Source organism: Prionailurus viverrinus, chromosome B1 (genome assembly GCF_022837055.1).
Source record: "Prionailurus viverrinus isolate Anna chromosome B1, UM_Priviv_1.0, whole genome shotgun sequence".
NCBI classification, from domain to species: domain Eukaryota; kingdom Metazoa; phylum Chordata; class Mammalia; order Carnivora; family Felidae; genus Prionailurus; species Prionailurus viverrinus.
Genome location: NC_062564.1, coordinates 196,279,252 through 196,423,430, shown reverse-complemented (window position 1 = coordinate 196,423,430; position 144,179 = coordinate 196,279,252).

Genomic DNA, 144,179 nt, shown 5'->3' with positions numbered 1-144,179 from the left:
CTAAATTCAATACATGACAGCTACTGTTGTGATTGTCGTTATTAATTATTCTGTGTATCTTCAGCCCTAACACATACTGAATATTCAACAAGTCAACTTTGAATGAATGAGTAGATGTCATGCAAGAGGGAACAAGGACATGATGGGAAGGACACACCGAACCGCTGTAAGAGTTGGAGAGATTTCATTCTGGATGCTGGCTCTGAATCAAGACCTGGGGACCGCGTGTAGCCTGGGTCAGGTTGGCAAGGACTCATGTTGGGAAGTGTGGTGCTTTTGTGCAGAGGTCTGTGGATTAAATAATGCCTAGAGGGTTTTGCTGAGAAGCTGGTGTGCGGGAGAGACAGGAAGAAGGGAGGCTCAGAGCCTGCCTTGGAAAGTACAGCCTTACCCCATGAGCACGAGGATTAAGGCAGGAGCTGGGAGCTTTGTTAGGCCTCAGAGTTAAGGAAAAGATTTTCATTTTGCCTGAGGGAGAGTGACTGACTGTTCTCCCAAAGATCTGGTTTGAAATTAAGGTCTTGGAACACTGGATTCAATTAACTACCAGTTTAAGAACCTTGGGGAATCTAGCTTGCCGTGTGTTTCATTTTCTTTTGCAAGTCTCCTCCTGTTTCTTTGCCTTCATATTCCTCCCACCCACAGAGAATTCTGTGCTTGGGACTAGGTCAAGACCAACTTCTTTTTTCCTGGGTTAAAAGTGAGGAGTACTGGGTAGGCTTTTCCTTCCATTGGCTGTTGACTTGGCCTGGAATCAAGACTGTATGTGTGTGTACTCGTATATATATGCCTATGTATGTGTATTTATTTGTGAAGGTAGGCACGCATGCATCTATGTAAAAAAGCAGTTGGAAGAAACTTGATTGTCCAATTTAAAAGAGCAACGTTTTTTGAAAAACAGGATCTATTGTACTCTCTAATCTGGGACTACGCAGAATTGGAAGGTGATTAAGCAAAGTCTTCATGCCCGGGACCTCACAGTCTAGTGGGGGTGAGACAGATAATTGATAAATGCTAAATATTGGTAGATCCTGTATAATAACTGGAGTCCTAAAGTCTAAGAAATTTGAAGAACATTGAAAGAAGGTGAGTGGAGTGAGGACAGACTTTACAGAGAGGCAGTGCTGCCTTCAGCTAAATCTTGCAAGATGAGCAGGAACTCACCAGGCACAGCCCAGCGCAAAGATACAGGGCAGGTGGGCAGCAAACTGGGGCCCTACTCTGTGAGGGACACAAAATCGCTTTAGAAAAACATGGAATAAGGTGACTGTTGATTAGATTTCTACATGTGGTTCCTCTGGGATTTAAGGGAACGTAACTTGGTCTCTTCTGTATTTGATGCATATAAGAAAACCCTTATTTTGGATTTTATACATAACAAAAATTAAAATTCCTCTTTGCCAGTCAAATACACAATTTTCATCCTTAATATAGTAGCTTTGACTCTTGAGAAGAGTATTAAGAAATAGGGGGTGAGGGCATTTGGAGGGTAGCAGGTGGACAGTGTTCATTGCTTTGCATTGGTAAGAGAGAGAGAGAGCCTGCTGTTGACACAGGAATGGGGACTAAGAGGAAAAGTTGGGATAAGACCCAGAATTGCTATGGCAGAGGAAGATGCCTGAAAGGAAAGACTTGTGAGATAGTGTTCTTTCCCATGACATGCTGGGTTCTATGTCATATAAATGCCCTTTTCATCTTCTTTAGGAAATGTTGAGGAGATTCTCCTTAGTCATTAATGTGCTTATACAAGTGGCATCTTATTTTAAAGGAACTTAAAGAAGAAGATGAAGTGGTTAAGTAATACATTATTTACCGACCTAAGGAAGAATGGACTTGATATTTTAATTAATAGAAACGTATTTTCTCCCCGTTGATGCCAAGTGAATATTGAAAAAATGGTTAAGAATATTAAATTGTAGGATGGCCAACTGCCTAGTTTCATCCCAGTGGAGTGAATAAGACGTGTGAAGTCCAAGAGGTGTGGCCCTCCATTTGGAGACTAACAGGTGGTCCAGTAGTTGGGAGAAAGATGTGAGCTTAGGATGAGTGGAAGGTGAGGGAGGAGAGACGGGAAGGGGCTGGGTCAGGAAGGTGACTTAATGCCTTGTGAAGTTTCTCTTGATCCCAATAGAGTCCTATAGATATGAGCACTACTAGGGAGGTAGATGTCTGTGTGTTCAATAGCATCTCAGATTATGGATAGCTACTACAAGAAAAAATGAACCCATTGGTACCACTTTATTTTTTAGGAGGGAAATCTGAGGTCTAGAGAGTGGACATATTCTGGCCCAAAGTGATTCTGTTGACTGTGACAGAGGTACTTACAATGACCTGAAATTTGCTCCCTGTAGTTCCTGCCTGTTTGTCCTCTGTGGTAATTAACAGAAAAGATCCGTAAAGCATATTATCGTCAGGACACAACCTGGCGAGCTAGAAGACAGAATTAGGCTGATATGGGTTTGAGCTCCAACACTACCACTTGTTATTTGTGGGACCTCAAATGAGTTTCCCAATCTTTCTGAGACTCCTAAATAATGTGAACTTTTAGCTGAAAAATGAGAATGTCAATACCCATAAAGTGTAGAGGTTTTGTGAGAGCTAGATAGCATTGTGTACATAAGTATTTACCACAATGCCAATACCTAATACATATGATTTTCAGCCCACCTATTAGTTTCAGCTCTGTCCTTCTTTATACATAATCATGTTTTTTCTTAATGCTTATTGATTTTTGAGACAGAATGTGAGTAGGTTGGGGCAGAGAGAGAGGGAGGCACAGAATCTGCAGCAGGCTCCAGGCTCCGAGCTGTCAGCACAGAGCCTGATGCGGGGCTCGAACTCACGAGCTGTGAGATCATGACCTGAGCTGAAGTCAGATGCTCAACCGACTGAGCCACCCAGGTACCCCCATAATCATGTTTTTAAACATGTGAAGATACCTCTTGGCCCTCTCTAGTCTTCTCTCATACTCATATAACTGGATGTGCATTCCCTCCTCATCTAAAGTCCCCTCCCCCCCCTTTTAGAGTAAGAGCAGAGATTGGACAGCATGGCACCAGGTGGGGACTGACCCATGCTGAGCAAACTCAAAGGCCAATTCTCTCATGTATGTTGATAAATAAAATCCAGATACTCTGAGCATGTCTCTCTTGCCCCACGTAACGGCTCTAGGAGGAATCAGATAGGTCTCAGAATGTTGCTCAATGAGCACAAAGGAAGAACGAAATGGACTGGGTACCCATTGCAAACAGCACTATTTCCCTTCTCTGCTCTGTGAATGAACCCAACAGATACTTCCCCTGGGTCAGACCCTACAGACAAATATATGAGTGAAAGAGGAGCCTTTCCTCATATTCCTTGTCCAACCTTGCAAAGCTGTTATCATATCAGCAGTTTCCCAAGACGGACAGGATGCCTTGGAAACTACAGAATGACTGTCTTGCTTGAGTGTGGTAGTTTTGAAGATGGAACTCTTCCTCGCTTTTTAGAGGAGTGCCTTAATACTCACTCTCTTGGAGCAAATACCCTCATCAGGGGCTAGTAGCTGCTTGCAGGATACATTTTACTAGAAGAATGTTATCTGGGCAGGTACCAAGAAAAAGCCAATATGGCTCACGCACTTGCCTCAATCTCCAGCGGCAGCCTTTTCTCCACTGTGGCTGTTCACGTGCACTGGTGCTCTGATCAAACCGAGATACTTGCATTCTCCTACACCTCGTGGTTTCCTTCCTTGTAATTTGCTGATGCTGTTTCATTAGTTTGGAATAGCTTTTCTGCCCAGTGATGTTTGTTCAAATCCTGCTTGTCCATCAAGAGTCTTACCACTTTTAAGGAGCCATCTCTCTTTTTTTAGCGAAGAAGAAATCATTTTTTTTCTCCAAATGTCCCTGACACTTTTTCCTGAACTTCTCTTAAAGCACTTACGTGTCTCAGCTCTCCTAAAATCTAAACTTCTTGAGGTCAGGATTTGCATCTTAACATATGGATATTTTATATCTTTGAGAGGCAATAGAGCATGAGGTCAAGCCCACATGGCTTCCAGGTCAGGCTCCTAGATACAAACTGGGTCTACGACTAACCAGCTGCGTTATCTTAGACAATTGCTGGCATATTGTAATCATTCAACAAATGTCAGCATTTACTACTTATATTCTCCATAACACGCAGGACAGTACATGGTATCCATTCTGTGCTCAGTAAATGTTTATTTAATGAATAAATGAAAAGCAAATGGGAAGTAGTCTGTTGTTGAGTGTTTGTTGAATGGATTAATAATTTAATGGATTTGGAAGAAAACTGGTTCAGTGCACTGCTTTTCACTGAACCAGAAAGTGTTTTACAAATGTTCTGCTGGAACGTCTGTGTTCTCCTCAACTCACCAACCCCTTAAGCACCCCTCCCTTAGAGTCTTCTACCAACAAGATGGTATAGCTTGTACAATATTTTTTTATTTCTTTTTTTTAAGTAAAAAATTTTTTTTTAATTTTTTTTTTATTATTTATTTTTGAGAGCCAGAGAGAGCCAGAGCATGAGCAGGGGAGGGACAGAGAGAGAGGGAAACGGAATCTGAAACAGGCTCCAGGCTCTGAGCTGTCAGCGCAGAGCCCGACGTGGGGCTTGAACCCACGAAACCGTGAGATCGTGACCTGAGCTTCACCGCCTGAGCCACCCAGGCACTCCTGTTTTTTTTTCTTTTAAGAGTGACTACCTTATGCTAAGGAGCTGCTTCAAGCTTTCGCAGATTGGAGAAGATTTTTTTGCTTGCCTGTGGATCAGGCTAGTTTCTCTATAGGGCTGAGCTGAAGGAGCTTCGCCACCGTTACGGCCATGGATTTTCCGAGTAGACAAGATCCAGATGAAATTCAGTCCCCAGGCATTGAAGCTCTCCTTTCAAAATGAACTTTGAGGCTCCTAACCCTGCATGACATAGGATACAGACACTCCACTCATCTTCTGTTCTCATCAAACAGGAGAAGTTACATAAGCCCGAGGGGCGGCTGGATCACAGTTTATGTTGTCCCCAGGATACATCTTTCATCTTAATTGTGCTTATTCAGCTGTGGGGATGCATTGGTATCTGGCTGATTTTTGAAAAAAAAATGCAAAAGCTCATTTAAAAACAACCAAACCCTCCTTTTGAGATAGGGGCCTCGTGTGGGGGTAGAGAGGAAAAGGATGAGGAAATTTTCCATCTTATTTTCTGATATTCTTTGCTTTGGGAGTGAAAACTTCCCGTGATGCCTGCAGGCGATTTTCCAAAGCCTCTTTCTGATCAAAGTTGATAAAACTCATCCTCTGTGTAGGAAGAATGTTCTCTTTTGGACTAGTTTTTTAATTTGTGCTTTCTTATGAAGATAAAGCCTCCCAAGTCATCCAGCCACAGATGCTTATCTGCCAGGGTCTGCTTCATTTCCAGTGGTACCTATCAGTCCAGTAACCGTGAATCAAGTGATTTCCCCATGCCTGACACTGAGCTAGCTGCAGGTTAGGGACAGGATTCAGAGGAAAAGCGAACACAAATAATAGCTACCATGTAAATATATTTTGTGTGCTTATTATGAGCCAGGCGCTTGACACAGATTTTTTTTTTAATTTTTTAAATTTAATTTTTTTTTAATTTACATCCAAATTAGTTAGCATACAGTGCAACAATGATTTCAGGAGTGGATCCCTTAATGCCCCTTACCCAGTTAGCCCCTCCCCCCTCCCCCAACCCCTCCAGTAACCCTCTGTTTGTTCTCCATATTTAAGAGTCTCTTATTGACATAGATACTTTTATGTAAGATTAACAAGACGTGGGGCGCCTGGGTGGCGCAGTCGGTTAAGCGTCCGACTTCAGCCAGGTCACGATCTCGCGGTCCGTGAGTTCGAGCCCCGCGTCGGGCTCTGGGCTGATGGCTCAGAGCCTGGAGCCTGTTTCTGATTCTGTGTCTCCCTCTCTCTCTGCCCCTCCCCCATTCATGCTCTGTCTCTCTCTGTCCCAAAAATAAATAAACGTTGAAAAAAAAAATTAAAAAAAAAAAGATTAACAAGACGAATTAAGGTAGAAATGATTTCCATTCTATACAGACGTGGAAATTGAAACTCTAAGAAGTGAAATAACTTGCCTAAGAGCCTGAGATCACTCTGGAAGGGATGAGGTGTTTGGGTTGAGTTTTTTGATATTGGCTGCCATGGAGGGATGGTGTGAAGGGGTAGAGGCATATTGGGAAGAGGAATCTGGATGACAAAGGCAGAGAGGCAGCGAGACCAGGGTGGGTTCTGCGAAGATATGTGTGTCATTGTTTGGGGGCCATAACAGGAGAGAACTTTGGATTGGGAGGTGGGCTTGATAAGAAACAAGGCTTGGAATACCAAGGTATGCCAAAGGGGTTCATTTTAAGCATTTGGATTATTGCTGTCACCAACCATAATATGGATTAATTATAGGTAGATCTGATTTGATAAGGATAATCAATCAAATAATCCATCAGCGATTTTTATTGCCTTTCTCCATTATAAGAGCAATGCACGCTCATTATAAACATTTGGGAAGATGCAAAGAAAAAACAGAAAGAAAAAGAATTAACCTCTGAGTCAGTTCCCAAAGGAACCACTGTGCACAGTTGGCCTGTTTGTTTTCTGTCTTTTTCCCTTCCCTTCAAAAAACTGGGTTGTTCGGTTTATATGATGATGAGTATATTGTGTGTAAAATTCAGTACTGTTTTTCACTTAGTACAAGTTAGAAGGGTTTTTTTTAATGTTTATTATTTGAGAAAGAGACAGAGAGCAAGCAGGGGAGGGGCAGAGGGAGAGGGAGACACAGAATTGGAAGCAGGCTCCAGGCTCTGAGCTGCCAGCACAGAGCCCGATGCGGGGCTCGAACCCACAGACCACGAGATCATGACCTGAGCCAAAGTCAGCCGCCTAACCGACTGAGCCACCCAGGCACCCCAGAAGTTAGAAGGCTTTTAAAAACACACACTTTCATAATCATTAAGTCCACTATTTGGATCTAGCACATTCTTCATAAACAAGGCCTTAGAGCCCGCTATGTATTGTGCTTTTGCTGTTGATAAGTTAACATTTTGATGAGCGTCCTTGTGCTTAAAGATTTTCTGACAGTTTAAATGGTTTCCAGAGGATGGATTTCCTGGAGCTGTGCTACCAAGTTAAAGGTCACATGTACCTTTCAGCTCTTCCATCATAAAGGCAACTTCAGGGCTTTTTTGGGTTCCTTTATCCACTTCTCTGCCTGTTGTATTTTCCTCTCCTGCCCCTTTCACACGTATAACATCTCTCATAAATGCCAAGCAAACATAATTGAGATTGAAACTCCGGCGTCCATAGGGAGACATAAAACTGCTTGGAGTATCTTGTCTGGCCCAGAAGGAAATTTGTTGGAAGCAGGAGAGGGACTCCTGTGCATTCTGCTGAACTCACAACACTATTGACCAAAAGATCTCTTAATAGGAAGATAGCATAGCTTCTTGCAGAGTGTGTCTGTAACTACCCCCTGCCCCAAGGAGTCTGAGAGGCTGGTGCCTGTTTAAGGATTCTGTAGGTGGCTTGCAGCTCTACCTAGAGGCTTACGGATGCGTGATCTGTAATACTTCTCGAATGACTAAGCCGGCAGCATCACAAGCCTCACAGATGACTAATAATTATTCTCATTTCTGCAGCGTGTGGTTTGTAAAACAAAGCAAGACCTCTGCCCTTTTGTTCTGTGATTCAATCCTGCAAACCACTCAGCAGGAAGGCAGAAGAGCCCCAGGAATACCAGTCAGTGCTCTTTGCTCTCTTCTCCCTGCCTGCCTCATCCATTCACCTCTTCCACAGTTCCCAGCACCCCCTGGGGGGCTGCACCTCCATTTTAAAGAGTGGAGGAGAGCTGTGTGCTGCACGGGTTGAGAATCATCAGGCTTTGGGTTTTAATATGGCAGCGACACACCCAGGCTCCATCATTCTGCAGATGTGTGACCCTGGGCAAAGGACTTGGCTTCTCTGAGCCCCAGCGGTTCCCTCAGGCAGGGAGGATGAAATAAATAAGTTACGAGTTGTTACGGGCACACGTGGATGTGAAGTGTCTATGCAATGCCTAGATAGGGTGAAAACTTAAGAACTGGTAACTATCATTAAGATTCGCTACCAGTTTCCATCTCTGAAGAGTAAAATAGCTGTATGATTTGGACACTTTAAAAAACATCCCTGATCTTTTGCTTATTCATTTTAAAAACCAATTATAATAACAGTTTCTGCCTTGTAGTTTTTTACGGAAATAGAATATTATATGGCACAGTGTAGAATAGACATTAGACACCAGAATATTGTCTGACACAGTGTAGCTGCCTGACATGTTTGTTTTCTTTCTCGATCCATAGTTGATTGACGATCCCCCTGGTGTGTCCAGCCTCCTGAAATGGCTCTTTGAGATCCTCAGAGTGGAGGGTATTAGTTTTTTAGCATCAACCCTGGAAGAATGATTCCCAAACACTGGCTCATCCAGCGGCATTGCATATTTCTAAAACATGGTGAAGAAAAAGAGTTGGGGGCTTCTGGAAATGGCAGAGGCTTGGTTGCTGTTTGATGTATTATCCTGGATGGAGTGTGGTCAGTTACAAACCGAGGGAGGCTAGACGCTGGGTGGCCCAGTTTAGGGATCACATAGACAGAATGAAGATTAGAGGGGCTGTCTGCAAATGTTCTAGTCCAGGAAGTAGGATGAAGCACTTGTACAATACTAGAGAAAAGGAGGGTCACCCCATTAATGGCTGCTATTGAGCCCTGCCCATCTGTCCACTGGGGGCTCACAGGTAGACTGAACTTGATTTAGACGAATAAAACTAGGGGACATTTTTTTGTACACTAGTGTGGAATAAATTCACACTGTACACATTTATCAGCACCAAGCAAGGCAGGGCATAATCAGCAGAACTCAGTGAAAGGCAGCCAATGCTGTTTTTATTCTTTCTGAGAGCCAGATAGGGTGTGCAACATGCAACTCAGTTAAGAGTGTGTGTCCTGGGATCAGGGCAAAAACAGGCCTCATCACTTACCATCTGGAGCCTCTAGGGCAAGTCACTAAACCCTCTTGATCCTGTCTCTTCATCTACAAGGTGCAGATATTGAGAGTGTCTCTCATAGAGTGCTTTTAGCCATAAGGGTGAAATGATAGAACCATATCTAGCTTGCCTAATTGATCAATCATCAATGGCTTTTATTATTAATATTAATCATAATTGTGTAGTAGTTGTTGAAGGAAGCTTCTCCTACCATCATTACTAAAACTCAATGTAGAAAGGCAAACATTGAAGACCATCAATTCTATTTACATGGTAATTCCAGAGGGTTCTGGGATACTCTCTGGCCAGCTATGTGCAGCTTAGACAAAAAAAAATCCTTTGAGAAAAGCCATGCATTTTCTTTTTCTTTTTTAATTGGAGTGTAACTAATATATAATACTATATTAATTTTAGTTGTATGATATGATTCAACAATTATATACATTTCTCAGTGCTCATCAAGATAATTTTACTCGTAATTCCTTTTATCTATTTCACCCATCCCAGCACCTACCTCCCCGCTGGCAACCACCAGTTTGTTCTCTGTATTTAAGGGTGTTTTTGTTTCTCTCTCTCTCTCTCTTTTTTTTTTTTTTTTTTTTTTTGCTTTGTTCAGTTGTTTTGGTTCTTAAACACTGCATATGAGTTAATAGCCATGCATTTTCATGTAGACACTCTGGAGCCTGAAGAGCCTTGTGGATTTGGAGAAAACAAAGGACAAAGATAGGGAAATAAGGCATTTTGACAAAATTTTAAGACAAGGGTTTTCCTTTGGTGATAACGGTAGAATGAGAAGGGGAATGCACATTTTGGGAAAATAGAAATTTAGCAACTGTATTTGTAATGCCCTTTAGAGATCAAAATTGATTTTACTGTTTAGCGAAGTAATTCATTTGTCATGTAACTTGTTTTGTTCGTTCTTTTTCTTTGGAGATCTGAAGACCTGGCTTGGGAGTAAAAGCTCTAAAACCTTAGGAGAGAAACCTCTAAACAGTTGGAGGAAGGACTTTTTTTTTTTTTAACTGCTTTTGTTGAAAAATTTGAAAATGTCATTTAAAAACATCTCCTGCCACATTTGGTGTTGGGGGAGACTTCATGCCGGAATCAGTGTGGACTCTTTCTGTTTGTTTGTTTTCTCTGTGGTTCATCGATTCAATTCAATATGTCTTCTTTCAGTTTAATTTAATATAACTGTATTTTATTTCTTATTCATCAAGGATGTATACGCACCCAGACAATCTTAGCCACAATGAAGGATGTAACCCAGTCTCAATGCTTGGTAGACTGAGGGCCTCCCTGAGGAGCACATAGGCTCCACTGTTTGGCAGGAGCCTTCACAGCGATGGGGCAAACCACACAGATGCAGGTGGAAGAGGCCCCAGCTTGGCATCTGCCGGGCCCCCTGCTCCTTTGGATACTCTTCTTCACGCTCTGATATTGTTTCAAAGTGATTGTACGAACATGGACGGAATATAACTGACATGGACAAACGTTAAAATCTATTTTTTTTAAATTTTTTTTTCAACGTTTATTTATTTTTGGGACAGAGAGAGACAGAGCATGAACAGGGGAGGGGCAGAGAGAGAGGGAGACACAGAATCAGAAACAGGCTCCAGGCTCTGAGCCATCAGCCCAGAGCCTGATGCGCGACTCGAACTCACGGACCGCGAGATCGTGACCTGGCTGAAGTCGGATGCTTAACCGACTGCGCCACCCAGGCGCCCCCGTTAAAATCTATTTTTAAGCAAAAGAAAGCAGATCACAAATCTACATGTAGGGTATGATCCAAATTTTGTATATACAGGGATAAAGTGGAATAGTAAACATGACACGTTTACTCCAATTCCTAGAATAAACAGTAAGTGTCCAGGTGTCATTCTTTTTGATCACCAAGTAATTTTCCATTTGTGTGTGTGTGTGTGTGTGTGTGTGTGTGTGTGTGTGACATTGTCTTTATCCATTCATCAATCAACAGACATTTGGGTTCTTTCCATAATTTGTTGTTGATAGCACTGCTATAAACATTGGGATGCCTGTGCCCCTTCGAATCAACATTTTTGTATACTTTGGATAAATACCTAGTAGTGCAATTGCTGGGTACCCCCAGTTTCTAAAATGATATGCTCAGCTATCAATTGAACACTTGCAAAGGAAACATCTCAAAGCTGGTCTGTCAGCATTAGCCCATCACCCACCTCTATGTAAAGGATGCTAAGAATTATTAGGAGGCTGGATGCATGGGGAAGTGTTTTGGAGGGAATTACTGAAGGCAGATATTTCCTTTTCACTATAAGCCAAGTGTACCAGTCAGCTATTGCCATAATAAAACTGCATAAGAAATAACTCTCATAATCTCATTAGGTTATAACCACAAATATTTATTTTCATGGATTTGCTGATGGATGACAATTTGGATGATCGAAGCTGGACTCTTGTGGGAAGTGCTACTTCAGACTGTGGTTTGAGTAGGTTTCTTTTCAGCTGTAGATGGATTCAGGTTCCTTCCGATATCTCATCATTCTTGAACCAGCAGTTGCCCAGGACAAGTTTTAATAGTGATGGCAGAAGTACAAGAATTAGCTGAAGAAACGTTAACGCCTTTTAAGATCTTGGCTTAGAATGAACACAATATTACTTTTGCGATTGGCCAAAACCAGTCATATGGCCAAACTGCAAACCAGCAGGAGTGGAGAAATACACTCCATCTTGTGGGGAAGGTGTATTGACTAAATAAAAGCAATTTGTTGGGGAAAATCAACCAGAGAACTTGATATGTTTCCCTCAGTGTTTTGGGAACATAAGGACCAGTATCTGATCCATGCTTGAAACTGTTTATAGAGGGTCTCATTGAAAAGAGACTGTAGTTCTGGAGTTTGGTAGGTCTAAGTTTTATGTGTGTTTCCTGTGGGCCGGAAATGAACTCCATAGAAGGGAGGAAGCCATGGGCCGCCTTGAAAGAGGTATCAGAGAAGAGGACTATGTGGACAGATGAGGTGAGCAAAAGAGATAAAGTGTAAGTAGAGAGAAGCCATGGATCGAAGGACAGGAATACATGGCCAGCTAGTGAGGGCATCGAGGCACTAGGAATTGATTCTTTTTTCTCTATTAGTCGAAGTTTACTCAGCAAAGCAGAACCACTATGGGTGATCCAGAATAAGGGGTAAGACTCTACTCCGTTGTGGGAGCTGGGGTAGAAGTCATTAAATGCTGCTACTCTGCGTCTGGTGTGGAGCCTGAAGTCACTACAGGTCGGCGTGGCTAGCCGTTGGGAGGAGAAATGAGCAGGATGTGGGGAGAACAGGGGTAAACTGGAACACATGAGTGTGCACCAGATCCTATAAGAATATACTGGAACCTTTGTGTATCTCTCACCACTTCCCACCTTGATGACCTGGAGATATGCAGGGTCAGTGGGTGCCCTTCGCCAATGGAGTTGGACGTGTTCCTGACTCCGGACTTGGAGAAGCTGAAAGCAGAAATCCAGCAGGGGCTAGAGGAGCTGTGGGCCCTGGTTCTACTCCACACAACCAGGGTGTGGAGGATCAGTGATCACACACACAAGCCGTCAGAGTCCCAAGTGTCCTGGGCCAAACCTGAAGGTGTAAAACCTGGCCACCTCTTCACCACAGGCTCTTATATTTCACGGAAACTTCTTATATTCTCCCCACCCTGGGAACCTCACAGATATGCAAATCTGGGAATTAACTTCCCACATACCAAAGCCACCATCCCCTCTAATCTCTTTGTATATTTCATTTTTTTTTTGACTTTTCGTACATTTTGTTATTTGGTCATCATAAAAGAGTATGCTTATGGCCAGTAGCACTAAGTAGATTATATTGATTTTTTTTACAGCTTCACAAGTATTGGGTGTTATATTAATTTTTTTATGTTTGTTTTTTTATTTGAGTATGGCTGACATAATGTTACATTAGCTTTAGGAGTACAACATAGTGGTTCCACAACATACAGAGCTGCTGGCCTTGACACCACTATGTCTTTCCTCACCCAGGTTCCCCAGCTTGAAGCAGGTGCAAGCTGCCGGGGGGGGGGGGTGGAAGGAGCTTTAAATAGGACGTGAGATTGTATGAGGCGAGACCAGACTTCGTTCTGTGTGACAGTAGACAGAGAAATGATGGAAACTGCATGAGATTTCATGCAGGTGCTGAGAAGGGAGGGTCACAGAATCAGGGACAAAAGGCAGGGGTGTGAAAAAATAAAGTTGCTTTTGGCTGTGTTTTATTCTGTCTGGGTTAAAAAATATAGGTACATATGTGTGCATGTATATTTATGTATGTGTGTGCACACACGTGTGTATATGCGTATATGCATAGATGTGTGTGTGCATGTATGTGTATATGCCTGTACGAGTGTATGTGTATGTGTGTATGCATGAGTGCGTGTGTATGTGCGTGTATCAGGTGTGTATACATGTGCTCATGTATGTGTGTATGCATGTGTATATATGTACACATGCATTGTATGTGTTCATATGTGTGAATGTGTCCATGTGTATCTACACACATGTGTATGTGCATGCATATGTATTATGTGTCACATATGTCTGTGCATATGCATGTATATGCACACATGCGTGTATGTGTATGCAAATGTGTATATATGCATATATGTATTGTATATTCATGTATATGTGTGTTTTAAGTTTTGGAGATATGCTAACATGCTGGGTTACAAATATCAGGATTTTCCCTCAGTCACTGTGCCCTTGGGCATGTTCCCAATGATGTGTTAAATCTCTTACCTGACAGATAGCAGATTTCCTAACTTCCTATTTCCTCTGGTTGTAACAAGCCTTTCCAGTATAAGAGACCAACCTCATCCCCTCTTCTGCCTCCAGTGCTATCAGGGCTTGAGACCTGGGGCACATGAGTGGGAGAGGCCCAGCCTGCTCTTTACTCTTCCTCCCCCTTCCGTTCTCTGGGAGCAGTCTCTTCACTCCCTCTAGGAGGCGAGGCGATGGCCTCTGGTGTATTTGGGAGTGGGGAGAAAGAGGTCAAGGACAGCGCTGCTTACTGAACTGCCTGCTGTTGAGGTTCACTTGGTCAGCAGTCATGGTTTCTTTGGTTCCCACTGGTGGGACCTCAGGGCACTCTCCGTGGCAGACTCCCCTCTCCATGGCTCTTTCCTGGTGGGCCCATTGTCCATTTTCTCCGGTTCCTCTTCAAGGGACTCTCAGGTGCAGAGATCTAACTCTGGTTGACAAGTTTGACTCTTCCCCAGATGCTCCCTGGGGGGTTCATCCACAGTCTCCTGCTTCTCAGCTCCTCTTCCTTGGCAACCCACTATCTTACGGGATGACCAGGTGGGTCAAGACTATCTTGTACAGTGTCCACTGGACCTCCTGCAAGTTGGAGTGTCTTTGCCAGAACACCGGATGGTACAGGCTGCTATGTGGATGCACCCCCTGCATCCCCTCCCCCCTCTGTTTCAACGTTTTATTTTCCTACTTAAGCAGGAACCATGTAGATCAACAAGACCACTGTCTACTCAGGTGGCAGAGAATGAGGTGTCAGTGTTAGCTTCTTGCCAGTGTTGCATATATTTAGGATTTATTGTCTTGGAAAGCCCCTTCCACACTTCATAGAATCCCTGTTTAGACCTTGACATGCTATGGCCCAGCATTTCCACTCGGCACTCATAGGATTCCCCTTTCTCTTCTCCTTGGTCTTCTTTCATAGATAGGTGCTGGTGGTGCTGGGTGATGGTTGAAGGTATCAGTGCCAGTTTGCCCACTTTTTGGCATGGCTTCAGAGAGGTGTTTGGCTCTATTTGAAATGCGTGGCACTTAATGCCTCTTTCTTCACATCTTTATTTGATAATTCTGGAGTAATAGGAAAAGTGCCACTTACTTTTTGTACATTTACAATACAGACAGATACACACAAAGACACATGCAGACACACACACACACACACACACACACACACACACACACACACACACACCCCTGTGCCCTACAGGTAAAAGATTGAGAGACAGCAATGGGTTCTCCACTGAAATGTCAACAGTGGCTCTCGTTGGGTGGTGGTAAGATTAGAAATTATTTTTGTTTTCTTCTCTGCTTTGCTGCATGCTCTGCTTTTTTTTTCCCAATGAAAGTGTATCACTCTTGAAATAAGATGAAGTACAATAAACATGATTTTAAAAATATTTCTGAGCTGCAGCACCATTCAACAGAGGGACCAGATGTGAGGGGCAGGGGCTTGGGCTTTCTGACCTCCCAGGGCTCTCTGCAGGCTCATGATTTTATGAAACATCAGCTGTTCTGAATTCTTACAGCACCTGCCACAACAAAAGGAGGCCCTTTGCTGAGCATACTAATGCAGTTGTACATGCCTTTACAGAACAAAGAAAGCAACATGAAGAGGTCATTAAGCCCCCCTTGGACAGCATCCATCCAGCCCTAGCCTGAGCCCTCTGGGGGAGGTAGCTGTCCACCTGCAAGGGAAGATGGCTCTGTCCAGAGTGGGTTCCTGCCATCTCCCTTTTGTCCTCTCTGGTGGTCTCCTTCCTTCTTTTTCTGGTTCCCTGCCTCCCATTTGGCTCAAACCTCAGCTCCTGCCTCATTCTAAGAACCATTTAGCATCTGCTCCTTGGATGATGCCTCTGCATTCTCTCGTGGACCCAACTCTACCCCACACATCACAGCTGTGCCCGAGGGACGGGCGTGCTTCCCAGGAGCAAAGGCTGCAATGAGCAGGCTGCCTCTCCATCCTTTTAGCTTCTCTCTATCCACATTCTCACACTCCCTGCTGCTTTTTTGACTAGTCTTAAAAATTAGCCACTCTCCACTGGCTTGGCTGAGAGAAGGCATGTTGATGTCCATTTTTTATATTAAACCTTTTCAAAGATTAAGTGACTTCTGTCCATTCTTCCCATGTGGGAAATGCTAGGGAGGCAGAGCATATCCCTCTCCCCAATCCCTCATTTACTATGTTCCAAGGGGAGAGAAATGACCACTGTGGTTGATCCCAGCTTAACCCTCACTTATATGCTTACTAGTGGATGGGGTCACTGTGCCTTAAAGACAGTGTTCTGATTTCCAGTATTTCTTGTGTTTGGGCATAGTAGGCCCTCTTCCACCTTTTTCTGTAATATGATAAGCTCCCCTATTGAAGACTGTGTCCTTCCTCCCTAATGCAGGTTGGTGCTCACCAAACTCCCCTTGACCAGTGGAGTGAAGCAAACCTGTCATCCTTACCTATGTAGTTGGCTGGTTAAATGCACCAAAAGCCTTGTTGAACAGCCACACACACACACACACCCAATATATATATATATATATATATATATATATATATATATATATATATACATATATATGTGTTTTTTTTCCCCCCTTCCAGCAACCCTGGGCATGTTCCTCTTCCTCTCAGGGTCTTAAACCTAACCAATCATCTTGAATTCAGTTTTCATCAGAATTCTGCTTTGGAACTTTCATGAGCCTGGCAACCTATGGATCAGGTGGTAGGTTTCCATTTGTCTATTGCTCTTTGGGTGTCAGTATTAAACGGACGTTAAAAGAGAAGGTAAATGAGGATTGGATAGACAGTCCACTTGTGGAGGACTCAGTTTCTTTTCATAGATCGACTTTGGAATGAGCTGCACATCTCCCGGGCTCACACTCTCCCACTGCCCACATCAAGGCACGGCTGTAGGGATCCAATGCTTTTGCAATAACGTGCGTAGGATTCCCATACTTTCTCTCTAGTTCAGAACCAGACTACTTTCCAACCAACAATAGGAAATTACACAAAGAATTATTGGTGCTCATGTGGGCAAGCAAATTACATCATGCATTATGTTGACTCCAACTGGCCCAAGGAGAAACTAAATCTATGGCCTCATTTGCAGTCACTCTGACTAACAAATCCTAGGATATTCTTGTGGGAGCTGGGGGAAATTATACCAGACAGGAAGTTTCACAACCTGTCTCCAACCTTGTCCCCAAAGGAAAATAATCCAAGCTGTTGTTGTATGAACTTGGATTCTTCCTTTGCAGTATCTGATAGCAGAAGATCATGGTCTTTTGCTTCAAGAAAGTGGAAATTCTTTACCAAGGTGGGTGTCATGGTTTAGTGAAGGAGACCCTATGGGTTCAAGGAAGACAGACATGGTATAGTGGTTAGAAACATGGGCTCCGATTGGGACACACTAGATTTGAAACCTGACTTGATTACTTACTAATTCTAGAACCTTAGTCAAGTGACTTCGTCTCCCCTGGTATTTATACCCACCCCCACTGCCAATGGTAAATGAAAGATCATTTTAACATGCTCATAGAGTCAGTGTGAGGATTAAATGAGGTAGCATGTACAAAGTCCTTCAGCGCAGGACTTGGAATGTGGTAAGCGCTCAGTACATTGTAGCTAAAATTCTGTCTCATGATCTTAGTATAAACACATCATGTCTCCTACAGTGGTAGGTTAAGAAGGGTGCAGGAAGAACTTGTGGGAACAAGGGCAGGGGATTAGAGGCAGGTGACACCCCGTGGGGCCCCGGTAAAAAGATCAGGGTGGGGGATACTCTGGAAACATGGAACTGTTTTCAGACACACAACATACTTTCTCTGTAAACTCATCAAAGAGCCATGTTCAGCATCGGGTGGCGGGGAATGTGCCTGGGTGTTACTGAGAAGGAAAGTAGACTTCACTTACAGGCTGGTTCCAGGGATAGCTTTTCGCTAATTTGCTGGGTACCTGTGGCAGGTTGCAATGGTGGCTTTGATTTTTTAACCTCTTGAGCCTTGACTTTTGTTCTGTGACTTTCGAGATCTCCCCACTAAATATGGAATCTTTCATGCCTTGAATCTGGTCTGGCCTTGTGACTTGCTTCAGCCAATGGAATCCTTAAAAAGTAATGGTTTCCTAGTTCCCAACCGGTCTCAAGAGACCTGCATGTCTCTAGCTACTCTCTGTTCTTCTACCATGGCCACAAGGACATGGTTTGTAACTTACTGGAGAACGAGAGACACATGGAGCAAAGCCAAGTCACCCCAACTGTCCCAGCAGAGGCTGACCTGGTCAGTGGGCAGCCAGCCACATCTGAGCTCCGAAAGTCAGCCAAGCAAAGGTAACAGAGCCGTCCAGCCTAACATCCTTGAGACCCGAGCCATAAATGCTTATTGGGTGAGGTTTTGTGTGGTTTTTCTTATGGAACCTTGCCAGGAGGAGAGAGAACTGAAAAGTGATCTTGACAGTGTAACTTCATTTTATTCCTCATCTGGGATTCCCTCATTCATTCCACAGATATGGAGTGCCCACTGTGTGTCAACCTTGTGCTAAGCATTGTTGGGGAGACAGATGAGAGTAGCATCATTTTCCCCAGGAGGCTGTTGGTGGAACAAGAGTGTGTCCTTAGAGGACAGATTCTCTCTACTTCATTCACCACTGTATCCGGATCACCTAGAAGAGTGAGCTGGCCCTTAGAAGATGTTGGATTGACATTTTTTTTTGTCTTATGCAGGTAGGTGAGTGTGAGTGTGTGTACCAGATAACTTTAAATGGTACATAAGAGCACATAGGCCCATTTCTCTTGACCTTTTTAGACTGGCAGCATAACTATTCCCCATTCTTTCCTTCAGTCGTGTGTGTGTGTGTGTGTGTGTGTGTGTGTGTGTGTGTGTGTTTTCTCTTCCTACAATGTCAGCAGCAGAAACCGCAGCGTGCTATAAACTTACCTCCGTAATAGAATGTAGATGCATAAATCAAAACAGCTTCTAACGGCTTGTCTGCAGTAATAAATGCTATGGAGGCAGGCCCAACTGGCAGTGTAAGAAAGATTATACAAACCGCAGCTCGGAGAAAACACGGCGTCATGAATAAACTCAGCCCTGAATTATTTATATATTTTAGACGTTATTTTCTCTCCTCTATCCCACAAGGCCTGCAAATGATTTTCACTGAGAGCCGAGAGTGCCTGAATTTGGCTATAAAAGAAAAGCAGTTGTAGTTTGTCTTGGGCCAAGTTTCAGGATGAGGATTGTGTTTTGTTCCGTGGGGAGGCAGTGGGGCCAGCGGTGCTGTGTCACGAGAAGACACTGCTCAGCAGTCAGGACAGGACACTTCGAATCCCAGCAAGTTGTGTCTCCAGGGGCTCCTGGGCCTTGCCAACTGCCTCGGAGATGGGTGATTGGAGGCAGAGCCTCAGGGCTGGCTTGGCCTGGCTGATCTTTGAGACCCTGAAATAGTCCCCAACTCCTGCTGTCTCCCAGAGCACCTCCAACTCTGGGGAGATTTCACAGACTGTTCACGTCGGAGCCTCAGTTGTGATCAGTTTACTCAGAATTTCTGGAGTTGGGGCTGGACGGCAAGATTTTTAAAGCCACCTGGCTGGGTGATGCCAGCGGCAGCCGGGGCTGAGATTCACTGCTTTAACCCTTTGTTCATTCAGCAGGACACATACCAAGCATCTGTTTGTTTCTTTTTTAATGTTTACTTATTAATTTTGAGGGAGAGAGAGAGAGACAGAAAGAGAGAGAGAAGGAGAGGGGCAGAGAGAGAGGGAGAGAGAATCCCAAGCAGGCTCCACGTTGTTGCTGGAGAGCCAGACGCCGGCCTCGATCCCATGAACCTTGAGATCATGACCTGAGTCGAAATCAAGAGTCGAGAGTGCAACCGACTGAGCCACCCAGGTGCCCCCCAAGCACCTGTAGTAAATCAGGCACTCAGTGGAGTGCTGGCCAGAGATCGATGATGACACAGGACCAGGTCTGGCCTTCAGGGGGTTCTCTGTTCAGAGGGAGGGTCCCATAGGTAAATCCACAACTGCAATTTGGCACTGTGTAATTCTGCGAGAGTAGTAGCAGTGAGAAGCACAGTGAAATAGTGCTATTATTTATGGCCGGGATAATGTTTTAGCCCTTTTTAAAACTCAGGCACTACAGTAAATGATTTACATGAAGTATCCTGTTGAATTCTCTTCCTAACCCCATAGACAGGCACGTTAGCATCTCTGTCTCACAAATGAAGATACTGAGACCCCAAAAGAGTTAGTAACTTGCCCGAGGTTACATGGCCCATACTGGTGGAACATACGGGAGGAGAAGGGCTGCCCTACCCAGCCCCGGAGAATCAGGATGATGCCTCTATGCTTCCTATCCCTTTGAGCGTACCTCGGAGCTGCAGAGATTAGGGAGCTGAGTGAGTCTCAATGTGTATGTTGTGAAAGGAAATCTTTCCCGGGTATTTTTTTGGCATAAGGCAGGACCTTGTAACACACACATAAACACACAAATGTGCCCTTTCTGGTTTATCTTGTTTCCAGCTGGTTTTGCTATGAAATCTGATTATAAAAATTTTCTGGGTAGAGCAAGAAGCAATTTTGAGTCTAAAGGAGATTCAAGGAGTCCCATCAGGTCTACTTGAACCTATTTCCCTCCCAAGCCATTATGGGCTTCTTCTTGAAATGCTGAAGACCCTAAATGTCCTCTTACTTCTGTATCTTCATAGCCTTCCCTACAGGTGGGGGAGACCCACCCTCACCCCAACACATGCCTTTCAGGGAGATAACAGGACGAGATAACAGGACTGGTCTGTCATGGGCCAGTTAGGAGTCACTGGAAACCAAATGGAGGTTCACACTTTTCCTCCAGCACAGGACCCTGGGCCTCTAGTGCACACTCCTTCCTGTTGGGCAGAGAATGTACAGTGAGATGCCAGTAGGTCTGGATAAGGTAATAGGGATAATCAATCAGTATGAATTTAATGAGCACAGGAGTATTTGTGAATGAAGGCATTCATGTAGAGTTGCTCTTCATTTGGCTGGCACCTGCTTTTGTAAACCCAAATATGCTCTTTTACACCCAGATATGTTCTAAGAATTGCATAAAATATCTTGTTTTGGGTGGGTGCCTAGGTGGCTCAGTTGGTTGAGTGTCTGACTCTTAATTTTGGCTCTGGTCACGATCTCATGATTGTAAGGTCAAGCCCCGAGATGGGGTCCTCATTAAGCATGGAGCCTGCTTGGGGTTCTCTCCTTCTCCCCTCTGTCCCTCACCCCACCCCTTTCAAAAAAAAGTCTTGTTTTGGGGAAAGTGTAGAGCAAAATCCAGGGCTTACCACTAGTTAGTTTAATGCTTCTTTCATAAGCATTACAACATGTGTATACAAACACACACACACACACACACACACACACACACACACACACACACACAATATTACAGCATGGAAACAACTAGGAGATGATGCCTTTATTTTACAAGTGAGCAAAGTGGCACAGTGACAGTTGATGACACTGGTCCATGCTTAGCTATACCTGGTATGAGAATCCAATTGTCCTGATTTCCCACTGAGGGCTCTTCACTTGACCCTGCTGTGACTCAGATTTCACTGCATGTTCTTGCTTCCAGTCCCCAGATTCAAGGGAAATTCCGCCCAGTATCACCAAATACATTGTCACCTGAAGTTATATAGCAAGGTCACCTGATTGTGAGGTGATTCACCCTACAGGTCCCTTGGTCAACCCACACCAAATCTCAAAGTTTTAACGCCCCAATTTCTCCCATAAGTAGGCTCTGTGCCTTTGGTAGATGAGGAGGAATTTGTCATGGGCATATTGTAAGAAATTGCAAAGGTTCTTAATAATTATTGTCTCATGTAATCCTTCTAAGTCTCCTTGCAGTATATAGAGATGTTGTCATTACTCTCACTTTGTAGGTAAATTGAGTTAGATTCAGGAGTGACCTAACCCAAGATTCTTCTGGGACCTTGATGTTGCCATCATGGTAACAGGATGTGTAAGCTGTTGGTGAGCTCTAATGAACCTTTCACCCTCAAAAAATGTCTTCATCATGTCTATCTGCATTTCTCCCAGTGGGGTTCCCACTGCTAACCTTAGCTCAGTCTCCTTTCCAAATCGCTGGGTTGACTCCCCTCTTCTAGACCCTAGAGATCCAAATACTTAGATGCTTATGCTAGGGAAATATTTGTGTGTGTGTGTGTGTGTGTGTGTGTGTGTGTGTGTGTGTGTATCTTGAAGTTTCCATGATAGTACCTCAGGATATTTGGACCTTCCACCACCTGCCCCCCTCCCTACTAGTATCTGAACTTTTCTCTCCCTAATTGATAGAAATGCAGCTTTTGGATCTTTCCTAAAGCAGATTTGCAAGATCAGCTGTTCCTATATTCCTACCCATTTTTCCTCTTTTTTTTTCATTCTTATTCCCTCTTCTTCTAACCATCACCAAGTGTAGTCAAGATAATATAAAACATTTAGAGTCTGTCCCCGTCTGTTCTCTTAAAGGCTCATATTGCCTAAAACACCTAAATGATGCAACAAGAGGAGACCCTGTTTCTGAATAGCGATCCGAGCTTCAGTGCTTGCATGGCTGGTAGACAAGCCTATGACGGGCAGCCTGTCGGAGAACTCATAGCTCAGGGAGAGCTGCCCTCTCAGGACTCCCTCACGCTGTAGTCAAAGAAGACACTCCAACTCCCAGAATCAGGATGGGTAGGGGCAGACATCCCGCTTAAGCAGGATGAGTTCCAAGAGAGCTGATCAGAAGGAATTTTGGGACTTGGGCCAAATGGGGGCTTTCCAGGAGCCCTGTTGGGAAGAAAACATAGCAAGCTGTCTAGAGAGTCAGCAGATACGGAGACCCAAGGTCAGTGCTGACAGAAGAGATTGCAAGGAGTCAGGCTGATTAGCAGCAACCATCCTGGAACGAGGTAGGCTTGAACAATGCTGTGTTCACCTTGCCTTGTCCACTTAAATGGAAGGGATTTTAAACATGTCGTCTTGGGCAGTACAGCTGGCATGATTGAAACCCAGTCATTGCACGAATGGGTCTTTATGGAAGATTTAACCCCGAATTAATGTTAACTGGCAAAGAAAATTCAGATGAAAGGTTCTCTTCGTGTCTTTACAGACTTTGGTAGGAAGAGGACAGAGCAGGGAACCTTTGAGGCTTCAGATCCCTCCAGTGGGGAGGGCTCTGTCCATCTCTAGCCTTTCCACTCCAGTTTTTTTCAGAAAGCCTGCAAGATACCACACCTGGTGCCAGGGATCATGGATTGGAAGATTAAATGGGACTGTTCCTCTCCTGAGAAAGCTCGCAATCTAGTGGGACAGCGTCCTTGGAAGGGAGCACTCTGAGAACAATCCCTCTTTTGGAGGAAGGAAGGTGTTGAAACCCTCTGTTACTTCCATGTGATGATTTTCCCTTCTCCTGAGAAGCATATGAGATTAACACATCATAATGATTGTTTATTGTCTGTAAGCAGAGGATAAGCTATTTCTGCAAATAGGTCAGGGAGCCTATACTGTCTGAAATGCCCTGTATTGTGAGAAAATACATCCTCTTTTCCAAAATATATTTGTACAAAGAGATTAGGGGGAAAGCTGCTGCCCAGTGTTCCACATGAAGGATTTGAAGCGTGTCCATAATTTCTGCTTTTTCTTTTCTCCTATTGTTTAGAACAGAAGCCCTGTGAGACCTATAGAGCTTTAGCTGAAGCTACCAGCAACCCCTCCATGGTGTGGCATTGAATTTTGAGGCCCACGCTGTTTCCATCATGGGGAAGCCTCATCTTCAGGCAGAGACCTGGAAGCAGTGAAAAGAGTGAATGGGTGTCGTCTGGCTTTTTGAAGGAATAAGAGGTATAACACTTCCTCTGCAGGGGCCCTGAGATTTTCATTTCACTGTGCTGGGAAGAGTAAAGTGCTGTTTGCTAGGGCCATATCTAATTACCGTAAACTGGATGACTTAAAACAACAGAAATGTATTCTCTCGCAGAAATGGAAGCTAGAAGTCTGAAGTCAAGGTGTCAGCAGGGCCAGGTTCCTTCAGAAGACTCCAGGGAAGGCTCATGTGATGCCTCTCTCCTAGCTTCTCACGGTTGCCAGAAATCTGTGGTGTCCTTTGGCTTTCGGACATACGACCCCCATCTTTGCCTCTGTCATCACATGATGTGCTTCTGTCACTGTGTGTTTGCCTTTAAATATTCCTCTTCTTCCAAGGACACCTGTCACTGGATTAAGGGTAACCTGAATCTAGCATGACTTCCTCTTAACTTTTATTTGATCTACAAAGACCCTGTTTCCAAATGAGGTCACGTTCATAGGCATTGTGAGTTAAAAATGAAATATATTTTTGTGGGGGGGGGACATGATTCTACCCACAACAAGTGTACCCTACACCAGTTAGGGGAAGCAGCCATAGGACAGCTGTTAGGTGTGTGCTTATTCAACATTATTCCAAAAATGTGTTTAGCCAGTACCAGACATTTCCCACGCATGGGCTGGACACCAGAGCAGGAAATGTAGCCAGTGATGCTCCAGACACATGCCCGCTTTATGCAGTGGCTGGATTTTTGTCTGTCTGGGGCAGGCAGACTTTCTGTACCTTCCAGGGCTTGGCACTAGGCAGGCCATCATCTTGGGTGCCTCTCACTGGTCAGCGTTCGGTGCCAGGAGGAAACAGCTTTGTCTCTCTGTTCCTATCTCTGGAGGCCTGGTAGGGCCTCAGAGCTCGCAACCTGGGGGGGAGATGGCTGGCCCCTCTGTTGCTCTCTGCTCAGATTTTTCTGCTGAGACTCAACAGGCTCCGGGGACCAAAACGACCTGTCTTCATGTTGGAGAAAGCCGTTGTCTCTGTATTGCTCACTTGGAGGGAGTTGTTGACATTGTCACTTTGGCCCTGGTTCACTTTTCCAGTGGAGAATATTCTGGTTTAAATTCATTCCTGTAGCGCTCTTGGCAAACACAGACAAATGTGACATTGCCCCTGGCTACCACCTGCAGCTGTGTAAAGTCAAGGCGAGAGTCCTGTGGGTTGGTCAAATTATAGCAACCTCTAGAGGGAGCTCAAGGCCTTTTCCTGTCCAAAGGCAACTACTGCCCAAAGAGGATGCTCTGATAGATTAAGCACTGATTGACAAATATATAAAAGCTACAGTGCTCGGTGGATGGGAATATTTAGTAGGAAGGAAAAAGGAATGGTTAGATGTTTTGGGCGGACAGGGGAGAGAGAGGGAGGGCCAGTGGTTTATTCTTTATTTATGAGTCCAGTAGGGACAAAACAAGGTTGAGGGATCTTTCTTGCTTGGTGAGCGGTTTTGTCTCTATGGGCAACACGTTGTCCACAGGCAGAGAAATAAGGGGAGGACAGCTGAGAGCTGTTTCTTTCTAGGTCCTTGGTGATGGGCAAAAATTTTCTCTTCTTTTTTTTTTTTTTTCCCTCCTGTAGAGTGGAAAGATCTGAAAGATCTGAAGGCCCATACTCTTCAACAAAAGTGATTAAAGGTGGGGGGGCGGTGCCTGGGTGCTCAGTTGGTTAGGCGTCCGACTCTGGCTCAGGTCATGATCTCAAAGTTCATGGGTTCAAGCCCCGCATCGGGCTCTGTGCTGACAGCTCAGAGCTGGAGCCTGCCTCCAATCCTGTGTCTCCCTTTCTGTCTGCCCCTCTCCCCCTTCCACTCTCTCACTATCAAAAATTAAAAAAAAAAAATTAAAAAAACTGATTAAAAGGTCCATTGAAGCTCAAATGTGGCTCCAGGGTAGGAGAAACATTTGGCTAAATTACTACTAAGTTAGTAGTAGTACTATTGAAAATCTACTGGGTCCGCCTGACTGCATGTCTCAAATTCTTCCGGAAGTTGTGGGAGTTGGATGGCACTCGGGGTTCTGAGTACTGCCCTCCCATTTAAGATAGGAAACAGAAACATAGGGCTGTGGAAAAGGCGATGACTCATTCTGCCATAAAGGTGACTGTAGGAGGTGTGTGATATTGGGTGACTTATCCTCATGCACATGTAGTTTCCCCAACTATAAAATGAGGATAATACCTGATTAAAGACTGTTTTGAGGTTTATAAGTAAACTATCAGCATAAAAACAACTAGCATAGTGTCTAGAGCACATAGTAAGTCTTCAACATTTGGTGGCTATTCTGACACATGAGGTTCTGGCGAATAAATGAAAACGGCCACCATTGACGAGTACTGAGGAACAGGCAGGGATATCTTTGTGTTATCTCATTCAACCACATCAGCAGCATGGTGTTAGGTATGTTATTATCACCCCCATTCTCCAACTGATGAAACTGAAGCTTAGAGAGGCCATGTAACTTGACCAGGGTCACACAGCTACTGACTGTCAGAGCTGGGATTGGAATACAGGTTGGTTTGACTCTGCCATGCTGCTTATTGAATTGTCTCTGGAAAGATGATCTTGAATCAATGAACAGGAAACTCTAAGCCTTTGTGATTCTGCTCTACGTGTCATTGCGTTAAAGTTCCTGTGTGAGCAGATCTGGATGGGGTGGGGGGGGGTGGGGAGGGGATCCTCAGCTGCTCCCAGGGATTCGTGCCTCTGAAGTGGGCACTAGCTGTGAAATAACCCTCTCCTCCTTGAATTTGAGGAAGCTGATGTATCTGAGTGCCACTTTTTAATCAAGGAGACCATCCGTCTCCCGTTGTCATTTGATCTTTTTTGCAACAACAGCCGCAAATCTCCAGGCAACACAGACATGACGCAGACAAAATGAAAACTGAGGAAGTCGTATCTTTCTCTCATTAATGGGAGAGGAGAAAACACACAGCTTTTGCCTTGAGTGTTTTGGGGATGTGTTATTTTTAGAAAAGAACATTTTGTGATTTTGTTGTTTGATTTCTGAGCAGGCTTTCTTTTTAAATTCTTTTTCAGTAAGTTGCCGAATCAAAAAGGAATAGTAGATCTAGCAATAACAATCAATCAGCAAAAGGAGATTGAGCTCCTCCATGTGCAAGGCAAGGAAACAAAGAAACTGAGGCTTTTCCCCTGCTCTTTAGATGTTTAGAACCTACTAAGAAAGATTGTATAGCTGTATATGTATAGAGCTCAGAAAATAAGGCAATCTCATCTATCGTAGTTCGCAGGAGGTAGAATAACCGGAGAGGAAAAAATTGTGGCTCTCTGTAGATTGGATGAAGTTGTTCATTCATTTGTTCACTCGGTGTATTTGTATCGAACACCTTCTTTGTATGCGGCAGGTACTTGGAAACGAAAGCTGAATAAGACCTTGACACCACCCTTGAAAAGTTTGCAGTCCAGTGGCAGACACAAAATTAGAATTATAAACCAAGAAATGCTGTGAAGTGATAGAAATTCGTACAAATAACGTGGGGCCACAGCAGAAGAGGCGGTGAAGTCTACCGAGAGGAGAGAGGTGTCCGAAGACTTCATGGAAGACAGGTAATGAGGATGGGTATTGAAGGATGGGGACGCGCCGACCAGCATGTAGATGAGGCAAGGTGGTTCAGGCAAAAGAAGCAACATCGGCGAAGATTTGTGAGCTAGTGCGGCATGGGTGCATGGGTGCTCTGTCTATAGCTGGGAAGGCTAAGGGCATTGGATGGCGTAGACAGAGGAGGCTAGAGATGTAGGAGGGCACACTCACAGCATCTGGAGGCAATGGGGAATCTTTAAAGGGTTTGAAGAAAATGGGGTAACTTGGGCAGATCTTTGTTTTCAAAACATGAGTCACACACCTTCTTGAAGGTACCATTAAACAAGTCTGTGTAATAAGAACTATTACAGACTGTGGATAGGCCAGGCAGGATTGAGTGGATCTTCCCTGAAAGTCTTCAAAAGACTTCGAAACTGGAAGGGCTGTAAGCAGGGTGTGGCCTGATCAGATATGCTTTTTAGGAAGGATGTGTTGCTCCTGGAGAGGAAATGTATAGGAGGGATGTAAATGTGGAGGAAGAAGAACCTATTAAGAGGTGATTTGTTTGGTTAAGGAGAGAGGTGATGTTGGCCTGGACCCAGGTGCTTGCAGTAAAAATGGAGAAAAGCTCATTCAATGAGCAGATACCTAGGAAGTGAAAAGGATTGAATTTGGTGACTGTTTGAGCAGCCTGGAATGCTGACAGGGATGTAGAAGGCCAGAGAAGGGGAAGAATTCACAGAACCTGGGCGAGTGGTGGGGACATTCACGCATCACAGACATGTAGGACACGGGGCGAGGGCCTGCTTGGGGGTAAACTAGATAGCACTATGGAAGACAGTTAGGAATTTACCCTGTGCTGCCTGGGGTGTATGGGGAGTACTGCATAGGCAGAGTGAGCGAGGAAGGAGGAATTGTTATCTCAACTCAAACACAAATTGGACTGCTAGTCTGCCTCAGGGACCAAACGCCATCAATAGATTATTTTTAAGAAATTCTGCAGCCCAGTGAGAGATTAAAGCGGGCACATGGATGATGTCAATATAATGTGTCAATGTGTTGATAGACCTATATATGAGACTGGACAAGTATTGACAAGGACCTAGTGAATGCCAGGATCTTGCTAGTACTATGCACATGGCAGTGAGTGAACCTACCAGGAGCCTTACCTTCAAGGAGATGACATTTCATTGGGGAAACTCAATACATACATACATAAAAACACACAAAGATTGGGGCACCTGGATGGCTCAGTTGGTTAAGCGTCCCACTTCAGCTCAAGTCGTGATCTCACAGCTCCTGAGTTCAAGCCCTGGGTCGGGCTCTGTGCTGACAGCTTGGAGCCTGGAGCCTGCTTTGGATTCTGTGTCTCCCTCTCCCTCTGCCCCTTTCCTGCTCATTCTCTGTCTCTCGCTCTCAAAAATAAAATAAACATTAAAAAAAAATAAAAAAACACACACACAAAGATTTAGTTAAGTACTGTTGTGTTAGCTTAGGTTCTAGGAGAAGCAAAAGTAAGACATAGGACTTTGAAGGAATATGGGGAAAGGCACTGAATGGGACTGGGGGAGCCCTTCCTCATGGAATGGAGGGGAGAGGGAAGGTAGGCAGGCAGGTAGGAAAATATACTGCCACGCAGCATAAGAGAGTGTCAGTTGATGGTGGGTCCTCAAGTCAAAATTGCTGGCCAGAGGATTCCCATGTCCCCAGGATCAGACTGCCTTAGCGTCCCTTTCCTGTTCAGCTGATGGCTAGGAGCAGCCCATGGGAAGTGTGGCTTGAGAGTGTGCATATGGGTGGACTTCAGAGAGTAACAACCTAGGCCCTTACACAATTGTGCTTCAGCATTAGGTGGCCTGCAAGGTGATTCTTATGGCTACCACAACTATGAGGCAAGTAATCCAGATGCTGAGAGACAATAACCTAGGAAAGTGAGCATTCAGATGAATTAGCAATGGATGGATGGCCTCTCGGGGAAATGGCATTTAACCTAAGAGTAGAAGGATGAGAAAAATCCAGCTATATGTAAAGCCTGGAAAAAGTATTGTAAGTAGAGAGGGAAGAGCAAGTGCAAAGGCCCTGTGGCGGTATCTAAGGGTCCCTCAGAAGGCCAGTGAATGTAACCAGAACAAAGAAGAGTGGCAGAAGTTATAGACAAGATGATAATCCAGGATTTTGTCCATCATTTCAAGGAGTTTATACTTTATTCTAACTGCAGAGGAAAGACAGTGGCGAATTTAAGTTGGACAATGATACGATTTGACGTATTTTAAGAAGACCGCTCTAGCTGCTGCACTGGGCATGGCTTATAGGTTTTCAAGAGTGGAAATTAATTAGATGGTGACAGATGATGATTTACACAGTCAAGGCGCATTGACCTAATCTGGGGTTGCCAGGGGCTGTGGGTGTGGAACAAAAAGGCTTCATGGGGGAGAGGTCATCTGAGCTGTGTCTTAAAGGGGTGGCTTTTTAAAGCAATTGCAGAAAGGAGGTGACATTTAAGGGGAACTTGACTGGCTCTCCGAAGCGAGGAGCAACCTTATAGCACTTTTCAAAATCACTTCACTAAAACCCAGAGTCAAAGGAGTCTTTAATTTAGTGCCTTTTATAGGACAGAATACAGTTTAGGAGTAACCAAGGACATTCACAGGTGAAAAGTACTTAAATCAGAGAGACAGCATAGTTAGGGAAAGGAGACCAACCATTTCTTTCTTTATGGCAGAGAACATTAACTGAATACCTCAGAGGCTGAAGCAAAGAAACAAAGAGAACACTAGTCTTCTTTGTCAACCTGGCTCTGAATGCAAACACCGTTTTGAACTTGGAGGACTCATGGGAAGTTGGTTTGATGGTTGGAGGCTTGTTTGTAGAACTCACTCTTTGCTGCTTCTTTCTATACTTTGTTTTGTTTTTGTTTCTGGTTTTTAGTAAAGCCTATACCCGCAATCACAACAGTCTCACAAAGGACTAAATCAGAGACCAGAGTCCGAATGCCCAGTCACGTTGCTCCCTCTACCACTCGGTGGATTTCTTCTAGATTCTATATTCTGATGTCAGCCAGCTCCCGCCCTTCTTTTCTTTCCTCACGGGCCCTGCCTTAGGTTTATACTTTTGCAATAGATCCTTAAATGTTCTCCCTGCCTCCAGATTCTTATATTGCACACAGGTCAAATGTCAAAACGGGGCTTCTTGGATAAAAGCAGCCCACGGTGCCTTTCCTTTTTCTTTTCTGTCCAAAACACTTTTTAGAATAAGATGTCTGGATAGAAAAATTAGATGTGTTTACATAAAAATACCCATTCCTGGTTTCTCTTGAAAACTCAGTTGATCTGGACCACACTAGTTCAGCCAGAGCAACGGGTGGACGAAACCCAATAGGGGTCCTCTCTTCTCGCTCAGGCGTCAGACGTCTCTCCAGTTTGTCATCACCTCTCTTCCTCGCTGTGGTTCTATACCTTTCCTTTTTTTACCTGCCTGAATCTGGGGTGCATTTGAATTCCAAACAGAAATTTGATCATGTGACACTCTTATTTAAAAAACCTGCACCTGTTGGTCTGGCAGATGAAGTTCAAACTCTTTACCGTAGCACAGAAAGGACTTCTTCACCTGGTCTCATGCTCTCTGTGGATGTCCTTTGTGACTCATGCCCTTCTCAGAAGTCACGCTGAATGGCTGCACCGTGTTGTATGTCTGTGTCTTCTTCTGTCTACTGTGATTTCTTCCTTTCAGGTGGGATGCCATTTCTTTTCTTCTGCAGCTGGTGTACATTTATTCTTTAGCCTCTGGCCAAATATAAATCCTCTTCTAACTTCTGCTTTCTCGTCACCTGCTTCTCCACTTCCTCAGCATCTCGGGCTCGCCTCTGTTAGGACCCTTTGCCAGTAGTGTCTGGTGAATTTTCTTTCCTTCTCCAGACTGCACACCCTTCGGGATTCTGAATCATCTTCGCCTTTGGAGGCCTAGTGTGGGATAGGTGAGTGGTGTTCAGTGAATAAAGGTGTCGAGTGGAAAAGTTTGATCTTCTATTTTCTTCCCTATGAAAGGACACCTCCTGCTTCCATATCAGAGGATTATTGTGGGAACCCAATGGCATCATGTCCTTTGTAAAAAGTAGCTGGAAACTGCAAAGCGATGTATATGAATGAATGGAGCAGTCGGAAAATGGTATATTCTCAACTTGCTTAAATGACTTAACTGGTTGTACCTGCAGAGAACAGTGACCTAGAAGGCAGGAGGCCTGGGCTACAGTTCCAGTTTCCTTGCCAATTAGTGGTGTAACTTAGGGCCACTTTCTTTCGCCACTCCAGACCTTGGCTTCCAGAGCTGGGCTTTGAAAATTTTAAGGCACTTGCTCTTTCTTCTTCTTCTTCTTCTTTTTTTTTCTTTTGCTTCAATTTTCCCAGGATAAGACACTCTTCTTGTTCTTAAAGGATTTTATTCTGACACATTTGATATGGTATGTTAATCATAATACAATAACAAATATGTACTAATTAGTTTTTTCATTAAATATACAAATCAATGACAATAGCTACTGTGTGGAGCTGATTAGTAACATTTTCCTAACCTAGAATTGTTTTCATTATTTAATCAGCATTAACAAATGGAAGTTTCAGAGCTCAGACTGTAAAGGTCTCAGCAGCAGTATTATGGTATCTCACTTGGCCCCATGGCATCTTTTGTTCTACGCTTGCACAACAATGCTATCCTTCTTCCTCTGTTCCTCTAAAGTCAGCAATGTGATTGATGCATTTGGGGAGAGGAGCTGGGAGCAGAGGGAGTGTGGAGGAAATGAAGAGTATACTTGGAGGGGGGGAAAAAGCTCATCCTTTCCTTATTTTCTAAATTGCAGCTTATAAAGTTGATTCACTGACTGCTGGTTTAAAATGGTGTCTGTGAACAGCCTCTTGTACAGCTTTCTCCGTCACATGCAGTAAAATACCTAAGAAGGCTTAGAAGAAGATATAAACTCAAAATACAGCCATAAACTTGGACTGACAATCAACTAAAGGCTGGATCCAGGGAGGTGGGTATTTTTTGTTTTTTGCTTTTTGGCCAACTTTAAGGTCAATGAAACTGAAGGGAAAAACACGGTCCATTGGCTTGGGCGTGCCCTTTGGGCATTGTTCTATAGGAAAGAGTTGGGAAGGATCATTGTCTTTCTTTCGTTGTCCACATTCTGGGATTGTGTGTGTATCCCTGGGAAGGATCCCCTGGTGGAAATTCTTGTCTACCCAGAACCTCAGAATGTGACCTTATTTGGAAATAGGATCTCTGCAGACATAATTAAGGTGAGGGTCAGGACGAGATCATACTAGATTCAGGTAGGTTCTAAGTCCAATGAGAGTATTCTTATAAGGTAGAGAAAAGGACACATAAAGAAAATATGGTCATGTGACTACTGAGGCAGAGAATGAAGTGATGTGGCCACAAGCTAAGAATGCAAGGAGCCCCCAGAAGCTGGAAGAGGCATGGAAGGCTTCCTCTTGATTTTGGACTTCTCATCTTCACAACTGTGAGAGAATACATGTCTGTTGTTTTAGGCTGCCACATTTTTGGTAATTTGTTGTGAAAGCCCTGGGAAACAAATACAGTGGGAAACAAGTTTATACTAGGGTTGAATTCAAACACAAATTTTGTCCGTCCCCCAACACCTCCCCAACCCCCAGTGTGTTATCTGTATTTATCAATCTGTTTTTTTTTTTGGTGTAGGTGAAATAAATAAGTCATGGGGATGAAAAGTACAACATAGAGAATATAGTCAATAATACACTTATCCTGGTGAGCATTTTGTATGTATATAGTTGCTAAATAACTATGTTGTACACAAAACTAATTTAATATGTCAACTTCAATTTAAAAAAATGCAAACACTTAAGGTAACAAAATGAGTGGGTGGTCCAGGGAGGAGACTGAAGCAAACCAGAGAAGATATGCTTTATGTAAAGACAACAAATTGTTGGGGCGCCTGGGTGGCTCAGTAGGCTAAGCACCTGACTCTTAATTTCAGCTTAGGTCATGACCTCACAGCTCATCAGCTTAACCCTTGCATCGGGCTCTGCACTGACAACATGGAGCCTGCTTGGGATTCTGTCTCCTTCTCTCTTTGCCCCTCTCTCACTTGCTCTCAGTATCTTTCTCAAAATAGGTAAAAATAAACTTAAAAAAAGACAACAAATTGTCTTGCAAGAACACAGATAGAGATTTGCCAAATCTTTCCGTAATGCAAGAGGAGCTGGAAATCTGGATTTTATTTCTGTGCATTTATTTATTTATTTATTTATTTTAGAATTGCATCGATTTTATTTTAAAAATGGTGCTGTTTCAAATGCCTCTGAGTCAGATTCCTCCTGTGGGCAGTCAGCTTGCTACCTCCTGGGCAGGGCCTGGAGGACAGGAGGATGGCTTTAATGGCAGGAATGCAAAGCATCTTGAGGTAGAAAAATAGAATTTCTGCACCTTTGCTGGGGGAAAGAAATACAGGATGACCCTGGTAGCAGGACATGTGGGGGACTGATGGCTATTTTCATGCTCAACAACTGTTCATGTCAGCGGAAATCCAGAAATAAGTTGGGAAGAATTTCACTTCGGTCTATTAGATCCACGGTTAATAAAGCCTGTTAGAAGGTGGAACTTATTTAGGAGCTGCGAACATTCAACTGGTATGTAGTTATACCTTAGAAAAGAGGAATTGGCCAGAAGGAAGTGAGGTCAAGGAACATTCATACTGGAAGTTTTCTGGCAAATACAGGGTTTTGATACATCTTTTATTTAAAGATGAGAAAGCCATAACACATGAAGGATATACCCCAGCAGTGACAACAATCACAGTGCAGGAACTTGGAACAATGGTTATGAAAGATTATTATGGAAGTTCAGAGGAAGAACAAACCTTTGCCAAAGATCTGCAGGAAATGGCTTTCGCTTTTTTTTAGGAGATTATTTTGCATCCTTAGATGAGATGCAAGGAACAATAGCCTCTTAAAAATAGGACAGATGTCATAAAGAAATAGAGAGTGTTATGTAAAAGGGGCTGGATGAGATAAGGAAGAGTTTCTACAACACTAAAGGTTCAATGGTAGAATTAGCACTAACAGTTAGCTTTAAGAAGCAGTTAAGAACATAATTGAGATTACAGAAAATCAGTGTGATATGAGATACATTTTGGAACTTCTGATGCATTGAATGTCAAAGTGCCTTTGACCAGAATTGCATTTGCATATTTTAAGTGGAAAAAATAAAATGCACTATATTTGTCAGGGTTCTCCACAGAAACAGAACTAATAGGATGTATATACGTATATATATGAAATATATTTTAAGAAACTGGCCCACGTGATTACAGAAGCTGAGAAGTGGCAACATCTGCCATCTGCAAGCTGGGGACCCAGGAATATCTCGGTATGGTTCTGAGAACTGGATGCTCAGTGATGCATGTCCCAGGCAAGGGCAAGAGGAGATCCATATACCAGCTCAAGGAGTCAGGCAGAAGCCAGTTCCCGTGTCCTCTGCCTTTTTGTTCTATTCAGGCCCTTGACAGATTGGATGATGCTCATCCACACTGGGGAGGGTCGTCTGCTTTACTCAGTTAATTCATCCAAATACTAATCTCATCCAGAAATGCCTTCACAGACACACCCAGGAATAGTATTTAATCTGGGGACTCCACATCCCTGTCAAATTGATGCATACAATTAACTAACACAAGCCCACTCTTTGTCAGATTGGCATTCATGTACATCTCCTTCAACCATACTTAATTTCCAAATAAAGGCAGTAGTGAGATCATAATTCTGCCTAACATGAAATAACCACCCTGAGCGCAACCAAAAATGCACTAACTTCTTCTCCAGAAGAGGAGTAAAGTCCTTGCATGATATTAACTCTTCTCCTTGATATCCCATAACTTAAATACTGTAACGTAAAATTAGCAAAGCTTAAATACTATGACTAAAGTCAATATATCTTACATTACATGATAAGGGAGTAAAAAAGGAAAGAAAACATAGCAATTGATATATATTTATATATATAATATATATATTGAGCAAATGGTCTTATACACACACACACACACACACACACACACACACACATTCATAGCAAAATAAGGAGGAAATACTCATGACAATTCCAGTCCTAGTTTCTGTAACTGGTCACATGGTTGTAGCTGGTATTTATAACTACTGTCTCTTACTATCCATTCTGCCTGCCCTTTGCTTTCTGCAAACACCTCAGCCAGTTGTGGTCTTTACCTGGTGGGGCGACCCAAATTTTCATTCGATTAGGGTTTGGGCCATGATTAGTCCTGCCTGATTTGGATTGTTGTCATCTTCTTTTGAACTTAATCATAGAGCATGGTAATACTAAGAGACACTATAGGGGATGTTTTATAATCCAGACATATTCTTCTTTCCTCCACTGTGGAGAAGTAGTCCAATTTCCTGTTGGTAGTGAGGACCAATCACCCCAGCCAGCATAGGAACTCCCTTTTACTCTTTGTTGATTCAGACTGAGGGAGAGACCAAAGTGTCTGGGTGGCCATCTGCACTTCCATTTCAGTGAAATCACTATTGTTTCTCCTGGTGGCAGCATCTCTCCCTTTGCAACTAAGATGTCTAGGCCAGCAGAACATAAGGCTATAGGAACAGGAAGCAAAACTTTTTCTAGTGGGTTACTAAGGATAACAGTGACTGATATCACTCACATCTCTAACCTTTGATTCCTGGATCCATGAATCTTGGCTATGGGAGAAACAGTACTCTATATGGAACCGTAATTCAGACCATAGATGGACTTCTAGAGAAATCTTGCTTCAGCCCTGAAAGGCACTATCACCTGGCATTGCCACTGAGTCTTCAAAAGGCTATTGAACCATCCTATCAAGCCAGCTACTTCAGGATGGTGGTGGACATTGTTAGACCAGTGAATTCTATGACCATGGGCTTGCTATGAAGTAAATTTCTTGGTCAGAAACAATGCAGTGTGGAATACCATGACAATGCATAAGGGATTCTGTGAGTCCGTAGATGGTAGTTTTGGAAGAAGTATTGAATGCAGGGAAGGCAAATCTGCATCCATAACAAGCATGTATTCTAGTAAGAACAAAATGTTGCCCCTTGCATGACCGAAACCGTCCAAGTAATCAACCTGCCACCAGATAGCTGGCTGATCACTCCAGGGGAATGGTGCTGCACCAGTGGAAGATTGGGCTCTCAGAAGGGGTCATATACAGGTTGACTGTGGTAAGTAGAAGACCATGGTGTGAGCCCATGCATATTCTTTCACCCACGAGACCAGGGCCACTTTGTTCATGAACCCATGGGGCGATGACAATGGTGGCTGAGGAAAGAGGTTGACTGATAGTCACAGAACTGGGTTATCTTATCCACTTGATTATTAAAATTCTTGTCTGCTGAGGTCATCCTTTGGTGAGCAGTCACATGAGACACAAATATCTTCACATTTTTGCCCATTCATGGGGGTCTACCCATATCCTTCTTCCACAAATTTCCTCTAATCATGTTTCTTCCAAGTCCCTAACCATCCAGCCAAACGATTGTCCACAGTCCATTAGTTGGTATGTGATTGCATATCTGGCTGTTTCTCTTTCCAAGCAAAGTGAACAGCCAGGTGCATTGCTTAGAGTTCTTCCCACTGGGAAGATTTTCTGTTACGACTGTCCTCAGGGACATCACAGAAATTGACTGTAGTGCTATAGCTGTCCAGTTTTGAGTGGGGCCTGCACTTTGTGGAGAACCATCTGTAAACTAGGTCTGGGTCTTCTCTCCCTTTGTTAACTGATTGTAGGCAACTCCCCAGGAGGCTTTATATTCAGACTAGGAGAAAGAAGGCAGTGTAAGGAATAGAGACCTTGGGCATTTGGGTCCCATTTCATATGATTTACTTGTGCCCTTCAGGAACTCCTGTGGCCTGAATTATATATAATTCACTCTCTTTTGTTGATGGAGTGCTGCTGTGTAATCCCAACGTTATGACATGGTGGGTCAGATGATAATACCCGATTTGTGATGAGCAGCTTAGGTGGCATAATAACTTGGTGGCCCATGGTTAAGCATTTAGTCTCTATTAATGGTCCAGAGCAAGTCAAGAGCTGTTTCTCAAAAAAAGCGCAGTTATCTGCAGAGGATAGCAAGGCTTTGCTCCACAATCCTAAGGCCTGTGCCATGATCCACCTACAGAGACCTACCAAAGGTTCCAGACTGCCTCCCTACCTGCCACTGACACTTCAAGCACCATTGGATATGCTGCATCATATGGTCCAAATGGCAGAGTGGCTTGCACAGAAGTCTAGACCTATTCCAGAGCTTTTTCTTGTTCTCAGCCCCATTCAAAACTAGCATCATTCACGTAGAATCTGTCCGTGATTGATGCCCACTTTGAATAATAATTCCTGCCATTCTGTTCAAAGACGGGGCAATTATTGCCAAAATACTGAAATGTTTAATATACCTCTGAGAAGATAAATAAACAACAACAAAAAATCCATTTTGTCTTTATAAGCGTAGAGCTGCAGAGAGTGACATATGACCGTTTTCAATACCTCAGAACCTGAGTAGTGATTTCCTGCATCTTTAAAATTTATATGAGGAGCCTGAGTTTTTGGAAAGGAATATACCACCCACTGGCAGATATTATCTGTCATTAAGCCACTTTTCATTTTGTCTCCCATTCAGGAACTATGAACATGTCTGAGTTCTTTATGCTTAAAAGCAGTATATATGCCATTATTTCAAGCACATTAAAATACACAGAAAAAGTGGAAGACATAAACAAAAGAAACTATTTCTGGTTGTCATTAGTTATATGCTTGATTATCATTATTTCTGAACAGTCACATTTTTTATCTTATTCCTTCTTTGTGCTTTTTAAATTTTCAAATTTTCTACAGAATGAAATTTGCTCTCTTCAAATGAAAAGAAGTAGAGAGTAGTAAAAATAGCTACATTTCATTTTAATATGTCATAACATAATAATTAAAAACATTTCCATTTCAAACTAGAAGAAAATACCCCCAAATATTAACACTAGTTATATCTGTGCAGGAAAAATAGGAGTGGTTTTGTTTTTTTTTTCTATGTGTTATAAAGAGCCTTATGATTTTTATTTATAAAAAAAAATCAAGATTTTGAATATAACGAGTGCATTCAACAAAAATTTTGTTATAGCCTATTGTGTGATGGGATCACGGTGATGATATACATGAATGAGGCCTGACACTTTATTCCAGGAGTTTCCATTCTCATGAACTATTGTTTTCTTTAAAAAAAATTTTTTTTAATGTTTATTTCTGAGAGAGAGAGACAGAGCATGAGTGGGGGAGGGGCAGAGAGAGAGGGAGACAAGAATCCAAAGCAGGGTCCAGGCTCTGAGCTGTCAGCACAGAGCCCGACTTGGGGCTCAAACTCACGAACTGTGAGATCATGATCTGAGCTGAAGTCGGTCACTCAAGCGACTGAGACACCCAGGTGCCTCGAACTATTATTTTCTTAATTGCCAAATAAAACATAAGGAATGAGAGGCATCGCTTCTCACTGATAGAGAATCTCTGTATGATGAGCTCTTTGGTCAGTTGGAATTGGCTTGAAATAATATCTGGCATATTAAATATATCCTTTCAAGAAGCCTGGTGAGATTAGTGGTGCCTGGGTGGCTCAGTGGATTAAGCATCCAACTTCAGCCAAGGCCATGATCTCGCGGTTCCTGAGTTCGAACCTCACATCAGGCTCTGTGCTGACAGCTCAGAGCCTGGAGGATGCTTCGGATTCTGTGTCTCCCTCTCTCACATTCTGTCTCTCTCCCTCTCAAAAATAAATAATAAAAGCATTAATTTTTTTAAATAAGCCTGGTGAGTTTCAAAAAGCATGATCTAGAGAGTCAGACCTGTTTTCACTCCAGACTTGCCACGTAATCGCAGGCATTAAATTGTCTGGGCCTCAATCTCCCCATTTTTAAAATGTGGAGGCTAATGTTGAACTGAGTGTCATTGTGAATGAAGTAAAGTATGGTAAGGAGCTTCTCACAGTGACTATTAGGGCACTCTGATACATGGGAATTTCTTCTCTCTTTGCCTTTATCTGCAGGATTAAAAATGTACGTTAACAATAATCATCTTTCATATTTGATGCAGTCAGTGCTTTCAAGTTTGCAACCCAATCTCACACATCCTCTCTTGATTTCTCACAAAATTCTTCAGGTAGCAGAACCTGTCAGAAGGTTTGATGGGATAACATGGCAGCTCAGGAGGAAGCAGATCACCCTGAGATCTGGGGAGTACTTCCATTAATAACTGAGGAAACAAAAAGCTAGAGGGGTGACAAGGTCAGGGTGCTCTTGATGGGAAATGAAGAGGCCAACTCTTGCACTGAAGGGCCTCTGACACCACCTCGTATTCCACTCCTCCCTACGAGTACAGAGGCATCGTGGTGCCTTTTGGATGGAAATTGTCAAGTAACTGGATTCGTAGGATCAGCTGTAGTTTCTGGATAGAGAAATTTGATGCAGCTGGGTGGGATATCAGGCTCTGTGCCCCATGGGCCTGAGGTCTATTTACTGTGACTGATGCCAACTCTTACAAAGAGGAGGCTGAGGAAGTTTTCAACCTCGTGGATCCCAGTAACTAGCCTCAGCCGTGTTAGTCACTCTGCTAGTGGCTGCCAGATCACGCACAGATGCCACCTGCTGGGAAGATCCCACTCCAAGACTGAGACCTGCTTCAGAACCTAGTGTGAGAATTGTCAATACCTACAACTTGGAAATGCTGGGACAGGCAGAGCTGTAATTAAAGTAGGTAGAGCGAGAAGAGTTCTTGTTCTACTCAGGAGGAAATTGAGACTTACAAAGGCTTTGGAGACTTAACTTGAGAGGCAAAGGCAAGAAGATCTGATTTCTCTCTGCATTTCGATAACTATCATCTTCCCTTTTTTCTTTTCTTTTCTTTTCTCTTCTTTTCTTTTCTTTTCCTGATTCTTTCTTTCTTTCTTTCTTTCTTTCTTTCTTTCTGTCTGTCTTTCTTTTTTGGCCAGGTATTCTAGACTCTGGGACTTCAGCAGTAACTAAAGCTGACAAAAATCCCACCCCTGCAGAGCTTGCATTCCAAAGGAAGAAGACAAAAATAAAACGTATTATATTACATAGTATGATAGGAAGTGAAAATGGCTATGTAGAAAAATAAAGAGGGAGGGGGAGAAAAATAAAAAGGAAGGGGCCTCATTGAGAAGATGACATTTGAAGAAAATCTGTGGACTTCCTGGGGAGAAGTGTCTCAGACCCAGAGAGCAGCCAGTTTAAAGGCCCTGAAATGGGAACATGCTGGAGATGCTGGAGAATTTCAGAAACAGGAGGAGACCACTGTGGTTGGAACAGTGTGACGATGGGACACGGAGAGGTAGCGAGGTGCCAGATCTTGCATGTCCTTAAGTTTCATTCACCAGACACATGAAAAGATGCTCAAGGTCACTCATCATCAGGGAAGTACACATCAAAGCCACACTGAAATACCACCTCACACTGGTCAGAGTGGCTAAAATGAACAGATGAGGAAACTACAGATGCTGGCAAGGATGTGGAGAAATGGGAATCCTCTTGTACTATTGGTGGGAATGCAAACTGGTGCAGCTGCTCTGGAAAACAGTGTGGAGGTGCCTCAAAAAATTAAAAATAGAACTACCCTATGACCCAGCAATAGCACTACTATGAATTTACCCACGAGATACAGGAGTGCTGATGCATAGGGGCACATGTATCCCAATGTTTAGAGCAGCACTATCAACAATAGCCAAATTATGGAAAGAGCCTAAATGTCTACCAACTGACGAATGGATAAAGAAGATGTGGTTTATATATACAATGGAATACTACTTGGCAATCAGAAAGAATGAAATCATGCCATTTGCAGCAACGTGGATGGAACTGGAAGGTATAATGCTGAGTGAAATAAGTAAGTCAGAGGACAGATATCATGTTTTTACTCATATGTGGATCTTAAGAAACTTAACAGAAGACCATGGGGGAAGGGAAGGGGAAAAAATAGTTACAAACAGAGAGGGAAGGAAGCAAACCACAAGAGACTCTTAAATACTGAGAGCAAACTGAGGGAGGATAGAGGGTGGGGGAGAGGGAAAATGGGTGATGGGCATTGAGGAGGGCACTTGATGGGATGAGCACTGGGTGTTTTATTTAAGCCAATTGGACAATAAATTATATTCATAAAAAAGAACTTGGTTTTATTTGGGGGAGGATGGAGATCCACAAGACGGTGTTGAGTAAAGGACTGATAAAGTCAGACTCACACGTTAACAGGATCCATCTGGCAACTGCTCATTTAGGACCATGTGGTGCTATCTCTGCTGCACATGTAGATATAGGAAGTACCCTATCCCTCAGCTTCAGGCTGAGTCCGATGACAGGGCTTGGGGCTCCAGATGGCCATAAATTACATGCGAAGAGCTGTTCAGGGGAGAAAAGGCCTCAGGAATCAGGTCACTCACAACACCTCAAGAGGAGCTATTTGCCCCCTGTATAAAAAATCTCTCATGGGAAACTCTATGAGATGTACTTATATTTCCAGATGGTAGTCTCCATGTGATACTGGCTGGATTCTGTGAAACACATCTAAATGCTGTTGACATGAGAACATCTGATACAGAGGGCACCTGGTGGCTTTATTTGATACTCTTATGAAGAATCATTCAAAGTAGGGCCATCCTTGCTGGGATCTGTGGTATGAATTTCCCGAAGTACTTGCTTTCCCATGGAGTAGGACCAGGAAGGTTTATCAGTGCTCCATTTTGACCTTCAAGGGTCTTTGTAGGCAAAGTCTCTAAATTGTTCCTGGATTCTTTTCAAAAGTAGCTCAAGATTTTTCTAGACATATTACAAAAAATCATAGGTCTTACTATTTAGTTTAACTTATTCTTTATTTAACCAGACAACGAAACATGTGTTGAATGAATGCCTCCCATGTTCCAGGTACCCTGAGAGGGTAACTGATAAAGAAAATTTACTCTCTGCTATTGATGAACTCAGGGTTTAGTAGGAAGCTCAGATGAGTAAATAATAATAGCAGGGTTACAAAGCAGACTTTCACAGCTGCTTTTACATGATGCTATAGATGTTTGGAAAAAGAAACTCCATCAGGAAGGGACAGGTAAGGATTTCCAGAAGAATTCAGAAGTAGAAGATTTTCACTTTAGGGAAAATATTGGTCTGTGATATTTAAAGGTACTTTACTTACCTCTCTCTCTGTCTTCCTTCGTTTCCTTCATTCCTTGTCTTTCTCCCTTCAACAAATACTTCTTGAGTGTCTATATCAATAACATGCTAAGCATTTGGGACCGAGTACATGGCCCTGACCTCACAAAGGTTATAGCTGAGAAAGGGGGAAAAGTACATTCAACACAGTGCAAGAGTATCTGGTTTGGCTGGATTATGGTATCTGTTTAAGTGACCTTGCCGGATAAAATGCAGAACATCTAGTTAAACTTGAATTTCAGATAAAGAAATATTTTTAGTATAAGTACATTCAAATAATGCACGGGACATATATACACAAAAATTATTACCGAGTGTCTTTTTTTCCTTTCATTTTCTTTCATTTTCTTTCTTTCTTTCTTTCTTTCTTTCTTTCTTTCTTTCTTTCTTTCTCTCTCTCACTCTCTCCCTCTTTCTCTTTTTCTCTTTCTTTCTTTCTTTCTTTCTTTCTTTCTTTCTTTCTTCTTTCTTTCTTTCCTAATTCTGGGAACTCTACATGTAAGGGATATTAGGAGAGGAAGTTAGAAACACAGGCAGGGTTAATGACATTTTATAAGTCACCCTAAGGGGTTTGAATGTCTTGCTGCCTATAATAAGGGATAATTGAACTACGTTATTCAAAGAAACAACAAGACCACATTAGACATTTGTAAGGATAATTCTGGCCACAGTAGGAAAAATGTACAAGACAGGGGTAGAACTGGAGGCAGCTGGGCCATAGGGGCACCTGACTTAGCAGCAGAAGTAGATTGGAGAGATGGCATTAACATAACCACTTGGCAAAAATTCGTAAGAGATTGAGTGTGGGAGAAGAGAGAACAGAGGGACTTCAGAATGGTGTCTGTGTTTCCGCCTTGAAAAACCAGGTCAATGATTCTGCTCCACTCCAAGCTGATGTTTTCAGGAGCATGAGACGCTTCAAAACTTACATTTTTGCATCCATTTTATTTCATGTAAATAATTTGAGACTAGGAATCTTCCCCAGGCTGTCCACCTTGGACCTTGCTCTTAAATAAGAGGTCACTCATTCTAATGTCCCTCTCTCATGGAATTGTAGCTTGGAAAGAAGGAGAAGCTAGACTGAAATTGTTCTTTGCAGAGATAACTATTTTATTGAGGTGTGGTCCTCTCCAGTCTCTTCTAGTCCTGCATGGGGTATTCACCATTTCTAAGAATTCAGTGGACTCTTGACACATATTCCAGATATTTTTGAGCACCTGTATGAGTCCCTACTGTTCAAAATTGAATGTTCAGTCAACTAATCTCATACCTCAGCTGAGAGATCCTCTTTGACATTTCAGGTCTTTAGCTTGCTGGATTCAAATTTATGCTTGTATAAGATATCAGCCTTGAAGGTGAAATCCTCAGAATTGGAGCTTTTATTGTGTGCTGTGAATGAAGTAAGAAAGTCAAAACTTGCTAAAAACAAGTCTTATTTGATCTGCTTTCATGAATAGATGAGAAGCAATTGGAATTTAAAACATCAAGGGAATGCAGATGGGTGTTGCTAAAAAACGCTTTTCACCGTGCCTTAGAGTTTGCAGTGTCTTAAATATATTAATGCGTTTCTCTCAGATCTTGTTTGCTAATAATTTAATTGCAAAAACAAAATCTCAGAAAAGTAGAAAAATATGCACTGTGTTTGTGTGTGTGTGTGTGTGTGTGCACATACAGCACTGAAGCTTCCAAGTGAATCACTACAACTATGTAAAGAAAAGGAACAATTGTAAACAGCTAAATTATTTAAAAACAGTACATTATGATGAGGTGAGGGCCATTGTGATGTTTTGAGAACAGGTGCTATTATTAGAACAATAATATTTGAAAATAATTGACTCATGGCTTTGCAGTAAGCTAGGAGAGTAGGAGGCGGGGGCAGAACACTGTGTAACAATTCAAGGTAAAATGGTGCGATAAAATGGTCATTTATTAGCAGGGGAAGTGGATGGTCTAGTTGAGAGCAGTGGAAAGGTCTTATTTTTTGTGTTGTTGGGGGAAAGGAGACGGTAAAGCAAAGAAATGAACATTTATGGAGCTCATATTGTGCATTTTTAACTATGCTAACAACCTATATCATTAACTCATACATGCAACTCATTGAAACCTCTTAATCGACCACATCCTTCTAAGACAGGTTGTATCATCTATACAGGTGAAGAAACTGAGGTTTACAGGGATAGGGGACTTTGTCCTTCTCACAAGTTAAGTGGAGAAAAAATGAGACTTGCATTTGGATTTGTCTCCAAAGTCCATGCTTTTTCTATTCCACCAAACTGCTGACTGTGATTTCTACTGGGACATTACATCACTACAGGAAAATTAAGATCGTTGTTTTTTCTCTTGACAAAGCATTTTCTACCCTGGCTCTCTGAAGGCCCAAGAGAAATATTTTTTATTCTATCATTGCTACTGTCTTCTGTTAGGGATGATGGATTGGTGACTTAACCAAGATCACCCGTGTGCCAAGCCTTTCCCAAGTCGGGATGTCTCTCCTCACCATCAGGCAAGAGCTCCAAACTCACTTTGGGTTAGGGCTTCAAATCCACAGGAACTGTCCTTAAGCCTCACACTAGACGTGATTTAGTTGATGCAAACTATTCTGGGATCAAATTTATTTGGAGAGAAGGCTGAATACCGTATATTACAGGCACAAAATATTGTCATCAGTATTAGAGATAACCTACTATGTGTTCTGGAATTTGCTTTATGCTCTACATTTACTTTTTAAACACAGTTTTGTCTGCTATCTTAATTTTAAAAGTTAAAAAAAATATAGGTCTAATACAATTTCATAACATTTGCATAGTCTATACAAGGGTCTATACAGTATATTTGGCCTTGGGCCAAATCAAACTCACCATCTATTATTGTAAATAAAGTTTTATTGAAACACAGCTGCCTACCTCTATTCATTTAGTATAGTCTGTGGCTATTTTTGTGATATGTGGCAGAGCTGAGAGTTGGGACAAAGATAGTATAGCCCACAAAACTGAAAATATTTACTATATGATCCTATTCGGTAAATATTTGCCAACTCCTGCTCTGTGATAGCAGGAAATACTTCAATCTTATATTCCTATTTAGGGCTCTACACATGGCACTTCATCCTGTCTGTTTCAAGAGAAACTGTAAAACTCCTGTTTATAGCATCTGCATTTGCGTAGACACTCCTCCACCACAAAATACGTATTGACTTCCATAGGGAACTTATTTTGTCCGAAGAAGTGGAAATATTTCTTTAAAATTCTCACCAAAATACTTTGATGTACTTGTTCTCTCTGCTTTGGAAAGGAAACATGTTTAAGCATAGAGACAATATTCATTAAAAAAACAAAAACCCTGAGTACCTATTTTAATATCAAGGGCTGAGTTAGATGATAGAAATGAGAAGGGCTCAGGGTAGACAGGATTCCTGAAGTAACCAAAACAGTAGGGTGCTAGCAAAAAAATACATACACAGACAAACGGAACAGAATTGAGAACCTAGAGATAAACCCTAGGATACATGGTCAACTAGTATTTGACAAGAGAGTCAACATATTTACTGGGAAAAGGAGAGTCCCAGCACCATTTCTTTCTGTAAAACAAAAGAAACAATCAATAAAATGAAAAGGTAGCCTTTGGAATGGGAAAAATATTTGCAAATCATATATCTGATAACCTGTTAATCCCCAAAATATATAAAAATCTCCTGCAACTCAACAGCAAAAAAAAAATTGATTTAGGTTTTGAAATGAGCAGAAGATCTGGATAAGCATTTCTTGGTTAGATGCAGGACTTGATCCCATGATGAGATCACAACCTGAACTGATTACAAGAGTTGGATGCTTAACCAACTGAGCCACCCAGGCACCCCTGGATAAACATTTCCTAAGAGAAGGCATACAATTGGTCAACAAGTACATGAAAAGATGCTCAACATCACTACTGATGAGGGAAATGCCAATCAAAATGATAATAAGATATTACTTCATACCTGTTAGAATGGCTTTTGTCAGAAAGACAAGAGATAACAAGTGTTCGCAAAGATGTAGAAAAAAGAATACCCTTTTGCACTGTTGGTGGAATGTAAATTGATGTAGCCACTATGGAAAACAGTATGGAGATTGAAAATAGAACTACTATATGATCCAGCATTCCCACTTACGGGTATATGTTGAAAGAAATGAAATCAATAATTTGAAGAGATAGCTACACTCCCATGTCCACTGCAGCATTATTCACAATAGCCATGATATGGTAACAACCTCAATGTCTATCAACACACGAATGAATAAAGAAGATACGGTATATATACACAATACAATGTTACTCAGCCACAAGAAGGAAAGATATCCTGATATTTATGACAACATGGATGGAACTTGAGGGCATTCTGCTGAGTAAAAGAAATCCGACAGACAAAAATAAATACTGTAGGATATCACTTACATGTGGAATCTAAAAAAAGCCAAACTCAGAAACAAAGAGTAGAATGGTTGTTACCTGGAGCTGGACGTAGGGAAAATGGGGAGATTTGGGTTGTATGTTGAATAAGTCCTGAGACATCTAATGTACAGCATAGTGATTATAGTTAATAGTAATGTAGGAAATTCTTAAAAAAATTTTTTTTTAATGTTTATGTTTATTGAGACAGAGGGAGACAGAGCATGGGTGGGGGAGGGGCAGAGAGAGAAGGAGACACAGAATCCGAAGCAGGCTCCAGGCTCTGAGCTGTCAGCACAGAGCCCGATGTGGGGCTTGAACTTGCAGATCATGACCTGAGCTAAAGTCAGATGCCTAACTGACTGAGCCACCCAGGTGCCCCTGTAGTAAATTCTTAAGGCTGTTAAGGAGTAGATCTTAAATGTTCTTACCACAAAAAGGAAATAGTAATTATATGATGTGACACAGGTGTTAGCTAATGCCATGGTGTTAATCATTTTGCAATGATTTATCATTTATCATTTGCAATGATATTGTCAATTATATCTCCATGAAGGGGGTGGGGGTGGTGGGGAGAAAGTGTCCCTAGCCTCAGAGAGCTCCATCTGAATTGCAAAAGTTGCTTCAAGTCATACACTTAAATAAATAGTGTGAGGTTTTAAACTCAGGTCTGGATAGTTCCAAAGCTCTCTTTACATGATATTTGTGTTTTCCACACTTAAGGGATGTGCAGCGGCATGAGCCAAGAAAGTACAAAGATGCAGAGTAACATGGCTTCAATTTTAATAGATGGTGTATGATTTTAAACAAATTTTTATATTAAAACAAGCCTGGATATTTTAAGAAGGAGAATGCAAAGTTCAAATGAATATGTAAGATAAAACAAAAGACTTCAAATAAATTAAGGCTTGCAGTGCCCCAACCCCTAGGAGTAGAATGTTCTCTCTGGAATACTCTTACTCACAGTCAAAAGAAAAGAAAAAAAGAATCAAGTCTTTGGGAAAAACGTGCACAAAGGGAGACCTCATAATAGCTAAGATTTAAATGGAAAGAAGAAAAAGAGAAGAAGTTTGGAGAAGAAAGCCCCAGATGCAAACTTGAAAATGACTTTCACAGAGTGTCGTCGGTCAACCTGCCACTGAGAAGCCTAATTAAGACATCTGCTAAGAGTTACCAACTGATGGTGGTCTCACTGTCACACCATTTTAATTGACATGCTGCGATTTCGTTCCAGATTAACTTCATAAGTGGTCCTCCTAATAGAAAGATCACCTAAATTAAGAGTGGGCTGTAAATGGGGATTTGTGATGTTAATGGGCCAGTATAACTTCTGTGTCATTTACATACATTTCCATTTTTCCCAATGCATATTTGCATATGTTGGAGGATGCCACTGAAGGCCTTGCCTGGGCAACATTAGTATGGTAATGAGCGTGGAATTGGCACAGTGTCCAAAGAGTCATTTCTTTGACCTCCCCCCAGCACTAATTTTGGAGCTGCTTTTGAGCCTCCAATACTAGTGACATAAAACCCATATTCCAGAAAAACATGAGTTAGGCCTATTTATCCAATGGAACAAATGTTCGGAAGGCTGAATTGAATTGAAACATGGAGCTTTTTAACAAGTGGAGGGTTGCTTAGTACTTGAACAACACAGTACATCACTGATGCTAAAAAAAAAATTAAAAAAAAAAAACCTCCAAAATTGTTGGCTCAGTGTGGTAGCCCATTGATATTCCTCCACGTGGTAGTCCAATCTAGCATGTCTGCTGATCCAGGAGGTTAGGGCAGAGGCCAACTCACATAAGGCTCAGCATAGAGGTTTCAAGGAGAGAGCACCAGAACTGGAGTCTACCAGACCAGAATCTAGCGGTGACTCTGCCATCACTGGGTCTTCATCACTCTGAATCCCCAGTTCTGCATCTGTACATTCAGCTAAGGACGCATACCTTAGGTTTGTAGAGAAGATTGAGATAATGGACGTAGCCATTTGAACAGAATTTTTCCTGGAATTAAGTGCAACCATGTAACTGAAACTCCATTTGGTGGTATCTTTCCTGTTACTTGGGTGTCATATTTTGCGAGTACTTGAGAAGCTTGAGCTGAAATGCTCGAATGGAACACCTAGCGATGGGATGGATAGGTTCTTTTACACAGTCCTGTTAACCAGCATTTCTTTCTCAGAGCAGTAGGACTGACTTTCCCCTCATTTTCTTTCTACAATAATTGGATTCTTCTATATCACATCACTCCAGCCCCCGTATCCTGCTCACTATGACAAATACTGAACTAACTTTGTCTAGTATATCTCACTCTAAGGGAATGAACAAGCCTTTATACAGCAATGCTTCTTTGATTTTCCAGTTTATTATTCAGCGTCAAGTCAACTTGTTTTGGACAAAGGATTTCGGATCTATTTTTTGTGATTATTTTAAACCACAAAATGAAATAGAGACCTGGGGAAGAGGCTTTGTTGTGTCGTATCATCCAGAAAGCCTGCTGTAGAAGCTTCATGAGTAAGCGGTAGCATCCCACAAAATTCGTATCTGATAGATTCACATTGGGTCAAGGGTGGGGCAGACACAATAGGAAATAGTATCTGGCAGTAATTTGCTCATGGACAGTGGGAATAAGGAATGGGAATGTTCCCAGGCTTCCAAATGTTCACAGACAACAGGGAGGTTGTTAGGGACAGAAAGGACTGCCAGGGGACAGAATATCAGCAGAATGTCACCAGGACAACACTGTACTCTAGAGAAAACTTCTCTGTGTCCCACAAATGGCAACATCTTTGAGAGTTTTAGAGTGCTTAGGTAAGCTGTAAAGATCCTGAAATTGTTCTAATTTACTGTTATAGTAGACCATGGTAGTCACACATTTTTATGTGTATCTGGCATGCTTTCCAATCCCCTTTATTCTGATTCCTTTAGAGAACCCTCCCTCAGTCTATGTGGGCTTGTTAAGGTATGGCAACCATTCTGTTCATACCCCTAGCTAAAGAAGGGGCATATGACCCTGGCTGGGCAGAACACCTCATCCCTATGGGTAGAGTTACTGTCTACATGTGTGTATGCATGACCCAAGCAGGATAAGCCAGTGCCTTTCCTGGAATTAATATGGAGAATTTTGGAGTAGAGTTTTTATTTCCCCCTATCCAATGTTATTGTCGAACTAGGAGGATGTGGATTTAGAGATGGAGGTAGGCATTTAAGGACCTTTCTTCAGATAGCCCCAAGTAAGGCTGAGACATGGAGAGAAAGGCAAAACCCAGGACCTATCATGCCTGGGCTTCCTAGCCATGTGAAACAAGAGAAGTCCATTTTCACTTCAACTACTCTGGTTGGGTATTGGACACTTGCAAATCAAAGCCAAGTAAGTCTCCGAAAGAAAGGGGGAAAGAGATGTACAACCAAAGGAATGAAGTAAAAAATCAGGTGCTGGCAAAGGATGCAAGGCCAATGGGTTGGGAAGAGGTTTGGCTGTATTTTGACCAGGGAATAGAATTTACTAGTCTTTTAATTATGTTTTCTAGTTTTTCTTTTGTGAATGTTGTTCCTACAATGTCTTAAAAAAAACCCTAATTATTTTGGGGCAGGCGTCACAATACTTGACATCTTATCTCCCACCCACTATGTGACAACCACCCCCACCCCCGCCCATTGCACCTTGCAGGACTCTCCATTCTTAACCTCTGTTAAATTGATGTGAAAGAGATTTCAGAGAAACAAAGTTGAGAAGCAGTATGACATTATGGAACGAATATTGGATTTTCAATTAGGGGCTAATATTGGAATAAGCATTTTGACACCCCCTTGTTGCTCTGAGCCTTAATTTTTTCAATATGGACCTCGAATGAGAATAATAATAATCTTTAACTCACATGGGTTTTGTGTGGATTGAATAGTGTACTGTAAAATGTATAGTAAAAGGTAAAATGACAGTAATAGTTTCTCAGTTAATGTTTTACTTCTCATTTTCAGATAAGTTCTTAATAATTGAAGGTATTCAGAGGAGATAGTGAAACTATCCAACCCCTCCCATCCCAAAGCAAAGGCAGAACCCTTTCTAGGAGCAAGAAAGAAATGGACCTATTTATTTTTTTATGTTTGTTGAATGTGTGTTTGTGTGTGTGAGAGAGAGAGACACACATTTTGGAAGTCAGTTTCAAGGCCATTGTTGCAGCCTTCCATGTTAAATCTCTAAGTACTTTCTTCTTGGGAGCTTCCAGCAACCAGATGCTCAAAACGGGTACAAAAGAAGAACTCTAATCTCAAGAAGGAGAGCTAATTAAAGTGTACAGTTGTTTTTTCTTTTTTTTTATTTTTATTTAAAAAAATTTTTTTTTCAACGTTTATTTATTTTTGGGACAGAGAGAGACAGAGCATGAATGGGGGAGGGGCAGAGAGAGAGGGAGACACAGAATCGGAAACAGGCTCCAGGCTCCGAGCCATCAGCCCAGAGCCTGACGCGGGGCTCGAACTCACGGACCGCGAGATCGTGACCTGGCTGAAGTCGGACGCTTAACCAACTGCGCCACCCAGGCACCCCCTTTTCTTTTTTTTTAAAGGACGACTGAGTTTCCATAAGTCAGAAAGGATTAAGAAATTTACGGTAGCTTCTCTGTCCAAGGGAGAAAGGAACTCATGTGTATCAATATTTCCATCATCATTTTATTTATTTATTTTTTTAATTTTTTTTCAACGTTTATTTATTTTTGGGACAGAGAGAGACAGAGCATGAATGGGGGAGGGGCAGAGAGAGAGGGAGACACAGAACCGGAAACAGGCCCCAGGCTCTGAGCCATCAGCCCAGAGCCTGACGCGGGGCTCGAACTCACAGACCGCGAGATCGTGACCTGGCTGAAGTCGGACGCTTAACCCACTGCGCCACCCAGGCGCCCCTCCATCATCATTTTAATACCAACAATATCACCTGGCCCTCCGGTAGCCATCAGTCAGTGAGAACCTTCCAGACACCTTGTACGTGTTAACTTAATCTTTTTCAATGACACACACAGAAAAGACAGTTTTTGTAATATTTCCACATATAGAAGAGAAAAGCATGTCTTGAGAAGTTAAGAAATTTGCTGAGGACACACAGCAGAAGTGAAACCGAGGTCTACGTGATTGCAAAGTGCATTTTCCCTTTCCACTCTGCACACCATGGGAGCTGATGTATAACGAGGGTTAACAAGTGAAGAATGGATGGCCAAGAGTCTTATCAACAGTCACACCTTGAGAAAGCCAAAGGCTGAAGTGTTGCTCGTCCTTCCTTATCCTTTAGATGAGGGAATTGGTGCAGAAAGACAGGGGCTGGGCTTAGGGAGTAGCTTGATTGCCAAGGGGGAAAATAGTGGCTCACGGCCCTGGAACCTACGTACTGGGACATTCATTTTCAGGCTCTGTTGGAGCTTGGCTACCGGCTTTGCCAGGCCTGGGAGATGTGTCAATGAGCCATTTACATGACCCTTTACAAAGTTAAGTCTGTTATTTGGCCCTTGGTGCTGGCTTTTTAAAAAGTCCTTAACAGACACCGTAGGAATAAAACAATGAATATCCATCCACATGTCCGAAGCATTCTTAAAAATGAAAAGCTGAAGTCAGACAGAAAGTAGTGGGTTTGGCACAGGGATACACTGAGTATTGCAGGTTTATGTTCAATTCCATCCTCTGACTGGGGTTTCTCTGAGAATCGGGTGGAGCTCCTACCCACCAGCACTGGATAGGAGGCACCTGTTAAGATGTAGGGCTGGTCTGGGGCAGACGACACACTTTTTCACCAGGAGCGAATTCTTCGCTAAGAATACTGCAGTTTGTTTCTGGGATGTCAAGAAGCCAACCTCCCGAGGAAGGTGCCAAGATGAACAATTAATCCAATTAATCAGGGGGTGCCTGCTCAGATGGGGTTGCTGAGTCATCAGCCCGAAGTCAAACCTGTTCCAGAAGCCAGTCAGGGGAAGCGCTCAACCTGGGATGGTTTTACTTCTCCTAGGGAACTTCTGGAAATTTTTGGAGATGTTTTGGGTTGTTATGACAGATGGAAGAAGTGATGTGCTGTTGGCATCTATCTGGTAGAGGCCAGAGATGTTACTAACATTCTACCACGCACAGGACAGCCCCTACAATGAAGAATAACCCGGTTCCAAGTGTGTCAGCAGTGCTGAGGTTAGGAAACCCTGGTCTAGGGGCACCTGAGTGGCTCAGTCAGTTCAGCATTTGACTCTTGGTTTAGGCTCAGGTCATGGTCTCACGGTTGGTGGGATCGAGCCCTGCATTGGGCTCTGCCCTGACAGCATGGAACCTGCTTGGGATTCTCTCTTTCTCTCTCTCTCTCTCTGTCTCTCTGCCCCTTCCTCCTAAAAATAAATAAATAAACATTAGGAAAAAAGCAAGCGTGGTCTAGGGAGTACCAGGAACTAAGTCAGAAAGTCAAATTGGGTTCGGAATCACCAAGGGGAGGGGCAGGAAGGATGCCCGGTGGAAGAAGGCACAGAGGGTAGTTCATCCTCAAACAGAGCTCTCCCATGCCCTGCAGGCTGGGGCTGCTGCTGTTGACCAGCCATACCCAGCTCTCGGCCACTGCTGCCTACTCATTGGTAAAAAGGTTTAAGTTTTGTTTTGTTTTTATATCAAGTTTGAGACTTTATTTGCCATTATTTACAGACCGATCTTGACAGCAGCAGCTCAGGAACAGGAACTAGGAGAGAGATGATTTGTAGCATAGTAGTTCCTAAGCTTGGGCATTAGTCCTAAAGTGTTCAAATTCCAGCTGTACCACCCACCAGATTTGTCATAAAGCATGGCCATCGATCTCGTTTTTTCTAACCTGTATCCTAGGGATAGTAATAGCTACATCATGAGTTGACTTTGAGGATTAAATGAGGTCACACGCATTAAGAATCTAGAAAGCTTTATAATTAGTTTAAGACAATAACTATCATTCTGGTTATGATTACTGTGGAGGTGGGATAGGACACCTGGGGTGAGGTATTGGGAAGGGTCCCATGGGCTCCCCAGCAAGAAACCCTGGAGAACCCAAGGGTGCCATGAGGCAATGGTCTTGTAAAGAGTGATTCGTGATGTCGACAGTAAGGAACAAAGATCACCAAACTGATCGAGCACAAAGCTACATTTATTTACTTGTCCGACAAAGGAGGGTCACATCCCTTAGGTGAGAATTGTGCAGATCTCCCAGAGCAGAAAGGAAACGGGCTGGATCGATCACAAGAAATGGGGAGAGCGTATTAAATAAGGTCCTGCTCTGAGTTCAGGTTTTTGGGATATCAGGACTGTGAGCTCCTCATTGTGGTCCCTTTTGTTTCACAGCATCCCTGATGCCAGGAAGCCTGGCATAAATTCTAGCTGCAAATGCAGTTGACAGTTTCATGGGGGAAATGCTGAAAGTTTCAGAGAGTTATTCTTAAACAATGGCAACCATTATTGCACTGGCTCTGTACTGCCCGTTGTGGTTGGTGGCCTTCCTGGGAAGCAGATTCTGACATGGAGCTTTGTGTGCGGTCTGATATTTGTGTGGGTGTGTCTTTGGGCTCCTGATACACAGAAGAATGAAGCGGGAGTGGGCAGATGGGGCAGGTGAGTTAGGGTGATGGCCCCGTGACAACGTTGGCCGGACCCAAGGGACAGCCTGGAGCTAGCTAGAGTAGCAGGTCCAGATTGTTCCCTGTTGGACTGAGATGACCAGCCCTTTATACTCCCTCACTGATCATTGAGTGTGGGTACCCAGAAGCTGTCCCCAGAGGGGCCAACACCTCAAAGCTGTCCGCCACCAGTGACAAGGTCTTCACAGATGAACGATCTGGATAGCACAGCACAGTGTTCACCAGCTCCCCGTCTCAGTCAAGTCGTGGGTTCACTGCGTGCTTAAAACAATTCTGAAGTCAGTTTAGGGGGAGGACTGGATCAGGGAGGGTAGGAGGTTTATGGAAGGCTGCATACCTGCTTACCGATCACTTGGGCACTTAGCAATCCTGCCTTGCTCAGCTTCTCCTAGAAGGTGTGCATGGGTGTGCATGGTAGAGAACACAGGATCAAAACCAGACTTGAGCTTGATCAAAAGGCAGGTCAAGATGCCTCAACTCTTTTAGAAAAGTCATGTGTTCTCAAGGCGGCAATTTGTAAAAGTGAGTCTCTGGGGCAGGGCAGAGGGAGGGGTGAAGAAATTATATTCTCTTCATATATAAAGCACATAAGCAGATACACGGCATATCTGTGTTGTTAAAATTTAGTGACAGGCGAATGGAGGACAAATGTCTAAAAATGGCTCCTGGAAGGGGAGAAGTAATGAAAAAAAAATGTTTAAAAGGATACAAAGAAAGGAAGAAAAGGAATCTCTAAACTCCATGTTTTTATCATGGCTTCTGTGTTCCAAGAATTGAATTGGTCAAAAGCCTTAGAGAACAGGAGTCTAGCATTGGTATACAATGCTTTTTGGCTTTGATTGATTATTATTACTATTATTATTATTATTATTGCTTATGCCACATTAACATGAAACTGAAAGGAAAGTCCCAGTTGGTTTACCATTTTAAGTTTTAGAGATTTTCTGGGAGCACATATGCACATATGCACACACACCCAATATCCATTTCCTCTTGAGTAATGAAATATGCATCCCTGGACCCCCAGTCCAGCTCCATCCAGCCACATCCAGCTCCATAGGGGAATGGTGGTCTGGCAGGGTCACCTGATGCCTGGCTTCATTTATTGCAAGCCCTGTCCTAGGATGTTAGAGTTGAAAGAGGAGACGAGACATTCTTAATCCTGGCTTCACATCACGAGAATTAAAATGAAAAAAAAAATCCCTCCAGGGATTCTGGTTTAATTTTCTGGACATTAATATGTGGTAAGAGCTCCTCAGGGGATTCTGCTATGGAGGCCAGATTGAGAGCACGGATACGGAAGAGCCCCTCACTGTGCAGCTCCAGGAGTGGAGACTCCGAGAGGGAAAGTGAGTTGCCCAAAGACACATAGCCGTTGTTGGAGGAGCTTGAATCAAAATCTAGTCTCCTGACTGTGGCCCGTAGTATTTCTCTTACCCTGCACTGCCTTCTTTAAGTTTGTAAAAGGGAAGGTGAAGCAGCACGTATCCTGGTGGAAACGCTAGAGTGAGACTTTATTTCTGAGTTTGTAGTGATGAGCACTTAGTGTCTCTAATTAATCTAGTATCTATCGAATCGTGCCTTCTCATCCTTGGTTTTATATCTGAGATAGCATGGGGTCTTAGATGTAAATGATAGAAGGACAAGAGGACACAAATGCATCCAGCAGCCTCTATAAGCCCGAATTGTTCTCGCTGCTTTGCTGTGGTTGTGGAATTTATTTTCACAATAATCCCAGGAGGTGGGTATTATTAACTCCATTTCAAAACGATGAAACAGGCTTGCATCGGTTTGGTCAGGTACCCAGGGTGTCACAGCAGATACGTGATTTGTGCTCAGTTCATAACTTCCCAAAGTTGACATTCTCTCAGGGTCTGCAAGAATGTAAGTTGCACAGAGGTAGGAATTTTGAAAACATGTTTGCTCATTGATTTTCTTCCTAAGTGCCTATAATTCTGCTGGCACATGGTAGGTGCTCAGTAGAAATTGGTCAGATCAGCGAAGACCTACCACTGAGCTATACAGGCCTTCAAGCCTCGAGGACTAGAGATTTTGGAGTTCCATGAAACATACAACAAAAAAGAAAATTCTGCTGCTTTTAAATTTTGGAACCCAGCAGTTTTCAAAACATCTGCAAGGGAGTCTGGTGTATTTGAAACACCTCCTCCAAGCTGTTGATGCCATGTGTTGAATATGCCTAGTGACAGCAGTGTCCTAAGCATATCTAAAAAAGTGCGTGCGTGCGTGCGTGCGTGCGTGTGTGTGTGTGTGTGTGTGTGTTGTGAGCTGCTGTTACATTATTTAGGGTATTTTTGAAAAAGCTGTAGATCAGCAGAGAGAAAGCAGTGTCTTCTAGATTGTTCCAGCACACTGAGCCCAGCAGTGAGGTATGCTAGCGAGAGCTGCCAACTATGGGAATTTGGGACCTTCGGGGAGGCACGTTGCTTCATGTCTCCTTGGACCTGAGCTCGTCTGCAGGCTAACAAACACCCTTCCATCTATGACTTCTCAAATCATAGGAACTTGCTCAGAAGTGTAGACTTAGGAGAAGAGGAGAAACTGACTAAGCTACAGGAAAGACGTGTACATTGCAGGTAAATCTAAGGTGCGTGTGCTCTACTCTGATAGAAGTAGGGCAGGCTCACAGGACTGGGCTGGAGCATCTATCCCCTCTAGTGGAATTTGGTTCTGCCTGTAACTGAGATACCTGTATTTTTTTTCTTCTAAGAAATGAATAGCTATTCATCTGCTGCCCCCAGCCCTATGGTACAGGACCTCACACAGGTGTTTGCCACTGAAAGTTTTCGGGAGCTGAAGACAGGACTGCCTAGGATTCCCATGACCTGGATGGAAGTATAGTTCTTCAGGGTGACATTGGCGGCCTTCTTGGTCTTGACCAGGGCAGTGGTTGTTAACCTTGGTTGCACAGTAGCATCCCCTGGGGAGTTTTGACAAAGTCCTGGTGCCCAGATCCATCCCTGGACATGCTGATTTAATATTCTTGGTGGATCCTGGCATGGTTCCTATAAGCTTCTCGGGGGTTCTAACCTGCACCAGTATTTGAGAATGACATCTTGCAGCCTCATCACCTGCCCCAGAGGCTGTGCCTCTTCCTGCCTGCAAAGCCCTTGGCTCTGCCTGACGTCCCCTCCCTTTTTTGTCTGCCTGGTGAGCATCAATTCATTCTTTATGACCTGACTCGTGTGACCTTTCTGAACACTTCTAGGCAGCCTGATGCCAGGCAGAGGTGGTTCCTGCCTCATTTATGTTCTCGTAACACTCTTCTAGACATTTCCTATTATGGTACTTACAGACACTTGCAGGCTTTTTGTTTATCAATTTGTTCATTTGAGTTGGGACCTTGTCTTCATCGCCTTTGTCTCCTCAACCCCTGGTGCAGTCAGCACCTGGTGCGGGACAAACACTCAGTGAATATTTAGTTGCATTAAACCGAGGTACTTGAAACAGCTCACATGTCATTGAGGCTGAAATATCCGTTCCTTATGATACTGGTCTCTTTGTTTTGTTGTGACAGTAACCGTCCAGAATACCAATGTGCCTCATTTGTGCAAACACAGCAGTTTCCATTTCAATGTTGAAATATTTGGCTAATTGAAGGATTGCTTGTGTCCACCATGTCTGGTTTCTGGCTGTGCCAGTCACAATTTAAAACCAGGAGTGCAAGAGATGTAGTTAGTGGTCTGTAGCAAGTCTGAGTATATACACACATGCTAAAATGCATCTGGGACCCCATAGGTATAGGTGAAAGCCAAGAAGGGATATTCCGGCTTGTAATCCATTTTAAGGTCATGCACTTTTTGATTTTTAATGAAAGATGACATCCATCTTCTAATTGTAATGTGTGTGTGTGTGTGTGTGTGTGTGTGTGTGTGTGTGCAGCCAGTCTCCACTCTAGTGTTATGCTGTGGAGTGGGATGGGTGTTGCAGGACTGAGCAGGCCAGGAGACAGGAATCATCAGATAGAAGCCAGATGTCTGTGCTGCTGCTTAGGACAGCAGCTTACGTGGTCGCTTACGGGTAGTATTGATTCCGATTGTTCATTGCCTGCAAACTTCCAGTTGGAAGTATTTGCACTCTGTCAACAACACTTTGGAGGATCCATTAGACGTGGGAAGACTGGAAGCAAAGGATTAACGGACAAAGGTTATTAAACTTCTTGCCTGTCGGGGAATTGGACAGAAGTCTGGTGGCAAATGTGGGTCAAGTCGAGTAGACAGAAGCTACTGGCTATAGGAAGCAGACCCTGGATGGCTCACGACTTCTTAGAGAATAAGAGATAGTGAAGGAATGGAGGTAGGGCCAATGATGGGCATATCTGAGAGATGACTGCAAGCCTGGATCTGAGAGTCTGTTAGTTAACATTCCTTTTTCCCCCTATAACACAATCAGGCCAGATAAAAGCTCTTCCTCTCCAAAATAACTCTGAGTATAAGCAGTCAACCATATCAAGTCAAGCTGATACGGACTTTCTTATTCCTTTGCCATCCTCAACATGTTGCTTCTACCTCGTGGTTTAAAATGGCTGCTGTGGCTCTCACTGTCACATCCACATTCTAAAAACCAGGAGGTAGAGAGGAGAAGGGAAGTATATGCTTACTGTATGTTAAGGGTCTGACCCAGAAGTAACAACTTGCCACGTCCACTCACATACTATTGACCAGAATATAATTACATAGATACCCCTAGCTTCAAGGGAAATTGGGAAGTAAACTCTTTAGCTACGTGGCCATGTGCCCAGCTAAAATCTTTATTATTAAGGTAAAGGGGAGAATAGATACTGGGGAAATAACAGCCATCTTTGTCTCATAGGAGACATTTTCCTGGCTAATGGCCAAATTCAGCAGAATACAGCCTCCCAGAACTGCCAGGAGGGTGAATTCAGAAGGAGACATATCTGAATGTCTTAAATGCCATCTCAGAACAAGGAATCGATGGTTGAGGTTAAACATATTAGCACTTGGAGGTTGTCCAGAAAATCTCAGTGTCTAAAAACAACACTTCTTGTTTGATGCATGTGTCATACAATGTTTAATGTTAATTTAACTTCTTGATGTAATTTCTTGGTGAGAGTGTTTGTCCAGTATTCCCAAGAGTGTGAGGAGTGTAGTGTGTGTGGGGAGGGGTGTTACCGGGAGAACATGGATTGTAAATTTCCATGAAATTAATTACCTGGGAGAGGACATTAAAACTGCACAAATGGAGATGTTTTATGTATATTTAACACTCTGTGTTTTGAAAAAGGCATCATAATTGTGTGTGTGTGTGTGTATTGTATGTTTGTGTGTATACACATATACTTAACATGATTCTTCTTGATGCAGTTGGAGAAAGGGTCTTTCCTACTTTATGGAATTTGGTGATGAGATCAGCTTGAGCCTGATTTAATAACAAAACTTGGAGGAAGGAGATGTCTCAGGAGAGGATGAAGGTAATTTTCATGGAAAGGAATCTAAACATGTACCACTAGAGTATGGACTGTGGTGGTTTTAAAAACAGATCTGAAAAGTTTTTGGTAGTTCTCTCATTGGAATGTGGGGTCTGATTACTCTTTCCTTGAATATGGGCTGGTCTGTGTGATGGCATTCTAACAAACAGAGTGTGAAAGCAGTGGCACTCCATGCCCTCCAATACTAGATCACAAATTGCAATGGCTGTCTTTTGGTATTCTTGCCCTTGAACCCGGCCGCCATGTTGTGAGAAAGCCCCAGTCACATGGAGAGACATGGAAGTGTTTTGCCCACATTTGTCCTTGGAATTTTCTCTTTTCTGTTTCCAGCTTTGAAGGAAACTCACTCCTGTGTTCTTGGAAAGCAATGGAGATTCTAGGAAAGAGTTTTTCTTTTTGCCTTTCCTTTAAAAAAAATTTTTTTTGAGAGACAGAGCGTGAGTAGGGAAGGGGCAGAGAGCGAGGGAGACACAGAATCCAAGGCAGGCTCCAGGCTCTGAGCTGTCAGCATAGAGCCCGATGTGGGGCCCAAACTCATGAACCGCGAGATCATGACCTGAGCTGAATTTAGACACCTAACTGACCGGCCCCTCTTCTTGCCTTTTCAAAGACAATATACATTGGGGCTCTTCTGTGAAAGATACAGCACAGTTGATGTTTTAGCTAATGGCAAAAGTAGCCATGCCTGAGTCACTGTCCTACCCTGCTTTCAAAGACTCCTCTTCCAGACATCACAAGATAGTCACCAGAAACTCTCTCTCCTTTGCTGGAGAAGGGCTCTGCCCCACCTAGAGTTGTATACAATTTGATGGGCATGATGCTATGAGTTAGGTCAGATGCCTCATCCATTTAAACACTTCACTTATGTCATAGTTATCAGATCTGTTTGTAATTTATTGTTTCTTCTGTAGGATATTGTGTGCTGAGATCTCTCTTAAAATCTGTATATTTCTCCAAGGATTTGGAAAATAGCATGTGTTTAATTAAGTGTTCAATGAAATTGAGGTGAAGTCTGACAAGTACAGGGAAAGTCAGACTAACACTTCCTCATTTAAAACACTTTTAGTAATGCTCTACCAAATTTCATAAGTTATTTAAATCTGATATCTTACTTCCGACACATTGACTATGTTTGTTTGTATTTTAAAAACCTGCATAATTACTTCCTGTGTTCTGATGTCTAGTCATATTGACGATGGACTTTTGAAATTACCTTTTCTGTTGTCATTTGTTTACCCAGCATATACTTATTTTCGCCAGGGTCTGTGACAATGTCTTCGTATTCATGATCTCATTCTGTCCTGTGAGGCAGAAGATTAGACAATTTTTCATTTTCCTTCTTAGCATCCCCTTCTTGTGAAAGCACCAGTATTTTCTTTTGGGTGAAATTTTTTTTCCCATGGTTTGTGGACATGCTCATGGGGAAGCTGTTCATCAAGGCTCTTCAAAAACCCCTCCCCCACCCCTTCAACACTGACCAAGGAGGTGGATTCCTGATGCAAGCTAGGTTATTTGGGCTCTTTCCCAGGAACTGAAACCTGAGCAAAACCTTACATGGAAAGCAGGCACTGGAATTTGAACATTTAGCATCTGTGTCTGGAACACGTGTTCATTAGCTTTTGCAATTACATTTAGATTCCATCTCCACAACGCTTTTAGCACTGAGAGCAATTCCATGGAAAGCAGGTGCTCAACAATATTTGTGGAATGAACGAATGAAGAATGCTCCAAGGTCCCTGGTTCATGTATTGCCTGAAGCCTGAGTAGTCAAATCTTCATTTGATTCTCTGAGCTCCTAGAATACTTCCATTAAATTGGGAGAAATAAATGTCACCTGTTTCCAGTGGGGGTACCTAAGTGATACAAGCAGATGTCATTGACCCTGCTTATTGATAGTGCATTTCTTTTTAAGAAAAAAAGGAGGTGTAAGTGTGCCTGTATTTGCTATTTGTTAGAGCCTTTGTATCCTCCTATCATGCTTTATCCTTATTTGTCCATTTCAGTTGAATTTTCCAGAATTGTATTTTGCAATCACATATGGATGTTGCAAACGTAATAATCCCCAGGGCATCAAAGTCAACATCAAAAACTTAAAATGAAAAATCTGCTGGTTCTCAGTCAGTGCTAGCCTGGAAGTACAATGGTCTCCTTAACATTTTTTTTTGGTGGGAGATCCCAAGGGTCTGCCAACATTGGCATTTGAACTTGCCACTTCTACCCTAGAGGTAGAGTTGGAAATCCGACCAAACCAAGCCAAGTCAGAGTGCTGGTATGCCATAACATGGTTTCCTTCACCATCTAATGAATAATCAAGTGCTTTTTCTAAATCTGGAATCTGAGTTGGGGCTTATTCTGCAGAAGGAAGGGGCGATACGAAGCAACAGAGTGCTTGAAGTGACGGCAGATAGGGCTGTAGAGGCAGGGAGCTGGGTGTTCTTTGAGGAGCGGATCTTAAGAAGTCATCTGCAGAAGGATCCTAAAGGCACTTGGTCTTTAGAAGCTGGAATTCAAGTTGTACGAGCAATTCTGGTAATGATCTGGCCCCTGCCAAATGGACTGGCCAGACTGGACTCCTCACTATCTCCAAAAGTACACATTCATAGTTGGTTCATGCTGTGACCTCCTTCTGTAATGGCTTTCCTCATACGCTCTCCCTCTCTTGGTCTTTTAGGGTCCAGCAAAACAATTGATTTCAGGGGTCCCACATTCTCTGATTTCTGAGAAGAAAATCTGCAGTGCAGGGCAAGAGACATAGGATTTGGGTCAAGACACCCACGCTCTGATGCTTTACCAGATTCAGACACATTACTTGACCTTCCTGAGCTAGTTATTCCTTCCCTCGGCTGGGGATGTCCTTGATGTTGATGATGATGATGACGATACCTTGTCGGGTGGTGGTCAGAATTAAAGAGAAGATATGTCTAGCAGCTGCCACGTTGTACGACATTGACAATTGATATCTCCTTTATGTCATTACTATGGTCCAGTGCAATCTTGTTCCTTGGGAGTCTTTTAATGGCATCGTATCAGTTGTGGTCATTGATAACTAGCTTTGTGAGAGTGACCTTTCTTCTCCATTTCTAGTCTTTACCTAAAGCCACAACTGTAGCTATATCTATATCTATGTATATCTTAATTTTCCAAGTTCCTGGAAGGCAGTGATTAAGCTTTATAGCTATTGTACAAAGGTACCCAATGAGTGAATGCCAACCGAAAGAAAAAATAAAAAGGACCATTTTAAAACTATGTTGAGAACAAACTGAGGGTTGATGGGGGGTGGGAGGGAGGGGAGGGTGGGTGATGGGTATTGAGGAGGGCACCTTTTGGGATGAGCACTGGGTGTTGTATGGAAACCAATTTGACAATAAATTTCATATATTGAAAAATAAAAAAAATGAAAAAAAAAATAAAATTAAGGATCCATCATAAAAAAAATTAAGAAAAAACAAAAAACTATGTTAGCTCTACTGTGTTTGTGTTTTTTAAGGCTTTAGAGGTAAATCAGGGCTTATTTTCATAATTGTACATTTTGCTTCTATAGGGCATGTCTGATAGGTTCTTTTCTGTGACATTTGAATAAAAAATGTATGCACAAACAGCACCTCATTTGATCTCTGATTTCCCTGGAAGGCAGACGTTATTGGCATTCCTGATTATAGCTAGTGAATCTCGGCTCTGAGAGGTGAAGTGACTACCCAAGGCCACACAGCATGGACAGCGGAAAACAAGTGCTCTGGCCTACGTTTACACCCCTGCCCCCTCCCAGGCCACGTTGATTCTACTGAGAATATCTTGTTTGATAATAGATGTGAAAATCCTTCACAGACTCCAGAGCAGAATATGAATGCAGAGGATTATTGCTATTATTTCTAGGACAGGTGAGCTATAACCTCTTGTGGAATCATCTATCAACCAGGAAAGCCTGTTGCTGTTCACTGAATTGTACCCTTGTGACCCGAAAGATAATGTATTTCCCAGTGTACTTAACTTAACACTATGAGCTGACCTGTACCTTGAACTGAGCTGGGCGAGTAATATTTAAATGCAGAGTCTGACAGCTTATAACCCAAGGCAGCTCACCTCCCCCTGTGGCAAGCTGCCAAGCCAGGGAGGGAAGAACATTGGACTGTGGGGATGAATAAGATTAGGGTTGGATGGTGTTCTTCCAGAAACAACCCATGGCTTAGATTTATTTTTGATACCTTGATGAAAGGAATAGCTTGGTTCATTTTGATTATCTAGAGTGCTCCTTGGGCTGCCTGCCATAGCCACCCTTGGATTGTCCATTTCAGCCGCCCTCACACTGGGTCAGAACCATTCCATGTTGATTTAAAAACCCAGTGGGGGATTATCTGACCGGAGTTTGATATTGTGGTTCAGCAGCCTTCTGGATCCTCCCAAGTCTGCAAAAAGGAAAATGCTTGCTGGACACTTTGGCAGGCCAGAGTCAGTAGGGAGGGAAGGGTGTGGTGTTTCTGCCTTAACCTCTTAATACTGGGCTAAAAATACAACTGAACCATAGAGCTGAGTGTGTGTTTGAAATAGAAGGGAGCTTAGCCATCAGTGCGAAGACCCTGATTTTGTAGACAAGGAAAGAGAGACTCAAAAAGGCAAGGAATTTGCCAAGAAGTTTGATGCCCAAATTCCTCGAATTTAGGTTTATGTCTCATCTAAATTAGTAAAATGAGATATTCCTTATCCCCAGTCATCCATTGTTTTTGCCCTCTTGTGTTACTAGCTACCGAGAGTGACATCTGTCCAAGTCAAGAATGATCCACATGAACAGTGTTTGGAGAGTCATCTCCCTTTTGTGTTGTCATAACAATCAGTCAATCAGTAAACAAGCAGGAGCAGCTCCATTCTGCACCTGACATGGAGTTCGGAGCTGTGAAAGGGACCCACAATGTTCTCAGTGAGGTGACTCCTTGTAACGATGCTAACACAGTGAGTACCCGCCTGCAGAACTGTGGAATAAGGGCCTTATATATAGCCATATATGGTGGAGCATATCATACAATTTGGGGATCAAGTTTGGGTCTTGGATCTGCATGCCATTCAAGGTTGACACAAAACAAAAGAAAAAAAATGTTCCCTGGACCTTCGGATTGAGTTGGAGGACACCACTGAATCACAGGCCCTCCTCCGTGGCTTCTGAACCAACTGAAAAACAACCCAGGAGCCAGGTAATGATCACAAAGACAGCCTTATTGCAGTCAGTCCTTGAGTTGGACACTGGAACTTGACTCAAGTGTCTCAGATGAACTAAGCTCTCCTGGAAGTCCTGGAAAATTCACGTCTCGTGGGGCAAGATGTAGGAAATAGAGCAAGTGCAACCCAGATGAAGATGGAAATAGACAAGAGAGTTAAGGATCAGAAGAGAGGGAGGGAGAAGAGGTGCACTGTGTAGCCAGCTAGTGAGAGAAGGCTCACCTCCTCATGAGAAGTGGAATGGAGGGGATGAATCTTATTTAAAAGTTTATTTATTGATTTTGAGAGAGAGAGAGAGAGAGAGAGCGCATGCTAGTGGGGAGAGGGGCAGAGAGAGAGAGAGAGAGAGAGAGGGAGAGAGAGACTCCCAAGCAGGCTTCATGCTGTCAGCACAGAGCCTGACTCAAGGGCTTGAACTCATGAAATGTGAGGTCAAGATCTGAGTAGAAATCAAGAGTTGGATGCTTCACCAACTGAGCCACCCAGGCGCTCCTGAGCTTCCTTATTTTAAAGGATAAGGCAGGATCATGCAGAGGAAGAGAAGATTCCCCTCTACCTTCCAGACAAGACGAGACGAGGAAAGCACAGATGTGTGAAGCCTCTGGGAGGCGGTGGGATCCACGATGCAGAAAAGGGGAGAGGAATCGGCCTTGGGGTTTTTCTTCGTGTGTGTGTTTGTGTGTGTGTGTGTGTGTGTTTTAAATTTTATTTTACACTTGATCTTAGCCAAAAGGCCGAGAAGTGATTACATTTTATTTTACATTGTGGCAAAATATACATAGCATGCAATTTACCTCGTTAACCACTTTTTCAGTGTCCCGTTCACTAATGTAAAGTGGATTCCTATTGTTGTGCAACCAGCGTCTAGAACTTTTTCACTTTGCAAACTCAAATTATAAAAGCACTAACTCCCCCTTGCCCCCTTTCCCCAGCTCCTGACAACCACAATTCTGTTCTCTGTCTCTATGAATTTGACTCTTCTAGGGACTTCATATAAGTGGAATCCTACAATTTTTTTTGTGTGTGTGTGACTAGCTTACTTAACTTCACATAATGTCCTACAAAATTGTCCATGTTGTAGCCTGTGTCAGAATTCTCTCTCTTTTTTTTTTGAAGGCTGAATTCTATATGCCACATTTTGCTTATTCATTCATCCATAGATGTCCACTTACGTTACTTTTATCTTTCGGTTATTGTGAATAATGCCACTGTGAACATAGGTGTACAAATCATTCTTTGACACATTACTTCCAGTTGTTTTGGACATCTACCCAGAAGTGAAAATTCTGGGTCAGGGTCTCTCAACTTCGAGAAAGGAAAGCTCGATGCTTTGAAGAAGATAAAACAGAGGGGGGGGGAGACCAGAAATCTACAGGTGTGTAGAGGAAAGATGCTTTCTGGGTCTGGCAGGATTGAAAGGCTGCCTTCCCAAGGGGTTAAAGACAGTGGTCAGGTTTTAAGGGCCACAGGGAAGAGTCATAGGGGAGTCAGTGTGGTTGTTTAATCCTATAGCCTCTAGAGACTACAGACGGAGCCTGGGGCTTTGGGTAGGTGGGGGAGTAGGAGGGAGGATTCCTGTCTGTCCTCAGATGGAAAGGGACACAAATAGGAGGAGGAATCAATCTGTAGCCAGGAGTATGTTTTGGTGTTAATTCTTTGTCTAAATGGAGTATACTTGCTTATTGGCGAGAGGTAAGGATAAAGATTTACAAGACCTTTTGTTTAACATAAGGAGAGGAGGGGTCAAGTCATATATTGTTCACTCTGAAAACCAGGGTCTATCACACACGTATCAGAAGTAAGGAATTCCTGGGGTGCCTGGGTGACTCAGTTGGTTAAGCATCGAACTTTAATCTTGACTCAGGTCTTGATCTCAGGGTCCTAAGTTCAAGCTCCAGATTAGGCTCTACACTGGGTGTGAAGCCTTTTTTTTTTTTAATTAGGAATTCCTGTCCTAAACCCCACCTGTAACAGGGTGAAAGTGAGCTAAAAAGCCGCTGTGGTCCAAGCAGGAACGTCACTTATTTCCACAGGGCTGGTCACACACCCCTATTCTAATTCTATGTTGTAAAAAGGCCAATTACAATACCTCCTATCTATTTAGCTCGGTAGTTCTCAACTGGGGGCATTTCTGGTTGTCACAACTGGAAGGAGAGATGCTACTGTCATCGACGGGGTAGAGACTGGGGGTGCTGCTAATGCACAGGTCAGCCTCCCATCAAGAAAGTTTCCAGCCCCCCAAATGTCAATAGTGCCGAGGTTGAGAAATGGGATTTGTTGTATCTCCTTCTCCATAGACAGTCTAATTTCCTCCTCACAAATACGTGCTAAGAAACCTAGTCTTGTCTTATGTGATGGATTAGAATGTGGGTTGAGGCAACTCTGAATAGCTTAGCTGACTTCCCAGAGGTTTCATACAAAGATCAAGTGTCTTGACTTCTAGGACCATTTCCCTTTGTTCACACCTTGAAGGGTCAGATAAGAAGCAGTCACTGAGGGTTGAAGAGACTTATACCAATGACAAAGTTGAAAGATGGGAATAAGCATTTGTCCAGTGCCCGCTATGCCTTTGTGGGCCCTGGGCTGGGAGGCTTAGCTGCATTTGTAATCATCCATTACCAGCGTGTACTGCAGCTCGGTGTGTTGCACTTCAGAAAATTAAATAGCTTGGACAAGGTCTCACTGAAACCTAGGTGTATGCTAAATCTGGTTCTTGCCTCTAAACCTCACTGCTTTCCTATTGGAATACGTGTGATTACAAAATAATTAGTTCATAAGTTTCAATAATAAGGCAACAATATCTAGACACTCCAGATTCTATTCCTCCACTCAAAAGAATTTTGGGGCAGACTCACTATCTTCCAGTGTACTAGGACTGGAGAGATTCTGGCTCTCTGAAATACTGTCAGATTTCGGAGTGGGGCAGTGTGTGCCTGAGTGCTGAAATGCTGTTTTCTGTGCTCCAAATATCCCATTGATGTGTATGTGCTCATGCACGCGTGCATGTGTGCGTGTGTGTAGGTGAAGACAGATCCCTCGTGTTTGATGACTCAGGGCCATTTATTGCATTTGACTATGTATCTGCAACCTCTTTATTCCAGGCATTTTGGCCTGAGTCCTTGAGGAGGGTCAAGGGACAGGTCTGAGCCAAGTGCCTTATGAGATGGCAGAGGCTTACTAGACAAAACCTGTGAGCTAGCTCTGTTCTCTAAGGCTCAGTGCTTTCCTTTAGGGGGACAGGAGTTCATCATGTGACTTCTGCAGCCAGGTATGCCTGGGTTCAAATCCCACTTCTACCGTAGACCTTCCTACCCGTATGGATTTGAACAAGTGGCTTAACCTCTCTGTGTCTTGGCTTCCTCACCTCTAACACGAAGATGCTCGGAGGGAGAACATACCAGAGAGTAGACGGGGGACCTACATGAAATGATGTTCTCTCCACTCCAGGGTAAGGTGTCTTGACATCGTACCTGAGGTGGGCATGGAGGGGAAGTTTCAGTGGACAGTACCAGAGCCGAGAGCGATGGTAGTGCTTCTGGAAGCCACTGCATTCTCCAGGCCAGCAGGGGAAGGGATCGATGGAGCCAACTTTCACATGTGGGGGCAAGAATAAATTGCCCATGGAAGTCTCGAGGACAGCAGACATATTGCTTTGGGAGAGGCTCAGACATCCTCTTGGGACTGCCTGGAGAGCAGGGAAGAAACTTTTAGTTATGTCCTGTCTTTCAACATGTCAGTGAACCAGAAAAGCAGTGGTGTCTGTCTTTACCCCCAGGGAGACAAAACTACAGGACACAAACATAAATTATGGCCGAGTAAAAACTAACCATAGCAATTTAGGACATTTCCAATGTCGGAAATTGACCCAAAATTATTTCAGAAGCCCTGCAGTAACAGTGGTAGGAGAGGTGCCCAAAGACGGATGGGCAACAGCTTCAAACCTCAGCTTCATCACTTACAAGTGGCATATTTGGAGTCACATGATTTCTCTGAGCCTCAGTTTCTTCATTGGTAAAGTAGAGAAAATACTATTTCACATGGTGGCCGTGGATCTCAAATAAATCAAGTCTACAAAAGCACTTTGCAAACTGTCAAGTCCTGCACAGGTTTTAGAGGCTGTTATATTATTTCCAACTAGTTGGTGCTACTGTGGATTTTAGGGGGTGAGAAGAAATTCTTCTAGTTCATGTTCTACGTGGTAGCATCTTTGAACTTCATGTTCTCACTCATCAAACACCTTAAAATATGGAAGCGCCTAAAGTGGCAGAAACAGAAAAATCTATCATCTAATTCAAAGCACCCTCCTTTTATTGGAAAGGGGGTGGAGAACATTTCTTTTGTTGAGCTTGCTTAATTCAAGAGGGAGAAAGAGAGTTGCAAATGAGAAATGCAAATCTAAAGATATCCAGCAATGTGCTCGGCTTTAATAATTGCTCAGATAAGAAAATCTCTATTTCTCTCCTCTCTATCCATTCACACACACACACACACACACACACACACACACACACACACACTATAATTAGGGTCCAGGTTTCAGTTAAATGTCACTGTGTCAGGGGCACCTGAGTGGCTCAGTCGGTTAAGTGTCTGACTTTGGCCGAGGTCATGATCTCATGGTTCATGGGTTTGATCCCCACATCAGGCTCCCTGCTGATAGCTCAGAGACTGCTTGGGATCCTGTCTCTCCCTATATCTCTGCCCCTCGCCTGCTCTTGCTCTCTCTCTCTCTCTCTTTCAAAATAAATAAAAACTTTAAAAAATATCTCTGTTTTTAAAAATGTTAAAAATCCATCTCAAACTTATTCTATCCTACCCCATCTTACCCAACCCTATCTTTTTTTTTTTTTTGAGAGAGAGACATAGCATGAGTGGGGGAGAGGGGCCGAGGGAGAAAGAGAGAACCTTAAGCAGGTTCCATGCTCAATGTGAGCCCAAATCAAGAGTTAGACACTCAACTGACTGAGCCACCCAGGTGGCACTACCCACCCTACCCACCTTACCCTATGCTACCCTATCCTAGCTTGTCTTGTTCTACCCTACCCTACCCTACCCTACCCTACGCTATCTTACTCTAGCCTACTCTACCCTATATTTTTTCTCAGGTGATAAGCTCCGTAAGAGAAAGCTTTTCTCTCCTTGGTATCTCCGATGCCTATTGCAGTGGCTCATAATGGGAACTCAATAAACATTTCTTGAGTGGATGAATTCTCAATTCTAGAAGGGTTGGCAGTCAGAGGCAATGCTAATAGGGCTACTGTGTGCAAGAAGTGGCAGCTGGGGCAGAGATGGAGTGCTAGCAGCCGGAAGTGGCAAAGTACCCTGCACAGGAGGGGTGGACCGTCTGCTTTGCTGGGACCAGGCGTCTGTGGTGGTTGCGGTGGGCAGCGGGGGCGGGGGCGGGGCTTGACAACAGGCCTCTATGCAGCAGGCAGTAGACACTCCTACCTGGGGCTCCCAGTGGCACCACCTTGGGCCTCAGAATCAGTCTACATAGAAGCCAAGACCACTGAGAGTCATAGCAAGTACAAGTGTTGAGGCCTGAGTAGGGTGGAGGGTTGCAGAGAGAGGGGGAAGGGAGGCAGGGAGGCTGGAGGCTGTTCAAAGACCAATCTGGGAGGAAAGGACAAACGACCCTTTCAGTGTTCTTTTCCTAGACAGGTGGCCTTGGAAACAACTCTGATGCAGAGAATAGAACCAACCTGAAACACAAATGAAAGCCTAGCTCCTGATGTCTCTTAAAGCATTTTGAACATGTTTATGTGTTTATGGATTAGTCACAGAGCTAAAACACCTCACCCACATTATCTTGGTTCATGCTGCTGATAGCTGCCTCCTCTCGTGTTCCCATTTTACAAATGGCAAAACTGAGGTTCAGAGAGCTGAATGGACTTGCCCAGTCTCGTATATGGTGGAGCTGGGATTGGAGACCAGTGGGCCTGACTCCAGATTTGGTGCTTCTAAACTACCTTTGACAATTGCGTATCAATTGTCTAGCTTTGGTGGATGACGGCTGTCTGGAACCATATGAAACTATTGGATCCCTTCGTGGTTCTGTCTTGAGCCCATTTTTATTATTTTCACTCTACACAGCTGCCAAGGGATGACCTCAGTCATTTCCACGGAATCAACCCCCCATGTGTGAGTCCGAGCTTCCGACCTCTGTATCCGGCTACTTGCTGATGTCTTCACCTGACGGTCCTGTAGAAGCTGTCACTCAACATGTCTATGGCTTCATTCCCTGTTACCTCCCCAAGCCTTCTTCCTCTCAAATATTTCCTGTCCTGGTTAAATGATATGCTCATCCCGCCAGCTGCCCAGTGGGAAATCTGAAAATTAATTTCTCACATGTCCATTCTTCCTCACGTCTTGAAATGTCTTTTGCCTCAGTCTCCTTCAATCTATTGAGTCTGTTGCAATATATTGAGTCCATTCCACGTCCATTCCAAACTACCTTAGTTTGTTATTAACTATTGCAGCTGTGTTTAGCTGGTCTTTTTATTTCTGGTATTGCCCCTCATGGATCTACCTTACTTACATTTACGAGGGTAATTTATATGCTTCTGTCATCAATTCTTACCCAGAATTCCTAGAGCCTATCAGCCCTCGGCAGATATTTTTCTGTTTCAGAGTTTTGAAAAATCTACCTGTGTATCTTGTCTCTTCCCTTCTCCTCATCTTTCCTTATTTTTTCCATGAATTTGCTTTAGCTTCTTCTTTGTGCCAGGTTCTGAAACTAACACTATACGGTTTATAATCTAAACAACATTTGCACATATGCTATCTCATTTATTTCTCACAACACTGTTGACAGGCGGGTAGAATTTTATCCATCTTACAAATGGAGATATGGACTGAATAGGTCAAGTGCATTGCCCAAATCAACAGAACCAGGGAGTGCTGTGACTCATACTGGGTCCTTGGCTTTTTTTTCTTTCAGTTTATTTTTTTTTTTTTGAGAAAGAGAGAGAGAGAGTGAGGGCACTCATGCACAAGGGGGGAATGGGTAGAGAGAAAGGGAGACAGAAGCAAGTTCTGCACCGACAGCAGTGAGCCCGATGTGGGGCTCAAACTCACAAATCATGAGCTGAGCCGAAGTCTGACACTCAACCGACTGAGCCACGCAGGTGCCTCGGGTCCTTTGCTTTCAAGTCCTGTTATTGTCTGCTCTGTAGCACTGATCTTTGAAGGCAGGTGTCTTTGCTACTTTGCACCTGTTTGCACCATTTCCAAGTCCTCATAATACATGTCAGTGCATAGAGATCTTTACTTCGATGAGGTCAGGACAACGGCATTCCATCAAAAGCTCGTGGGGGCAGAGGCACACAGTGTATAGAGAGGAATCTAGAGAGGAAACATTCAGCGTGTTCTGGAAATGAGTCAGCCTATGGCTCCCAATGAGAAATGAGCTTCTATTGTCCTGGCTACTCGGCTAAGTGGCTAAGTGGGAGACCAGAGCTTCTCCCGTAGCAGTTTGTGACTTAGTCTCACTAGACTCATCACCACAGAACCAAACACTGCTCCTCATTTTTCTTTGTGCCTCTACTCCCCAACACAGACACGGTCGCCCAATAAATAGTTATCTATTATATGGATCAATGCTTAGGAATTTAGAGATGCAAGGGTACCGAGTGAGCATCTTTCTGGACTCACGTCGCCCAAATGCCAGCCATCTGTGCAAAAGATGCACACGATAGATCTGTGGAAGAGGTTGCACGTGTTTTGTGACATTTGAATCTTGCCTGTAATCTCATTCATCATTTATTTGCTCTTTATTACTCACTATTATTACCATCCCTGATTTCACAGGTAAAGAAATTGAAGCTTAATGTGATCAGCATATGTGCCCCGGCTTAGGAATTAGTGTCAGAGCTGAAATTGGACATAAACCCTCAGGTCCCGGTTCTGGGATGTGTGGTCAGCACTCCCTGCCTCCATATCTAAGGCTCTTTCTGCTTCTGGAACCATCGAGCCCGAGCTGTAAGGAGACTGCGGATGGGGAGGGAACCAGGTGCCTGCAGCCAGTCGTGAGGAGAATGCAAGAAGCCTGGTGGGGGAAACTTCGGCAGATCTGCTGGGAGAGAAACAGAGGGGAAATCAGAGAAATCTGGGAGTTGAGCTTGGGGAATGGTGGGGGGGAGGGGTAGATGGTGGTGCCCAGGACAGGAGGAGAAGCCAGACAGATTTCTCTCTGAACCAAGCTGAGAACACTCACCCCACATTTTAAGTCGACATTTTGGAAGGAAAAGATATAATACCCTCTTAAAATTGTTCTCTCTTCCTTTCCAAAATGAAGGTCAGCAGGGGAGAGAAGTAGCATCTGAGATGCTAATGAAAGAAAACCCAGATGACTGCAGAAGCAATTTAAAGATTTGCCCGGATTTGTTTTGGCCCCCGTGGCTGCACCTTCTATTTGCAATTCCTCCTCAGTGGTCTGGATGGGGAGATAAATACAGTTTTCAAAAGTCCAACATGCAGGCACTTTCGAAACTAGGGAAAGCGGAACGAGGGAGGCTTAAAATATTAATCATGTATCCAGGCTTGCCAGAGAAAAGAGGATGGCATTCTGCAGGTGTAATGCAGAGAGAAAATCCCCTCCAGGAACGACTGATATGGAGGTGGATTTCACCCATGTGCGAACCAGACACGCACAGAGAGTTGATTTATACTTAATGCGGACCTAGATTCAAAGGACTCTCCTTAAAGGGAAAGCTGCGGGCCAGAACCGTTCCTTTAGGACACTCTGAGACCACATTAGACTATCATTAAACAGCCAACGAGGTTCGGCTACAGCAATAGGCTGAGTCCAGAAACACAGATGAAAGGCTTTAGGAATGTTGGATTAGAAAACAAAGCAAGAGCATCCAGAAGTGGGAGTTTGATGGCAGGATTCCCTCGTCCCTACGCAGAGCCCAGGAGGGAACATTGTCAACGCACATGGGTTGTGATTTCACTCCTATCTCTTCAGAGCTCTATAGTGGCTCTAGAAGTGGGACTTGGTGGGAGTTCTTTTTATTACGCAGGAGCCCCTGGGTAGGGGTTATCCGCTGTTCCCTCTTCATCCCCAGGCTCCCTCTCAAGCCAGATATATTTCTTGTGCTCATGTTGGGTTTTTGATCCCAGGCCCCAGAGACTCCGTTTCTTTCTGACCTTCAAAATGGTCACCACCATGCATCATTTTGCTTTTCAAATCAGCGAATGTCTACTCAGCTCCCTGGTTTCGTGTGTGTGTGTGTGTGTGTGTGTGTGTGTGTGTTGCTAAGGATGAGTCCACAGGACTTTTTTTTTTTTGAATGAAAGATTTTAACTTCACTCCCTACAAGGAAAGTTATGGAAATAATGAGGGTCCCAACAGTAAGGAAGTAATTCAGGTTCTAGAATTTTAGACTTAAGAGTTTAGTTTTTGATATTTAGACTCTGCCTTCAATCTGGTATGTTCCTGGAATTCCCAAGGACTTGGCACTATTTTTATTCCCCAAGTTGTACATAATCTTCCCTTACCTCTTCACTCCTGAAACTTGCCCCTTATTTTTTAAGTAAAATAAGCAGCTTACAGTCCTATTCCAAATCTCTATGCCTGTATTTTCTTTGAATGTCTTTGTTTGAAACGAAGCTTCTTTTCTTGAAGAAGCTTCCCATTCTTTCCTCCCATTTTCCCATCCCCATGGAGGAATCCGTAAACACCTGTTCTGAGTAAGCCCAAGGCATGTGCTTGCCTCTACTTGAGAACAATTACCTTATTCAGGACTGGGACTCGAATTAAGAAGACCTAACGTGATGTCTGGTACACTGTTAAGTGCCTACTTTTAAAGAGTAAATGGATTGTTCTTTGTGTAACATTCAAGTTTTCTCATGACTGCAAAATGACTTAGTTTTATAAGAACAGCCCTGGACTTGGGCACTCAGGTTTGTGTCAGATCTGTCCTCTATTATCTGAGTGGCAGTGATGATTTTCTTTCTTTCTTTCTTTCTTTCTTTCTTTCTTTCTTTCTTTCTTTCTTTCTTTTTTTGTGTGTGAGAGAGAGAGAGAGAGACAGAGAGGGAGAGAGAGAATGAGTGGGGGAGGGGTAGAGAGAGGGGGACAGAGGATCCGAAGCAGGCTCTGCACTGACAGCAGCGAGATGGATACAGGGTTTGAACTCACGAACTGGGAGATCATGACCTGAGTCAATGTTGGACTTTCAACTGACTGAGCCACCCAGGTGTCCGTTTCTTAAATTTTCTGAGCCTTAGTTTTCTCACTTGTGAAGTAGAGAACATAACATCTACCTCATGATTTATTGTATTTGTTTGCAGACAAGATCCTTTTTGCCCAATAAAAGCATATCCAGAGTAAATAGGGAGTAAATTTGAGGCGTGACTCCTATAAACTATATCCACTTGTGTAAGTTCTAAGATCAGCCCCAATTTGCAGCTGAAGTTTCAAAGAAGAAACTACAGAGTGGGGCGCCTGGGTGGCTCAGTCGGTTAAGCATCTGACTCTTGGTTTTGGCTCAGGTCATGATCCCAGGGTCGTGAGTTAGAGGCCCACACTGAGCTCCACGCTGAGTGTGAAACCTGATTAAGATATTTTCTCTCTCTCTCTCTCTTTCTCTCTCTCTCTCTCTTTCCTTCTGCCCCTCTTCCCAGCTCATGCTCTCTTTCTCTCTCTCTAAAATAAAAAATAAAGAAAGAAACTACAGAGTGGTGCATGTTATTCCCAGAGGCTGGACAGCACTTGGCAAAATGATCTCCCAGTTTGGTGTTCATCACCATGGCACCGGTCTTGCACTGTGCAAAATCAGAATCCTGATTTGTCTGCATGCTGAGTGAGGGCAGAGAAGGGGACATTTGTACCCTTCATTTGTAACAGGAGTAAAGGTCTTTAGAATCTCAGGATGGTTGCATCAACATCCACTTTTGGTCTTCAAATCATTAGAACAGACTCAAGCTTTACCCACTGGAGTGAGTGTTGCACTTGCCCAGCAACTTGTTCGGATTCTGGGAGTCCTTTAGAAGATGTTGTTCCCCACACAACATGCTTGCCCATGGGTATCCTGGGCTTTGGGTCCCAAGACTCTGGTTCTTCAGGCCATTCTTCTCCAAACTCCATTTCCTCCTGGGCACCATGTTGGAACATGGACTACCTTTTTTCTTCTCCAAGTTCAAAGGGAACCATCAGGTTTCTACCACATTTTCCTCCCACCCCTGGCTCCTCTGCAAAAGTTCTTAAACAGTTACACACACACACACACACACACACACACACACACACTCCGTGTTTCTCCAGATGGTCCATACAGGACCAGATAGTAATTAGGAAGGGCCCAGAAGCTGGTAACCAAGACCCCTTCATCCTTTCCTCTCCTTCCATTCTTCCCTGATGTAAACACCTGCAGACCTGTCCCTCCCAGCCTCATCACAGCGCTCAAGTCAGCATCTTGCTACAGTACGAAAGACACACATAGCAAATACAAAGCACAGTTAAGTCCTCAGTGGGCCATTTGTGCTCTATATTGATTGACAGTGAGAAATACAATGGACACAGGAAGACAAAGTTCTGGCTCACATTTCTAGTTCTTTTCCTAGTGGACCTACATGAAAAGACAAGTCATAATCAGAACGTTGCTCAATGTGAATGCAATCAGAGCAAAGGACATGAATTGGATTTGAGAGTGTAGTGATATCATAAGATAGTCTGACATCTCCATCTTTCATTTGGAATGCTTTTGCCAATTTGGAATGACAAAGAATGATCTTTTTCCCTTTCTTAAAGATGCATGATTTCATAAACCGCAGCTGGTAAGCCTAAGGTCTCAGAAAACGAGGGGTTGGGGAAACAATTTAAAAATTTCACCAAATACATTTAAATGGCAGAGTGAGTAAGTATTCTAGAAGACATTCACTTGCTTTAGCAAGCCAGATTCATGACAATGAAACCTTGTGCCAATAAATGAACGTCTTCAGGAGGGCTTTCCTCCTTGTTCAGAAAATATTGTTGCAGCATTGCGATCCACAGGACGGAATATTTCACCAGCTTTATGTTGTGTGGAGTGTAGCTCTCTCAACTTTTTAAATCGGCTTTTCCTACCATGATATTTATGGACTTTTCCACTTGAACTGCGTTTTTTGCAAGGCTTTCATAGGTCTTAGGACAAAGTCTGGCCATTTCACAAGTTACATATTGTGGGACCCTGGCTCTCTGGTGGAGGGATTTTAGGCAAAGTAATCCGGAAAGACTTCCGTGTGGAGCCACGTTGGGACAATGAAGTGAGGGAGAGTGCCACGGAAAATTCGGGGCAAAGGAATCTCAGGCCAGGAGAACAGACATTGTATAAGCAACAAGAAGGCCAGGGGAGGATGGACTGAATGAGGGAGAGAGGTGCAGGGGTAAATCATGTAGGGTCCTACCAGCCATGCGACGGATTTGGGGGTTTATCCTATAGTCGATCCGTGTCCCTGACAGACTCCAATGCACTGGACAAGTGGCATGACCTCGGACAGGACTTGGTTCTCTTTTTCTATGTTTCTATGCTGGTCAGTTTCCAATTTCCAAAAAACGTTTTTCTTTTTCTTTTTTAAGTAGGCTTCATGCCCAGTAGGGGGCCCAACATGGGGTTTGAACTCCTAAACGACCCTGAGATCAAGACCTGCACTGAGATCAAGAGTCAGATGCTTATCTGACTGACCCACCCAGGTGCCCCCGCACCCCCTTTCCAAAAATCTTTTCTGTAGATACCTTAATATCTGCACTGAGGCTAGCTCCAGACCTGCTGGCCTGGGGCCTACTGTCTTTGGGAGGTGAGTTTGCATATCTCATGTTAACTGGATTAACTTCCTGGTTTAACTATCGGGAGGACAATCTTTCTGCCACATTTTCTAGTTCTTGGGGAGCATATCACTGTTACCTCTCTACCCATGTGCCAAGAACATAATTATGCATACAGGTGCTTTACGGATCCAGGCCAATGACAACAGCAACAATAGCAACACACGATTTAAAATGAATGCTGTTTGGAGTCCAGGTGTGTTAGGAGTTCTAAAAGCGGAAGTCAGACTGAAAACACTCAGCATTCTCAGAGAGGGAGAGTTAGAAATAAACACTTACGTCATCCCTTTCCTCCCCTGCATTGATGCGGTCCAGACGGATGATGGCCCAGCATTTTGGATTTGTCTGGTTTCCTCATTAATTCTCCTCTCATTTCTGCTTTTATTATCTACAATGACAACTGTGCACTATCCCTAGGCAGCATCTAAAGTCATCTAACTGTCATTAGAGCAATAAAGACTTGCGTCTTTCCGCACAGTAAACAAACAAAACTGCTCTTTGGTGTCTAAACCTCTTGATTAAAATATCATTGCCTTATGATTACAACTGCTTTTTGAAAACCTACTGTGTGCTAAGGTTAGTTGCTTTACATACTGTTTCATTTAATCTTTGCAAATGACACTTCCAAGCTAAGAATCACTGGCCCGCTATACAAAACTAAAGACTCAGAGTGGTGATTTGCCCTAGGGTATTTGCCCCTAATTAAAGTCGATGAGTAGCCAACTCATAGACCCATGGACTTGGACACCAGATCTTCAAACCCATGCATGGTACGTGCTTCCTGCTACTCTAGGCTCCTCTTGGCATTTTCCTTCTCAATGGCTTTCCCTCCTCACTGCTCACCTTTGCTTTCTCCTCTCAGAGCTTGTCTTCAGAATCTTGAGAGGATGCAACTTCTCCCTCCTTTTTGTCATTCTGATCTTTAGGGTCATAGGCTGTCATTGCTGGAGGGAACCTTGGAGAATATTTCCTCTGCAGGTTTCTAACCTTGAGTCGCCAGGTGGCCGACTTCAGGTAGTTTCAATATTCAAAAATCTCTGGTTAAATCACAGTACAGTTGTTTGGTTTGTACTACTGAAATATAAAGTTGGACGATTATTACTTGATAGGTACAATTTGTCTAATAGAAAGCTTCACAAGATGACGATTAGTGGTAAAAAAACCTCAGAAATATCAACAATTGGGTGTTGTGCTCTCTTTTACAGATGACCCAATGGGTGTGGATTGGGAGGAAAAGGGAGCACCAATTAAGCCTTGCTGGTTTAGAAGATATTTTAAAGCCTATGGTTTCCAACTACGATACATTTTTAGCAAGTGGTAGGCCAACAATTGATGGGGAATTTACTGCTGCCTCAGATCTTCTTCCAGTTTAATTTAAGAGTTTGTGATCTTCTGTAGTTTCTGCCCTTCGGTTCACATCCTCTGGAGCTCCATACCATGGTTTGCATCCTTCTTCTAAGCGATGTCCTTCCTGCATGGGGATAGAACACTTGTGGACTCACTGCTAGATATACTACTACCAGCAAAGCGATTATGGCCCTTCCAGCTCCCCATGCGGCCATGATCAGTAAGTCAATTGTTTCCCTCCACAAGGCCCATAAGGCCCTGGCTCTTCGTCTTCTGCTTTGGCCACATGCTCTAAAATTGCAGATATACATAACCATCTGAACTTCTGCTTATGCTCGGTACCCCTTCTTTCTATAATATTCTCTTATGTTCCGCCCTCCCCCCCCGTCCCCACCAGATTTTCCCCCTCTGGAAATCTTTCCATATCCTCTCTCCAGAGGAAAACTTGAAAAGGCCATCTAATATCTGCTTGCATTCAATCTGCAGTGTTTCCTGGTCTGTAACATTCATTTGTTAACATTCAAAGTAACCATTTATTTTTCTCTCTCTTCGCCAGGACTCTGAGATCCAGGCGTGATGTCCTATCCTCTTAGCCTTAACTCCTAGCACTTGATTGAGACGTTGAGTGGATGCTTAGTGAAATGAGGGAGTGAATGGACAAACGAATGAAGGAATCGTGGTATGGGCCCTTCCGGTGCCTTGTTCAAGTACACTCACCCTCCTTCAACTTACTTTCTCTTTTCCTCATGGCAATAGGTAAGTGTGGAGTTGAGAAGGAAGGCAGATGGGCTGAGGGAGGAAGTGACAAGGAAGAGTAACCAGGAAAGAAATAAACACATCAGAATCGAAACCTCTTTTATTAGGTGAAGAGATTGAGACTCAGAGTATCTAAGTCACATAGTAGAGACTGGAATCTTGTTTCATGGCTTCTGGCTCTGTGCCTTTTCTCTATATCATGAATATTGCAGCAAGTACATCTTTAAAACGCAGATGAAAACACACTGGCTCATTTCCAAAGACCCTCATCGTCAGGGTCAAGGGGTCATCGGTTGAAATTTTCAAACTTACTTCTGATTTAAACCCAGCCTCTCGCTTGGAGCCATGACTCAGGCTAATTTTGTGGGCGGCATGTTTTCCTTTGAGAGTTCTCATCCGATCTGTTCCCTGTTCTCCTAGATTACATAAGGGTATAAGATGAATTCCGTGACTGGATCCCAACTCCCTGGGGACCAAAATAAGCACTGTTCTGTTTTCCATGGGAGATGAAGATATATATTAGGATTTTAACATTTTTTGAACATCTACTTTAAAAACAGGAGACATCCGCAGCAGGTGGGGCTTGCAAATGATATTTCTAATCAGATATTCATCCAGAAAGTAATTAACTTTAGGAAAGTGCCTTCCCTTTAAGGCCCCAGAGACTTCTAAAAAGACTTCCTCACTCTTGACTCTCTGAACACACTTTGTCTTTACCTCCTCTTGTGTTCCAGACCCCAAAGCAAAGATGAGAGGCAAGTCCTGCTGATAAGGAAAGACCCCATCACATTATGGTGTCTCAGGGCTGTGGGGCAAGAAGTCATTCTTCCCCTTTTCTCTCCCTCCCCAAACCCAGTAGCTTCAAGATTGTGCTTTCTCATGTCTTGTAAATTTCTGAGAGTTCTGGCAGGTTCTCCAGTTTCATCTGGCCCACTGTCTTGGCTTTCCTGTCACTACTTTCAGGAAATCTAAGGGAGGAAAAGCTAAGAATCTGTATTTTGAATTCAGGTAGACATGAGTTCAAACCCTGGGTCTGCCTCTTCTTAGCTGTGGACTAGTGGGTGGAGCTGTGACCTCATTCTGAATCTCAGTGTCTCACCTATGCCTGGAATGGAATAGGATTGTTGAGATGATTCTCTGAAAGAGTCCCAAGAAAGCACTCAGCTTGGTGCCTGCTTCCTAGAAGTTTCTAAGCTGAGGATTTATATTCTTCCCCATCTACATTCTATTTCTTTTTGGGAAAAGAAAGTTTCGATATTTTTTGGCTAGTGTCTTAGCTTCCCAGGGATGCCATACAAAAGTACCACAAGATGGATCTTGAAACAACAGAAATTGATTGTCTCAGAGTTTTAGAGGCCAGAGGTCCTAAATCAAGGTGTCTGCACAGCTGTGTTCCCTGTGAAACCTGTAAGGGAACCCTTCCTTGCCTCTTCCGAGCTTCTGGTAGTTTGCCAGCAATCATTGGCATTCCTTGGCCGGCAGCTGGGTCAACTCTAGTGTCTGCTTTTGTTGTCACAGGACATTCTCCCTGTGTCTCTCTGTCTTCCCATGGCAGTCTTCTCTCAAGAGCCCTAGTCATATTGGAACAAGGGTTCACCTTATGCCTCCCTGTATAACCTCATCTAAACTAATTACATCTGCAATGATGTACATTTCCAAATAAGGCCACATTCCAAAGTACTAAGGGGTTAGGGCTTCAACATATATCTTTATGGGGGGGGGGCAGGTAGGGAGCACAATGCAACCCATAACAAGTAAGTACTAAATTTTATTCTCAAATATTCCAGTCTATTTAGTCAATATATCATACAAACTTCTGTTTAGATTAGATTAGATTTCGCTGTCCTAGAAGTCCAATCCTGGAATAGCAGCCTTAGAGCTAAAAGGAAATATGAAGTTTATTTCACTTCTTCCCTATTTATGACCCTCTCCTCCATCTTTCACTTTATTCTAAGCTTCCTGGCCACCATTCTTGCCAACTCTAATCCATTATTCGCCCAGCAGCCAGAGTTCTCTCTCTGTCCCCCTCCTCTATTTATAACAGGCATGTGTCTTTGTCATCTTGTTCTTTGTAGGACAAAGGCCAAACTCCTCACTTTGGAATAAATTGTCCTTTGGTATCTGATCCTTACTTACCTGTGGGGAAGTTAGTTGTCATGGTTTGTCCCAGACCGCCCCCAGTCTTAACACTGAAATTGCTGTATCTTGAGAAACTCCTCATCCTGAACAAACCAGGGCAGTTATTCACGACCTCCCCAAGGCTTTAGATACTCTCTAACTATTACAGATTTAATTCTGTCTTGCTAATTGTGTATTGCTCTGTCATTAGCTGTTTACTTATAAAGATCTCCTGCTAAATTGCATGGTTTTTTTTAAGGATTTTAGATCCAGATAAACCTGGGTCTGAATTTCAACTCTGCCAACCTTAGTATGCATATTTCATTCAGCATCAATTTCCTCAAAAGCCAAAGGAGCACAAAATGATGTATCCTTTGATTGTTGTGAGGGTAAATTAGCTATTATGAATAAATCGCCTGGAAGACGGTCTGATATATACTAGGTGTTGCATAAATGGTAGATGGTTTCCACTGGTGGATATGTCTGTACACTCCAGACATAATGTGTTCAGTAAATGCTTTTGAAAGAAAGCTCAAGACTACACAACTCAAATCTCTTGAGCCATGATCTTTCTGTCCTGCCATTTTCTCTCTCTGACTTCAAAATAAATCCATTCTTCCAGAGGCTAGCCTTACTAAGGACTTGGCTCAAAGCCTTGTCAAGTAATGTAGAAAATGCCAGATGTATTTCCTATGGACCTTTTACTTCTGGAGTTTTCCATGTGTCAATAATTTTCTACCCTCCAGTGATTGTGATCTGGTTGGATTTGGTGACTGATCCTTGAAGGGAGAACACAAAACTGAAAAGACTTTGAACCCTTTCTTGTTCTCCAGTTCTCATGAACCCAAAATATAAATTCACTTAAAATTGGTGCGACATCATCGACTGAATGAGGCATCGTTTAAAGCCTTTTCCTCCATATCAGCCCCCCAAGAAAACAGCAGTGTTTTTTTAATGTTTTTTTAATTTATTTTTGCGACAGAGAGAGACAGAACATGAGCAGGGGAGGGCGAGAGAGAGAGGGAGACACAGAATCAGAAGCAGGCTCCAGGCTCTGAGCTGTCAGCACAGAGCCCGATGCGGGGCTCGAACCCACAGACTGTGAGATCATGACCTGAGCCGAAGTCAGACGCTTAACCGACGAGCCACCCAGGCGCCCCAACAGCAGTGTTTTATTTAGCCTGATGGTGTTCAAGTTATGTGTATGAGAATGAGTGAGGGTGTCTCCCATCCAGGAGGGGAACAGGGAAAATCCTGACTGTGGTCCAAAGGATACCACTGGCCCTTGGTTTTCTTCACTGAGATCCTCACTGCGAAGGCCATTAGTTCTTTTCATCCACTGGGTATTTGATGTCATGAAGAGATGAATAATTCACAGAATCTGGGCAGTACTTTTCCACTGAGGGCTGTGTTCAGGGAAGAGCAGAAGTGTTGGCAAAAACCCGAGGGCTCCTGACAAGGTCGGATGCCTTATGCTTCAGCAAGCGCTCCAAATCCTCAGTAACCTCTTCCTTACTGTGGCTGATACATAGAAAAAAACAGGGGTTCTTGAAAGAGTTTTAGCTTTCTTGGCTGAGGTTAACGTGAGTTCAATCAAATGGACTTGTAAGAGATGCCATGTCGACAACAGCAACAATAAAAATTAAATAAAATTTTAACGATCACTTCCAAATAATAGTAATGCCAGAGATGTTGTGAAATTATAGGAGATGAATTGCTATCAGCGATGAGAGAGTTAGTGTCCGGGGGAAAATGAGGCATGACCTGTTATTGCTACCATTACTGGTGCTTATTTTAATTATTCCTATCTACCATTTTTTTAAAGTTCTAGGCACTCGTCAGTGCATCTGACATCTCTTTTGAACTTTACACTAATTCTCAGAGATAGACAACTTTATCCCCATCTCATAAGTGAATAAGCAGGCTTGGAAAGTCAACCGGGCTTTTCTCAGGCCATAACGATGGTAAAAGGTGTTTGACTCTGGGGTAATTATCTCCAGGTACTGCTTTTTTACATGTGCTACTTCACCTGCCAGGAATAATTAAAAATTACTGATGACAAAGAGGATTCTTAACACTTTACAAGGACTTAAGAGTTTCCAAGACCACACACATACTTCTCACAGCAGTCCTGTGCGTGGTTCAGATCGGGGTTTACTATCTCAACCTGGCAAATGCAGGAGCTGAACTGGAGGGAGCTTATGTGATTCCCGTGGTCACCAGCCCACTGGCGAGTGACTGATATGCCCCTGGAACTCAGGAGTTTTGGTTCCATAGCTGGAGCCTTGTGACTTGCGCTTTAGAAGATAAAGCGTATCACAACAGATGAACATGGGGGGGGGGGGGAAGGAAAAATAAGATACAAACAGAGAGGGAAGCAAACCATGAGACTCTTCAATACAGAGAACAAACTGAGGATTGCTAGGGGAGAGGTGGGGGGGACGGGCTAAATGGGCAATGGGCATCAAGGAGGGCACTTGTTGGGATGAGCACTGGCTCTTGTGTGTAAGTGATGAATCACTGGGTTCTACTCCTGAAACCAATACTACACTGTATGTTAACTAACTTGAATTCAAAAAAAGAAAAGAAGAAAAAGGAAGATAGAGGGTATCACACCAATGGCAGCTACCATTTTTGGTTCCAACCTAAGTCAAAGGAAATGAAGCTGGAAACTGGTCTGAACTGGATATCCTACTTCCCTATCTTTAAAACTCTTTGGTCAGGTCCATATGGCTTCCTGGCAACCAGGTTCTCACTCACCAGACTTATTTTTTTTAATATGAAATATATTGTCAAATTGGTTTCCACACAACACCGAGTGCTCATCCCAACAGGTGCCCTCCTCATTGCCCATCACCCACCCTCCCCGCCCTCACACCCCCCAGCCACTCTCAGTTTATTCTCAGTTTCACTCACCAGACTTCTAATGACAGTGATGAGAACTGCCATCTTTTGTTCTTATCCATTTTCACACTCTGGTTGTATAACCTCCTGGCAATCCTCTGATCTTCCCAATAACTTTTTAATAAATCCATTTTCCACTTTAATCAACCAGAGTCTATTTCTGTCACTCTTTATAGCTGAGAACGCTCACTGATCCAGTATTCCAATGATATCGTATGCCAAGCAGCTTCACAGTGTTGCCACACAGTCTGTCTTCAAACAACCCTGCTTCTGGCCCACTCCCTCTTTTTGAAACCATATATTGTCAGAGTATAACCCATAGCTTCCATACATTTGCTAAACCATGATTTCAACAATACTTTACTTAACTGCTTCATGCAATTAGCAAAGATGGCTGTTGTAACTCCCTCAAGAACTGGTTTTAGATTTGCTCCACAGAGGAGAGAGGAGCATAATGAATATGAATGATGAATAAGGAGGGTGACAGGTCTAGGAGAGCTTCGGCTGCTTGGGTGTTCCTTAGTCAATGGACTTAATTTTTCTCCTTGCAATCTTCCCCCACCTTCTATCCTTGTCTTTGTCCTCATCTTTCTATTACCAGCCTTTTGTCCTCTCTCCACGCAGAAGAAGACAAGGGATATTTGAGGGATATTTGGCTCTACTGAAATCTGATCCTCAATTTGGGCCCCTTTTGCCCTGAACTTGCTCTGTAATGTTTATCATGCTAACGCATACATCACCTCATTTAATCTCATCAAACATTTTAGAAAGAGAGATTATGATGTCCTTATTATGAGAAGAAAGAGTGGGAGAGAAGCTGAAGTTTGGATCATGTTGGATCTTGCTCAAGACAAGATGGTTCCTAAGTATCCCTCCCAGGCAGTTGCAAACAATAATTGAAAGTTGACACAACTCGGATAGAATGACAGACTAGGAAACAGAAACCTTTTTGGAGCACTGGCTCTGTTACTTACCAACGGCGTGTATCCTGGGCCAGTAGTCAAGCTCCTTCTTAGACAACACCATGGGAGTGTGGGAATGTGAAAGTTGGACACTCAGTGAAAGATAAATAAAATGAAGGCACTTCGCTTGAAGTGTCTCTTTTGCCCCACATTCAGTTTGCTCCCCCACAGCACGCCTCCTGTGATATCTTTGGGAAGCATGAGATCCAGCTTTCCTTCCCAGAGTGTGAAGATGCCTGGGTCCCAGATGGCTTTTGCCACCAGCCAGATGGCCTCTGCATATGGAAAGATGTGCCACGAGAGCACCTAGTTCTCTTTTTATGCAAAAGCTCAAATTACCCATGGCTGTTCCTGACCACATTTCTTCATGCAGAAAGTTGGAGTACTCACAACAAAATTGGATGGGGCTAGCTGGAGTATGGTGTGTTTATAATGGTGATCTTCAATGTTGCCTATAAGCAATGAGGTCTGGGGAGTCAAGGGTCACACCTCTGCCTCAGGAGAATCATTCACTAGACTGTAGGCCTTTTAGATAGATAAAACGAGTCTCTATGGTGTCAGATACGAATGGGGCAAATTCTTCGTTCTGCTACTTACTCATTGGTGTACTTGGCCAGCTTACTTAACCACCCCAAGTCTCAGTTTCTTCTTCCAAACTGAGGACAATATTATTTTTTTAAGTTTATTTATTTATTTTGAGAGAGACAGAGAGAGAGAGAGAGAGAGAATGAACAGGGGAGGGGCAGAGAAAGAGGGAGAGACAGAATCCCAAGCAGGGGATTGGGATCAGCACAGAGCTGGATGCAGGGCTTGAACTCATGAACCATGAGATCATGACCTGAGCTTAGATCAAGAGTCAGATGCCCAATCAACTGAGCCACTCAGGCACACCAAATTAAGGACAATATTCTAAGACCTTCCTTGGGTTGTAGTGAAGATTAAACAAGCAGATTCCTGTAAAGGCATTATCTCTCTGTCTGACACAGAGTGAACATTCACTAAACATCCACTGTTAATGGGCTCAGTTCCTAAGACACGGCAGTTGATGATAAATAGCGATCTCATTTCCCACTGGTTGGTATTTGTTCTGTCATTGCATAAGGTGACATCATGTATGGGTAAGGTGCCATGATAGCTTTTATTATAAAGTTAGCAACTTCACTCACCTGAATCAAACTTCTTTATTAAGGGACTTGACTTGCAAGCATAAGAATTTTATATGCTATCTTCCCCCAAAAGCATTAAGTCTACCACTGGGTTTTCCAAGTAATAAATATCAAGAAGTAGGCAGCTTTCCCTCACCCTACTTTTTAAGTAGAATTTTCACGTGTTGTTGAGGTAGCGAGAGAGAGAAGAAGGTAAGGTGTTTGAGAGGCATTTTACAGGGTATGAAGAGATGAATTTTACTACTCATTCGAAGGCTCATCTGCTTCTTGTGGGGAAGTTGGGTCTCCCTGGCTAGACTGCAAGTTCTGTTAAGGTACCACATGTGATCGAACTCTCTTTGTGCTTCTTATGTGTACATGGGCACCATGTAAAGTATTCCTTTCCTCCAGCTGTACTTTGCACTTCTTCCCAGTTCATGCTTTTGTGCCTTTGTACATGTTGTTTTCTCTGCTGGGAACCCAGTTCCCACACTTATCTGGCTGTATAACTCATTTCTAAAGACTAAGTTTAAATGTCACCTCCTCTGGAAGGGGGCTGTTTGTATGGAGGGCTGGTTAAGTTTGCCTTCTTGATCCCCTTGGTATTTCTTGGACAGGAAGCAGAACTGCTCACTGTCACCTTAGCTAGAGAACAACACATGCTCAGATCATTCTGAAACAGCCAGCACAAAAACATCATCAGTGCTCTCATGCAAGAAGTTTCTGGATATGTTTAAGGTATTCACTTGACCAAATCATCTTACTCCTCTCTCTGAAGATACTCAACTCTTGGTATCTTGGGCTGCCTGTTACAAGAAAAGGAAACTTGTGTGGCATTAACGGCAGGGGAACCAGGATTTGACTCTGGGTTCCCACTACTTACTAGCTGTGTGAAAACTGAATCTCAATTTTACCATTTTTTAAAAATGAATGTAACAAAAGCTGCCTTGAAGGGCTGACATATGATTAACTAAGATAATGCAGGTCGAGTATCAAGCATGTCCCTGGGATCCAGAAGACACTCAATGAACAGTAGTTATTAAAGGTTGTCTGTCCTCATAGAACATTCTAGGGCCCCTTTCTAAGAAACGACAGTTTAATTCTCATCACTCACACTTAACACCTCTTTTTGCAAAATGATCCTGAGTCTAGCTTATCATTGAAATGGTCCATCTGCACATGCTAATCCGTCTTTCTGGAAATTAGAACTCTTACCAACCACAAGGATTACATTTCTGGAAAATGCTACAGTTGGTAAAGATTGTTATTAGTGTAGCAGCACTCTCAACAGTAGCCAAATTATGGAAAGAGCCTAAATGTACATCAACCGATGAATGGATAAAGAAATTGTGGTTTATATACACAATGGAGTACTATGTGGCAATGAGAAAGAATGAACTTGGGCCTTTTGTAGCAACGTGGATGGAACTGGAGAGTGTGATGCTAAGTGAAATAAGCCATACAGAGAAAGACAGATACCATATGTTTTCACTCTTAGGTGGATCCTGAGAAACTTAACAGAAACCTGTGGGGGAGGGGAAGGAAAAAAAAAAAGGAGGTTAGAGTGGGAGAGAGCCAAAGTATAAGAGACTCTTGAAAACTGAGAACAAACTGAGGGTTGATGGGGGTGGGAGGGAGGGGAGGGTGGGTGATGGGTATTAAGGAGGGCACCTTTTGGGATGAGCACTGGGTGTTGTATGGAAACCAATCTGACAATAAACTTCATATATTGAGAAAATAAATAAATAAATAAATAATAAATAAATAAATAAACATTAAAAAATTGTTATTAGTGTAATCAAGATATAACAAAAAAAGGTAAGTTTAAGAGATAAACAATAAAAATGGCATTAGGCGTATTTTAAAAGCAAATAAATGTTATAGAGAACATCTAACTCCAAAATAACAATAAACACAATCGGTTTGTCAAGGCTAAAATCTCGCCATTCCCTCTACAGACACTGCTTTATCGCAATCATATTGGTGAGGAAACAGAGGTTTAGCGAGGCAGAGCGTAAGGTCTATTATGTGTTTCATTTGCTCCATGGCGTCTATTAAGAGCAGATTGGGTGAACGATCTGAATGAACCCTTCCTGTTGTTGTTGTTATGAATTCTCCAGGGAATCAACGTTGGGCTTGGTTGTTATTTTGTTAGAATCATGCCAGAGACAGTCACACTTCGGGAAGACACACGTCAGGTACAAGCAGAACAAAAAATGCAGCCTGCTCTTTTCTTTAACGTTTTATTTGGACTAATGTGGGGCTTAAATAAAAATTGCAAAAGTAGTACAAAAGGTCCCTTGTATGCCTGTCCCCTGCTTTCCCAAATGTTAACAATGTTTAACATCTTCTGTAACTATAGTACAATTATCAAAACCAGGGAATTCACACTGTGCAATATTATTAACTGAAGTAATTCACCACGAAATTCACCAAGTTTTCCAATAACATGATTTTTCCCCTTTAAGATCCAATTCCCGATCCCACACTGCATTTCTCTCCTATTATGCCCCTACTTGCCTCACCTCCATAACAGTTCCTCAGTATTTTCTGACGACATTCATGAGCTTGACCCTTCCGAAGAGCACTGATGTGTTATTTTGTAGAATATCCCTCAGTTTGGATTTGTGCCATGTTTTCTTACCATTGGTGATGCACTTTTGCCAAGAATGGTGCGAAAATCATGTAGTGTCTTCTGTGCATCTTAACAAGGGGTTTATGATGTCAGTGTCTTATCGCTGGTGATGCACCTTGATCACTTGCTTAAGGTAACATCTGTTCTCCAAGTTTCTCCATTGTAAAGTGACTGTCTTTTCCTTTGTTGTTGACAAATATTCAGATGAGATGTTCTGAGATTATAGAAATAATATTTTTTCCTCAGACTCTTACTCTCTATCCTGTGGATCTTATCCGTAATGCTTTTTACTGTGGCATTTGCTGACTGGTGATTCTAGATTTCCTTCTATTCTCCTCCATTTATTGATTGGGATTCTGTGTGGAAGTGCTCTCTCTCTCTCTCTCTCTCTCTCTCTCTCTCTGTCTCTTTTTAAATGTTTATTTATTTATTTCTGAGAGACAGAGAGGGAGGGAGGGGCAGAGACAGAGGGAGAGAGAGAGAGAATCCCCAGCAGGCTTTGTACTGTCAGCGCTGAGCCTGATGTGGGGCTCGAACTCACAAACCATGAGATCATGACCTGAGCTGAAATCAAGAGTCTGACACTTAACTGGGTGCCAGAGCCACCCACGTGCCCTGGCAGAGCTATCTCTTACTGATTGATTGACTGATTGGTTGATTCCATTATACCAACAGAACTCATGGGTATTTATGCAACTCTGTGGATTAAAATTCAATACTACCATTTTTATCTTGTAAATAGAAGTACTCTCTTCACAGTTGCCCTGGTTGCATTGGAAAGAGTACAGGAAAGGGTGATTGGAGGGCCGTTCTAAGCTGAGACTTCTCTCCCCATTATGCATTGAAATGTTTATACCAGCATATTCAGGTCTGCTTGTGGATACTGAAATAAAGCACAGAGCATAAGAATTTGAGATACAGAGACACACACACACACAGAGAGAGAGAGAGAGAGAAAGAGAGAGAGCACTGAAGAGTCACATGGAACCCAGAAGGGCAGAGAACAGGATTGGCTCCATCCAGAACTGCTGAGTAGAGGCATGCATCAAAGACCCTTTCCTTTAGCAAAAATTTGGTACCATACAGTGACCAATACTGGGGGATTCCTTTCTGATAAATTTATCTCTGGCCAAATAGACCTTGTACAGATTTTGTCCTTTCAGAACAGGTGGGACAGAGGGCTGTCCTGCAATGTTGACTCAATCTCTTGCAAGCCTGTAGAGGCAGGAGGGGTTAATGAAAACAGGAGACGTGCAATGCTTTGGCAAGACTCATATGATGTGGAGGAATGAAACGGGGCGGGGGGGGGGGGGGCTGCTCAATGCAAAATGCTCGATTAGAGACCAGAAATTCAAGCTCTCGTCCTGACTTTGTATCATGAGGCTTAGTTTACTCATCTGAAAATGACACAATTACATATGATGGTCTCTGAAACCCCTCCCTTCATCTCTCACATCATGCCAGTCTCTCTAATGCGTTGGTGTCGTGTTGGTAAAGTGGGTGGGTTGAATTAATTTATCAGGCATTCCTAGAGAGTTTGAAGCATTTTGCCTCTAGAGTCCATGAACCGAGATGTGTCCCAGAGAGGACCAAGGCAAGCTGTAGGATTTGCCATGCTTAGAAAGGCTCTGGGAATTCCTGAAGACAAACGCATGAAGCCACTCTGTACTTGACGTTTCTGTGAAATTGTTCGCATTCAGTTGCTGTTTGGGCACATATGCTACAGACTTTGGTTTCAAGCCTAGCATATGGCAGCTCTGGAATAAAGTTCAGATCCTTGTTAACATCCTTGGCTCATTTGTCTTCCCAGTTCTAGCAAATGACAGAAGAGAGAGGAGAATACTGGGTCTATTCTAGTCAGGGGCGTTACCTAAGTGGAGTTTTTTCTCTCCACCTGCAGAGGGAGGTGATATTTAGCATTCAGGAACTTCATCACGTTGTTTCCTTTGTTTGTGTCTGTCTGTCTCAGTTTCTTTCCCTGTGCCCTCCTTTCTTTCTTCGCGTCTTTCTTTCTAGTGCCCTTCCTTTCCGGGTCCCTCTGCCGCTCTCTCCTTCTTTTATTCCCTTCCTCTGTTTTTTGCTAATGAGGTCCTTGGGGGGTGATCTGTGACAGCCAGATAAAGAGAGAGTTTTCTGTGAGACAAATTCCTATTTACTGGAAAGTCTTGAAGAGAAGAGAGGCCACAAGTAACGCGGCTCTCTCTGTAGCCAGGCCAGAGCTCACGCTCGGCTGAGAAATGTCCCTCCTGGTGCACGCCATCCAGGAAACAAAGAGAACAAATTCATTTCGCTCAGCGGAGCCGAAGTCCTCTGGGCTCTCCATTTGTGAATTCCTCTGTATAGAAATTAAGGTCCGGACGGACTGTACAGTCTGGGGCACCTGGGTAGCTCAGTCGCTTAAGCGTCTGACTTGATTTCGGCTCAGGTTGTGATCTCACAGGTTCTTGAGTTCAACTCCCGCATCAGGTTCTGCTGGCTCACTGTGCAGAGACTGCTTGGGATTCTCTCTCCCTCTCTCTCTCTCTCTCTCTGACCCTCCCCTGCTCACATTCTGTCTCTCTCTCTCTCTTTCTCAGTGTAAATAAATAAATAATTTAAAAAAAGATAACAGTGCTTACAGTCTGTTAGGCTCAGTGCTTTTCCAGAATTCCCTAGAAGGGGAACAAGTTTCCTGGAGATGCCCCAAGGCTGCCGAGGCTGACGGGTGGGTCTTGGAGTTCTGCAGCCCCACTTTAGCCAACAGGGTGGGTCAGTCATGGGCATGGATGGCAGAGCTGGGTTTGCGAGGTGTGATTCTGGTTATTAGCTGTGAGACCTAGGTAGACTTACTTAACCTCTCAGTGCCCCAGTTACTCATCTGTAAAATGGAAATAAAATCCTCCTCCTCCTCCTCGTCCTCCTCGTCATGTTTACTTCATAAGGTTGTGTGGGAATTAAATGAGCTAATATATTTAAAGTGCTTACAATAGTGGAAATCATATGGCAAGTGCTACGCAAGTCTCTTCGTTTATTACCAATAGTGTCTACATCATCATTGCCACTGAACTTCTACATATCGGTTGATAGGAGTGTTTAACTGTTAAAAAAAATACTTTATACAAACACTCTGGTATTTTTCTAAGTTGAGCCGGTGCTAAGAAACCCTGCAATGTAGTCAGCGAAACTCTGCTTGAACATGCCTGGTGATAAAGAGCTAGTTCATCAACTGCCTGGCCGCCCGCTTTGTTGGTAATAAGCTCTTGCTAATGAGCTAAAATCTATTTCCTTGTAGCTCCAACCAGCTAGCCCTTTTCCTTCTCTCTGGAATCATGCAGAATTAATCTCTTATACTTCCCTATGACAGCTAGTCTTTCACTTGGCCCAAGAATTAGCACAACATCACGGATGGGATCCAGTCTCTGGGCTTACATGCTTCCAGGGGGAATGAGCTCACTACCTCCTGAGGCAGCTGGCCTGGCTGTAAGATTAGGGGCCAAGGGCAGGCTGCCCAAAATGTGCCACTTTGGCCTATTGATTACTTGAAGTAAAAGTTACTTAAGAGACAGTGTGCGCAAGAAGGACACTCAGACCCTCTGTCCCTTTGAAAGCAAGAAATAAATCTCCCCTGTGAAAGGGGCCCTCCATGAACTGGAAGGTGACGACTAGTCTCATCGCCAGAGGTGGGAAATTTAGAGCCTAGAAGGTGTAAAAACAGCTCTTGTTACTTTTTACTAATTTACTACCCAAGCCCAAATTCCTTTTAGCATTTGTTACTAATTGAAGCTCCCAAAATTAAGTTTTCGTTGTTCTGTCAATTCCGCACAGATGTATTGTCTCTTTGTCTACAAAGTATAAACACTGCCTGCGTCGGTCATCTCTTTAAGGTCTCAATTTCATTATCAGGCCTCTGTACTCGTGTAATTAAACTTTGTTGTCTTCTGTTAATCAATCTCATGTCAATTTAATTCTTAGTCCAGTAGAAGAACCTTGGATGGGGGAAAATTTCCTCCTCTCCTTTGCTGGTCACCTCTGATGGTTACAAATTCTTCCTGCAGCCAAACTCATTGGCCTTTCCTTGTGCTTGCATCTACCGGCCTCCCCTAGAGTTGCTTACAATTCCAGCTCCCCTTCTAGAAATGGGCTTTGTGATGACAAAAGAGAGTCATTCCTCCTGTCTTCTCCAGGCCGATTGTTCCTTCAACTGCTCCTTCTGTGAAGAATGTCTCCAGGATCCATCATTTGATCTGTCCATAAAGCCAAAGGCGTGCAGTGACAGTTTCTCTGGCTCATTCCCAGCCCCACATTCTTGGACCCCCCCAGAGCTTTGTGTCACACGAGCTCTTCAACTTTTTCTTTATCCTTCATTGGCTCTGGCTGTCCCTTGTCAAGTGCCCACTGTGGAAAACCAGCAAGGGTTGCACCTTCTTCTGCTAGAGCTGAGTACAGAACACTGATTCTTGGCAAAGGCTGCTGCCTCTCCAGCAACTTCCAGAACTGTGGGGGCTATGAGGCATGTGTTCCTGCCTCAGAGCATCGAAGCACTCAGAGCCCCTTGTGGAGGCCCTACTCTGCCATATCTCCTAGGCTCCAAGGCAGTGAAGTTGGGTCTCAAGATTAAATGGTGGTGACCTCCCTCTTCTCATGGGGGACAAGCATCCATGGGGCTAGGGGACCAATAACAGCAAAGGACACTCCTTCTTGCCTCTACTCTCCCCAAATGCATGTGCAAAATTATTTTTCTTGTTTTGCTTATTGGGGTTGTTTCTTTCTGCCACACCCATCTGCTCAGATACACTTGACCCAGTCTGAGCCCCACTTGGGACCCTTAATACACACAGGGCAAGCTGTCCAGGTCTGTCACTATTACTTTTCCTCACCTTTGCTTGAACCAAGAATTAATTCACATCAATCACATTAATCAAATAATCAAATCTAGATATTGGGTCCATCCTGTGGTAGTGACAAGAAATGTTCTGGAAAAGAACTTGAGTGGGGATGGGCAGGGGGTTCCAAGAGCGAGTGGGGTTTGACCTGAGGAGGGTCCATGCCAGCGAGGGAGATAAGCTGCAAACTCTGTGTCTGGGATTTTAGGGTGCATGTGTATGGACATATGCTTGGTATATTCTCTGGGGATATATGGGAAAAATATAATGTGATTGCTTTGTGGAATAATTAAAATAATTAAGTTTAAATTAGAACAGTTGACTTGGAAGCCTATTTTCTAAGAGTGATTTACTCTAATACAAACAAAAAAATCAATACTACTTACATAGTGCAATCTCATTCAAATTGCTACACTCAGTTAGCATTCACATCTTACCAAGGCTGACAGTAATTGTTTATTTGTCCATTATAGTCAAGTTTCAGCCACACAATCTGAAAACAAAATTAAAGCCCTTGTTTTATCATTTTTTTTTCAGTTGCATTTATTTTTCTACAATTGTATTATAGGGGCAGGTTCTTGACCTTAGCCCTTTTATTTAAAAAAAAATTTAAATGTTTATTTGTTTTTTGAGAGACAGACCATGAGCAGGGGAGGGGCAGAGAGAGAGGGAGACACAGAATCCAAAGCAGGCTCCAGGTTCCAAGCTATCAGCCCAGAGTCCGATGCGGGGCTCGAACTCATGAACCGTGAGATCATGACCTGAGCCAAAGTCAGATGCATAACTGACTTAGCTACCCAGGCACCCCTAGACCTTAGCCCTTTTAAAACAAGTTCTGAAGTTGTGTATGATTTAAGTTTTCATCCCTAAACACACCTATCTTTTGTATGTGAGCTCTCTCTCTTCAAACCCACTCATTGGTTCATCTATTCATAGAGAAAAAATATATGAAACATATCATATGTGCAAGTCCATGCTGCTAGCTCCACCAGAGAATGTCAGAAATGAATAAGCTATCATCCTTGCCCCCAGAGGAGATCTGAATAACTAGGGGAGAAGCTCCCTTACAGTTTCAGCTGAGCTAGAGTACAATTTGTGTTAAGTTGATGGCACAAACCAGGTACAATGGGAGTAAATAGAAGGATGTCACAATCTTTTAACTGGGGTATGGGGGAGACTTCAACAGAAGATTTTCCACAGGAGAACAATCTCAGGGAAAAGTCTTCAAAGAATAAAGACAAAAGCCAAGACCTGGAAGACTGGAACTCCAGCACATATTGAGAACAGAGCAGATGTTTTGGTGCTGATGAAGAATGTAGTACTTGGGAAGAGTCTGGGTTGACCATGCCGTTCTTCTAGATTGCAAAAGGCACTGGGGGATCAGCTTTCAGGAGTTTGTCCCCTGCCCTTACCCAAGGAGTGGACTCCGAGGAGTTTGGAGCATAGGGGTGACATGATCAGAGCTCAGCTTCTGCATTCCCCTTCCGCATCTCTGCTTCTGTGATACTCATGCCAATCAAATTCATCCAGAATCACCCAGTGTAATTGATCTTCTAGACCTCTCACTTTGTGATGAGCAAATTAAGGCACAGAGAGACCAGGCGGTTAAACTAATGCTTTGCCTTAAAGATGGATGTTTTAGAGAGTGCCTTGCCTTCTCTTTCAGGAGTATCCAGGTCTCTGCTTTGGTTAAGTTCGGAAGAGTAAGAAGAAAAACAAACACTTGCAGGGCCTTTGTCATGTGAAGAACATTCCATGGGGAATGTATATATATTCTCATTTGAAACTCACGTAACCTTGATGTGAATGGACGTCCCTTGGTTGTGAGGCCAAGGGGCTCTCAAGCTTGTGATGGGGGAGGAAAACAAGATTAAAGTTTCCTGTGAGCTGGGCCTTGTGATAGACCTTGGCACATAATTTTTCTGCAATATTCACAGCCTTAGGAGGTTTATGCTTACCATTTTCACAGATGAAGAAATCATGGCTGAGGATAATTACATAACGTACAATGCACATACTTATTGAACACTTACTGTTCTAAGGACTTGTTGGATCCTTTTTGCATTCACTCAGTTTTCACAATAGCTTTAGAGATGGGTAAATTATAAAAAAAAAAAATGAGACAGAAGAATCCAGGAAACCTGACCAATGTGAAATAACTAGTAAATGGACGAGATGGGGATTAAACCCAAATAATCTGTCTCTATAGTACACTTGCTTCATCACTGTACTATATTTGGCACCAATTTACCAGAAGGCACAGAATTGCTACATGATGGATCATTCCAATACAAAGCTTCCATACCTTAAATTATTCCATGGGCTTACAATATTTTCAAGGAATTCAATCTAATCCAATCCAATCCAATCCAATTCAAAACATTAAAAAAAATTTTTTTTTTCAACGTTTATTTATTTTTGGGACAGAGAGAGACAGAGCATGAACGGGGGAGGGGCAGAGAGAGAGGGAGACACAGAATCTGAAACAGGCTCCAGGCTCTAAGCCATCAGCCCAGAGCCCGACGCAGGGCTCAAACTCATGGACCGCGAGATCGTGACCTGGCCGAAGTCGGATGCTTAACCGACTGCGCCACCCAGGCGCCCCAGTTCAAAACATTTTTTGACTTCCTGGTGTATGCCACAGTTTGTGATAGGTGTTGGAAATACACCAACACACCCCTGCATGTGCACGTACTTGTGCGCACACACACATACACACTCACATAGCCTGCCTAATGTGAGGCCATCAGTAAGTTGGGGGAAAAGGTCCTTTGGAGCTTAAAGTGTCATAAATCTAGTTACTTATTTCACTAGCTCAGAAGCACGTTTAAAATATATATAAATATTTACTTTATATATTTAAATATCTATTTAATAACACCTGCAATTATTAATACCAACTGTATTATTTATCTACCAAAACTTAGTGGTTTAAACATGAAAACAGAGACCTGTTTTCTACTTACAAATCTGGTGTATCTGCAATTTTGTCTGGGTTGATATCGAAGGATCTTCTTCTGGTCTGACTTGAGGCCACTCATAAGACAGCAGTCACCTGGACACTTGATATACACTGGGTGGTCTAAGGCCTCAAATATCTAGCCATTGACGTGGACTTTAGCTAGACCAGCAGACAGAAAGAAGGGTGAGATATGGAGAAGAGAGTAAGGACAGCATGGAACCCACCAACCATCTCTGCATCTGACTACAGAGAGTTTCAAAAGCCATGGTCTTTCAAATTTCACACGAGCTCCTCTTGTGGCCAATTCTAACACAATTCTTGACAGAGAAGGTGATTTGAACACACACAGTTCCTAGCTTAATTGATGGAACAAAATGTGGCACAGTCCATCCCTTGCTAACTTGATCGTAACAATGTGGATGTTGCATATCATGCTAAGGGAAATAACTCAGGCAGAAAAAGACAAATATCATATGATTTCAGTTATACGCAAACTTTAGGAAACACAGGAGATGAACATAGGGGAAAGGAAGAAAAAAATAAGATGAAAACAGAGAGGGAGGCAAACCATAAGAGACTCTTTTTTTGGGGGCGCCTGGGTGGCGCAGTCGGTTAAGCGTCCGACTTCAGCCAGGTCACGATCTTGCGGCCCGTGAGTTCGAGCCCTGCGTCAGGCTCTGGGCTGATGGCTCAGAGCCTGTTTCCGAGTCTGTGTCTCCCTCTCTCTCTGCCCCTCCCCCGTTCATGTTCTGTCTCTCTCTGTCCCAAAAATAAATAAAAACGTTGAAAAAAAAATTAAAAAAAAATAAAATAAAAGAGACTCTTTTTTTTTTAATATATGAAATTTATTGTCAGATTGGTTTCCATACAACACCCAGTGCTCATCCCAAAAGATGCCCTCTTCAATAGCCATCACCCCCGCCCCTTGTTCCCACCCCCTATCAACCCATAAGAGACTCTTAAACACAGAGAAAAAACTGAGGGGTGCTGGAGGGGAGGTGGGTGGGGGGATGGGCTAAATGGGCGATGGGCCTTAAGGAGGGCCCTTGCTGGGATGAGCACTGGGTTTCATCTCATGGAAGAGATGAATCACTGGGTTCTACTCCTGAAACCAATACTACACTGTATGGTAACTGGCTTGACTTTAAATAAATACATTTAAACAATCATATTGAATTTTTTAAACCATACTGACTTTTGAAGTTAAGTAAGTGCAAAATAATATTTCAACTTTGTGTAATGTAGCTATCTCTGGTACAACTGAAAATACGTTAATTTTATCCCCTAAATAGGAAACAAAAGTCTCTTATACTATGTTATCTTCCTTTTGGTGGTGCTCATTGTTCTCCTAGCTGAATCACACTCTCCCTTTGGTATCTGATAACTTAAATACTGAGATATAAGGTTAACTACTATTAATATTGTGTGTCAGATAGAAGGATCATAGGGCAGGGAAAATCAAAAGAACAAAATAATGATTGATTATCGAATAAATGTATTTAAATCAAAGCGAAAAAGAAACTGGACCGCCTTCAGACCCACAAATGGTCACGTGCTTCATAGCTAGTATGTATAACTTCTTCCACCACCTCATTTCATATTCCTTTTGCTCTCAGTAAGCACCTTAAGCAATCATGATCCCTTGCCTTCTTTCTTCAAGACCTTATTCCTGAGGGTCTATACTATTTTCTCTTCTGTGTATATTGGGTTGTTGTAGTTTTTTTTTTTTTATTAACTTTAATCACAACACATCGGAGTATAGAAACTGCCCCAGAGGGGCTACTGCATTCCAGACATACACCTCCCTGATCCCTGGGTTCCTGTTAGCCAATATTTCTTTGATAGTTGGAATCAGTCACTGATAGTTTCAGCGGTATGAGGAACCCCAAATGGCCAGGTAGCAGTTTCAGCTTCCTGTTTAATGGCGTCATACTTGTATTGCCTGAAAAAGGTATCATCTCTGGAGAATTGATGCCTCTGAACCATTTGTGTTCAAGGTGGTGATACAGGAAGACACAATTTTTCTTGGCTCATTAGGAGTTACAGCGAGAGAAGTCACTCTCATTTTCACCCATTGAAAGGGGCAGAGACAAGAATTGAAAATATCAGTGGACTAGGAAATCACTCTCAGGTTTCAAAATTAATTTCCTAGGCAAAGAAAATTCCTTGGTCCTAGAACAGAGGACTTCTCATTGCCCAGATGGATTTTAGAATTGCTATGGACCAGTGACTACCATGCACCTGGTCTCCCTCCCTTTTGAATGTGCTTATTGCAATTATTTGTTTCTGTCTGCTAGGGACTCACATTTATGAATTTGTAACCTAATGCCCAATGTTAGTGTTATTTGGAAGTGGGGCTATGGGATTCACATCCTTCTAAAAGAAATCCCAGAGAGATCTCTTGTCCATTCCACCAGATCAGGCTACAGCAAAAAGACAGGGGTCTAGGAAGCAGGCTCTCACCAAACACTTAGTCTGATGGGGCCTTGATCTTGGACTTCCCAGAGTCCAGAACTCTGAGACATAAACTGATATTATTTATAAGCTACCTGGCTTATGGTGTTTTTGTTATAGTAGCCTCAATGGACTAATGCATTGTCTCGCCATTGCATATTGGATGATTGGGGAACAGCTGACTTACCTTTTTAGTGTATGGATCTCTGGTTCAAGAGGGCCTTCACATGAGGGTCTGTCCCTACATAACCGTGTCCACATCTAGACTTGAGACAGAGCATGGGATCGTGGATCCCATCAAGGCAGATGACATGACAGATGGGATTTAGGGAGTCTTGAAGGAGGCTAGGTACAGTTTGTATGTTAGGGGTTACAAGTCACTGGGGCAAAGGGGCAAATTCTGCTTTTCTCCATACTTCTCTGAACATCAGGAGGCTGAACTTTGCAGATTGCAGCAGCAGGGGTTCCTTGTCTTCTGGCTTTCCTTAAATTTGGCCATTGGGAGGTGCCAGTAGGAGACCAGAGAACAGAAGAGGGAGACGAAGGCTTTCCCCTTTCTGCCCCCTCCCTGATTCATAGTGCTTTGGGCAGGGGCAGTGTTCCTTAGCTATAGCTCTGTAAATAGACTTTCTTTTACACATCCCCTTTCTTTTCCCTTCAGGACTAGGGCTGTTAAAGACCTCCAGCCAATGTTAGTCTCTGAGTGCTCAACATTCCTTTTGGACTTCCTTAACCAGACCAACACTTCCGTAAATAATTATATCTCTACAAAAACTCTTCCAAAATCTCTCAAAAGTTGAGGTTTTGATTTCCTGCCCAGGACCTTGACTGATAGGCCTTGTTTCAAATGATGCTTTTTGTCACTTGCTAGGTGTGTGACCAAGGGTGCATCATATAATTTTCTGGCCTTAATATCCTCTTCTCTAAAATAGAGTTGTAGAAAATCATCACAATCATTGAGCATCAATCATATGTTAGACACTTCATATAGGTTAGTTTGTTTGCTCTTTATTTGTTTTTTTATGAAGTTATTTTTTTATCATGTCATCCTCAAACCTACATAGACACCTGGAACATTGCAGATGCTCAGAATGTGGTTTTTGAATGAATGATGTAGGCACATAATTGGTATCATTATCTGAGCTATAAGGAAACTCGTTCTGAGGCACACAATGCCACCAGATGAAGATCATATAGCTAGTGAAAGTTAGGTTGTCTGCTTTTTTGCAATTTTTACTCTTTCCAGGAAACGATCTTGCTTATCCACTCACACAACTCTTACAGGCCTGTTGTAAGAGTTAAAGGAAATGAAAACATGAAAACATGTTATGAATTCTAAAATCTCCTTAAGTATTCTGCATGAACATCATCATCTTTATGAATATGTTTTAGAACCTCTTCCCCACTCTCTTGCTCCCGAGTTCCATGCAGGCAACAAATACAAACTCATGCTGATATAAGTGTCAGCCAAACTTGAATATGAAGCCTGGTTGCTAGGGAATAAGAAGAGAAAAATAAACTTATTTGTGGGTTTTCTGCTCATTTATACTATTTTCTCCATTGTATCCTCTACTAACATGGCTAGTTAGGAGATAATTTTTTTCAAGTTTCAAAATTTCACATTAGAAGGAAATATTTAGAGAAATAATTTGGGCTTTAGACCTGGATGTGTCAGGAAAATATTCTGAGAGTATGTTTAGAAAGAACTTGAACTTGGTTCTCTAATTCCCAAGTCACAAGTAAATGGAAGTCATGGAAGTCACAAGAAATTGTGCCTGGGACCTTGGGTAAAAATTGAGGTTCTGAACCTTGGGACACATTATTGACTGTTTCCATGATGAAACTTTGGTCTCCTGGGGAGTCTGCAAGATTGGCTGGACCCAAAAGGCAATGGACTCTTTGATGAGGAAATGGTTGAGAGAGCTTTATAGAAGTTATATACAGCATGGTATCCGTGCCATTTTCCCCGTCTATGTTGCTTATACATCACTTTTAAAAGTTCAAAGTACGTAACGGCACAAAAATAGTGATGAGATGCATCTATCTCTTAGGGCATGTCCTTGGCTGTGGAAGTCTCTTCCTTTGCTTATTAGAGTATGACACCAGTGGCCAGTAGTTCTATAATTTTGGAGATCTCAGATCCTATTTACTACTTATATAGGAGCTGAAACAAAACAAACTCATAGAAAAGAGAGTGTCTAAAAAATGAAACTGGTTTTAAAAAGCACAAACATCCAAATGTATGTAGTTCTTCTAACTGAGAATCTGAGGGCTTATGTCAGTAATGACAACTCTGATGAACTGCATTGTGAGCTCAAATATATGAAGTGATTTAAAAAATCCTTAATTTTATTATCAGACTCTTTCTCGACAGTAAAATGAAGGATTTTTAAAAAATCTTTTTTATATCCAAAATGTTGTGATGTTTCAAAGATCTCAGCCTCAGGAGCTCTTCATTCATTCTTTCATTTACACCCCCAACAAATATTTATTCAGAATTTAATAACGTGTCAGACTTTACTCCCGACACTGTGGCTTGAAGATAGATGCCACAGTCCAGCCTGGAGGAGCTGGCAGCTTGGGGGTACCGATAAGTAAACATCAATAACAAAGGATGAAAAATGTGTACAGGGGAGCAAGTCCAAGGTGTTCCAGAAAACCAAGAAGGGACCCTTAGCATCCTAGAGGATCAGGGAGGTGTAACCAGAAGAGAAAACTTTCAGGCAGATTTTTGAAGGATAACGGGAGTAACCCAGGTCAAAGATTGGAAAATCACGAGCAGTGCAAGCAAAGGAACCAGGGTCAGAGAAGATGGTTTATTCATCATGAGTAGTTCCTGATGGACAGATCACAAGTCAGGTACCAGAGTTCCAGGGAAGGAAGCAAGATACATAAGTCGAGGGCGTCACCATACAGGGATATCTGCAGGCTAATCTTCCCTAGATTTGGTCTCTTTAGACAAGAATCAGAGCCTACAAGGGATGGCAGTCAGAGTTGATTTTCTATTTGCTGGTAGTACCAGCTCTGGGAAAGGCCTGCTACTGCCCCAGACTTTAATTATAAACAGCTTATGATGAGAATTCAATTCTCATTACTCTCTGTTCTCATTAACTCTCTGAGCTTCTTGAAATCTATTTGTGTTTTCCACTGGCCCCTCCCTCAAAATTGGAGTCATGAGTCTTGTTGCTTACTGACCATTGCATGGTGTCCGGTCTTCCACCCTCACCTTGTTTTTTTTTTTTTTTTTTAATATGAAATTTATTGTCAAACTGGTTTCCATACGACACCCAGTGCTCATCCCAACAGGTGCCCTCCTCAATGCCCATCACCCACCCTCCCACCCCACATCAATCCTCAGTTTATTCTCAGTTTTTAAGAGTCTCTTATGCTTTTGCTTCCTCCCTCTCTAACTTTTTTTTTTCCTTCCCCTCCCGCAGGTCTTCTTTTAAGTTTTTCAGGATCCACATAAGAGTGAAAACATATGGTATCTGTCTTTCTCTGTATGGCTTATTTCACTTAGCATAACACTCTCCAGTTCCATCCACGTTGCTACAAAGGGCCAGATTTCATTCTTTCTCGTTGCCATGTAGTATTCCATTGTGTATATAGACCACAATTTCTTTTTTTTTTTTTAATTTTTTTTTCAACATTTATTTATTTTTGGGACAGAGAGAGACAGAGCATGAACGGGGGAGGGGCAGAGAGAGAGGGAGACACAGAATCGGAAACAGGCTCCAGGCTCTGAGCCGTCAGCCCAGAGCCTGACGCGGGGCTTGAACTCACGGGCCGCAAGATCGTGACCTGGCTGAAGTCGGACGCTTAACCGACTGCGCCACCCACGCGCCCCTAGACCACAATTTCTTTATCCATTCATCAGCTGATGGACATTGAGGCTCTTTCCACAATTTGGCTATTGTTGAAAGTGCTACTATAAACATTGGGGTACGAGTGCCCTATGCATCAGCACTCCTGTATCCCTTGGGTGAATTCCTAGCAGTGCTATTGCTGGGTCATAGGGTAGATCTATTTTTAATTTTTTGAGGAACCTCCACACTGGTTTCCAGCGTGGCTGCACCAGTTTGCGTTCCCACCCACAGTGCAAGAGGGTTCCCGTTTCTCCACATCCCCACCAGCATCTATAGTCTCCTGATTTGTTCATTTTAGCCACTCTGACGGGCGTGACATCCTCACCTTGATATTGAGAGGCATTACTACTTAAAAGTGATTCTCCAGTCTTACCATGTGATGATTCCCCGAAGGTGCTACTGCTGGTTCAGGTGGAGCATCGGGGTGCTTTACCTGTCTGGCATTTGATGGTTCAAACTGCTGACTTTCCTATCACCCAGATTCTCTTGTCCTGGATTTCATCTCTTTCCCCTTTCTTGCCCAGCACTCATGGTATGCCCCGCAGGTCAGGTCACATGCCCCATGGCCCTGACAATAGAGCCTGGACTTCAGCAGGTCCTTGGATAATGGTTTGTTTGTGCTTCCATATTAGCAACCAGTAGAGAAAAGGTAACCTGAATTTGGGGCCAAGGGACCAGTATTAGGTGGGGCTGTGAACTCTTCTGTTTGTGCTAAGCCCTCACTCAAGCCTCTTGGGCTGTTAGGAAACTGAGAACAAAGGAAGCTTTGTATAGCCTGTATTGGTCAACAAGTGAATTTCTTTTCAAGGGAAGTTGAGTGGAAGAAAGTCCTTTCCTCTCCAATTTCATGGATATCCTTCCCTTAAAGGAACCACCTGCCAAACAGCCTGTAAGCTCTGTACAGCCCACCAGCTCTGTACAGCCCGTTTCACTGCCTCCCCAAATTTCTGCTGGGTTGTCTACAGTGCCTCCATCATCCTGCTGAAATAAGCAGTAGCTGCTACCCTGGGGGACTTCTCCCTTGTGAGATCCAGGAGTGTTGGAGAGATGCGGTTGCTCTCTTTTGAATGCGTGATCTTGGGTTCCTCCCCGAAAGCTCCCTCAGTGTCACATCGAAGAAATTTGTAATACTTTAGGAAACTTCCATACTTCTGTCAAAAATCTCCCTGTCATTGCAACGGGGTCACCAATCTTGCTGGCAACTGCCAAGTGACTCCTGCTTCACATTAGCAAAGCTGAGAGAACCCCACTGAAATGGTTTCCACCTTATTTCTGTGTTAGGAACCTGTTCTGTGGAACAGACAGCTAATGCTTCATATCCTCATGCTGTGCTTTCTGTTCTATTAGCGTGTAAGCTCCTGGAGGGCAAATACTGTCTACGTTTTCATTCAAAAAGTATTATTTGAGTACCTACTATATCCTTTGAGCTTGTTCTTTAGGCCCTTCACACAAGGAATGGTTAGTAAGTGATGCCCAGAAACACTGCTAATGGCATGCATGGAGGGCCTGCCCTCCTCAGGTGTCTTCCCTCTTCCAAGCAGTTATCATGGTGCCATGTTCCCTTGTTCCCCAGGTAGCAACGGTGGTCTAGCCTCAGACCCTATAGTGTTTATACCCGTGCATTGTTTCTTGCACAAAATTTAGACACAATCTTCAGCCTTACGACAAATAAAAAGGGCAGAGAATCCCCAAATCTTCAAAAAGGAAAACATAGGGAAATATGCTAGGCAGGAAATATACCTGGCTAGGTAGAATCTTAGGTCCTACGACATGCGTGGCATACCTGTTCATCATTCCTCATAACATTGGAGGGTCTTTATACTAAACTTCTTTCTCTTCTCTCTTTCTCCTTAGCTGTTTATAAGCTTCTCTGTTTCTGGTCCACTCGCTGAGCCCTGACCCTACATTGGTTTATTCTTGTTCCCATAGTCTGTCTTACTCTGCCCACAGCTGTCCAGATCCAGAGTCTAACCTGCCCACACATGGTTTGGTTTCTTGTATGGAGTGCTAGGTGAGTACCTACCCCAGGCCTCCTACAAGCCTGGGTTTGGGTTACTCACCCAGAGGCCCTGTGCTGATGAACTTGACTCATCTCTCTCTCCCTGCCTCGGCCTGGAACTGATATCTCCAAGTTTTAGAATCTGAATGCCTGCAGCAACCTTCCTCCTGTGTCATGTGGAACTTTGGGTAATGACATTTATTTCTGTTGCTTCGATACCAAGGGATGGTCACTGGACAGACAGGTAGTTTTTTTGTTTGTTTGTTTGTTTGTTTTGTTTTTTGTTTTTGACAGCCCCTTAATCCTGTACCCATCACCGTCCCTGGAATCCCTTTTGAAGGACAGGAATTGGGCTGCCCAATGATAGACTGGACTCTTGGCTACCAGTACAAGAAGGCTCCACCTTTTCCACGTCTACTTATCTACTGTCCCACTCTGGCCATCTCTGCAGAGTATTAAAACTCATTACTTTGATAATTAGGTCTAAAATCTCTGACTGTACAAGAAATCAAAGTGAAGTCCCTGATGATGATTCTTTAGGTATACAAAATATTGGACGAACTACCGTGTTCTATTTTAAACCAGTGGTTTGGGAAAAAGCTGATGCAGCTTCAGTGTGTTTATTGTTCCTCCCAAATGCATCATTCCAATGCTCCAGCTGCTTGAATGAAGGTTTGTGCATTGCTGCTCTGGAGTTTATCTGTATCATACCGATAACAAGATTAAAAAATACTACAATGTAGGGAATGTTCTGAATTTGCTTCTTCAAGGGCATTTTCTTACAAGGATAATGAAAATGTTCACTACGAATATTTAACTCACACCACACTTAATTTCTAACCCTATGTTAACAGCTCTTTTTCAGAATTGTAGAAGGAACAGCTACCCTCAGCACAAGGGCAAGGTGACAGTCCCTTGAAGGCTGCCAAGAACCAAAAGCCATTGATAAGGATCATATATATACTAGAGATCCATATTTCCCTTAAATATAATAACACTGAAGTACTTTTAATGCTTCTCTATTTCAAAAATACGGATTCTGTTTTCCTTAATTTCAATAACAATTCTTTTGTCAAGCCAATAATAAATACAAAACTGCCACAAAAACATAGCTGAATGAATTGTTATTTTCTGAGTTTCAAGCTTGGAGAAGAAGAAAGGAAAAGATGGCTTATAAAGGTAACCTCGGAAATGTTCTTTCTTTTTTTTAAATTAAAAAAAAATTTGTTTTAACGTTTATTTACTTTTGAGACAGAGAGAGACGGAGCATGAACGGGGGAGGGTCAGAGAGAGAGAGGGAGACACAGAATCTGAAACAGGCTCCAGGCTCTGAGCAGTCAGCACAGAGCCCGATGCGGGGCTCGAACTCACCAGCCGTGAGATCATGACCTGAGCTGAAGTCGGCCGCTTAACCGACTGAGCCACCCAGGCGCCCCTTTTTTAATTTTTTTAAATATGTTTTTATTTAATTTTGAAGGAGAGAGAAAGAGAGAGCCTGAGGCGGGGGGGAGGAGCAGAGAGAGAGGGAGACACAGAATTCGAAGCAGGCTCCAGGCTCTGAGCTGTCAGTACAGAGCCCTATGCGGGGCTCGAATCCACAAACTGTGAGATCATGACTTGAGCCAAAGCCGGACGCTCAACTAACTAAGCCACCCAGGCGCCCTGGAAATGTTCTTTCTTGAGATCCATATTTGTTGCCATGTTTCAGTTACTCACTGTGCAAGTAGAGATCAAGAAATAGGAGATGATTATGCTCTGTGATAGTCTTCAGTGATGGCTGTCAAATATTTCCAATTGTCCCCCTCTAGACACTTCCGGGATGCCATATGGTTGGGTGAGTCATGAGGCTAGTCCTGGCCAATGAGTTGTGAACAAAAATGCTTGTATCATTCAAGGCTAGAACATCCCATTGTTAGTACAAAACTCTTTATTTCCTTTGCGATGGTGGCTGACTGTACTGGAGATAGAGACAGCTGCCCTTGAGTGTAAATGGAGCCTGTGACTATGATAGGACATGCCTCCTGTGATCATATCCCTAATCAATCCCCTTCAATTCAATCAAAACGGAGGTTACCTTGGGTGAGCCTGACCTAATCGGGGATCCATTTTTAAAAAGGTGATGTCCGAAGAGACACCTTCCTGTTGGCCTGAAAGAAAGCACACAAGATAATTGGGGCATTGACCACTGAAACACAAGGAGCTAAATTCTGCAAAAAAATAAAATAAAATACGTGAGCCTTGAAGAAGACTCTAAGCCTTGGTTCACACCTTGATTTTATCCCCGAGAAATTTTGAGCAGAGAATCCAGTCAATCCAGTGAATCATAAGGAACTCTGAGATAGTCAATTTGTGATGTTTTCAGTCACTAAGTTTGTGGTAGTTGTTTACACAGCAATAGCACTCTAATGTAGTCATGAGCAGGTTTCCAGGATTGATAATTCCTAACTATGGGGATGAGTTCTGAATGAAAGAGCCAAATAATCCAATCGAAGAATCATGACCTAGGCATTATAGCAAGATGAAGGGACAGTGAGTGGTAAGGTTGAGAAGCGTGAGAGACTCCTAAGTGCCTTGGAAAATAAAGACAACTCAGTTTATGTAAACAGGGCTGACAGTAAAAATATTTAACAACCCCTAACCTCTACATTGTGGCAGCCTGGGTTCTCTGGAAGCGGACCCTGAGACAGTTAGACGTGCCAAAGGTTTATTAAGTGTCGACTCATGACAGGAAAAGAGAAGGAGCAGGATTGGGCAGGGGGAGATGGCCAACCCCACAAGGGAGCTCTAGAGAAAATATTGCCTGTCGGAAAAGTCCCGTTGAGCTGAAATGGCCTCAGACTACATCTTGTTCATTTCTTTGATATGGAAGTGCATGGCTCTCTGCAGCCAAATCCAATCCTGGATGGTGTCGGCTTCCACACTTGATCTTAGCCAAAAGGCCGAGAAGCGATGACAGCGTCTGCTTCCAATGGAATGGTAAGTCCTTCATTGAAGACGGATCTGAGCAGTCCATTTCTGTCTGCCATAAGGTCCAGCCAGTTGGGACAGAGGCAGGCATGGCACGGGAGCAGGAGAAGCCCTCCAGGAAAGGCTTTGGGATATGCTGGGAATTTTAAGGGAGGTGGTGGGGGCACCCTGGGGCTCAGGCCATGACTATTTGGCAAATAACAGAGAAGTATTTTAATTGCTGGCAACTGGCATGGCTAAATCAGTGCCTGGCCGTTTGATACGTGCAGATCGACATAAAGAGAGATGAGGTCTGAGAAGGGAGCAAGGACCAGAGGGTTCATGCTGTGATCCGAGGCTTCACGTTTCATATTCTACCCACTCTGAATCAGGACAGACACCGCCTAGCCCTTCCACCACTAATGGGGCTGTTGCTCAGCAAAGAACTTGCCAAGGCTCTAGGTAGGGAACACGGTCACCAAAAATTATTCCGCACACAAGCAGTAAAAGAGACATGAGCAGACAGCACTTCTGATCTGAGCTTGTGCCTAATTGTATTTTTTGCACAAGTATGTCTCCACCACATAACTGTGTTCTCCTTTAAGTGCTGCCTGCCCATCCCCTGATTTTACTGTTCTCGGCCAGACGCGTCCCTCAGGTTCACAACATCAGAGCCACTCTGTCCCTTTCATACCCTCGTTTATAAAGCTCATCCCAACTCTCATCCATTTTCCATGACATGGTTGGTCGTTAGTAGATTCATTTTGCTCATCGCTCTTGAGTCCATCATCTGAGAACTGTCCAAGTGCCCTTAAGCTCCTCAGGTTGCTGAATCGGAACCTGATCATCAGTCACTGTTGGCACGTTTAGCTGGTCGCTTACTTGCCAGGAAGTGTGTGAGGCCTCTGCCTCCTCTCTGGGAGGGGGCAAATAGGCTGATAGTCATATGGAAAAAAGAATCTAAAAGATCATTTGGTCCCAAATTTGCAATTAGTAGATGAAGACAAGAGACCCAGAAGGACACATGGTCTTTCCTAGATCACCCAGCATCCTTGTGACATTTGCCTGAGCAGGTCTGTCCACTTAGCCATCTGAGGGGCAGGGAGCGGGAGGAGATGCCGTGCACAGAAAGCAAAGGGAGAGAAGGGAGAGCAGAAGGGGCAAAAATGGAAGAAAAATAAGAAGGACAGAGAAAGAGAAGGAGAGAGAAACGCAAAACAAAATTGGAAGAATTGATCTGTGTTTTAGATCTTTAAGAATTAAAAAAATATATATATATATATTTTTGCATCCTATGAGGTCTATATGGATGAAGAAAGACCAATGGATTTATTGAACCAGAATTTCAGAGTCAGAGCAAACAAAAGGATAAGGAGTTTGAGGCCCAAGCTTGGATAAACACTGACTGAGTTCAGTGAGTTCAGGACAGTGGGTTTACTGTGGATGGTGGGGGCACTGACCCTGGTCCTGGCTTTCTGGAGACCTCCTGCCATCACTGGCTCCTTGCCCACCTGCGCTGTGGCATTAGGCCTGAAATGAGAGGGATCTCGGGGTGGATCCCAGCTTCCCAGCTATGACCTTCCTGATAGATGCCTCTCTTCCTGTTTTCTAGAAGGTACAAGTCTCTGTCTGTATTAAGCATTTTCTCATCTACAGATGTGCTGGCATTTATAAAGGTGCAAGTATAAACTCAATGAACAGGTAGGGCAGAGTCCTGGGACTTCATTTACTTTCATTTTGTTTTATTTTATTTTATTTTATTTTATTTTATTTTATTTTATTAATTATTTATTTATAAATTTTTTAATGTTTACTTTTGAGAGAGAGACAGAGACAGAGCACGAGAAGGGGAGGGGCAGAGAGAGAGAGAGAGAGAGAGAAGGAGACACAGAATCAGAAGCAGGCTCAAGGCTCTGAGCTGTTAGCACAGAGCCCAACGCAAGACTCAAACTCACAAACCCTAAGATCATGACCTGAGCTGAAGTCGGACACTTAACTGACTGAACCATCCAGGCGCCCCCATTTATCTTTTAAAAAGTACTTCTGTTTTTGTAGAGATTTGATTTGAACTTCCCCCCTTTTTGATGCAATCATATCCAAACAACGGACGTGAAATCTAAATGAAGCTCTTTTTTCCTTGACTGTGACTCTATATGCTATTTCTTTTTATAAAAATCTTGCAATGGCTTGCAATCATGGGTCAGTGACAAGTAGAAGAGCTACCTGGGCACCGTCCCCAGCAGTCAGCGATGTGGGTGTTGTCTTACGCTAGAGTCCCCGTGGAGGGTGCTGGGGGCAATGGGATGGTCAGGTCTGGGTTTCCGGGCCACCACCCTGGTGCACTGTGGCACCCAGGTTTCCAGGGGACTGGGGAGTGGGGGGGATAGGAGGCTCTGCAGGCAGAGATTTCCTGGTCTGTGAGCCAGACCTTGTGCGGGCCGTGTGTTCCTCGTGCTTCACCAGGGCAGCCGGGCTGCCTGGAGAGGTGCGGGTTTGAGCACTTATCTAGGATCCTCGGCAGTTGTGCTCTCATTTCGACTTTGCTGAATGCTGCTTTGTGAGGTGTGGCTTCTACATTCCCATGGGCACCCTAGTTAGGAGTCTCCCTGAGGCTGAGAAAGACTGACCTGTCATTCTTTTCTGCAGTTCCCTTTGAATTGAAAAAAAGGAGGGGGGCGCCTGGGTGGCTCAGTGGGTTGAGTGTCCAACTCTGGTCACTCCTGTCTGGCTCAGATCGTGATCTCACAGTTCGTGAGATCAAACCCCTCCTGGGGCTCTGCAAACCCCTCGTCCAGCTCTGTGCTGACAGTGTGGAGCCTGCTTGGGATTCTGTCTCTCCCCCTCTCTCTCTGCCCCTCCCCGGCTCGTGCGTGCACTCTCTCTCTCTCTCTCTCTCTCAAAATAAATAAATAAACATTAAAAAATATTTTGAAAATTGACAAAAAAAGAAATGTGATAATAGGATTATAAAATCATATTTTAAATGTTTATACTGAAATATTTAAACCTTTTTTTTTTCAATTAGGCTTTTTTTCAGGTGCAAAAGCACAAAGGGAGACAGGAACTGGATTGCCAAAAAAGGAGCTCATAGTATATTACAGGTGGAATATAAACCCTTTGATCTTTGACCCAATGGTCTCTTGCTGGAACCGCGTGAGTCACCTGAATAGCTCCTTCTGGAGAAGACAAGAGCTTTGGTGAAACTGCGGTCCAAGTTGAGGCCTAAAGGGTTCTTTTTGCCTCCCACCCCTGCCTTGCCCCCCCCCCCCCCACATCCCCATCATGGGTGATGGGTGTCGATCCTGGTGTCTGGAAGAAACTAATCAGCTGACTTACTTCTGTTTGAGACTTGGCTCACAGGGCAGGGGCTAGAGTGGGGAATTAGTTCATTCGCCGAATTCGCACTTTGAAACTGTCCTATCTGCTAAATGCCAACCTAATGATAAAAATGGTAATAGCCTGGTGCTTCCTACCTGGCTGATTCAGGACAGGACATTCCTTCTCCTGCCTCCAACAATTCTCGAATGACTCCTCTGTGAAACAGGCATAATTAATATTTTACCTCTCGAAAGCAGAGACACGCCTTGCATGACCTTCTGGAATGCCTTCTTCCTCTTAGATTGATGAGTCAAAGAGGTCACATGCTCAACACATGCTGTACTTCTCGGAGTGGGGTCCCCGACCAGCAGCAGCCTCAGCATCACCTGGGAACTTGTTAGAAATGTACCTTCTTGGGCCCCACGCAGAGTTTATAACAAGGCCCCTGGGGGATTCTGATATGTGCCCGAGTTTGAGAGGCTCTGGTATTGAGCAGTGACCAATATCTCTTCCTTATGGGATGGCTCCATCATTTAAACTCTTGGAGTCCCAGTTTCCTCATCCACAAAAATGAAATAATTCTATGTCTTCTGAATCAATGCCATAAGTTTTCTATGACCTAAAAGCACCTAAGTCATACTAGGTGCTCAATAAATGTTAGCTGAAGTCAAAGGATCGGAAAGGTTGAGGAGGAAAGTGGAAAAAAAAAAAAGAATGAGAACCCAGTCTTCATCTTTTCCTTATATAACATCTTTAGCATTATATAATTTGCAATTTGCATGCAAAACACCCCACCCCGGGGCATCATAGAAACCTTGAAAAATCCAATATTATGCAGACAAGCCAGAGATTCTGGCTGCTAAACCAGGCTTAAAAACTAATTTTCCCTCTTGAAGGAAGTGACATTTGCACATTCAACACAGCAGCAATAAATCTCGGCTTTCTTACCACCCCCTGCTGTACATGGGGCTGTTATTTTTACCAATAGCAGAGCTATTTCTTTTTGAGTATTTGGAGCTGTTTTTGAATCCTCCCTTCTGTCCACACTGTAGTTAGTAGCAGAGTAAACAGCTCATTGCAGAAACAACAACAAACAAAACAACAACCTGAAAACATTTTTTAATGGTAGGAATGTGATTAGAGCATTTAATTAGACTCCAGAAAGCACACTTTCCATTAATAATTGGGAATACATCCCATGTCAATTAAAAAAGGATTAACAGTGAAGGCTTGAAAATTTGGACTTAGATGTGGCCTGAATTTTGAGGCTGTTTTGATTAGCAAGCTAGGCCAGTGGCAGTGCTCACAAAACCAATGCTGTTTTTCCTTCTCTACGGAGAATATCTCTACTGGATATCTCCATCTCTACTGGAATATATCCCAGATATTTAGAAGGCTTCTTCATCCTCAGGGATGGATGACCACTGGCTTTGCAGAGTGTAAAGGGTTGACCTCCGAGCCGTACGTGTGGGTTTAAAAAGACTGGAAAAGTGGGGTACCTGGGTGGCTCAGTCGGTTAAGTGTCCGGCTTGGGCTCAGGTCATGATCTCACGGTTCATGGGTTCAAGCCTGGAGTTGGGCTCTATGCTGACAGCTCAGAGCCTGGAAACTGCCTCGAATTCTGTGTCTCCCTGTCTCTCTGCCCCTTCCCACCACCTGCCCTCTCTCTCTCAAAAAAAAAAAAAAAAAAAAAAAAAAAAGACTGGAAGGGGCACTATTAGGTGAAAAGAGAGATTGGCCAGGTGACCTCCTTTGGGGGCCAGTCATCTAACCCTTCCTCCTACCCCTCCAAGATCCCAGGGGCAGAGTGTTACCCTTTAAATCTCTGATACCAATGTGGATTAGAAATGCCTTCCTTTTTCATGGCCTGTTCCACAAAGAGAGGTTTTTTTTTGATTGGCTATTGATTTGATGTAAACATGAGAATTTGTAGTGAGAAAGATACTGTGATCAAAATCCCCAAAAGAACTTGGGTTCTAGAGACAGTGATGTTGGTGAGATCAGAGGATGATTACCACCCATGTCCAATGGAGGCATGAGAAAGGAAGAAACTAAACTCTTCTGTCCTCTAGGCCAGGGGCACAGGGTCTGGCTTGAAACAGAAGACAAAGCTGTACATCCAGAAGTCAGGTAGGTATTAGAAGAAAGAGTAAAATAGAGAGCTGAGAGAGAGATTCGAGAACCTTCCATTCTTCAGTAAATATTAAGTGCCTACTGTGTAGCCATGCACTGTTTCCCATGGAGCTTAAACTCATTTGCAATGGCCTCTGACCTAATGACACTATAGACAACCTAAAAAAGAGTAAGTAACTAAGTTCTTGCATTTCTAAAAACCTTTCTATGTTGTAGTTCATTTATTTGACCGTCATGAGAGGTAAGCATGTTAGGTTTTGACACCCATGTTTTAGAAAAGGCGAAACCGAGGTCCCTCAAGTAACAAACGTGTAGACACTAGCGGGTGATCCCAGATCTCCAGATTCCAAATCCCATGGTCTTTTCATTTTACTGTAGATGGTCCCAGATTGATTTACCTCCCCCTTGAGTGTGCCCAAAGTCAAAAGGGGAGTTTATATTTTCCCAATTCTTGTAGGAAGCCCACTGAAATCTGTATGGGACTCTCACTCATTGGCCATAGGTTGTAAAGGAGAATGGTCAAGTGGAGGTCAAAGCTTATTACTTTATTCAACGTATTTGTGCAGCACCGACAAAGTGGCCATCACCACGCTGGGGATTTTTTTACTACAGGGACACAATGAGACACAATGAGTAGAATGCAACGTATAGCCCGATATCACTTGGGTAAAAATGTGACACCTGTGTAATAATACTATCCGTGTTCATGGATGCGCATATATAAAAATCAGTGCATCGAAGGTGGTGGTATTTTAATTTAATTTTCTTTTTCCCTAATCTCCACCAAGAGATTAGGAGAGTAGGGGCCTGAAATGGGAGAAAATATTGGGAAATAGGATGGGGCTAAAAACGCAGGGAGAAGTGGGGTCAGTCCTGATGTCGATCTGAACACCACCCGAGGCAAATGACTGAAGGTCCCTTTCCGATTGCGAGCCCCCCGCAGTCCAGAGAGATGGGATGAATAAAGCCTTTGTAGACTCCTAGAAGGATCACACAAATCAACAGACACCCACAGCACGTGGACTCCTGTGACGCTTCAGGCTTCATATTTTAAGCAAGTGTTTTCCTAGGGGCTCCGCCTGGGAGTAGGGTTGCTTCTGGGCCGGGGAGGGATTTGTTTGGTGTCGGCACTGCTGGGCCTATGAAACTGAAGTTGTCAGCTTATGAAGCTGACGTGTGAACACATCCCCTCTTGGCTGTGCCGTGGTTCTGGGGGGATGGCTGGCAGCCCCTGCTATTCTTGGCTGCGGGGACTTTCTCTCCCACACGAAGTCCCCCGAGGAACATCATGTTCTAGCACATTGTAAATGAAGGCAAGAGAGCATTTAACAGCACCCGGGACTCAAATAACTTTGTCTTTTATGCACAAGCAGAGAATTGGAGGAGGAGAAGAGGAAAGAGACGGGAGGCTCTGGCCCCCACCCAAGATACCTGAATGGGGAAAAATTTCCATAATGGTGATAATTTGGGAAGGTCATAAAAATGCCTCTTTTTTCCCCCCCTTTTTCCTGACCCGCAGATTTCCCTGGAAATCTCCCAGTGGCTATGCCTGGTCAGCCACTCCTGAGCTCCTCTCTTCTTTTGTTTGTTCTGATCTCTGTATCTCTCTGTCTCTGATTCTGTGATTCTCTCTTCACTTTTATCTCCTTCTGAGGCTATGTGTTGGTCAATTTTTTTCCTCCCTTCCTGTTTCTACATGTGTCTCTGTCTCTGTTTATGTCTCTCAGATTCTCTGTGACTCTCTCTCTTCCCCTATCTCGCTCTGCCCCTCTCTCTCTCTCAGTTTGCTTCTATGTTTCTATTTCTCCAGTTCTCCATCGCTCTCTCTCTGCCTCTGTCTCTCTGACCATCTCCCTGTTATGTGCCTCATACTCTCTCCTTTGCTCCCTCTCTCTTTCATCCCTTCTGTTCCACCTTGTTCTTTCTGAGTTATGTCAGGATACCTGGAAAAGATTCAGAGGCTGGCACCCAGGTCCAGAGAAGTTGAGAAGCAATATTGCCACACTGGACAATTATGGTTCAGGACCATAGACATTCCATGGGATCTCTTTCCCTGCCTGATACCCGATCCCCTCAAACATTTTGGTCACATCATATCTATTCATCTGGGCCAGCATCCTAGAAGGGACCTTCAGAGCTCTCTATCTTTCACATGAAGAAACTGAGGACCGGGGAAGAAGAAGTGCCATTCAAGAGTACACAGCAAATTTATCTCAGATTCAAGATTGAAATGAACATCTTAAAATGACAGTTCAAAGGGCAAAGAGATATTTGACTCATCATACTATTAATTATCCAAAAACATTTAATGGAACCATCTATAATATATTGTTATTAGATTCCAGGATAGTGGATGAAATATAACTCACAATGCATTCTCTTGAAAGCTTACAACCTACACGAGGACTTATACATGTTGGAGTGTTAGGGGACATATAAATAACACCTCCTTTTTCCCTTCCTGAATTTAGAACCAAGTGAGAAATAAAGTATGAAAGAGATGGAGTTCAAATGGTCACTTTTACTACTTGCTGGGGAATGATTGGAGAGTGTGGCTTTAGAACGGTGGCCAGAGGACCTTGTAATATTTTCTGCCTCATGTCTGGGAAGGAAGTCTAGGTCTGCCAGGCAGACACAGCCAAGTGGGATCATGACCTCACACCAGATCTCCATAGATAGGAAATGGTAGAATGAACCTCCCTGGCTTGCAGATTCTTAGCCGATGAAATACATCAAGAAATAAATGTGGACCAGTGACTGCTAAGCCCTCATGATCTCCTTGACCTGCTGGGAGGATAAACCAGGCAAGCTTCCACAGGACACCATGAGATGGGGGGAAAGTAAGAAAGAGTGAAATCCACCTGCTTCTCCTAAAACCTCTCTGAATTTTTCATTCTCTTAACCTACTGGACTCAACCACTAAGCCTGTAATCAACCAAGACCCACATTGTCTTGCTTGATGGAGATCAATGGCACAAAAGGGAGTCTGGCTACCATCTTCCTAGGCCAGCTCCCTAATACCTTAATTTTCAGGGGGGACAATATCACCCCTCAAGGTGATTCTTGAGGTGAGGAGGTTGAAAACATCTTAGGTATTATAATAGCTTGTAAGCCCCGAAAGCTGAACACTACCTGACAAAATAAGCAGTTATACAGCATATCTTTGGTATTAAAATTCCATGGAGAGTCAAGTGGGACAAAACAGTGTCTCTAAAACTCCTGGGGGAGGCTATATTGGCCCTCATTGAGAATGTATGTATTAGGAAGCTGGCCCAGAAGATGATAATAAAAATGAAAAATAAGTTGAGAAGCACTGCCCCAATACTAATCTTGACCATGACGTGTATCCTCCTGAGACCAAAATGTGCCATTAGTTCTCCCAGAAATCTCTGAAGTTGGCAACACAGAGAAAGGAAGGCACTCATATCCCGCAAACTGTGCCGGCCCTAATAGTTTAAGGGAAGGCAGCTATGCAGGATATGGGCTAATATGCTGGAAACTTAGCCGAGTGTTTTGGAAAGGAGGGGGGGCCCTGTAGAGGGAAGTGATATGTTAGTGGCCTGTCCTCCCGGAGCAGAAGGGGGTTGTTGCAGTAGGAAACATGACTCAAGTTCTCAAACTTTCAAAACTTGGAGCAAGACCAGGGCTGAGACCAGGGAAAGGGGAGTGAAGCACCCAGGTATAAAACGGAAGGCCCTGACGGAGCTCTTGGTCTCAGCCTCTTGGGGCTCAGGATCCAGCAGCCTTCCCAGACACTTTGGTTCATGAGTGCACTGGGGCTGATCATCCAGCTGAACAAGAGTGCAGACAAGAAGCAAATGTTCTCCAGGGGGCAAGTGTTTTAGTCTAGGCAATTCCACAGCACAGAGAGAGGGTGTTTCCATTTGCCCTAGCTGTTAGTTTCTCCATTGGGAAAATCAACATCCTTAAGGTAAGAACACTGCCCCGTTCCCTATTGTCATTGCAGGTGCATGGTGGGGGAACTGAGGGCCAGGGTGAGCTCACACAGCGTGCTCTGAGGTATCTGGGACTGGAATCCACATTTGCTATCTAAATCACCACCTGTTGTAAATCCTTTACAACAAAGGAGTTCCCAACAAAGCAACTGGCCAATGTCACAAAACAGTGGTGAGTGTGGGATGAGAGATGGTGATTCTGTTCATGCAGAACTGGTTATTTTTGTGTCACTGCTCACTGCTCTTCCAATGTGAGTGTTTGTGAACAGAGACCCGAAGGAGGCTGTGTGTGTGTGTGTGTGTGTGTGTGTGTAGGTGCTTGCACATGTGCACATGTGCCCTGCATACGTGTGAGTGGGTGAAGATGATTTGACTTAATTATATGCCTCATTCACTGAGAAAAAGGAAAACAGAAATTAACTTCTATTATTTCACTAATTCTACCCCTTCATCTGAATCTTCACAATGATGTCTCTGAACATAGACCCTTTATCTACAGTGGCCATAGTGGCAGGGGCTCCTCCCCTGACAGTCCTGTTTGGAACAATGTTCACACAATGCTCCTTTGCCAATTACCATGTTTCAGAAAACAGCAACAATTCCCAGTTCTGCTGCTACCCAATTTCCTTCCACAAGTGTGAGTTCACCCCCAAAATTGAATGGAAAAGCACGGAGTTTCCCTGGAAGGGAGCTTTGAGTTGGCCTGGTTTCCTCCTGATTCATTTTTTTTTTTAAACGGGTTTCTCTTTTCAGATACTTTTCATGTGACATGAGAGAAAATTATTTGGGGGACACAGAAGCACAGACCTCCTCAAAGAGCTTTGAAATCCAAAGGCAGAGTTTGGATCTCACAACTGGTGACCCAATCCCTTGTGCACGGACAGTGCTGAGTCTGTACAAGGCACTGTGATGAGATGTGCCATCACAGGAGGGGAGGGCTGGGCTGCTCAGCTCACCCTTGCTCTCCACCAGTGCCTCCCCGTGGCTTCACCCCTCGTCACTGCCTTCTCCCTGCCAGCAACACCCTCCTCCTTTCAGTGGGGGTCTCCCAAACCTAGTCGTCCTTTCTTAAATGTCTGTGGTTTAATCCACCCAATCTGTGGTGTTTTGTTACAGCAGCTGAACTAAGAGCAGGGTAGGGACCAAGTTGCTTGGCATCTCAGGCTCTTCCTAGGGGCTGCTTTTATATATATATATATATATATATATATATATATATATATATATATTTTAAAATTTTTTATGTTTATTTATCTTTGAGAGAGAAAGAGACAGAGAATGAGCAGGGAAGGGGCAGCAAGAGAGGGAGACACTGAATCTGAAACAGGCTCCAGGCTCTGAGCTGTCAACACAGAGCCCAAAGCGTGGCTTGAACTCACGAACCATGAGATCATGACCTGAGCCGAGGTCGGACGCTCAACTGACTGAGCCACCAGGTGCCCCAAGGGCTGCTTATTATTGAGAATGCGAGTGATTTCTGCCCTCTACGTCATCCCAACCTGCCCCTCATTTTAGTATTAGTCAACAGGGATGAGAACATGAGAAAACACATTCAGTCCTACACACAATCTCTCTCTGTGCACAGCTCAGAGGCCACACCTGGAAGGTGGGGTGGAAGGCAGAGCTTTTCAAAGTTCATGACCATGCCTTTGTTCTCTTGCCCCTTGAGGTCTTGTAGGTTAAGCATAGAATCTAATATCCTTGAGGCTTCTGGGCTTCCTTATTCCAGAGGCAGTTTGGGTGACTGGGTTGACCCAGACACTCTTGAGTAGTCTAGAAAGAGAAGGGGTCTGTCAGGATTGCATTCAGAGACCTGAGGATCCACCACCTCTTTCCTGAGGAACCAGGAAGGATGGAAGTGAGGTCGGCATTGGGTGTCTATAGAGCTGTGAGGAAAGCAGTGCATAACTGTTTTTTGGCCAGTGACCCGTATGTGTATGCAGAGCTCTTGGTAAGATCCCTGGATTCATCTAAATCAGATGATAACTAAGATCTTCACTATCTGTGTATGCAGCGTTCTGGATGAATCCAGTAGGCTGTAGCAACTAGAGCAAACCACTTTCAGTTCCCAGATGAGACACGCTCTTCCCCGGTCCCTGTGGCTGGAGCAATTTGCCTAGCACTTCCGCAGCTAGCCCTTGGCCATCTTTCAGCTGAGATGCCTCTTCCTCTGAAATTCCTTCCCCGCGGTTCCTGCACGACTTGGTTCTGTAACTCCAGGGCCCCTGCTACATCCGTCTCTCCAGCACCCACCACACATGTCCCAGTGACTTGTGCTTGTCTGTTTTACTTCCTGAGGGCTCCGGGAAACCGTCAGCTCTGTGGATGCAGGGGCTGACCACTTTCATGGTGGTCGGGGCCTGGTACGTTGCAGGGGTTCAACAGTTTGCTGATAATTTGTAGGGAGAACCGCGAATTGAAAAGGACCCCGTTTGGAGAAAAAGTGAGCAGCAAATGTTATCAAAGCAATGGAACAGCATGTACAAAGATGCTGGCAGGGATACACGGGAATGGTAAGGAGTCTGGAGTACAGTAAAACCTTGGTTTGTGAGCACAATTCGTTCTGGAAACATGCGTGCATTCCAAAGCACTTGTATATCAAAGAGAATTTCCCCATAAGAAATAATGGAAACTCAGATGATTCATTCCACAACCCAAAAATATTCACATAAAAATGATTATGATACTGTAATATAATAGAAAATAATAAAGAAAATGCCAAATATAAGTAAAAATAAACAAATTCACCTGCACTTACCTTTGAAAACATTCATGACTGGTGTGAAGGAAGCAATAGAGAGGAGGGTTATTGTGTAGGACAATTTTCATTATCACTAACAGAATCACTGCTATCTATGGGCTCCTTTTCTGCATGGAATCTTTTTCTGCATGGGGCCATTGTATATGCTCACACGGATGCTGACTACAGTTCAGCATTAATAAACTCTTGTCATATTCTGTAGTGAATGTAACTGGCCATAAGGCAGCAGAGGAAGGGTCTATACCTGCAGGCAGCCTGACCTAGGGAGAAGCAAAGCATTCCTAAGCTTCCTCTTCTATGGAAAAGGAAAGAACTGTCCAGAGGTGCTTTGAAGTGACAAAAAAATCCACCAGTGCCAGTTGTGGGCACCTTCCAATGTTCTGAAAAAATCCCTGATTTCTGCCAAACATCGTGGCCTGAGACTGAGCATCCGAGCATGGGAGATGATCACCCACAATCCCGCAGAGAGAGAGAGAGAGAGAGAGAGAGAGAGAAGAACCATTGGCTCAGTTGTGGTCATGTGACTTTGGCCTCACGTACTGCTTGTATGGCAAGACATTGCTTGGTAATCAAGTTACCATTTATTAGAAATGTTTGCTTGTCTTGAGGAACACTCGCAGAACAAGTTACTTGCAATCCAAGGTTTTACTGTATTTTGTTAGGTGCGGTGAGAAGCCCCTGGACTTTTTTTTTTTTTTTTAATCAAGGGAGTAACACAACCTGATATGTTTTTGAAAGATCACTCTGGCAGCGGAGTAAAACCAGTCGGAGGAGGAGCCAGGCACAGTCCTGGCTGGGAGGCTGCTGGAATTCTCAGTTTCTATTTGGAGCCTTGGAATTGGTGTGCTTCTATTAATTTAAAAAATAACAGCCACCAAAAGAATTTTTACTATAAAATGGTTTTTCACATTTCACAAAAAGCTTTTGAGGCTTTTTTTTTTTTTTTTTTTTAACTGGAGAGCCCTTTGGTTGTTCTCTTTCAAACTGGAAATGACGGCATTTTATGACACATTTATTCTCAGACTAGGGTTTAGTTTTCTTTTATTACAAGACTAATATGAAAGAAATGAACAAAAAGAAAAGTAAAAATAAAGGAAAGGAAGGGAAGGGAAGAGAAGGGAAGAGAAAAGAGGAAAAAAAAATCCAGAAGAAAAAAAGAAAACAATTCACTTGTCCATCTCCGATAACCAAATTTTTGTTGTTGTTCATTTTAACGTTCTCTTAACATCCCTGACCGTGAACACAAAGAGTTAGGTTAACGTCATCACCATGATGGGTATAGAGGGTATTGAATTCTGTTCCTTTCACACAATGGACGCTGCAGTCTTTGCCCGCGTTCTCCGTGAACGTGCAGTTCTGAGTCTGGTGAATAATCAGCAACAAGCCCTGAGGTGTAGGCTTTCCTTCCACAGCTCCTTCTTTATGTCTGTTATTCTGTTAGAATTTAGTCTTTATAGTGATTATGTTTTTTAAAATTGCTAGCCATTCATCAAGTGAACAGTCCATTTAAAAATTTTTTTACACCCTATTGGATATTTAGTCTACTTTTCTTTCGATCTTATTTAGAATTAAAAATTCATTATGCTTAATTAAAATTCATTGTGTTTATAACCTTTGTATTTTGGACCATGGACTTTGAACACCAGTTTCCAAATGATATGCTCGCTTATTTATTTATTTAGGAAGAAAAACCGACCCTCCTTTCTGCCAAAAATATTGCATATACTTAGTAGATGTAGAATGGTCAAACACAAAGCTTACTTGTTCCTCTACTTCCAAGATGTAACCACAGAGGTCCTCAGGAGAGCTGGAAATTCCTTGTTTAATTTTTTTTTAATGTTTTATTTGTTTTTTAGAGAGACAGAGAGAGTGAGAGTGGGGGAAGGGTAGAGAGAGAGACACACACACACAGAATCCAAAGCAGGCTCCAGGCTCTGAGCTGTCAGCACAGAGCCTGATGTGGGACTCGAACTCACAAACCGTGAGATCATGACCTGAGCTGAAGTTGGTCGCTTCACCAACTGAACCACCAGGCACCCCTGGAAATTCCTTCTTTAGGATAAATAGCCAGGTGTCAAGTTTCGGGCGAAAACGCTGTTATACTTCTCAAAGTCTCTGCATGACTCTCAACCTGTGTACTTTTTTTTTTAAAGGCTTGAAACAATATACGAGAAGAGTATAAACAGATCAGCTTCTTAACTTCACTGCCTGCGGTGGGTATTGTCACCGTAATAAATTTTCTGGTATAGAAGGTATAAATGACATCTCATTAATATTGAAATTTGCCTATCTTTGGATCTGATGAAAATGTATCATTTCTATGAAAAATAAGAAAGCTACAATTTACTGGGCATTTACTATGTTCTAGGCAGTCGGTCCTGAGTCTAGTGTTAGTATTCATTTAATCCACCCTGTACCTTTCTTACAAAGATATTGTTGTCACATCTAGGCTGTGGATCGGAAAGTGAGGCCTAGAGAAATTCAGATTTCTAAGGGTCAGAGAGTGAGTGAAGGTGTAACCACGTTTGGAAGTCTGCTGTGGTTGACCTCTCTGCGCGTTGCCTGTCTTCTAGGAGGAATTAGCATTGCCTATTTATTTGCTGTGAACTTGATGTTTTTCTCACTAATCTGAATTTACTCCTGTTATGCTGTAGGTATGTATTTATTTTCTTGGCACATTTAATGCAAATATTTTTTCCCAAGGACTTTTAAGACATCCATTTAGCAGGGAATATTTAAGCTGAGGGAGTCATATGTTGAGCCAAGAGGAAGTCGGATTTTATTAGCGCACTCGGTGTGCGATTGTGAGAAGCAGAAGGAGATATTTTTTACGATGTTTACTTAGAAAACTTCCTTGGGTTTTCAAGAAGTGAATGAAACTGAGAAAAACCTCATAATAACTCTGAGAGTTGAGAGATCCCCTGCTGACTGCTTTAGGCTCTAATAAAAGTCCCCGCAACTCAAACATTCCTCATGTCCTTTTACTCTTACCTCCAAGGTGGGTATAATAAATACTGTTTTTACAGATGAGCAAAATGAGGCAAAGACGTAAAATAACTTTCCTAACATCAGAGGGATTGTAAGTAACAGAGGGGAGTAAACAGGTGTTGGGAGGCGTCCAAAACACAGGCTCTTCGGCGATATCATATCAAAAGGTGTCTAAGAGGTGCTCGTTTAGAGCAAATTGCGGGCTTGAGAAGGATTCCAGTCGAGGGGCACCGAAAACAAGGTACAGATCGCTTCAGCACAAAGGAGAAACTGCCTAGGAAACTAGATGTGTCCCCTGTGGGGGTAGGTGGTGAGAGCGAGGGAAGATTTGGGAGATTCATCCTTCTCTCCCACCTTCCCTCCCTCCATCCCTTCCTCCCTCCCTCTCCCTCTCTCTTTCTTTTTCTATCTCTCTCTCCCTCCATCCTTCCAGGCTATCCATCTAGCTCCTTCCTTTCATCTCTCCATTCCTTCCTTATGTCACTAAAAACATATTGAATATATTACACTAGGCACTGAGAAATGGACAAGAATGAAACTCGGTCCCTGCTATTAAGCAACGTTCCTTCAAGTGGGAAAGATGGATAAATAAATGATGGAAAATAGCGTGATACTATCTTATAAGTGAACATCCACAGAATACCATGAAAATGTAGGGCTTGTCAGCCCATGGGTGATGGCCAAGTGTTTGTTGAATGAACATGGACCTCAGATGTGGAGTATTGGAACCTGAGTGGGAAGGGAGTGGCCAAGGAAACTTAGTTGGGGGAGGAAATCAAGTTTGAGCTGAGCTTTTTTTTTTTTTTTTTTGGAAGAGTACGTAGAAGTTAATTAGCTGAAAGGAGTGGAAAGGTGTTCAGCTATGCCAAGGGATTCTCTTGTGCAAACATTTGATGGTGTGAAATAGAGGTAAATAGGGGAGGAACCAGAATCAGTTTCAAATGGATGGTGTGAAAGGGAGAGATGGGGTCAAGATGATTGCAGGGTTCACACCAAGACTAGGGTGGGGCGGCTGGTATTGGAGGGATTTTCATCCCGAAGGAGAAGTCCGAGACTCTGGAAGTCTTGTTATTTTTTTTATTTTTTAATTTTTTTAGCTCACTTCCTGCATCATGACTAAGAATTTCTCCCGTGAATGCACATTCCCCTCCAGGCGGGTGCCCTCTGCAGTGTGAGAGGTCATCTGACCTGGCCCTGCACCAATTGGAATCAGTAACTTATTTCCATGTCCGGGATGAGGGCGGGGTGCTGATTTGGAGAAAGAAAAACAGCCTCCAGCCTCCTAAAGTTTCATGGCTGGAGTGCTGGGAGTTGATTTATGGCTCTGGAGAAGTCTGCTGGGTGAAGGAAAGTTCTCAGGGTCATGCCTCGCTGGCTTTTAGCAGCCTTCACCAACTTTTCACTTGGATGGTCTGGAGAGTGGCTCTTTGACAGCCCATTTCAGCATCCTCTCTGTCAGCCGTGGTCCCCATGCTCAATGGGCGTGTTGTGAGGTCCAGCCAGGAGGCTCGTCTGGTGTGTATTCTGTGAGGAATGAACAGTCGCCATAAGGGGCTGTAAGTCAGTGGGTACTTCCCATGGGCCCCCATGTGTGCCAAACTATAAACATCCCTAAGCATGGCTAATTTTCATAATACCCTTATAAGGTAGGGATTATTATCTCCATTTTGCTGATGACGAGGGTAACTTTTAGAGCGATTAAGCAGCTCACCAGACAGTACACAGTCCACACTTCAGGTGGGATTCCTTCAGTTTGTGCCACACGGTGGAGCCCTCTCTTACATGCAGGTAGCTAGAATGGACCTTTGATGCTGCAGTCCTTAGCACTGACCGTGCTCTTGGCTTTGAGTGCCCCTTCCACTTGGTCTTCTTGCATTTAGGGCTAGATGCATTTGAGCCCAGCCCTCGCTGTGACACTCTTCCATGAGAACCTTCTTGACCCCCCTTTCCTCATCTCCAAATCAGAATGATCTCACCTCTCCCGTTGTACTTTGTACAGACTCCCATTATCGTTCTTGCTCCACCCTGATTTCTGGGTTTACCTCCTGGGCTGCGAGCCCTTTGAAGGCATCTCCACAACTCTAGGGTTGTTGCGGGGTCTCAATAAGTATTTTATAAACAGCTGAATAAGAGTCATTTCCGATGTTTCAACTGGGAATATTAGTTCACTTGTTCATGACCCCTCTCAGGTCTGCAAATGTTAGCCTTTTTGCTTTCTTCGGTATTTTGAGTGCATGGTTCAGCGATGTCAAGTACATTCACACTGTTGTACCACCATCGCCATTCATCTCTAGAACTTTTTCACTTTGTAGTATGGGAACTCTATACCCACTAAATAACAGCTCCCCGTTCCTCCTTTCCCTGGCCCTTGGTAATGACCTCTCTACTTTCTGTGCTATGATGAAGACCACGTTAGGTATCTCATGAAAGTGGAATCGTGCAGTATTTGTCTTTCTGTGACTGGCTCTCTCACTTAGCAGAATGTCCTCAAGCTTCCCCCACGTGGCAGCATGTAGCACGTATGAGAATTTCCTTCCTAAATGTCACCATTCAGTATGATGTGCGCTGTGGGTGTTTTTATACATGGATTTTAATACGTTGGGGGTAGTTTCCTTCTTTTCCTGGTTTGTTGCGTGTTTTTTAAATCATTTTGTCAAATTTTGTCAAATGCTCTTACTGCATTCAGATGGTCGTGTTCTTTTTTGCTTTTATTCTATTAATCTGGTGTATTATATCGATTGATTTTCATATGTTGATACATCTTTACATTCCAGGACAATAATCATACTCAATATCGATATGTTATGAGTCATTTTTAATACGCTGCTGAATTCAGTTTGTTAATATTTTGTTAAGGATTTTTTATATCAATGTTTATAAAGGATATGGGTCTTTGTAGTGCCTTTGGGTACAGATAGCACAGATAGCCTCATAAAAGGGAGTTAGGGAGTGTTACCTCCTCTTTAATTTTTGGGAAAGTTTGAGAAGAATTGGTGTTCATGACTATTCTCTAAAGTTTTGGTAAAATTCACCAGTGAAACCATCAGGTTCAGAACTTTTTTTTTTGTTGGGAGATTTTTGATTACTGCTTCAATCTCCTCACTGCTTTAATCTCCTTAATTAAAGATTACTGCTTTAATCTCCTTAATTAATTTTTTAATTTAAAAAATTAAAATAGGTCAATTTAGATTTTCTATTTCTTCATGGTTTGGTCTTTGTAAGTTTTGTGTTTCTAGGGATTTGCCCATTTCATCTGGGTTATTCAATTTGTTGGCTTACAATTGCCCATAGTACCTTCTTGTAATTCCTTTATTTCTGTAGAATCAGTAGTTATGTCCCACTTTCATTTCTGATTTTAGTAATTTGAGTCTCCTCTCTTTTCTTAGTCCATCTAGCTAAAGGCTTGCCATTTTTTTTTTATCTTTTCATAGAACCATCTTTTGGCTTTGTTGATTTTCTCTATGATTTTTCTATTCTCTGTTGCACTTAACTATATTCTTTATTATTTTTTTTTTCATTTCTCTAGATTTGGCTTTAGTTTGTATTTTCTTTTTTCTAGCTCTTTATGTTGAAAAAGTAGGCTGTTATTTTGAGATATTTCTTGTTTTTTTTTTAATGTAAGTGTTTGCAATTGAATTTCCCCTCAACACTGCGTTCACGTGTCCTATAAGTTTTGACATGTCGTTGTTTGGTTTTCATTCATCTCTAACCAGTTTCTAATTTCCCTTGTTATTTCTTCTTTGATCCATTGGTTGTTTACAAGTGTGTTGTATAATTTTCCCAAATTTTTGAATTTTCTGATTACTGATTTTTAACTTCATCCATTTGTGGTAGGAGAAGATGCTGTGGTTCATATCTATTTTTGAAAAATCTATTGAGACTTAATTTGTGAAGTCACCTATAGTATACCCTGGAGTTTTTTATACATGCGCTTGAGAAGAATGTGCATTCTGTTGTTGGGGAGAGTGTTCTGTATATGGTGTCTACTTGGTTAAGTTTTCCAAGTCCTCTGCTTCGTTACAAATGTTCTGTCTGGTTGTTATATCCATTATTGAGAGTGGGGTATTGAACTCTCAATGATTATTGGTAGAACTGTCTGTTTCTCCCTTCAATGCTGTCCATTTTTCATTTATATATTTTGATGGTCTGTTATTAGATGTTTAAATGTTTATAATTGATTTATCTGCTTGTTATATTAAGTAAACATTTTATTAACATAAAATGCCTTTTTTAAGCGCTCATAATCTTTGTGGACCTAAAGCCTCTTTCATCTGACATTATTGTAGCCACCCCTGATCAATTTTGGTTACTATCTTTTCACTTTGCACCTATTTTGTGTCTTTGGGTCTAAAATGAATCTCTTATATGGGTGCCTGGGTGTCTCAGTCGGTTGAGCATCAGACTTCAGTTCAGGTCATGACCTCACAGTTCATGAGTTCAAGTTCCACAATGGGCTTGCTGCTATCAGCACATAGCCCACCTTGGATCCTCTGTCTCCTTCTCTCTCTGCCCCTCCTTACCCCCACTCTCTCTCTCTCTCAAAAATAAACAGACATTTAAAAAATAAAAAAATAAAAATAAACGAGCCTCTCACAGATGGCTGTTATAGCTGGATAATGTTTTTATCCATTCTGAAAACCCCTGCCTTTTAATTGAAGAGTTTAATCTATTTAAATTTGAAGTAATTATTGATAAGAAGAGACTTCCTTCTGTCATTTTGGTATTTTTTTCTACATACTTAATAGTTTTTTGTCTCCAAATTTCTGCATTAGTGTCTTCTTTTGTGTTCAATTGATTTTTTTGTGGTGAAATGTTTAAAGTTCTTTTTCATTTCCTTTCTTGTATATTTTTTAGTTACTTTCTTTGTGGTTACCATGGAATTTCATTTAACATCTTAAAGTTATAACACTCTAATTTTAATTTGTACCAGATTATCTTCAATAACATACAAAATATCCATTCTTTTCACAGCTCTGTCCTCACCACTTTCAGTGGTTGACGCCGCAAAATTACACCTTTAACATGACAGGTCCCAAACCAGAGATTAATAATTCCTAATGAATTAGTCTCTTATATTATACAGAAAATAAAGTATGGAGTTCCAAGTCAAGTTATTTAAAAAATACGTTAGTCTTTTCAATTTAACATGTAGAAAACACAAGGTAGAGTTGCCCACCATTGTTATCCTAATATTAGCTTTTAAAATCGCCTGCGTATTCATCTCTACTATAGTTTTTATTTTTCCACAGGGCTTTGGGTTACTGTCCAGTGTCTTTCCATTTCAACCTGCAAGCCTCCTTTGAGCATAGTAGTGGGGCAGACGTAGTGGTAATGAATATCCCCAGTTTGTCTTTACCTGGGATTATCTCAGTTTCGCCCTCAATGTGAAGGGCAGTTCTACCAAGGATTCTTGGTTGACAGTTTTTTTGTGTTTTGTGTGTTAATTTGTCTTTGTTTTAGACTTTGAATATATCGGCCCACTGCCTCCTGGCCTCTGAAGTTTCTGATGAAAAATCTTCTAATAATCTTATTGAAGCAACTTTGGGTATGATGAGTTGCTTCTCTCTTGCTGCTTTCAAAGTTCCCTTTCTCGGGGCTCTGTGCTGACAGCTTGGAGCCTGGAGGCTGCTTGGGATTCTGTCTCTCCCTCTGTCTCTGCCCCTCCCCTGCTCATGCTCTGTCTCTCTCTCTCATAAATAAATAAATATTAAATGTTAAAAAAAAATTTAAAAATGTTCCTTTCTCTTTGGCTTTCACAGTTTCTTATAATGTATCTTGCTGTGGATCTCTGAATTCATCCGAATTGGAGTTTAATGAGACTCTTGGATATTTATATTTATGCCTTCCATCAAGTTTGGCAAGTTTACAGCCATTATCTCTTCAAATATTTACTCTGCCTCTTTTTCCCTCTCTCTTCTCTTTCTGGCACTCCCAAAATGCATATGTTGTTCCAGTACCCATGGGTACCTTAGGCCGTATTCACCCTTCTTCAATCTTCTTTTCATTATATTCTTTAGATGATACATTCCATTGTCCTATCTTGAAGTCTACTGATTCTTTATTTTGACAGCTCAAATCTTCCTTTGCATCTCTCTAGTGAACATTCATTTTAGCGATTATATTTTGCATCTCTAGCATTTGTGTTAGGTTTCTTTTTAGGTTTCTATCACTTCATTATTTCTATTTTGTTCATACATCACCTTCTTGACTATATCCATATATTCCTTTAGTTCTTTGAGCATCATTAAGACAATTATTTTATTTTATTTACTTTTAAAGTTTACTTATTTATTTTTGAGAGAGACGAAAGGATTGGGAGCAGAGCAAGAGGGAGACAGAGAATCCCAAGCAGGCTTTGTGCTGTCAGCACAGAGCCTGACGTGGGGCTTGAACTCACGAACTGTGAGATCATGACCTGAGCCGAAACCAAGAGTCGCACGCTTAACTGATTGAGCCACCCAGGTGCCCAAAGACAGTTATTTCATTTGGCTTGTTTGTTTTTGTGCCTTCTGTTGTATAAGTTTTTTATATTTTTTATATACTAACTTTTTCTCAGACATGTCATTTGCAAACAGCTTCTCTTATTCAGTATATTGCCTTTAATTTTGTTGGTCGTTTCCTTCTGTGTGCAGAAGATTTTTATTTTTATATAGTTCCAATAGTTTATTTTTGCTTTTATTTCCCTTGCCTCATAGGATATATCTAGAAAAATGTTGACATTACTGCCTGTGCTCTCTTCTAGGATTTTTATGGTTTTAGATCTGACGTTTAAATCTTTAATCCATTTGGAGTTTATTTTTGTGTATGGTGTAAGAAAGTGGTTCAGTTTCATTCTTTCTTTTCCCCACCACCATTTGTTGAAGACATAAACAGACGTTTCTCCAAAGAAGACAGCCAGATGACCAACAGACACATGAAAAGATGTTCAACATTGTTCATCATTCAGGGAAATGCAAATCAAAACCACAATGAGATATCACCTCACACCTGTCAGAATGACTAAAATAAAAAACACAAAAAACAAGTGTTGGTGAGGGTGTGAAGAAAAAGGAACACTCATGCACTGTTGGTAGGAATGCAAACTGGTGCAGCCATTGTGGAAAATATTAGGAAGGTGCCTCAAAAAGTTAAAAATAGAACTATCCTGTTATCCAGTAATTGCATTACTGGGTATTTACCCAAAAATAGAAAAAAAAAAACTAATTCAAAGGGATACATGCACCTCTGTGTTTATAGTAAAATTATTTACAATAGCCAAGATATGGAGGCAGCTCAGGTGTCCATCAACTGATGAATAGAGGAAGAAGATATGGTATAGATATACAATGGAATATTATGAAGCCATAAAAAGGATGGAATCTTGCCATTTGCAATAACATGGAGGGAGCTAGAGTATAATGCTAAATGAAATAAGTCAGCTATGGAACAGTGCAATATGATACCACTCATAGGTGTAATTTAATAAATAAAGCAAATGAGCAGAAGAAAACAAAGGGGAGAGAGGGAGGCAAATCAAGAAACAGACTGCTAACTATAGAGAACAAACTAGTAGTTACCAGAAGAGAGGTGGGTGGGGGAATGGGCGAAATAGGTGATGGGGACGGAGGAGGGCACTTGTGAGGAGCACAGGGTGAGGTACGGAAGTGTTGAATCACTGTATTGTACACCTGAAACTAGTATTACACTGTTTGCTAAGCAACTGGAATTTAAATAAATAAATAAATAAATAAATAAATAAATAAATAAATAAACAAACCAGTTATTTAAAAATGTTGTTTAGTACTTCTTCCATTAGGTCTTTCCCACAGGCAGTTTCTGTTGGATTTTTTTTCTCCTTTGAATAGGCCAAATGTTTGTTTGCTTTTTTTTAAATTTTTTTTAAACGTTTATTTATTTATGAGAGAGAGAGACAGAGAGTGCAAATGGGAGAGGCAGAGAGAGAGGGGGACATAGGATCCAAAGCAGGCTCCAGGCTCTGGGTTGTCAGCACAGAGCCCAATATGGGGCTGGAATTCATGAACTGTGAGATCATGACCTTAGCTACAGTCAGACACTTAACCCACGAAGCCACCCGGGCGCCCCTTGCTTGTTTGTTTTTTTGGCACACTTTGTGATTTTTTTTAAACCTGGATCTTTATACCTAATGATATAATTCCGGAAACTCGGTTCTCCCTTACCCCCCCAAGGGTGTGCTATTTAGTTTGTTTGTTTGATGGTCATAGGCTCTCTGTCCCAAGGATCAGCCTAAGGTGTAAACCTAAGAACTTCTACATCTTCTGAGGTCTTTTCTGATCTTATGCTTTCTGGGCATGGGTGGTGACTTTATAATCCCCCCCCCCCCCCGATATGAAATTGCTTTGAATGTCGTAGTTCTTCATGTCTGTCTCTCAAAAGGAGACAAAGAGTAGAATAAGGGGGGGGGGCAAAGTAAAAGTTCTGACCTTTTCATGCCTTGGCTGTCACTTCAGCTACAGGTGTAGGGGCTTGCAACAATGGGAAGAGGGACAGTAACAATGACCATTGCCCTTTTAACTACCCTTTTGTAATCAGAATAGGCAATCGGAAATCAGAGCACAGATCACTGATATTTGGAAGACTGAATCCTTACCGCCCACCCGGCTCCTGCAAGCTGTGTATAAACTGCCCCAGGAACCTATGCGCAGCTGCCTGTGGCAGGGCTGAAGTGTGGGCGATGGGCATGGGCCACCGGGCTAGGAGTTGAAATTGACCACATGAACTGCAATTTACCATCAAAGCCTTCCCCTGGAAGTTAGCACTTTCAGTAGACTCCAGAGTTCCAAGATCCTTACATCAGACAGATTCTGCTGGTGCAATTGTAGGGTCGGATTTCTGTTGCTTCTTGCTTCCTCATCTTCCCAGAATCCTCTCTCCAGCGCTTTATTTATTTATCTTTGTGAGTCTGTGAAATTTAACAAATGTTTCCAGTTAATATCAGCAGAGTAATTTGACTGCTAATGAGGAGAGGAGGCTTTTGTTTTCCTCCTCTCCTTCTGGGAAGCCACAGGCAGCTTTGAGGAAGATCCTTCCTCATATTCTTCCCTGTTTTTTGTTTTTTTGTTTTGTTTTGGTTTTTGGCTTCCTTCTGCCTTTCTTTTCCATATTCCAAGCTATGACTGTTGTTCCAGGATGGAATCAGGCTCAGGGAAGCTGGGAAAAGGATGAAGACCGTCAACTCGTTACATGTGTACTAATATTTCACCATTTTGGTTTGACGCATTTTTTTTATTTAATTTTTTTTAAACATTTATTTATTTTTTGAGAGACAGAGACAGAGCGTGTGTGGAGGAAGGGCAGAGAGAGAGGGAGTCACAGAGTCTGAAGCAAGCTCCAGGCTCTGAGCTGTCGGCACAGAGCCCAATGCAGGACTCAAAACTCACCAACTGCGAGATCATGACCTAAGCCGAAGTCGGACACTTCACCAACTGAGCCACCCAGGCACCCCAGTTTTATGCATCCTTTATTGAGAAGCTACCTAGCATGAAGGCTGAAGGTGAGTACTGGTATTGGACAGCTTTTGCCAGTGGTGTGTGTATTCATGGGAAAGTTATACTAATTCTCCATGCTTAGTTTCATCATAAAATTGAGGTAATAATGGTGTCTAAGTCACGTGATTGTCACAAAGAGAAATCAAGTTGAAGTGTGCAAAACACGCCTGTCACAAATAACCATTCAGTACACTGGAATGTTTCCTCTGGATAGTTTCCAAATAAAGTGATAGTCCATAATTTTGCACACGATATTCATGCACAGAACTTTATCAATACACAAACACTTAGCCCTACCACTGGTATTTTAGTAAGTACAGCTTGGAGTTCTATGGTTCCACCTTAATTTTGAATCATAATTGATATTGGTTAATTTGGAAAGATTAGAGAATACACAATAATGTAATTAAGAATGAAAACTGTTTCTCATTTCTTTTTTTACTGGAACAACATGTTATTTTGTAAAAACAATTCTACACTTGCATCATTTTTGATGGTTGCAGAGTATTTCATGCCAAGCTCGTCTCTTGATTTTGGCTAAAATTCTCAGCGTTTTGAAGGAGAGAGATATCCAGTAGTAAGTAGGCATAGGAGTGCTTTACAGATCTTCCTGGAACATGGTCTTGGGGAGAAAAGGCTGTGGTCCTTCAACATGCCCCTTCTAGAGATGGGTAATAATTTCTTAATCATTATCATAATAATGGTCAACATACATTATTCGATACTTTCCATCAGACTTTGGCTAGGTGTTTTTACATATAGTAGCTCCGTTCATCATCACAAAAAAAACCCTATAGATATCGTTATCATCGCCACTAAACATAGAAGGAAACTGGTATAGCTTTTCTACTTTGACTCAACTAGTATGTGTCGATACTGAAATTCAAACTGAGATCTGTCAGAATCCAGGGCCTGATAAAATACCTTTACTTGGAATCTTACTAGTTTGGGGTATTTTAATAAATAGATATTTTGTAAATAATTCCTTTTGTTCTAAACCTATGCTCACCAAGCAAGCTTTTGAGTATGGTATAGCTTCCCATGGAGCAAGTCTACAGGGAAAGAAGGTGCTAATCGGCATTCATAAGTTTGCTCTACCTGATGGTTCTATTTCTCCTGATAAATTAACAAATGGTCATCAAGTTGAAAGACCAACTAAACAGCCTTACCAAGAGTCAATTTACATGCGAAGATTATGTTCTTTCTAAGCCCAAGTGTCCCCCTGTTGATGCTTTTCACTAGTTGGAATTGTACACCAATCTGCCTTTGGTACATCTCTACTTTGATATTTCACTGAATACTCAGTTTTCAAAACTGAGCTCATTATTTCCTTTTCGGCCACCCCAACAGTGTCTTTGCCTCTCCCTTAGTCTCTTTAGGTTAATGACACTAATTCTGTAAGACATTGAACCTAGAACCCTGGGGTCTCAACCAAGGTTCTCTGTCCCTTCCTCACTATCTTAATCTGTCTCTACCTCCTTTCCATCATCATCAGAACTACTGGGATTTAACACAGCTTAATGGTTACAAGTGTGGTTTCTGCAGTTACCCTACCAGCGTTGAAATTCTGGATCTACGGCATTTTAGCCTTGTTATTTGAACAAGCTACTGAACTTTTTGTGCTTTGTTTTCTGTGAAATAGGGAAAATTAAAGTAACAGAACCTACTTCACAAGGTTATTGCAGGTTAAATGAATCAACGTATGAGAAGGCTTGCCGTGCCTGGAATGTAGCCTGTGATGTGCTATCTTCTGGTTCCAGTCAAAGATGAAGCCTCCTGATTGGTCTCTCTGTCTCCAGCTTTACTCATCTCCCTTCCATACTTTCTAGTATCACCAGAGGGCCAAAACCCTTCGATGACAACTTATTGTCATGCAAACAAATTCCAAATTCATTTGCATGGCGGTTTACAAGTTCTCAGTTTTTGGATCCATGTTTCCCACTAACCCTTTTGTTTTACGTCCCATGAAATCCGAACAATTAATTAACAATCTGAGTCATGCTTTATTGAGATTTCTTAAGATGTTAATCTCCTTGAGTTTTAGAAAGTCAAAAAGAGAAAAAAAAATGCTTAGGCTACAGGGTACCCAGATAACTGGTGAGACATTATTCTGGGTGTGTCTATGAGAGTATTTTCGGATGAGATGGAAATTTAAATCCATGGACTTGAGTGAAGCAGACTGCCTTGTATGTGCATGGGCTTCCTCCAATTAGCGGAAGGCTTGAATAGAACAAAATGACTGACCTCCCTGAGCAGGAAAGAATTTTCCAACAGATGGCCTTCAGACTTCAACTGTACCATTGACTTTCCTGTCTCCTGGGTCTTCAACCTGCTGCATAGTTTGGACTTGCTAGTCTCCATAATACCACAAGCAATTCCCTATCATAAATCACACACACACACACACACACACACACACACATACACACTATTGGTTCTCTTTCTTTGGAGAATCCTAATATATTCTCATTAAATGTTTTTTGTGGGTAAGGGGTTAGTTCTCAAATCTGAAATTGATTTACCTTCTCTTACAAAACTAGTTGTAGTTCAATAGTTTAAGATCAGGGTCTGTGACTCATTCTCTCCTCTTAACACACTGATAGCAGAATGATCTTCAGATATTGAGAGCTCTGGGTCTTAATTTCACCTACCCCACTACTAAACATGTGACTTTTTCAGCCTCTGTGATCTTTCTAATGCCTTCTACAAAGTGTTGTTGTCAAACTTAAATGAGTTGACATATATGAAAGGACTTTTTGAACCATATTAGCCTCTATTGCTTTGTTAGGATATTGTAATATTTGCTTTCTTCCCTCCCTTTCTTATTCTTGAAGTCCTACCAATCCTCAGAAGAATGTGAAGGGGCTGCCGATTCCTGGGAAGAGTGAAATCTTTTAAGACCAATTTCAATAATACCTTCATGGCCAGATCACAGTGCTTGTTTGCCTGATCTTGAGTGTCACCTTCACTCTGAGTAGTCTATTCCTGGCACTGTTTTAAGGCAATAAGGAGGAAAGGTCAGGTTCTATCTTCTGGCCTAACTTTATGCTCCAAGGCAAGTGTGTTCAGTTTCCTGGACCATAGGCTTGAAGAGATTATCGAGGAAGAGAAAAATCCCATTTACCGAAGAGAAACTTTGAAGATCAAAAGAAACAAAACTGAAGTGAATGAAGGGCAAGAAATAGGATTGATTTGGGGAATTAAAAGTCAGATGTTGCAATTATCTACTAATTATATTCTGTTTTCCCTGGCCATTCGTAAAGCCACTTTTGGTACTGGGTATGTCACCTCTAATGTATGACTTCTCTTGTATGAAGATAAACCTTCTGTTTTGTCTTCTGTCTTCCATCAGTAAGTCTAGCCTTTGAAACACCATTTTCAAGTTTATGCACCCACTTCAGCTTGAGGAGTTAGTTCAAATTGAATAACAGTATCAGAGCAAGTTTCTTTAAAGGGAAAAAAAAATTAGAACCCCACAAAAATAGTCTGAGAGACACTGGGGAAGGCAGCAGAGAAGGGAAAAAACGAGCCTCGGAATCGCTGTCTGGAGTGCTTCAGCTGGACAGCCCCATCAAAAGAATTGCAGAAGAGAAAGACAAGTGGTTGTTTTTCCCAACAGTCTGTCTTCAAAACCTGACTATAAAGTATAACCTGTAGCTCTCAATAGAGTAAGAAGTAGGAAGGTGAATCTGTGATGCTTTAAGAAGGCATTTATGATTTCTCTTCTCCCCCAGCCCTTTTTATCTGAGCACATGGCATCATATCCACTCCCCAGCTCAAGCCAAAAACCTGGGAGAAATTCTCGATTCTTCTTTTTCCTTCATCACCGCAATCAATCCCAATACTGGCAGGGCTGAGAGAGTCTGATTTGTCTTAGTGAGAAATATTCAACCATTCTTAGTGGCCCCCAGGCTGTAGAAGGATCCAGGCCCAGAGAGGACTAACCCCACATAACCTGACATGTTCAGCCTCTGCAGTGGAAAGGCACTTCCTATTTTTTATGATGTATATCTTCATCAATCTTATTATATTTTCACAACACCCTGTTTGATATTGGTAATAACTGATATTGTCGAACACATATGGATTCCAGGGTGGAATCATTGCTGGAGACGTCTCAATTCCCTTGCCTTCAAGGCAGTCTTGGCGTTTGAGTTTGAAAAATAGCTGTGATGATGAGAATTGGCCTCTTTATCTCTCTATTGAAACACAGTAATCTTAATTTTGTCACTTGTACTTTGCAGTGATGAATCGTGTGTTTGGACCTTGACACAAACCTCCTAAAGCTCATTCAAAGGTAGCATTAAACCTCATGTATAAAAATCTGTTTGATTTCTTTCAATTATGTCATTGCCATGTACTTTGTAATGGCTGACACCCATTTGTCCCCTCTCTGCAAAAACATAAAAATTCATTTCAGGCATTGAAATTCAATTTGTCTTGAAAGTAATTCTGTAAAAAATAATAATCTGTGCAGCATTCTAATCTCCTTCTACAATGTTATGTGAAGCCTGGGCAGCATTATCTGGCATTGTCCTAGCATTAGAAGAGGATAAGTGGGAAATTAATGCTTCTGGTGAGGCGACTATTAATGATAATGGAAAGTAATTAAAAGCCCAAAGTCGAACTTGGAGGAAATTTGCTCCAATCCAGAGCAAATCCAAGTGATTTTTTGGTTTAACTTGCTGTGATAGATGGTATTAATAGTTCACAATTATTCATTCCTTTCCTGCCCTTGCTCTGAGGTGTCAGTCTTGGGGGCTCTATTTGCCCAATTACAATGAAACTGGGCATGGAGGTACCAGTGAATCACCTGGTATTTCTGTCCCCTATTTCTCTACGTAGCAGCAGTCTTATCTCCTTGGGCTGATCAGGATCCTTTGCCCTGCCAGCATGGGAATCCCTTTCCTTGCCTGCTATGTACAGGCATGAGGACCCCAAGGTGACAAGAGGCTTTCAGTTGGGTGTGATATTTCTGATGTGCCCCGTGAAACTCTTCCCCCTCCCAGAACGAGAGAGTCTACACCCATAGAGCCAAAGCTATGTGAGGAGAGGAAGCATGAATTACCAACTGGACCACTGGGAATGCCGACAAGGAAGAGATCTCCCTCCGTGCCAGGTTCCCGGACCAGTAGATTCTTATTTATTTCTTATTTATTTATTTAATTTTTTATTTTTTACATTTGACATCCAAGTTCGTTAGCATACAGTGCAATAATGATTTCAGGAGTAGAATCCAGTGACTCATCCCCTACATATGACACCCAGTGCTCATCCCAACAAGTGTCTCCTTTAATGCCCCTTGCCCATTTAGCCCATCCCCCACCCACAACCCCTCCAGCAGCCCTTGGTTTGTTATCTGTATTTAAGAGCCGGACCAGTGGTTTGTACGTATTGGAGAGCACAAAACACCATATACTGGTGATTTAAGGCATGTGCTACATCTTTTCAGAGTATCATCTCCAAGTTGGACTGTCAACTCCATCTTTAAGAAACTATCCCATCATTCCATTAAGTCAGCAGCTTCTGGGAAGGGATGGAAGGATCTTGTGCTTACAGCTGCATTCCATTTCAAGGGGGTCCCTTGGCCCCCAGAAAGGTTACATTGTAAGTATATCAGTCACTCTATGAACCTCCAGATAGTCATGCTGAGCTGATGTGAACAATTATATGTTCTGCCGTGACGACTGATACTACCTGCGGCAGAGTTCTCCCCTTAACACATGGTTAAATTTGAGTGACAAGCAGTGATAACCTATCCCTCTTCCCTTGGTCCTTTCCAGTCACAAAAATAGCACTTGTCTTCCAAGGGCGGCATTCGGGGCCCCTGCTGGTGAAATGGTGTTTGGATGTGAGTGCTGGAAGTGGTAGTTAATTTGTTCTGCTCTCTGGTAGAGGTGGGAGAAGTATTTGTTGCTGCTTCCCCCGACAATCACTTGGTTCACCAGTCAGCAGGGTCAGTGGGGAACATGGGAAATTCTAGGCTGCCTGTTCCTCCAGTATCTTCGGGCTACAGCGACTGAATAGTTCTGCCCGAGGACATAGAACCTGTAGAGAGTCTCTCGCTACAGTGGCTTTGTCATTTATTTTGTGGTGTACGTTTTTAACCTCATTTATTTTATTGTTTGATAATTTCTTGTTTTCTGTCTGTTTTTGTTTTGCAATGAACCACTTTTTTTTTTTTAAATTTTGGTAGCAATGAGCTCAGAGAGCAAAAATCCATGTTTGATGAGAAATTAAGTGTTAGATTTTCATTTCTTTAGGAAGCTGGTGATGATGGAGGAACTTATTCAAAATATTTAACATTTAACCTTGCATCAAGAAGGCCAGAGTGATACCCCTGACTGCACACTCTGCCTGGACACGACAAACTGACACTTGTAACTACACACGGTATGTGACATGGCTTTTTATTTAGATCAACTGAGTATTGTTCCAAATTTATTCTCTTGCTTTTGATTTTGTTTTCTTGCATGTGGAATCACCCCCCCCACCACCACACAAATGAAAGTCTAGCTGTTAAATGTGTTGGCTCAGAGAGCTTTGTGGACAGTTGACATCACCTGATCTTTCAATCAAAACAAAAATCAGTTAAGATCATCCCAATAATTCCTCCATTGTTTATTCAGTAAATCAGGGTAAAGCTTTGGGAATTTCCTACTGCCAACAATGACACAGCTGACATAATTTTAAGTGCTACTGTTAATACAGTAAAAAGAAAAATGGTGGTGATAATGTGACTACAAATATTGATGGGATATAGTATCATACATATGTGATGTTTTTGGTGAACTGAGAAATTTATGGATTGGCAATAAATACGGTATCGCCATTGGGTATGTAGAATCATAATTGCATCCAAGCAAGCTGATAAGCATATTTAGCCCATGGAAAGTCACCGTGTGAAGGAATGATATTTACTGAAGAGATATATTAAATTTTCGTTGTAACAAGCATTAGTCTAAATTTCTCAAATGTTCTAGAATTTCTGAAGGACTGAAATTTCTGTGTTCTGTGATAGATGATGATAAATGTAATACAATTTTATTTTATTTCCTTCCTCTTATTTCCTCGGATTTGTAAGTCAAAAGACACAATTGGGGTGCCTAGGTGGCTCAGTTGGTTAAGCATCCGACTCTTGATTTCAGCTCAGGTCATGATCTCACAGTTTGTGGGATTGAGCCCCTGTCAGGCTCCCAGATGACAGCACAGAGCCGGCTTGGGATTCTTTCTCTCCTTCTCTCTCTGCCCCTCCTCTCTCTCTCTCTCTCTCTCTCAACTCTTTTTTTTTAAAGGTACACAATTAAAGTAGGTACTATTTGGGGGAGAGTAACTCAATCTTGTCTGGTTCTATTTGGGACAGAGTCAATTAACTGGAAAAGAAAATAGCATTATTGTGATGTTCATATTAGACATGTAAACAAGTATTTCATCTTTAACCATGTTGCTATACACACCTGATAAGAAATTCTTGACCCGGTTGAAAACACACCCATAAACCAGTGAAAGTCAATAAGGATTTATTTTCGTTATGATCAGCAAATTGAATTTGACATTGATAAACATGAAACAAGGATAAAGGAAAGGCTTTGGTCCTACTGCAGGTTCTGAAATCTTCATTTATAAGAGCACTATTCAAAGTGGCTTTGCAGAGAAACCTGAATGTTGACGACCAATTGTTATTTGCAGCACCTGAAGGTTTGTGGTGACAGAAAGGCTCTAGCAAGTGAAGAAAGAGACAGATAATTAACACCTGCTGGTCGCATTGATAGCAGATCATCCAAATATCAGGAGATCCTCTGCAGCATGCCTCACTATAAATTAAAATAAGTATTCAATAAAATGGTCAAGTCTCATGGGGCGCAAACGTGGAAAAATAAAACACAGCGGCACAGAGGGCAAACCAATACCTCCACTGTAATGAAGGCTTTCTTCAAATATGCGGGGAACACTGATCACTTTAGTGTTGGTCACGTGGTACAGTAAACTCATTTCTATTCAGAGTATCTAAGATGCATGATTACACTTCTCTGATCATGTCTGTCTTCCCTGCTAGGTTATGAGTGCTAGAGGACCCCGTTCTGCCCAGACCCACTCAGATCCTCCTTACACTGTTTTTCTCTTTGCCCCAGCTTCTGCGTGCTTTTGACACTAAACACGTCTGAGATGCTAGGTTACTGGTGCCGGTTTGCGTGTAGCACAGAGAGCCTGAAGTCCCTGGGAGTGTACGGCTCCCTGAGGAAGGGCTTTGTCAATGACTGACTTGCACAGGAGTGTGAAAGACCAGCTCCCTTGCTCTGAATGGGGAATCAGCTCTGGAACTTGACATAGACTCCAGGCAGGCTGTAGCTGCCTCCTGTGGGACTTTGCCTGAAGTCACATCCTTGCTCGACTTCATTCCTTTCCCTTCTCTTTCTTTTACTCCCTTACTCGTTTCTCCCGAGGGCATTTCCTTAAGAATCACATGCACGGGAATCCTGTCTCAGGGTGTGCCCCTGGAGAATTTGACAAAGCTCTGCATTCTTTTATTCATCTTAGTCTTCCAGGGCATAATAGGGGCTTAGCAAATTCTCCAATTCTCGTGGAATAAATGAATTGGAACCTCAGAACATATTCATATGTAGAAACTTGGCAAATACCCAAGTGCCTGCCTTTACTACGGGTAGGCGTGATGTATGTATATCAGATCCCGAGCTGGATTCGCAGTGAGCAGTCTGACAGAGAGGAGCTTTTCTCTTGTTCTTTTCAGGTGATTTGGCCTGACTGATGTGCTGCAGGTATGAGAAGGATGCTCCAGACAGTCTTTTTATCATCAGGCAGCCCTGGTTGCTTGTTCACTTGGAGTGGAACTCTTCTCTGGTTTGGCTGATGAATGTGAGCGGATAATATTAACACAGAGGGGTACTGAGGAAATGATTTCTGAAAAGCACTGTTCCTGAAAATAAATGTTCCACACACGTGTAGTAAGAAGAGTGAAGGGCAAAGTGTTTATCTGTGTCCCTTCTTGTCTGGATCAGCCTTCTGCCGAACTCTTTTTAAGGGATCCACAGCCCCTGTCTGCTCAAGTCCAAGATCCTTAGCATGGCATTCAAGGTCCCAAATGATGTGGATCTAACATCTCCAGCATCACTCGCCATCAGTCCTTCCTTCTTGCTTAACCTTCATATAATACTACCTAATGCTGAATAGTCCCTGCTTATGCCGTACTATTTCTCATCCTCATCCTGATGTCTTTGCTCATGCTCTTTCCTTTTTCTACAATGGGCTCACCCAACAAAGCCATCTTTAAAGTCCGTTTTGGTTACCACTTCCCTTATGAAGTAGGTGTTCTTGGATAGGTTCTCATAGCACCGTGTGCAAGCATCTGTTATCGGGCTTCCATCAGCGGCTGTTTATAGGTCTTTCTCTTGTAGATTGAGAGTTCTTTCACACTGTTATCTTATTCCTCCTTGAATTCCTATTATCAAGGCCAGGAAGAGAGCAGACTCAATAAATGTTGGTTGAATGAATGATTTAACCACATAGATATTTCCCTCTGTTAGCACATAATCTTGCTAAATCCATCATAAATCAAGTCATAAAATGTTACCATTTTCATATCACGTCAAAAGGTGGCTGGGAGATACAGGAGCAAGTGATAAATAAACAGTGTTTATACTCTGCAGTGATTTGAAAGCAAATTGGAGAGCACAAGAAGTCCTCATCCTTAAGCAAGGTATGTGAAGTATGTTAACAGACTTTTCTCACAGAGCTTCCTGTCTCAGAATCATGAGAGAAAAAGGAAGTAGATGCAAGTCAAGACTTAAGTGGGAACAGAGCAGGAGCGAGAGCCCGGATGGTCACCAAAACCAGAAGGTTCATGGTGGATCAAAACCTGAGGCTGGTTGAGTCCGACAGGAGATGTCAAACGCCAGTTGGGACATTCATGAGGATTAGAGTGTTTGGAGAGTTAAGAGATTCAGAAGAAAGGACCACAAGGGATAGAGAAAATGTTTTATATACCACACAGAATTATCTTCAACATAAACTTGTCATGGAGGAGCCATCCTGAAGGTCTGATTGGCTTGACTCCAAATAACACACTCAACCCTACAGAGCTGGTTTTGATGAGGAGTTCTATCTGAAGCTTGGTGATTTTTTTAAAAAAGTGATTCAAAGTATATGTAGATTTTAACAACCAAAGGGAGCACTAAGGTCATTTGTTGATAGAAGAGGTGTGAGATAAAGGAGATCCACAAGTGATCAGATGCTGGAGAGCTTCTGTTGACCCGAACAAGAAATGGATTTCTGTTCTGCTAAATCAATGAGATGTTGGGTCAGTTTGTTACCACAGCAAGCATGTCCAATCCTAACTGAAAGAGACCAAGTACTAGGTCACTAAATATTGATATTAAATAGACCATGTTCCATGGTCATAATGCAATAAAATTAGAAATCGATAGTGTAAATACAGCTTAAAATACCATAGAGGCCCCAAATAAGTAGCACACTACTAAATAATTTGGATTATAAAGGAAATGATAAGAAGTCATAAAATGCTTGGGAATAACTGG